The sequence below is a fragment of the Varanus komodoensis genome, unplaced genomic scaffold (genome assembly GCF_004798865.1).
Source record: "Varanus komodoensis strain SLA01 unplaced genomic scaffold, ASM479886v1 scaffold16, whole genome shotgun sequence".
Lineage (NCBI taxonomy): Eukaryota > Metazoa > Chordata > Lepidosauria > Squamata > Varanidae > Varanus > Varanus komodoensis.
The window spans coordinates 13,220,514-13,364,692 of record NW_025335468.1 but is presented as its reverse complement, the minus strand read 5'-3'; the positions used below and the strand labels follow the sequence as shown (position 1 = coordinate 13,364,692).

At 43.4% G+C, this 144,179-nt stretch overlaps 1 protein-coding gene across 1 annotated transcript; it reads left to right on the top strand.

Annotated features, from left to right (window-relative positions):
* The first annotated feature begins 28,585 nt into the window (after positions 1–28,585).
* INSC (INSC spindle orientation adaptor protein) lies at positions 28,586–105,669 on the top strand. Its single transcript, XM_044426095.1, has 12 exons — positions 28,586–28,617; positions 32,677–33,022; positions 35,232–35,284; positions 35,897–36,020; positions 36,326–36,439; positions 44,679–44,804; positions 75,821–75,992; positions 81,121–81,299; positions 97,776–97,842; positions 101,005–101,160; positions 102,170–102,246; positions 105,541–105,669. Exons 1-12 carry the CDS (start codon positions 28,586–28,588, stop codon positions 105,667–105,669), a joined length of 1,575 nt encoding a protein of 524 aa, XP_044282030.1.
* The last annotated feature ends 38,510 nt before the right edge of the window (positions 105,670–144,179 follow it).

Genomic DNA, 144,179 nt, shown 5'->3' with positions numbered 1-144,179 from the left:
CAAGCTATGTTATGAAATGGGACACTTTCTCTGACTGGCAAAGGGTTGTTCTTAATTTAAACCACAAGAGCTGTTCAAACTGCACCATTACATTCAATTTTCAGTATTATTTCTTTGTAAGATATGCATCTTTTATAAGTAAGCAGATTGCTTCCAGGAAAAAGAGAAAATTTCCAAACAAACCATGTTATTATATGAATTATTGGCTAAATGAGTAAGTGTATTGGACACCATTTAATGTATTTTAGGCAACATTTGTGGGTTCTCATATGTAGAACTTGGAGTAAAGCAAGGAAAATATTAGCAAGAGGAACACTTTCTCTATGCCCACATGAGGCAATTTTACATACCAACCTTATCTAATATCAATCAATCTAAACTAGTGACCAGTAACATGATGTTCAGAAAGTATCTATTGCACTGTGCTGGCAACAGGGTTAATTTGCTCTCAAGAAGCTACCACATATGCCAGCCATCACTGGAAATTCAGTCTCTGGCTTGCGCTTGCCATGATATCTGAAGCTAGCCAGGACTGGTTGTTTGAGAATTGAAGCATGTTCACATAATCCAGCTATAGAACATGGGTTCTGCAAGGACTGTTTAAGCTTAGAACAACCCACCCTGTCTGGTTTTGTAGGTCACAACAGTCTTCAGTCAGGGTTGAACTTTCAAAATGGAGGCCAGTGTGTATGATGGTTTATCGCAGGTAAATTAACCTTCAGTGGGCTGTCATGATGTGTGAACTAGGTAGCTGGTTCTCCAGCTACAGCTACCACTGGTTTTTTTTTTTTTTTCGTCTTCTCATTTGTATCTAGGGTGGCTTCTTACAAAACTAAAAAAACCCAATCAAGCAACCAAACAAAAATGAGACACTGAGAAAGAGGCACTGATTTGCATATAATGTGTATGTATGTGTAGATGCCCATTTATAAATAATAATTATGAATAAAAATACAGTACACCATGGCATAGAAGTCTGTGACTAAGGGATCTGAGTCCCTGTCTGTTCAGGCAATAATTTTTATGGTTATCTTCAAAATGGAATTAAATAGGACAGCCTTTCAAATAGAGAATCGGTATTTGAAAACCTGGAAAAGGTTTTCTTAGCAAAGGCAACCTTCACAAGAGTTGTAACATGGAAACCATTTCAAGTGACATTCCAGAAGTTCAGTATATATTATGGCCAAACAGATATTACTTTAAATCTGTATCTACTATCTACTGACTTTTTAATTTTATACTTTAGAGTAGATGCAGGGCTCCTGACCTGGACTGGGAGCCTAGCATATGGATTGAGTCCTCTGCACCTACTTCAAACTAGACACCAAGGGAAAAAAGATGAAGTTGCTAGATATGAATTTCAAGAATGATCTATTTTGACCCTCAGAAAACAACTTGATGCAATGGTGCTTAGACTCCAGTTGGGTCGTGCTAATTAAGATTAACATATTTGTCTGGTGGAAAAGTTAAAACATAGACTGGCAGGTAGAAAAGAAAGTTGACCCCCTCTTTCCCCCTTCACTTTTACTCTTGAACCCACTTCTCCCGATTTACTTCCTGGCAAGAGGAACATCTGGGCTCAGAATCCTACTGAGAAAAACACAGAGTGGAGAGTGCTTTAAATCTCCATTCACCCAGCTCCTCTATTATATTAAATCAGCATCAACCCAGCTTAAGGTGGTATCTACAGACTTAGTTTCCTTTAGCTTTGTTGCTCTCATGTGAATCGAGTCCTAAGTCCCGGGTAGTTTCTGAAACACCCTGGAGTATCTCTCTGAAAATTATGCTGGTAAATTCCACAGTAAATTGCTTAACATTCACATCTGAATCTTAAAATGTGTGGAAAACCTCCAGTTTTAATTTCTGTCCCTGTCATTTTAACATTTTGTAAGCTGCTTTGGGAACTTGTTGAGGGGTCACTTACAAATCCTTAACATATTAAGCATAACAAAGGCAGCAGTTGATTGTGGAGAAAAAGAACTTACACTCCAAGCTTCTAAAAGCATCCTTTTGATCGTTTTCCTTCTCTTTTAGATTCTAGTCTGTGGAAAAGCATGCAGATGAGCTGAAACAGGCATGGCTTTCCTTGCTTTACCAGTTCAGCGGTAAGTACTGCAGATTAAAAAAAAATAGCTATCTAAAAAGAGAGTCTGAATGTGCCAGTGCGATGGCTGGGGTTCACCTATATCAATATTAATCAAAGGTATTGGGGAGCAAGCACAATCAAACCACTAGCTCCTTTGTTGAGCACCTTGTTCTGCTCAGTTAAGGGAACAGATATTCATGTAGACACATTGTCTTGGACACAGGGGATGAACCCTTCTTGAGAGTTGATAGCATTTCCCACCGTTGGAGGAGTGCATGTGTATCTCATAGGATCATCAGTCATAATTATATCTACCTAGTATAGTTGTGACAATGTGATGATGTGATGATGATGCAATCAGTGTTAGGTAGCACAGAGATGCAAGGAGGGCTCCAATGCACTTCCAGTCAAAAGATTTTGTGCAATTATTCTAATTTTTTCTCCTCGATGCATTTTCTTCATAAGGTACAAGATGGACAGAGTGGTGGAAAAACCACGAGAGGGTTACACATGGGAAATGGTGTACTCTAGATTTCCTATAAAATTCTGTGAATGAGGCAAGGTAGTTGCACCATGAAAGCCTTGTCTGGAAGGACCCTGAGACTGCCGGTGTGAATGCAGTAAGCCGCAGGCAAGCTCCATCATGCCTGTGACTGTACTGTAAACCAGCCACAAAAATTGCCCGCAACATTCCAGCACTGCTCTGGTCTTCCACATCCCTAGTACCAGTGAAAACCACACTTGCGTGCAGTATGTGTTGGAGCTTGGATGCTCTTCCCAATTCTACAGTTCTGTGAAACAGTCATGGCCACCCTCTGATGGTGCACAGTTGCACAAAAATAGGGAGCTGAATCTCTGACCCCCCAGCCAAATCTACTTGCTTCTGAGGTAGATGACCATGCCCCTTTCCACTGATCCCCCTCTTCTTCTCCAACTGCTACTGTTCGGTGAATTCCCACCTTTCACGCAGTTCCTCCCTGCATTCTAAAAGGCTGAAATACCTCTCCTAAGTCTTCCTTTTGGCAGTAGTAGCTTTAAACTTTCTCGTATGTTGGGCCACACTGATGACTTGGAATATAAACCCTGAGAGCTTCTCTGAAAGGGCATTTGATCTTTGGGACGAGAGAGGTTCAGCACCCTGCCCTAAGATACTCTGAAGCGGTAGTAAAATAGTGCTCTTATGAAGGGCTGAATTTGCAAAATAGCACGTCCGTGTCATTCATGAACTCCTGTATTAGTACACTTATTGCTGGATGTTTTTCAAGATGATTTCATTGTTTTGCTTTGTTGATTTTCAAATGTACTTCATCATATGGTTCCTCACAAAGGAGCAAGAGTTGCTGAGCGATAGGTCCATTAATCTTATCGCTTCAAATGAGTCAGATTCTTGATATTTTGAATGAGATGCAGAGTACTTGGTGTGAGTGGAAACAAAAATAGGTTGTTAGCTTTTGCTTTTAGGTTGTTGGTGGCTCAGAGGTCAGCAGTCTTTCATGTTCGCTTCAACAAAGTGACCACCTTCCCATCCTCACCATTTGGAGCATGCACAGTCAGCATCCTTGGAAGTCCTCATGGAGGGGCCTGCAGGAGAGAGAGAGAGAGAGATTCTGGTCATTATTACACATTCAGTGCTGTAAACTAGGAAAATAGGGCATGATTATTGCATTCAGTTTCCATCCTGCATTGTTATTGACACCTTGCATAAAAACAATGTCCAGAGCAGTCCAGAAGGAAGACAGTGGCAGCTCCAGGTTCTGGAAGGCTGCTCCCTCTGCAAGACCACCTGCTTCCCACCACTGTCACCAGCTGTTCTCACATCTCCTCCACTTCCTCAGCCTTGATACCACTTGTTTGCTTGATCGGCAGAGAAGCAGGAAGCAAGTAGGCAGGGGCACATGATGCAGCTGCTTCTCACCACCAGAGTTGCCTGGGCCAAGGCAAGGAGCAACTGGGAGGAGGGGGAGAAACAAGGGGCTCTTCCCAGTGGGCCTGCCAGGATGTGGGTCTTCAGTGTGGGTATTTCTCCAGCTCCGCTTGGAGAGGTTAGGGATTCAACCTGACATTTAATACAAGTTCTCTACAATTGAAATGCTCCTTCCCTGACGTATGATGACCCTTTTTGTCTCAGAGCTATCATGTGCAGATACGTGGAAGTATTCGAGACCAGAGTCAGTGCAGTGTGGTGGCGAGAGTGTTGGACTGGGATCCAGGAGATCCGAGATCTAGTCCCCACTTAGTCACAAAGCTTACTGGGTGACTTTGGCTCAGACAATGACTCTCAGCTTGCCTACCTCACAGGGCTGCTGTGAAGGTAGCATTTAGAGGGGGAGGAGGATCATGCAAGCTGCCTTGAAAGGAAAAGGGTGGATATAAATATAATTAATAATGATTCTCAGCTGTTGTTTTCGTTATGGTGTATCCTGTGATTTCCCCCACTCGCATGTATGCCCTCTCAATCTAATTTTTCTTTTGTTTTTGTGGAGAGTAGATCTCACAGTCTCTTGGGTATTACTTGGTCTAGTGGCTTTGTATTGTACGGCCAGACCTATGAACTTTAATTGACATCTGGCTGAAGGAACAAATCGAAAGAAGAAAACAAACCCATTGTGGTGAAACCTCACTTAGCATTTTTGACCTGGAACAATATAATAGTGATAAATCTGACAGGGCAATAAACCATTTGGAAATGAGAGTGCCCATGAATCACTCCTTCCTTTTCTTTTCCCACATTTTTCTTTCTTTACTGTTTTCCTTTAAACATCAGATTAATTTGCAATATGGTTTCTGCTCCGTATGGAGAACCTGTACAATTTCAAGCAGCGGGGATAAAGTAGTGAAAGGGAATACTGGTGCTGATGTTGATAGAGATATGCATAAGAGATAACACTGGAGTTCTTTGTAACAGCATAATTAAGAAAGATATTTCCTCTGTTTTCTGCATTAGAACAGCCAGCTATAGGAACACTACTTAAATTGTACTACATGGGGAGCATAACACATTCTGAAATTTAGGGATTCTAATCATGCATGTTTGAATAACAGGAATTCCATTATGTATACCATTCAACTTACTGTATCCATGCCCATATAATTTCATTATATTTGTATTGTCTTGCTGTACAATCTGATCATCGGGAACACTGAAATCACAGAGCTCTCTTGTAGAGGCTGATTTAATCTCAAAATACCTTTATGTGAACAAAGAAAACTGGACGGATGCCATTTCTCATTTATTCTCTCTGGACTGTAGTACAGAAATGTTAATGTGCGGCATAGACAAATGGTTTTTGGGTTGCTTTGGTGAATACTGAGCTTGAATGCTAACGCAGAGCTAGGATGACTTAGATCACTGTTAGGCAGGGCTGATTTCACAAGGGAACCAATGATTTCTGCGATAGTGAAGAGCATGGTGTGCTCTGTTCTTTCCTAGTCTAGTGGCCTCCAAATGGCTTAGACTACACCTACCAGCCTGCACAGGAAATTTGTGTGAGGTATGCTGGAAGTTGTAGTCCAGTTCATTTGGAAATCAACTGGTTTGGGATGGCTGATTTGCTCCATTGACTTACACAGTGCAAGGAAGATGGACTAGTGAATAGTGAAAAGAGTTAGCGGTAAACACTGGATTTACTCCATGGTGATAGGCAAGAAGAAGGCAGATTCTGGTGTTAATAAATAATGAGAAAACAGCTTTATTTAATGTATATTTATCAAGAAGCACATATGTGGGTTGGAGCATGGAAGACTATTATTTCCACCCCTTGTGTGCCTGAGGAACCGGTCTGGATATCTATGCCATGTTTGGCTCTATGAGCCTAGGCCTGAGCCCTCTTCTACAGGCTAGAGCTATAACTGAGCTTCTGTCTTGGGCTAAGTATGGCTGCCATTGCCAGAAATAGCCTAAAATATGCTGTGTAGTCCTAAAACTGTCCTAGGCATGTTAAATATCTGGTCCATAGATCTAAGTTCTCTCTATATCTTGTACCCAGCAAAATTGTGAGGGAAAAAAAACCCTATGCAACTATATCTAAATTCGCTAGAATGTGCCTCAAGGATGTAGTCCTCCATCTGCCAATTTAGCTGCTTTGGAAAATTCTCTCCTGGACTCCAACTTGGCTACCCAGAGACTTCCTGGGAGAAAGAACTCAAAAGGTGATGGCTTATGCTATGGTAAGGTGGCTGCTATGTATTTTGTATGTAAGGACACACTAATATTTACTTCAGGGTTTGCAAAAGTCTCTTAATGACACTTCTTAAGGACGGTGCTAATACACACCTCCTTCTATGATGGCTCCTTACCTCAGGCAAATTCCCTAAAACTCCACTGCAGCCAAGTAACCTCACAACCAGGTCCCGCTCTTGTTTACGGTCTTGCTCTGACTCCTGAACCCTTTCCTGTTAGTTCTGGCTGTCTGGACCATTTGTTTGGACTTCAGTGCCTGCTTGTATTATCTTCTTTTGGCAAGTTCTTAGGGCAGTCTCCCAGGATAACACAGACACCTGTTCCCTATTCCTGATCTTCAGTAGCTATGGTAGCTGGGGATGATGGGAGTAGTAATCAGATGGATTGGAAGGGCACTGTGTTAGGGATGGCAGCATTGTGCTATGGGCACTGAATGCATTTGCACATAGGATCTGGGAGCTTTCCTGCATGCAACAGTACAGAACACTGAATATACATACCTGGAACTAGTGGGAATAGCCAATCTATAAGAAGAGCGATGAAAACAGGATGTTTTCCTGCAGCCAAAGCTCTTCAAAAGGAACTCTTTCCAATTCCCACATTCTGCACTCCTTCCTTTCATTTTTCAGATGTCCCAATATAATTGGACCTTTTGAAAGGGAAAGCAACCAAGACCACTGAATAGCTTTTCCCCACCCCCATATCACCTCCCTGCCGAAGCAATGGCGATACAGTTTTCTGTAATGAAATACTGCTACAAAGAAGGTTCTCAAAGCCTGGGCCATGGCTTTATTCAGGCTCATTAGTAAATGGACATAAGTTCTCATTTAAAAAAATCTTTCAGGTGAGAAACCCTCTCTTGCAATTTTGTCCTTCTTCTGACTTGGGCATGCGCACACTTTTAGTATTCAGTGGGGAGGAGAGCATTCATGTAATTCTCATTATCTAATGAAGCAACCTGCTTAGTGGCCGGGACTGCATCCACCTCCAGAGTAATGTGTTCTGCATTTGCCAGGTTCTGGAGACAAGATACACTCCTTTCAACACTTATGAAGTTGAAAGCATTGCATGCTCTCTCACTCTAATCTCACCTAAATGTGCAGGTGTTCTCATGTGCAAACTGGGCTTGGTGACCTTACTGAGTGGATGCAGAGTAGGGTGGGACAACAGAACAGAGGTGCCCAGAGGAGGGAGGCTCTCAGATGTTGTATGAAGCTCCCTGCCCTGGTCCCAGTTCCAGTCCAGATTCCCCTATCTGTGTCTCAGACACTACACTCAGCTTCCGGGGCCATCCTCTAAGTGCCAGCTATGAAGCATGAGGCATGGAGGACAACGGTGGAGGGGCTTTCTCTATGGTGCCCCCCTGCTTGTCTGTGGAACAACCTCCCCACTGTGGCCTGCCTGGCACTGGATTTATCATCGTTTTGGTGCCAGGTGAAGATGACCCCCTTTTCCAAGGCCTTTAAGACTTACTCGGCCACCCAGGGCTTGAGAGGGATTCCCTATCCCAAGGGTTTTGCAAAGTCTTTTCCCCCTATTGTCAGTTTTAGCAGTATTAATCTTTTTATTGGACACCCCCCACCCCCAGTTTTGATATTTTATAGCATTTTTATTTCTGTTGTATGGATTGTTATAAACCACCCAAAAAGCTTTGGCTGTGGGCAGTATAGAAAGTGTGTGTGTGTAAGAAAAAGGCACCCACAGTTCCCATTACAGAACATATCTAGTTTGACTGCAAGGCACGATGAGGGACAGACAGACAGTGAGCTGAAAGGTGTGTGCTGAACAGACAAATGCAGTGCGCACATAAAGGCTTTGGTGCAGGGAAGTAGAAAGAAGAGAATGAACAAGCAGGTGACGGCAGACAGGTAAACAGGATGCCTGGATGGATGGGAAAAAGACAGACACAGGACATGACTGGGAGGTGGGAGGTGGGTTGATCTATGGAAAAAGTGGCAGGTGCAGAGTGAAGAGATGCTGAAGAGTCACCCACGTGCAAGGCTGGCAAACATGATGTGCAAACAGGGAAAGGAAGGACAAGCACGCTTGCAAAACATCTCAAGAGTGAGCAGACCGACTGGCGGAGATACAGGAGGAGGTACAGCACGAGTGGGCAGGATGGCCTCAGTGATGGAAGCAGAAGCAGTGGGAAAGCAGATGCAGGGCGCACGGGGAGATCCAGAGAGGACAATGGCCCCAGGCAGATCCATGATGGGCACATTGAGGAGGCAGATAGATGCACAGAGAAGACAGCCGGAGAGATGCAGACCAGATGTCCCTAGCAGATTTTATACCCCTCACATTATGAAATGCTTTGTATGATTTCCTCCCTGTGTGGGGTTTTTTTTTTTAAAAAAAGGCTTCATCAAATTTGTAAGCATTTCCATATTTCCTTCCTTCAGTTCTTCAAAGATGTGTTTTTGTTCAAAGAGTAATAGAATAGACCACAGCTGAGTCAAGATCTAAGTTAGCTGCACATGTTCATTTCAGTGCATGTTGAGCCACGCAGGGAATTATATGGAGAGGCCAAGTAAGTTGCATCCTGATATGGCAGACAGCCGAACGGAATGCTGTGTTCAAAATGCAAAATAATGTGTTATTATTGTGCTATAACAGTAATTGTGCTATTTCACTTCTTAGGTCTCAGTGGTCCTGAGGCACATATGGAGTAAGCTCCACCCATATAAAATCAACCATGCTCTCAGATCAGGGCTGGAAGTCTTGTCCAATACTCACGCCACCACCTGAAGTACAGCCAATGGCACCAGAGAAGGGAACTTTCTAGTGGATTATAGCACCCAGCCTCTGGAGTTTGGGTGAGGTCCAGATTTAGACCTATTCAAATCAACAGGATATGAGGTACTCATACTTTACTGCAGGGATGGGAAGCTTAGGCCTCTCTGGAAGTTGGAAAACATCTGAAAACATTCCTACATTGCCTGTTGACCTAGCTGATTCCAATAAAACATACAGAAGAAACAGTCGTGCCTTCAGCTCCTTGCAGGAAATGGGTGATAACAATATAATAGATGAATAAATGCCAGTTATTCATTTAATAATTCCAGACTGGCCTTCCCCAGTCTGGAGCCCTCCAGAGGTGTAATTCCCAGTTGGCTGGGAGATACTGGGAAATGTAGTCCAACACAGCTGGAGGGCTCTAATTTGGGAAGGATTGACTGTTGGCTTGATATTACTTAGGGCCAACAGGAAGTCTCTCCTTTTTGTTATCTTGTTGCTATCTTAGATTTTCCTTCTGGGAACTTTTTTCCTTCTGTCACCCCCTTGCCTTATTTATTCTAGTTCGCATCAGTCTTAAACTGAGATGAATGTGAACATCCGTTTAGCATTCTTTATTAGCATTGAGGACCTCAGATAGATTGGCTTTTGCCTCAGGTAGGCTGACTTGCAGAAGGTCTGAGTCCTTCTTTAAACCAGCAGAATATTAATCTTGCCTGTGAAGCCAATTAGTTCTCTCTTTATCCACCTCTATGATGAATGTGTCCATTTATGTATTCATTTTTAAGCCATTCCCAGAGGCCCAAGGCAGTTTTCAAAGTAAAACAAAAGAAACAATCACAACACAAAGAATGTACTATGCAGAGACAGGACTTGCCTAAGGCATACTTAAGTAATCGCATAGTATGGGGTGGTCCAAGGCATGACCTGGAGACCACGTGTGCCCCCAAGGCCTGTCCTGCAGCCCTCTTGCTGCTTGGAGCCCCCTGCCCCTTCCCCAGCCTGGATCCCAACGATGGCACGGACATGATTGCAGTGAGCTCTCCTCAGGCTGCCGGTCGGTCCATCCCTCTCTCTTCCTGAGACTCACAAGGAGAGCAAGTTGGGCTGGTGGCCTCGCAGGAGCTCATCCCAGTGTGAACCGCATTGCTCCACCTGGTGAGTTCAGCCGAGTGCCTTTACGCTCCTCAGCAGGAGGGGGCTCAAGAATGAGAGGCTCCATGCTCTCATCCCAAGAAGGAAGTAGGGTGTGGGGGGTCACATGGGAGGGTTTCTGGGTGGGAGAAATGGGGAAGGAAGGGATGGACTACCCCAGAGGAGTGGCCATTGTGCTTGGGATGTAATGGGAGAAGGAGCTGCGTGTGATCTAGAGAGAGATCACCACCCCACAAAGCGCTTAAAAAAAAAAATCAGATAGTCCTAAAATCATTTTAAAATTGATTGGCCCTCATTTAATTGTTAATTAAATATATTAATTGTGTATATTAAATTAAATGAATATATAGCAAAGATTTTTCAGTATGGAAATGTAATTCATTGTGTGGCCCTCAGGTTCAAAAATTTGGACCACCCTGTCAAAGTATGTTTCCTTGGATACTTATAATATTTTAATATCACCTATGATTATTCTGTGCCCCAGGTTTGGTTTTGGCCTGCAGTATCTTTCTGGAAGTCTTTTGTTTGGGTACCTAACCCTTACTGGTTTTCCTCCTCTCGATGCTATTTTAAGGACATTGTTTTTAACCATCAGGTATTTAGCCTCTGTACATATGACCATACCATGAAGGAGATTTCTCATAATTTGTGTTGTGGCTGATATTCACAGGAACACACTGGCACTGTTTCTGGTTTCCTGAGTGTGCAGTCCTGGCAAACACTAGCTGTGAGGAAAGAGTGACTGTGATTGCTCGGATGCATGCGTGTTTATGTGTGCGTGGCATGCACCCCAGGCCAAAAAGGTGGTACATCCCTGTACCACCTAGGCATCCTGTACTCAATTTGTGCTTGCTGATGAGTGCCGGGTACAAAAAAAAGTTTGGCAGGTTTGGCAGAGCAAACCCTGGATGCGGAAGAGCAGCTCCTTGGCTGCACCCTGCTGGTCATCTGTAGTCTTCTACATGGAGGACACAATATTCTGATGGTTTCATCTGGGATTTGAAATAATCGTGTTTTTGTGCCTGCTTATGTTTTGGACATGCCAACTGCCCTTGCCCCAGCATTGTTTCTATGTCACTTTGAACAAGTTTTGTAACTGCCACTTTATACTGAAGTATTGTTGCTCACCTTGATATGCTTAAAAAACAGAGTTGGGAAGCTGAAGCCAAGCAGGACTTGAAATGTAACATGTAGATCCCTTTTATTGGCAAACTCTGCCTTATTGACTATGTTTTATTCCCAGTCATCTAGTAAAGTTGATGAGTTTCTTTTCCTTGGTGAATCTGACAAACTAGCTATTCACATTGTAATTTTCCACTTTATTGTTCTTTCTAAGAATAATTTCATCCTAGAAGTTTATTCATTTTAAAGCTGCTTGTCCTTCTGCCCCCCCCCCTCTCTCTCTCAGAAAAATGTAATCCTCATATGTTACTCTTAATACCCCTGTATTACTCAGGGTACAATCCTAGCCATCTTTAAACAGAAAAAGTTTTACTAATCCCAGCATTCCCTGCCCTTTTCTGTCTAAATTTGCACAGGACTGCATAGCGTTATGGTCTTAATCTGGTTTGCTCCTGTCTTGGGATAGAAGAGAAAGTTTGAAAATTGGTTGTTTGGTTACATTTACCAAGCAGGATAAAAAAGAGATCCGACAGAACAGCTCCACAGCTCTGGTCAAAGGTTTTTCTTTAGCTTCTGACAAATTGGCTTGTGGACTTGTGTATTTCTGACCCATTCTTCTATTGTTGTTTCTTGTCTGCTAGGTGCTTGGTTTCCTAGTTCATACTGGCATATAAGAAAAAGAGTGATGCAGCAAGAAACATGTAGGACTTTGTGATAGCAAAGAAATGTAATAACCAAAACATGCAGTTGTCATTATTCTCATCCTGTTTTTGTTTAGCCTCAGAATATGCCACTTCTGTCATCTGAGAGGTACTCACTGGTGTACCTTTATTTAAAAAATATTTCATGAAACTCTTCTGATGTGGAACTAGTGGCCTCAGATGTTAATGGGTCGTTTCACACTTGCCAGAGGTTTACATGCTTCTTGACACTGTGAGGGAACATATTCTCAGAATGCACCTTCTGCGGAGGATTTACTTTAAAAAAAAAATCCACTAAAATTCATGTATTTGAACATAACAGTTAGGATGCCTTTCAAGGCAAACATTAAAGAACATTATTTATTTATTTATTTATAGAATTTGTATGCCATCCATTACTTCCATCTCTGGATAGCTTACAACCTTAATCAGAATAAAATAAATTAACTATTCCATGCTGGCTGAAAATCCAATAAAATACAAACAATAAAATCCAATTAATACATATTAAAGTATGGAAGAGTTGTAGGCACCAAAGGTTACAATTCTGTGCATAGTTAGCAAGAAATAAGTACTCTGGAACTTATAGACAGGGTTACTTCATCTGCAACCCCTCACTTTGAGGAAGGACCCCTCAAAGTGTGGCATTTGCCTCACTCTAGAGAAGCTGCCCACCTGTTTTTTATTATTATTATTATTATTATTATTATTATTATTATTATTATTATTTTGGGGGCAAGTGCAATGACAACAAGGGGTATGTGAATGGCAGTGTGGGGAGCACCTGCAACCTTAAGCAGAGGAGCACCTTGCATTGCCACTGATCCAATGGATTGTATCCAGTATTATTCTGAAGCACCACTGCTTTCAATGGTTTTATTCTAAGGAAGACTAACATTGGATGCAACTTCCAATTAGCAGAACAAAATCCACACGAGAGCCCAGGCCTAGCTGGGTCTGAGAGGCCTATTACAACAGTGAACTTACAAAGTTTTCCTCTGGCCAACAGTTTCACTGCTACCGTCAGTAAAATGGCTTTGTGGATTGAGGATGCCAAAGAATGTCATATATTTGAAGATGAGTTCTTTTTGATTCTAGGTATTGTCTTTCTCCGGAGGCTGCTCAGTATCGACAGGAACTTCCTACTGCTATTAAGAGCAACAACAAAAGCTCTCTTGTATGTTAGAACTCTGTCAGGAGCATGGAAAGCCAAGCAAAGCACAGTTATATATGTGTGGAGAGCCTGTGTATTATACCCAGACACCAGGATGTGATGAGTGGACATGTACTTCTGTTCCACCCACAGCACCCTTTTTGAGTCCTTTACTGCACAATCACTTTCAGCAAAGGTGCAAGACAAATTGGAAGCAGATTTTGTCCTGTGTATCACTCAGTCAGGGGAAATTGGTTCCCTGAGCAGCCTATAGATAAGACAGAATGACAGTTCAGGGATTTTCTTACCTAGAAGATGACTAATTTTCAAGTCTTCATTTCCTATTGCTAGATTTCAAAACAAACTTTTCTAAATGCTTTAAGTTAGATCCTTTGGATGTGTGAGGATCTGACTCAACACAGGAAGGATATGATACTTTGTAGGGATGGATGGATAAATATGTTAATCTAAATTCCTTGCCATTTCTAAATTTTCCATCTTCACTTTGGTTCACTTCATATATTGAGAATTTTAATGAAAATTCATAAGCACTTTTGCACGCATTTTTCTAATCTACACAGTCTTTGCAAGCAGTTTACCTGCCACAATGCTTTTGCTAGGATCTGGGCTGGCCTGGTGGCCTGAACCAGAACAACCACCACCGCTGTATTTGCATGATCAATTCAGACCCCTGCTGGAGCTTTCATTCTAGTGATAAACACCAACTGGGAGTCCTGGGAGAAGAGCTATATAAGAGTGAGCTCTTCACTCCAGAACCGGGCCCAGCAGTGCAGGTCTTCCTGTACTCATTTATTTAATCGATTTATATGCTGCCCCATTAGCCACACTTTCTCTGTGGCTGCAGTGCCTGCCCCTTGCCTGTCTGCTCCCGCATCTTGCCTCCTTGCCCCGTCTCCTGCCTTGCTGTTCCCTCAGCAGTACAGGTCCTCCTGCTTGCTGCTGTGCCTGCCCCCTGCCTTCCTGTTCCTGCCCCTGCTTTCCAAGTTGTTGTGCCTGCCTCTTGCCTGACCTGTGCCTTGCCTTGTCTGGGTATCCTGTCTTGCCATGTTGCCTCAGTAACGCAGGGCTCCCTGCAAGCTGTGGTTCAGCTCCTGCGTCTTGCCTGACCCTTGCGGCATCTGGTTCCTGTTGCCTCATGCACCTTGCCTTGCCATGTATCCTGCTATGCTGCCTGTCCTACTGTGCCATGTCTCCCACCCTGTTCCCTGTCCAAGGTACCTGCACCTATGTTTATCTTCCTGGTTCTCGATCCTTGGCCTGTTCCAGACCACATCCTTGTTCTGTCTTCATGCAGCCTTCTGGTTCCCAACCTCAGCCTGTGCCACAACTATGACTTGGACTCTGTCTGGCCTGATGTTCTATTGCCCTGGCCCTGGTGCCTCTGTTGCTCTTGTCTTGTCGGTGGCTGTCCGCGTCCTGGCCATGGACCCTGACTGCATTGTTTACCTGTCCTTTCTATAAGAAATCCACTTTGCTGTGCTGTTTTTGACTGAAGAACTTAATTGCAACATTTGGAGAAGGGCAAATTTTGAAGGAGCGTCATGTTTCAGTTTGCATGGTGGTTTGAAAGTGTAAGATTGGATAAATTCACAATAAATGTGAACTGAATGAATTTCTTCCCCATCCAAAAACCCAAATAGAAATATTACAGAGCCATAGAACAGACAAAGTTACTCTGGACATTGGAAAGTTCTTTCCCTGACATTTCTAAAAGTCGTATATCTCCAGAGGAATGTAGGCCTATAAGGATGAGGCTGAGTAGTTGCTGCTCCAAGATGTAAATTGAGCCTTGGGCTGGAAAAGAACCTGCCACCTGTAATGCATGTGTTCTTTTTTATTATTTTCTTTATTTAGTATGTTTCTTAGTTGCTTTTTGGAGTGTACTGATTCTCTGTATCACATGATAAAAGCACCTTAAACATAAAAGTAAGTAAGTTGAAATAAATTACAAACATTCTAAGGCAGTGGATTAGTATGATCATACTAATTAGGCTGGGATGAAGTATTCTTAGCAGTGGATACAATTTGAACATGAATACATTAAGTGGCTGCATGGATTTGTTTGGAACATGAGAGCGGGTTGGGTTGTACGAGACAAGGAGGCATCTGGTTTCCTTCTCTTGAATGTAGAGAATCTAGAAGTCGTCTTTTGGCTGCTGTCCCTGTTCCTCTGGTGTGACAACCCTAGCGGCCCCCTGTTTCTTTCTTTGTGTTAGGTCTAATGCTCTACTACAAATTTAAGGCAACCAATCACCGCCTCCTGGATCTTTCCATTGCCTCCAGGGGGCAGTGCCGCCCACTTTGGGAATCATTGATCTGGAGTCTGGCAGTGCTGCAATTCATTTTAGTTTGCAGTGGGCTGGGGAACTTTCTCTCTGTCACTGAACCATTGATACCTGGCAGGCTTAGTGAGGTCAGGATGACCAAGGAGTTAGAGAGAGGTTCACATCTTCATATAAAATTCAAAATTTCCAGCCAATCCTCAGGCTGCTGGCTTCTGATTTCACACTTTACTATTTGTATTTTTAGAGAAGAGACAGAAAAGAATTTCAGGTTGAGGGTTCAATAATATCTTGGAAAAATTCTAGCTGATGGGTGCACCAAAGGAAAAGAAAAGGGGAGGCAGTTTGAAAATACCTAAAATGTCAAAATTTTAAATGTAAAGCTCTTAACTGCCAGCAGTGCTTTTATGATATATAGAAGTATGTATGTGTATAGTAAAACAGTAATTACAGCAATGTTTTTTCTAATAGTTTTGTTCTATTGAAAGTGACTCCATCAGAGAAGATACTCGTCCTTAAATATTTTGTGTTTGAGGTTACATACTTCAGCTGGAGAGTGTGATGTGGCAAAGACAATGGCATCCACTGCTGCTTCTCTGATTCTGAATATTCTTTTCGGATAGAATAACACAGGCTCTTATTTTAGCTTGAAACAGTAATTAGCGCAGGATAATTGGCTTATTTTTCTGTGGTCTATTTTTTATCTGGAAGACACTGTTCTTTTTCTCAGAATACTGTACAGTATTGACTCTGGCTACACTTATAAATAATAGATACTCGGCATTTTATTTATATTTAAAATTTACCTCTCATTCAGGGAATAGAAAGTGATAGGTTGGCTTCATCATGCCAATAATAATACTTTGGTACCATTGTAAAATAACCTGTAATAACATTTTCATTGATTCAGTGAGATATCTGGTACCAGTGATTTGAGCACTTTTTCTCTTATTCTATGGGCATTATTTCTCTTCACTTGTCTTATATCTGAGTGGTTGGATACAGATGACTGTGACCAGTAGCAAATTCATCCACAGAGGAGATCTAGTCATCTGTGATTTCCAGCCAATTTGGTGAAGTAAATTATTCCAAGAGCTCATATTTTTGGTTAGATGCTGTATGGAACTAATCACTTCCCATATTAGTTCATAGATTGCTTTCCTTCAAGACTGAAGCCAGGTAACAAAAAATAAAATCAACCATACATAAGAAAATACCATCCTTAAAATGAAGTTTTAAAAGCCTTAGTGAAAGGTAAGAATTAACAGAAGAAATTAAATACCTAAATAAGAAAGTTCTCCAGCCTTTCTGAAAATTTAGCAGAGAGATCTAATCAGGGAGGGCATTCAAAATCACTGGGCCATTAAATGTCTTGCTCTTAGCTTTTGCCATCTGTTCAGAAAGGAGTGCAGGTGTGATGAATGTATAGGGTGCTCTGTATTTTTCTGGCACAATTCTGATATCAAGGTTCCATGTTGGTACTGGAAGCAGCAGCATGGAAAACTGCCAGGAACATGGTTAATACTCTGGAATGCCATCAGGAGACAGGAGTCGCAGTGAGTATGTGTTTCCCCCATTGATTGAATCAATGAGAGCTGCTCCCAGTAACCTTGGAAACATGCAAATTCTTGCCCAATTGCTGTAACACCTCCTAGCCAACAAAACTATAAGGGAATGTCTGAATTGGCCAGTCTAGAGCATTGGCAGGAAATCTGGCCCAGTGCCTAAGTGTTTCCCCTTCTAGACAGGTCAATGGGTTCTGATATCACCTGGATAACCCGAACAATAATTCTCTTTGAACACTGATAATTAAGATGCTCTGGACTGCAATGACCCAGTCAATCAAGGAAGAAGGAACCTCCCTGAGTATTGTTTTCACTCTCCAGGGTTACTGTTTTGACCAGAATTCTTCTTGAACCACCTTTTTGCCACAGTTGACCAGGAAGTTTTGTGTATCCAGAGAGAACATCTTACCCCTGGCACACTCTGTACAAGTTGCTTCTTTGAGCCTAGAAAGGTGGCCAGAAACCTCTCCCAAGCCTGGTATGCTAGAGAGGTTTTGGAATTCAACTGTCCTCAGCCAAAGCAAGCATCTTCTGAACAGCTGAGGACAGCAGGTGAGGGAAACTGAATGACAGCATTGGGAAGTGGGTATGTACTTAACGTTCTCCTGAATTCTGTTCTTAATGTTATCTATAATTCTGTGTAGGACATTTGCCGCATTTTTAACACATAAATAAAAACTGAAGAAACTAAAGCATGGTCTGTATACAAAGTATTTTTCTACTTGTAACTGACCAGCAAATAGAATCTGTTGAGCTCCACTATTGTGAAGTCAAGCACTTAAAGCCAGTGTTGAATGGGAGTTGTAGTCTGACACATCTGGAGGACACCAGATTGAGGAAAGTGGGTATTACCAGTAGGTCCAATTATTATCCATGATTGCTGGATCTTGCCCATTGGTTTCGACCAGGTTCAAAATCATTCTTAGTAAAGGGCTTCCTGTGTAGTATCAAAATCATATGAAGAACAAAAGGAAGTCTTTAGATATTATGGCCCCAGTGGGAACCTGTTCTATTTTGTAGTTCAAGCAACATCTGGAAGGCCATAGATTTCTCACCCCATAATAGACATAGCAGGCAGTGAAATAACTTCTTAATCAGGTATTACTGAGTTCTGGGAAAGGATTCGTAGTCCTGAAATCCCTGGGGTTATAATGACCCAGAGAGTGATGAAATAAAGGAAGTTCTAAAGGTTAAATGTACTATCATAAGGGAAAAGTCCAGGGCTCCCTTGGCAGAACCGTTTAGACAAACTGACCTACAGTATCAGGATCACATATATTAGGACAAAGAAGCTTGTCAGGGAAGAATAATTGGTTCACCACTCTATAAGTGGCAAACTCTCAGATCATAGTAACAATAGAGAAGAGGTTAATGAGTTGTCCACTTCTCTCTCTCTTCTCTTTATAGAGAATACTGGAAAAATACCCACCATTCTTTGGTGGTAATATATGTGAAAAACTGTCACACTTTAACATTTCCATAGAAGAAAATTTTCAAAGTAGTTAATAGATTAAACAGCAATAAGTCATTGTATGGCAAGCGCCCAAGACTGCTGAAAGAATTCAAGTATGAGCCTGATGAATTGCTGAGTCTGACTTGTAGCCCCTCTTTGACGTAAGCCACTGTGCAGCAGAGCTGTAATAGGGTTGATACACTGGTCCTCTTTCAGGATGAGTCCTGAGAGTGGGGAAAGGGGTGTTCCTACAAACAATTCTTCAGGGCAGAGAACCCCGCTAGAAAGCATCTGCTAAAGGACAGAACAGTCAAGCTCAAACAACCAGCTATGTTTGGTGAGAGCTTCAAAAAACTGCAGAAGGACTTTCATGTGCTCCATCAGTGGGGAACTGATCTGGGGAGCAACTGACCAGACTCACCATAGGCTGGAAGATGTTAATAGACATGGCAACCTTGTTGCTGTCAGTAGGCATGGCTGTACCCATTGCCATTCTATATTATCACCATTCTCTGTTAACACAGTTACAGAGCTAAGTGCCTCTTTCAACATGGAGAAAGGGACTGGGCTGGAGCTGGAAGGGGTTCCTTCCAGTAGCAGCCAAGTCCTTGGCACTGGTCATCCACTCATCACTCCTCATGACGGCAGCCATGAAGGCCCTTAGAGGGTGCGTGAGGATGTGACAAGCCAGGTGGAAACCAGAAAGCCCTTCTGGCAAGCATATTCACTGAGAGTGGGCTGTCCTTGAGTTGGGGTGGTTGTTGAGACACTGTGTTGCCTGAACTAATGAAGGTGGACAACCCCCAGTTCCCCATTCAGCAACAAATCTGGAATTCTTTGCATGGGTTGTTTGCGGTTAACAAGCCATGTCTTGTTAGTGCAACTGGGTGCAAGTAACATGATCACAACCCACAGCTCAATGACCACCCAAGCACAACCCTTGGGCATGTGCTATGACTTTGTTTGAAACAGTCAGTCCCTGTCCCCTCCAGTCAACAGAATAAATGTTCTCCAGACTATGCATAAGTGACTAGAGCTCTATTGAGGCATTATTATCCATCTGAGTGGGCTAACAACAGGAAGAAAGGGAATCTCCTAGCTCCGTCCTTTACAGTTTTCCATCACCCTGTATTTGTGGAGGAACACATTCTGAAGAGAACCTGCTGTAGCCAGGAAAGTGCTCCATGGGATTCCAGGTACTGGAAAATCAGAGTTATGGATAGTGTGGAGAGTCTCCACAACTGCAACACATTTTCTCCTCAGGCTGATGGATTTGTGTGAGGAGGAGGTGGAGCTGGTGCACTTGGTCTCCTCCCATGTTTAGCCTTCTCAGATTGATAATGCCTGAATATAGCTTATGCAATCTTGTAAATCATGTACTTATAAGATTTGGTGCAACATTTCATTAACCCTGTAGAGATGTGGGCTTGATAATGTTAAGTGGATAGTCAATATTGTTATACATCTGTCACCACTGGACACAATTAAGATGATGTATAGAAGAAAAAATTACTCTCTGCCACTGTAACTAATGTGCATCCATACAAAGATAATGATCAATAGGATAATGTCCATGGAGTGAAGTAAACCATTACTTTTATGGAAACTTGCTCAGCCACTTTATTGGAGAGACATAATTTTTGCTTATAATATTTGCAGATTTAACAGTGATGTAATTTGGATACAATTAATGCTGTGCCTTGCAGTTGCTTAGAAATCACTGGTTCCTCATGGCAAGAAGCAGCAGAGGAAACTCTAGAAGTGAAGAATAACTGAATATTTGGGTAGGTTTCCCAAGAAAGTGGATGACAGCATATCAAAGACAACAACATTACTTTCTAATAGAAATTCTTGAAATTAATTCACTTGTTAATTAAAATAATTATTAATAATTAATTCAGTATTGAATTCATTCACCTTTCAAATAATTTATTCACTATTCTAAGAAAGCCTACAGTGATACCATAGTATATTTTGAAATAGAGGTGATTTCCTGAGATCCAATATTACATTTTTTAATATAGCCATTTTTATCTGTCACTGAGGGTAATGGTGTCCCAACTCCTAAAATGAAGACAAGAGATGATGAGTAGAGTAAACTTCAAACTACATATCAGCTGGATGTGTTAGATCTCTGATCTTCAGCCTTCTGCACTAGTCAAAATCAACAGCCCTAAACTCATTGTGGATCAACTTTTAGAAATGGAGAAGCTTTCCTTGTATGGCTGAGCTTGCCCTGGGTCCTGGGCTCAGTGTAGCCTGGTGGCCTTAAACAAGCATGACTCTGCCTGTCTCATCAGTCTAGCTTCTAAATTGGTCTTTGCTCTTCACTGGCCGCATACAAGAAAAATATGCTGAAGAAACTCTGTTGGTGTCATTAGCCTTGAGACAGAAAGCTGAACTATTGACAACTCTATATGCTCTCCCGCCGTCTAAGATTGGCAGCAGAGGCCCTCCTCTGGGAACCCTCTTTGAAGGAGGTTAGGAGACAGAGTACTCGGAGGAGAGCTTTCTCTGTGGTGGTACCCCGACTATGGAATGTGCTTCCCAGAGAGGTCCACCTGGCATCGTCTTTATATGCTTTTTGGCACCAGGCCAAGACCTTTTTATTTAACCAATATTTTAAAGTTAATTAATTTTAATGGTATAATTATTTATTGAATTCATTTTAACCATGTTATTTTATACTCAGTCGTGGTGTAGTCAATTATTTATTTTAGGATTGGTGGGTTTTTATATTTGTAAACCACCCAGAGAGCCCTCTGGGCTATTGGGGTGGTAAAAGGTAAAGGTTTCCCCTTGACGTTACATCCAGTCATGCCTGACTCTAGGGGGCGGTGCTCATCTCCGTTTCCTAGCCGAGGGAGCCAGTGTTTGTCCTCAGACAGTCTCCATGGTCATGTGGCTGGCATGACTAAACACCGAAGTGCACAGAACGCTGTTACCTGCCCACCAAAGTGGTACCTTTTTATCTACTTGCATTTGCATGCTTTCGAACTGCAAGGTTGGCAGGAGCTGGGACAGAGCAACGGGAACTCAATCCGTTGTGCAGATTTGAACCAGCAACCTTTCGATCAACCAGCCCAGCAGCACAGCGGTTTAAACCACTGCGCTACCTGTAGTCCCCTATTGGGGTGGTATATAAATGCAATGAACAAACAAACAAACTCTGTCCAAGATCTCTAGTCCAGAACTCCTGACTTTGGTGTACTCCACACAGAATGGGTTTATGTCCTTCTTAGATACACAGCCTTCCCTTTGCATGGTTGTCAGAGGACAACCCTTTATTTCAAGGCATCCTTTCTCTGAACTGCTGCTCAACAGAAATGCTAGACTGCAGAGCCTCCACCTTGAGGTTGCCCAGCAACAGCTAGCTCCTGGGCAGAAGTACTGAATAGACCCATAGGGAAGCTTGCCATGGCTTTCCTTTCTGTGGTGAAATGTGCTCTATTACTATTTTGGACTCCAGCTCCCAGCATTGACCATTGGCCATGCTGGTTGGGGCCTACATGGGTTGAAGTCCAGATATCCTACATGGGTGAGGAATCTGTGTCTGCCTCCCCTGTCATGGTCAGACCACTTCCTTGTGAGGTTTGAGCTCGATGGCAGCCTTTCCCTCTGTAAGGGTGTGGACCCTATTATGCTGGTCCACCCTCAGAGCTGGATGGATCCAGAAGGATTCCTGAAAGCTCTGGGGGAGTTTCCAGTTGATAAGGCTGGTGCTCCTGTTGATGCTCTGGTCAAACTGTGGAATGGGGAAATGACCAGAGCTATTGACACTATTGCTCCTAAGTGTCCTCTCCCGCCAGGCAGAGCCCGTTCATCCCTTTGGTACACACCTGAATTACGGGCGATGAAGCAGGTTGGGAGATGGCTAGAGCGTAGGTGGAGGAAATCATGGGATGAATCTGATCGAACACACTTAAGAGCCCATTATCGGGCCTATGCTGTGGTGGTGAGTGTGGCGAAGAAGAAATTCTTCTCCACTTCCATTGCCTCTTCACAGTGCTATCCAGTGGAAATTTTCGGGTGGTATGGGGGCTGGTACAGCCAGGCCCTAAGAAAGATCCTGTACCACCCTCGATAACCCTCTGTGACAACTTTGTCCAGCACTTCAAGGAGAAAGTTGCTCAGATTTGTCACGAGCTGGATTCCCCTAGAGACTCAGATTCCTTAGAGGAGGTGCCCATGTTACCGTCTGGTCACATATTGTTGGATGAGTTTCAGTTATTGCGGCCTGATGATGTGGACAAGGTGCTTGGACAAGTACGTACCTCCACCTGTTTACTGGACCCTTGCCCATCGTGGCTACTGTTCAAAGCCAAAGATGGGATTGGTTCCTGGATCCTGGAAGTCATCAATGCCTCTTTGAAGGATGACCGGGTGCCTGCCCCTTTAAAGGAGGCAGTGGTCAGGCCAGTCCTAAAGAAGGCGTCCCTGGATCCAGAGATGGCTACCAATTATAGACCGGTGGCCAACATCCCATTCTTGGGCAAGGTGTTGGAACAGGTGGTGGCGGGACAACACCAAGCTCTCTTGGATGAGACTGATTATCTGGACCCATTTAGTCTGGCTTCAGACCCGGGTATCGTACTGAATCTGCCTTGGTCACTCTGTACGATGACCTGTGCAGGGAGAGCGACAGGGGGACTGCGTCTCTGTTGGTTCTCCTGGACCTCTCAGCGGCTTTTGATACTATTGACCATGGTATCCTTCTGGATAGGCTAAGGGGACTGGGAGTAGGAGGCACTGCTTGGCAGTGGTTCTGCTCCTACCTCAACAGCCGATTCCAGAAGGTGGTGCTGGGGGACTTTACCTCTGCGCCATGGCAGTTATGCCATGGAGTTCCGCAGGAGTCTATTCTGTCCCCCTTGCTATTCAACATCTACATGAAACCGCTGGGAGAGGTCATTCGGAGGTGTGGGCTGTGGAGTCATCAGTATGCTGATGACACCCAGTTCTACCTCTCTTTTTCAACCAATCCAGGTGAGGCAGTGGCTGTGCTGAACTGGTGCCTGGCCAAGGTAATGGGCTGGATGAGGGCCAATAAACTGAAGCTCAATCCAGACAAGACGGAGGTCCTGCTGATGGGTGGTTCAAACTGCTGGGTAGGTGACTTGGATCTTGTCCTGAATGGGGTTGCACTCCCTCTAAAGGACAGGGTCCGCAGCTTGAGAGTGCTCCTCAACCCAGAGCTGACTTTGGAAGCTCAAGTGTTGGCGGTGGCGAGGAGTGCTTTCCTTCAGCTTCGGTTAATCCACCAGCTGCATCCCTACCTGGAGGATAATTGCCTAGTGACAGTGACACATGCATTGGTTACTTCCTGGTTGGATTTCTGTAACATGCTCTACGTGGGGCTGCCCTTGAAGACAGTCCGTATACTTCAGATGGTGCAAAATAGAGCAGTCAGGTTGCTGACGGGGACTGGGCGTTATTCTCATATAACCCCAGTCCTCCACCAGCTTCACTGGTTCCCCATCGAAGTCCGGGCTCAATTCAAGGTGTTGATAATCACTTATAAAGCCCTTAACAGCTTGGGACCCGGATACCTAAAGGAACACCTGCGGCCATATTTGCCCGCCCGCCCCTTGAGATCGGCAGCAGAGGCTCTCCTCCGGGAGCCTTCTGTGAGAGAAGTCAGGAGGCCAAGTACCCGGAGGAGGGCTTTCTCTGTGGTGGCGCCCCATCTGTGGAATGCACTCCCCAGAGAGGTCTGCCTGGCGCTGTCTTTATTTGTTTTTCGGCGCCAGGCCAAGACCTTTTTATTCAAACAGTATTTTAATCATGTTTAATATTTAGATATTTTAATTATGCAGCCAGTGTGTTTCTGGGTTTTAATTGTAATGGTAATTGTTTTATTTGTTACTTTTGTGAGCCATCCCGAGGCTATGTAGCAAGGGGATGGCATGTAAAAACTTTAAATAAATAAATAAATAAATAAATAAATATCTGGAAGGGAACAGGCTGGGGAGAGTTGCTCTAGTCCATTCTCTTCAAGACTGTAAAATATGTAAAAGGATTTCCTCGGGTAATTCTCCTGTCACAGTTTCAGAGGTTCAAAGGTGCTCACTAATTCCTCAGTTGTGGGGAGCAGGAAACCCCTCAGGTTAGATGAAGCCAAGCCAAGTTCGTATGCAACATGTCAGAAGAGTTGAAAAAAGGAACAGACCAACTATTCTTTGGCCAACATCGGCATGGGAGCCCAACATTCCCACTTGAGTCCATTGGCAATGAGCTCATCTTGCTCTTCCAAAAGTGAGTGGACAGGTAGGCATAGGCTGGTGCTGTGGCAGACCCATATGTTAAGCTGGCATGGCTATCTTAGAGGAGCAGCTATGCCCCTCACACCCAAGTCGGTAGAATTGCTGAAATGTTGGGAAAGCATTATTTTTATGCAACCTGGTACCATCAGTGTCCTTGTTGGGAAAGCGTTGTTGTTATTAATTTGTGGGCTCTATTTTGTGCTTTTAATATTTTATTGTAATTTCTGTGCAAAGTTTTCAGCAGACAAACAAACCTATCAAGACAGCCCCTTCTGCGTGCCTTATGCCATATGCCCCTGTGGCTACTTCAGCACAAGCTATTCTCTCTGCTGGCCCAGCTATTCATATGTCAGGTAGGGGTGCTTTTACTGCCTGGTCCGGAATAAAATTATGCTTTTAGGAGGGGCAGGGGAAAGTACATGCATTTCCTTTAAGATTTCATTTTCTACTGAATTATTTTTACTGCTGCTATTACATGTAGTTATTTTTCCCCATTGTTAAGTCTGGATAAATTGCCCCTTTGTCTGTCTGACAGCCTGTTTTATGTATTCTGAAATTCTAAGAGTACTAACTTTAATACATTATGCTTTCAATTGAATTAAGCATAAATGGATGTAGCTCTGAGGTTACGAGCGCTATCGCTTATTTTCTCCATCACACCAGCCACATGACACCCTTCCTTAAATCCTGACTGTGGCTTTTGGTTTGAAGCTAAATCAAGAATATCCTTGCCATTATCAATCACAGCCATGCCCTCCCACATTTCTGTCCCCCAGAAATCCCTGTTTGCTCCTTAAACTCAACCATTCACACGGTCCCTGAAGGTCTCCAGCTGGGTTGATAGAGCAATCCAGTGGAAGCAAGGGGGAAAGACTCCATGGCAGGTGAACTGCCACTTCCTAAGTTCTGCTGGACTAATGAGAGTAGGGCAAAAGGACAAAGACTAGCACTCTGTGTCCTTCTCCTCTCTGCTTTTTTGAATGCCTTCCCATTGCCTGGAAACAATGTGGTTAAAAAGTAAGTTGCTATTTTGGCAACATGCCATTCTAGTTCTAGCAAGCCCATGACAGGGGCATGGGAGTGCTGCTTTAGTTGTCAGGAAAACCTAAAACCATAGCTTGGCTTCAAAATTCTTCTGGTTATAGAAATTATACTTGTTTGACTAAAAATTTGAAACTTAGCATCCATAAGTTACCTGATGAAACCTGCAGCTGTACACAAAACAAACTGCCACGGGTACAGCAAGTTAAAAAAATGCAGAGATTGACACATCTGTATTTTTCATGTAACGTGGCTTTGTTTTTTGCTTGAGTAGGGGAGATGCTCCAGAAGCATTTGAAGGGCAACCACAAAATTCCACTAGCTGGTTATCCCGTCTTGCTCGGAAAACATGACAATAATAGAATGCTGCAGGGTATTTATGGATTATGGGAAGCAAGTAACAACTTTAGAATGGCCCGGAACCATAATGAAGATAGGATTGAATCTACCAGAATGCACTGGGTTTGTTTTGATTCATTCTGTATGAGTTCTTGTCCTCTTAATCTGCCCCCTTCTATATTTCTATTGCTTAGACTTCTTTAAAAGTTGCCTGCTCTCAAATAATTCTTGGTATTTCTACCAAGCTTTTGTAAAGTTTGAGCTGTTTATTATTCACACCAGATTGGAAGACTTTTCCACTGACTTTTGTTGTGCTCCGTAAGCACTTTGAGGCTGACCAATCATGTAATTTTAAAAGGTCAGGAAATACGGTCAGTTATGATTAAAAGTCAGATATTTGTGGGTTTAAAAAAATGTCAAACTATAGCCTGAGCAAAGAAAGCTGAACAGTGTAAGTTTTCAACTTAGGCATGTTTCTCAAATGATCTGTATGTATTGCAGCTCAAAGTATATAAATATTACTCTGATTTCTGGAAAAATAAAATTTTTGTTCTCCCCTCACCTTGCCCCTGTGAACTGGAGAGCAAATGCTGTGGCTCCTCTAACCACAAAATTTTTTGGTTGGAGAAAAATAAATACTCCTGCTAAAGGACTAAAGGAGTTTCTTTTTACAGTACAAAACATGTGGCCAAGTCTATTAAAGATCCATTAAAAATAACCAGTTAGTGTTGTAGCAAAGACAGAGACATCAACAATATGTTAAGCATGTTGTGCACAACATATCGTGACAGCGCAATACTATATTTGTCTTCTTCGAAGTAGGATCCATTGGAGCTTAGTCCCAGCATGTGGTGCAAGACTGAAGTCTCACAGCATAATTCTGCACGTTTACACAGAAATAAGTCCCACTGAGGGAGCACAATGGAACTTTCTCCCAGTTAATTGAGTGAAGGATTGCAGCCTACAGGCATGTTTAGTCAAGGAGAAGGTGAGGGGTTGCCGTTTGACTGATTTGTGGCACAAACATAATACTAATTAAACCCAGGCAGGTATTGATTAGCCAATTTAGGCCTGCTGACTTTAATGGAATATTTCTGGCTTAATCAGAAGCAGGATGGTTTATCAATCATGTCTTCAGCAGTCCAAAATCATAATTATATGCCTAAGTGCATATGCTTAAGTTTCCAGACTTTGATGTAACTGAGTCACAACTGGATATAAGACTGAAACCTCAGATTACGATCTAAAAGACCCATCTCTTTTGTCTGGTTTTTGATCAGGAAATTGGTGTTCGGTAGTTGCTTTAATTCTGTAGATGTGTTGCTGATATTAGGTGTTTGCTTTTGTTGTTATTAATATTTTTCCTAAGTTGAGATACATCAGTTCAAGTAGCATAGAAGAATTTGAATAAACAAAGACATTGTCAAATCATTCATTTATATTGGTCCCATAAACTGCATTTGAACTTCTATAGACAAGTGACATTCCAAAGTCCATACATGTGTGCATTCAGAGTTGCTGTCTGAATTATTCTAAAAATGGCAGTACTTCAGAGTTCATCTCATTGAAAATCAACAGCATTTTATTTATTCTGAAAATGTGACCACCTTTTAGGGTTTTTTTTTTAAGTTGTTATTTCAAGTGTTTTCCATTAGATCACTTGGTAAGCATGGGAAACTACTGCTAAAGCATATTTTACAAGACAATGCATCAGGACCAAAAGAGGATCAAGCATGTATGGCTGCCTCAGGAACTGGACACAACAAAAACCAGATCTCTGGATCCGTCTTTGGATGTACATTGTTACCGATCATGTGCTTGAGGTGAGGGGGAAAGACTGAAATAAGGATTCCCAGCCTTCCAAACAGGCGATGGATCTTGTTAAAGCTGATTTTAAGACTCATCTGTTAGGTGACTAGATCTGTATAGAACTGGATTCATATGTAGAGCTGATTGCATATCTGATTTGTTGTGAAATGTCAGAAGTAATATTTTAACATCCATCCATCTGGTTTACATCCATCAATCCATCCATTCATCCATCCATCCATGTGTGCGTGTGCACGCACATAAAGATTGTCACACTAGCTTTCTACTATGAGACAGATTTTTCAAAATGGTCTTCAAGTATTGTACAGAGACAGTTAGAACAGCATATAGAAAAACAAATAGTATTAAATTATTATGAATTAATGAAGCTGCCTTATACCTGTTGGGAGTGAGAAAGATGGCTGCTTTGGGTACTCATTTTCAGGGGATGTTGGCTGGGCTTCAGAGGAGCCAGACTCAGAAGAGGAACAGAGGGGGGCTGGGAATGTGGTCCCTCCTGAGACACAGAGATGAGAGAAGTGGAGATGCTACTCTGAAGGCCAGGCTCCCTAGGTGGGCAGGCAGTCTCTGGGAATAACCAAGTTGGAGGGAGAAAACCTAGAGCAGGGAGTTTCTCAGACACAGACCAGGCAGCCCTGGCTCTTGAACCTATGACACCATGTCGGCAGAGGATCAGCACATGGAGAATAGGTGTGCTCATTTTCAGAAGGTTCCTCCTGAAGGGCATGGACTCAGGCATGCTCATCGGGAGAGTTCCTAGAGATGAATGCTAGATTGGGTTCAATGTACTGCTCTGTGCATGCTCAGTGTTTCATTCTGGGTGTTTTGTGCTTTTTAGTCCATCAAGAACTCTTTGCACGGAAAGGTCTGTGGTTTTTTGAATGTGCAAAGAAGGAACCCTAGCTCCTGACAATGCTGGATCAGAATATGGGTCCATATTGGCACAGTTTTATCTACACTGTTGTGTCCATATTGGCTGGGAAAGTCTCCCCAGGGCTTCAGGCTAAGCTTTTTCCCAGCCCCACCTGGAGATGCCAGAGACTGAATCTGGGGCTGTCTGTATGCACAGCTTGGTCTGCAGTGGGGCTATTGTCTGCATTTGTATGAATAAAATGTTGCATTTCATGTCAGGATAATGCTCATGCATCTTGTAATCGAAGTATGAATATCAAACATGTAAATCCTTTGTCCTGCAGACTGGTTGTTGACATCATTTCTATCACACACAAGCATCCAATGGCTCTTTTGTACAAACATTTAATGATTTAGTTGAATCACAAGGACTTGTTTGCTGAAAGATGTATGCCCTACACATCTTCAGTCTAAAGCTTAGGGTTCAGGGTCTTCAGCTCGAGGTTTTGTTCAAGTCCTACTGCTATGAAAATGTTCTCAATATATTCAGCATGAACATGCATGATCCAAATCTTGTTCCATTTTTTCAAGAGGGCCATTCATTTTTTCCCCTATCCTTTCATTATTGATTAGTGAAATCTAATTAAGTTTTGAATCAAGAGCACCACTGAAGGGAAGAATAAGGGCAGTGGTGTTTCTATAGTTCTTAGTTTGGGCTTGGAATGATTGCCATTCTAATACCTTTCTAATAATCTGAAGAAAATCAGCCTAGCCATTCTGCCCCTGTAAAGGCTTCTGATTGTTGTCGCATGTATTGATTTTAATTTTAACTGGAATTAAGGAAGCAATATAGAATATAGTGATGCTTAGAGCTAGGAACTTGTAGATTTGGGGGGAGATTTTGTGTTCTCCGTATGGCAAAATAGTAGCTGTACTTAAATTTTATTCATTATTTATTTAAAAGATTGACAGGGGTACAATCCTATGTATATTTAGACCAAAAATATAAAAAAGCGCTTCATCCCCCAGCATTCCTCAGTCAGAATGAATGCTGAGAATTGTCGGGCTTCTTTTCTGTCTAAACATGCACAGGATTGTACCCTTGGCCATATTTTAAAATAGTGACTCCAAGGTCACATACAAAAAAAATTAATCTGAGTCACAATAAAATATTAATAATCAAGATAAAGTCAAAATTAATAATAAGACTGAATAGCATCATATGCACCACAATCCCCAATACAAGTCTGACAATTATAGGCTAAGGTAAACAGGTAACATCATCATCATCAAACTTCTATTATGCCCAATAGCTGAAACTCCCTGGGCAGTTACAACAGTCTATTAAAATACAATCTAAAATACACCACATTATAAAACAGCATTTAAAGGTTGCCATACAAAATTTAAAAATCAAATTTAAAACACACCTAAAATTCCCGTAACAGGTAAAACTTGGGACCTGATGAAACATCTAGCAAAGCCTGCGTTGATTAATTAGATGCCCTACAACAAAGGACAGTCTTAACCTGGTGCCAAAAAGAAAGTCAGGTTGGTGCCGGGGGGTTCAGTGGAGAGCCACCCATAACTATTCCAGAACTAGGGGTGCGGGGAAGGACTCCCTGATCCTTGTTGCCACCAACCAAGCCTCCCTTGGAGGTGGCAGTCAGAGGCAGATGGTGCTTGGGCAGATGGTGGTTGGGAGAGGTATATATTTCTCAGGCCTGCTGAAAGGCTTGTAAGGACAGGGCTTAATGGATCACAATCGTAACAAGGTTTCACAAGTAGAGAGGCGCTAATGAGAAACCCCCACCCCTTGTGACTTTGAGAGCTGGACATGAGCCACCAACCTTGGTTTTGGAGTTCAGGTTGACATGGGCAAAACCTGGACTTGGCAAGTCATGCAATTTTGCATGTTTTAAATTCATGCAATGAAGAACATTTCAAGAACATCATGGATGTGCTGGGTCACTTTAGCACATCTAATTTAGCTAAATGTCCAATATTACAGCAATGGAAATTATGGCATAGTTTACCAATGCAGGCAAATGATGTACCATGCAAGGCTGTGGTTTAGCAAAAGGATTAATAAAGGATTTGTTTATTTTTAAGTTGATGCTTTTTTTCCTCCAAAAGAAGGAAAATTTCCCCTTTAAACACAATTTTCAGCTTTTTCATATATTTTTGCATTTTTTGTGTTTCATTGGCATTTTAGTTTAAATACTCAGTTAGCAATTGGGGACACATAATACACCTTTCATTAGCTGATGCTTTCAGCAGTGGGGAAACTGTCTTTCAGATTAACTCCAGAGAGCATAAGTGAGACATGTTGCAAGTAAACGCTGCAGAATTACGTATCCTTCATTTAGTCTTTGCTCCAAGCTGTGAGGTGACTAATCTGGAAACTGGTGCTTGTGCCAGGGTGTCTAAATAATCCCACTGCCATGGCCAGGCCACTTCCTGGTGAGTTTTGAAGACACAGCATTATTTCCCTTTGTTAGGGGTGTGTGTGGTTTGCCCCAGGAGATCGACAGAATCCAGGGGATTTCTGAATGCTCCTGGGACTTCTCCTGGGAAGAGAGCTGTGGAATGGTGAGATGTGGCAAACCATCTCCTTACTGTGCTGGAGAACTGTGGCCACTGAAAGAGGCAGCCTGTCACCCAGAGTGGAAAGGACATACGACCTGAAGTGGAAATGACCCAGCATGCACCAGAACAAGTGACTTTGCCTACTGTGCTCAGGGCAGGTAGCACAGAATTGCATTGCATCCTTGAGTGCTGCCCATCAGAGCTCTTCTGGGTGGTCCAGGGGATGCTAGAGTCTTCACAGAATTGGGTCCCTGGTCCCAGTTGTTGGATTACACTTTGAGAACAAGATCCTTTGTGTCCAGAGTAGACTGGAGATGCCTGGCTTCACCAACCTTGTGGGATCAATTTCAGTCACTGCAAGCTGATGACATGGACAAAGTGCTTATGGCAATGTGCTCAACCACATGCCCTCCTTGCCTCTCCTGGATAATAAAAACTGGCTGGGAGTGTATGATTGGGTTGGCTCAGACCAGGGGTAAATGCATTGTTTCACAATATGGTGGTTCCTGCTGCTCTTAAGGAATCATTAGCATGGCCACTCCTGCAAAATCCCACTTTGAACTCAATGGTATTTGACAACTACCACCCATTTGCAAATTCCCTTTTAGAAACGTAAAAATATACAAACAGAGGGAGTCAGAATGGGCCTCCTGGGCCATTTAGTCTGACCCCCGGCTCCAGCCAGATCTGCTCATGTAACCCCTAACGTGGTTGCCCAATCTTTCCTTGAACACACTCAGTGATGTGGCCTCAACCACCTCCCTTGGAAGCCCATTCCAAATCTTAGGGGTTCTAACTGTCAGGAAGCTCTACCTGACATCCAACCTGAAGCCTGGTTCCTCAAGCTTTTCCCCTTTGGAGAGCATCCTGCCCTCCACTGCAGGGAAGAAAAGGTCGTGGCTCTCCTCCACATGACATCCCCTCACATATCTATCAGTTACTAAAGATCCCCTCAGAGTCTCCTCTTCTGCAGCTGAAAGACCCAGTTCCCTCAATCTCTCCTCATATACCATCCCTCCTAACCAAGCTACCATTCAGGTGACCTTGTGCTGAACCGTTTCTACCCTTTTCTTAAGTAAGTTTCTTGAGAGCTTCATGGTGGCGCTACTGCAAGCACTCTGGAAGGATACTGATTATTGGGACCCTTTGCAGTTCGGGTTTTGACCTGATTACGGGACTGAATCCTTTGGATAACCCTTTTTGAGAGGACTCTGTTTCTGGAACAAAGCTGCAAGATAGGAACTGGTATTGTGTGACAATGTATTACCATGCAGTATTTATGTGCTCTTTTTTTCTTTTACTTTATAGCATGCATTTAATTCAGATGGACTCTGTCCAACGTTGGATGGAAGACTTGAAGCTCATGACTGACTGTGAATGCATGTGCATTCTCCAGTCTAAACCAATCAGCTTGGAAGACGATGCACAGAGTGAATGTTCCCTTCCATCCCAACATGGTGCCTGTAATAATTTACAGTCATTGCTGAAAAGAGCTTGGATTATAAGCACTGAGCTGACCAGGATTGTCCAAAAACTGGAGAAGAATCGATGGCAAAGGGTTCACAGCATGACTGTCAGAGTCAACTGCCACGTCCGCTCGATGATCAGTGAATATAACACATTCACAAGGAATTCTTGGGAAGAAATGCAACAGGTGGGAGTGCTTTGTAACTAGAATCCTTGCAAAATATGGTTTGCAACCAGTGGGCTATTATAAATCAGCAACTGTTTAGGAATCTAGGATCCCATGGAGCTGAAGAGGGGAGGTTTTGGCCTACAACTCCCATCAGCCCTAACCAGCATTAACTGTAGGTCAAAACATTTGTGGGGTGGGATTATTGACAGTCATCTGGAGGGTAGATTCTTAATGGTTGTGTTGTCAGTTTTGGTGGAAGGCCCATTCTTCTCCTCCTTGTTCCCAGCTCACCTGTCACCCAGGTGTCTCACCTGGGCTTACTTCATGAAGCAGGAGTGCAGGCATCGTGAGGGTGAACAAGCAAAGCATCCTTACCCTTTTAGCCCTTTGTTGTCTCATTAATGGGCAGCATTTAACCCAGTCCCAGGCAAAGGTCACGCCCTTCTCCAACCGCTTGAATCCTTCAAAGTGGAGATGCCAAGGATGTGTGGGTGATGCACATGCACTCTGCTGCCAATGCGCTGTCCCTCCTCTTTTGTGCTATCACACTCTTTCTACTATTCACAAACATTGCGTGTCAAATTGCCCCTCTCTATACTTTGGCCGCCTAATGAGAAGGAAGGACTCCCTGGAGAAGAGTCTAATGCTGGGAAGAATAGATGGCAAAAGAAGAAGGGGACGGCAGAGGATGAGGTGGCTAGATGGAGTCACTGAAGCAGTTGGTGTGAGCTTGAGTGGACTCCCTGGGATGGTGGAGGACAGGAAGGCCTGGAGGAATGTTGTCCATGTGGTCGCAATGGGTCGGACACGACTTCGCGACTAACAACATCAACAACAATACATAAAATGCTTGAAGGTCAAACTAACGTTCCTTGCTAATGTGTCTAACTGAAAAATGTGTTAACTAATGCATCTGACTGAAAAATGAAATGAAAAATGAAATGAAACAAAAAGTCCTTAAAGAAAAACCTGGGGAGACGTCCCCTTGAGTGCAATCCTGTGGTCCCTGCTAGAGGATGGTCTGGGGGAGTTTTAGGGGTCCCCCCAGGTCAGAAACAGCAAGCTCCACTATTAGACAGGGGGCTTGGATGTTGTGCACTTCCTCTGTGAGTTTGGTTGTGGTGCCTTCGCACACTGGGACTTTTGCAGATCTAGAACTCCATGGCCTTTCTGTGACTCCCCAGAAACAGTGTGGGGGAAAACTAGGAGTATATCCTGGAACTCAGTTCGTTGTTCTCCCGTGGGCACCTATGGGGCGGAAACACTTGAAGAAAGAGGAAACAATGGAAAGGAGGAAAGGTGATGTGCCTCCTCTGTTCTGCCCGCCTGGGTGAGGGTTTGGAGCTTTTGGAGTCTCTGGTTTCACAGCTGCTCTCTCCCAGGGCCAGGATTGTTGTGTCCAAGCAAAGAAGACAGAGGAAATGCTGCAGTGGTACTTTGTGGCAGAAGGGTATTCAGTATAACAGCCAGTCCTCCTGGTCACAACCCACAAGGGGAGTCTCAAGATGCAGAGTGCTGTGTTAAGTCACATCAACAAACCATCTCTAGAAGTTTTCATCTCCACTAGGAGCAGATCTTTTGTAAAGCTAATGGGTCTTAAGTGCCCATTCAAGACCAAGGCACTCCAAAGTATGTCACATTACAATAGTGATTTCCCTGACTCAGATCTCCACAAGCACCTCCAGGTGTGCTCCTAATCCTGCAGGCACCTATAGGGTGAAATGCGGTGCTCATTACCGGGGGAAGCTCTAACCTGCTTTTGGATCCTGATGGAAGATCCCTTCTTCCCCAGTTATTGTGAGAATTGCAGCTCGGATCAGAGAGAGCAGGGACATCTGAGAAGGAGTGATGGGAGATTTCAGTGTCTTTGCTTGTCAAAAAGTCCTGCTGCTCCAACCCTGTGAGCCCTGGGTGGAGGGTAGCAATGTTTTCTTTTTCATTGATTTCCTACTCTAAATTGCCCCTTAAACATTTTTCCCCACGTAAGGTTTCCAGTGCTCACTTACCTCAGACTCAACCCTGTTGATCTTTTCAACTTGGAATGAATTAATATTAGGTAGGTTTTTTGTTGTAATGAAAACGTTTTTAGAGGTTTTAAAACAGAACTCATGCTTTGAATCTACGTACAGCAGTTGTGTTATTCTTCAGATTACAAAAACAAAATGTATCTGACCTTCATAAACCAAAGATAGGAACCCCAACACATTTCTATTTCTTTCCTTTACAGTATGAAAAAATGCTAGTGGAAAAGTGTTCAGAACTTACAACAGTTACGGAAAGGTAATGTTAAACATCGTCATTTATTTTTTACCTTATGCTGAAATTGTATACAACATACCTGAATGGAAGTGCCATTGAACTCAGGTTTACCCCACAGTAGACAAGTATAGGATTGTACTGTCAGCAAACACATCTTAAGCCCCATAACCTGTTCAGTAACATCTTGAAGAACCATGAAGTTGACATGGATTTGAAACAAATTGATCTCTTTCTGCTCTCAGATAGACAGAAATTTGCTAATTCTGATGGACACAATAATTTCTTGCAAAGAACAGGGGGATGCTGGGCCCTCCCCCTGCCCTCTGCCTCCCTTTGTAGGAGAAAACAGGAAGTCCATATTTATGACTGTCAAGCATAAATTGGTCTTCACACCCAGTTTGCACATGTTAGGGCACAATGCTAAACATATTTACATGAAAAAGTCCTATAATTCACAGCCTGTCCCAGCCAGGCAGGCTGGGAATTAATTCCTATGCATTTAGAATTATGCACTTATTTTTATATCTGTGCTTGAGAGCAGCTCTTTGGTCTGATCTGACATCTTAATCCTGTCTCATTTCATATGTAAAAACACACAAACCTGAATGGAATATTTTCCCCATTTTGTTTCAGGTGTGTACAGATTGAAGACGAACAGATATTGAAATCTATGAAGTCTTGTATTAATGACACACTAACCACTGTTGCACAGTATTTTGGCCAATTGATCGAACTAGCTTTAACCCATGAAATAAAGGTAAATACCATTTTGACAGTAAGCAAAATATTTGGAATTGTGTATTAAATTTATGCCTAGGTTTTTCTGTCCTTAAGATATCTTGAAGCATCTTTGGGGATTGAGACTGCACTCTGATTGTTCCCAGCTTGCACGATCGAAACTAGCCTTCCCTACTTTGCATTCTGTCCCTGTGACTCTGCTCCCCAGTTTCAGCATACAGCTTTTAAATCAAAGCAACAGAAGCAAAACCCTAGCCCAGACATAACTTCTAGAGAGGAAATGTTTGGAAGGGAATGACATTTGTTTTGGTCTGTATCACACAGAACCTGGTAAAGGAAATAAATTCATCAGATAATCTGTATTCCGCGGAATCAGCTACAAGCAACTTATTCAGTCTTACCCAGGAGGGCTCCCACTTGTGTCGCATCATTGCGAAGGTAAGCCGTGCTTGAGCTTGGTCATTCTGAAGAACCTTTAGGGGTTTTGTGAGCAGAAGGTAGCTCTCAAAGAAATTCCAGGTGGCGTTTTAGAAGGTGAAGTGTCCAGGAAAGCTATTCTCCATTGTGAGAGGAAAGCCAGAGATCTGCAGAACTACAACTCTTCCTATCTCCCCACACCCTCCTCTCTCTTAATACATAACAGTCAATCATCATCATCACCACCAGCACCACCACCATCATAACCTATAACCCACTCCATAAGGGCTGTCATAGTTTAAACAGTAAGGTAAAGGTAAAGGTTTCCCCTTGACATTAAGTCCAGTCATGCCTGACTCTAGGGGGCAGTGCTCATCTCCGTTTCCTAGCCGAGGGAGCCAGCGTTTGTCTGCAGACAGTCTCCGTGGTCATGTGGCCGGCATGACTAAACACCGAAGTGCACGGAATTCTATTTGCCTTCCCACCAAAGTGGTACCTTTTTATCTACTTGCATTTGCGTGCTTTCGAACTGCAAGGTTGGCAGGAGCTGGGACGGAGCAACGGGAACTCAACCCGTTGTGCAGATTTGAACCGGTGACCTTTCGATCAACTCCGCCACCTGCAGGTTAAAAACAAATACAACATGTGGTAAACAGTTCATGTATTGCAATACCAGGAACAGAACAGCAGTTATACAATTCAGCAGAGTCCCAAGCAGTCTAAGGAGGAAAACTTGAAAATGTCAGAAGGGCCTCTTTAGGGAGACCGTTTCCAAGCCATGGGGCCACCACAGAAAAGCCTCTGTAGTTTGCTACCATTCATTTTGTTGCCTGAAGCAGAGCTTTACCTTTCTCTTTTCGCTGGAGCTAGTCAAAGTAAAATATACATAATGGGCAACTAACACTCTTGATTTCTGAACCTCTGCCATGAATTTGCAAACTTTACAAGTAGGCAGAAGAAAATATTTAAATCAAGTATTTTAATATGCCTATTTACAAATGTGAAAAATGCTCCTGACATTCAGATATACTACACTGGGGCTAAGTAGACAGGTACTGAAGGATACCATTCCAGAACAACTTAGGGTGCCACCCTACGGATCTAAGACAGAAAAAACTCCTACATCTTCCAGCATGCACTAGCCAGCTGTCTGAGGAAGCTGCCATGTGTAGGACATTTTCTGTCTCAGTGGCATAGGATTACAACATTAGCTGTTTAATGGGGAATGGCTGCCAAGTGCTTTAAAAACAGCACAAAAATCTGCTTGAGACTATTAATGGAAATGCCTTGGGCAGAGCAACACTAGGCAGTATCCCGGAGCCACTGGATTGTCCAGAATCCCAGCTCTGAGGGCAGGAAATTTCTCCGCTCATGGAGCTGGGGATTGGCACTCAGGTACCCTCTGCTGCTCTCAAAGAGCATGGAAAGAACTGAAGAAGGGGCTAGTGGGTGTTCTTGGGACTGGAGAGGGATGAAGTCTGTGCTTGGTCAGTTTGGCAATGTGCCCTGGCAGTGCCTCTGCTTCCTTTCCTTCCCCTCCAAAGCACCACAGCTGGATGGTGACAACCAGCTGTCCAGTGGAAATCCAGCTGTTTGCAGGGCTAGAGGAGCATTCCTCCCGCTTTGCACTGCATGCCCGTGCCCTTCTTAGCTCTGAGGGTTCTTTCCATGCCGGAGGGACTGCGGCCCAAAAGGCCATTGGAGAACATTTGGGTCTTCCCAGCACGTTATGCTTAGGGCCGAACTGCAGGCCCAGCTTGGTGTGATGCAGAACAGTTGATACGATGCTTAGAACGGTTTGTGCTTGGTGACAGGGCTATGGCACATCAAGGAGGATAGTTAGCCCAACTGGAGTTCCTATGCTTTGTGGGAAGGATATGCTCATTGGTAGCAATGGTGTCTTTCCTTTCATGCCAAACAGCCGGGTCAGGGTAGGTTCCATCTGGTGAATGGGATGGAAGGAATATAATGAAGCCCCCTCCCCATGCATGGCAGTCCTGATCCTTTGCAATATGAACCAATCTACTATAATCATCTGCAGTCCTCCTGGAGATTCCTTCCTCGAAAGAGGTTCAGAGGAGGACAACAAAGAGGAGGGACTTCTTGGTGGTGGCTCACAAATCATGGAATACTCTCCTCAGTGACGTCCACCTGGTGGCAACAATGACATATTTCAGTGTCACATTAAGGATTTCCTCCACTCCCAGGAATTTGAAAACCTATGATAAGGTTTTATGGTCTTGGGATTACTATTGTTTGTGGAAATTATGTTATTGTATTTTAGGGTTTGTAAATTTAGCAGCAAGCTTTAGCTGTTGGACAGTATATAAATGTGGTGAATAAAATGAAATGGAGGAATAAAACTCTAGTTGCATAACTAGTAAATTGCACAATCATTTGTTACAAATATCTTAATTCCAAACAGTCACCAGGTTCTTCTGACACTTAAAAAAAATTGAATTCAAAAGACTTTATAGCAGTTTAATCCATTGCCTCTACATATTTTCATCATTTCAAAAGGATAGCTAGCAAGTCATTTTTGCTGTCAATCACCATGATTGAATGATCTCATGAAAAAAAAAAATCACACCTAGATAGTGTGTTGACATCCTTTGTACTGATACAAGGTTCCAAGGAGTGGTACGAAAGAGAAGAAAAAAACCGTATCTTTTATATATCTGTATCCATATCTCTATTATCCTTGGTATAGTCACTTTATGCTGACTCAGTTTAAAGAGGATGAGAAAGAAATCACTTGGAATCCTCTCTGGGTGTGTGCATGTAAGTGTGCAAGTTGCTTGTACACTTACTGGGAAATATGCCGTATTGGCCATAGTGAGGCCTTCTTCCAGTAAGCCTGCACAGGTGTGTATTATAAGTACCTTAAATGAGTGGCCCTGTAATAACTTTCCATCCAGGATTGTGTTCCCAGCACAGTCCCTTTCATCCAGCAATGCCTCAGTCTCTAGAAGCTGAATGCCGATAGCCGAGACTCCTTGTCTGTCTCCTTCACCTGATCCATGCTGCTCTCAACCGGGAGCAGCTGCCACAGGCAGGGTTATCCGCCATGAGTACATCAGATCTTTGTCTGTGGCTGAGATTTCTGATTACGTTGGAAATGTGTCTGTCCTCACGTTCCCCAGACAGAGGGTGGATCTCTATGGAGTTCATTGCATGCAGTTCCAGTGAATGATACTCACACCAGAAAAGTACTTGTTCATAAGGGGATCCCCATGCATGGGGATAATTGGTTCAAACCATGTGGCCTTCTGACTGTTGTTGTTGTTGTTTAGCCGGAAAGCTGTTTCTGACTATCTGTAACCCCATGGAGAACATTCCTCAAGTTCTCCTGTCTTCCACCATCCCCTGGAGTACACCCAACCCCACACCCACCTCCCCAGTGGCCCCACCCAGCCACCTCAACCTCTGCCGTCCCCTTCTCCTTTTGCCGTCAATTGTTCCCAGCATCAGGGTCTTTTCCAACAAGTCCTTCCTTCTCGTTAGGTGACCAAAGTATTTGAGCTTCAGCTTCAGTATCTGGCCTTCTAAGGAGCAGTCAGGGTTGATTTCTGATTGCAGAAGCAGCTAAATAATGCTAAGCTGAGAGCCCGTGTGGTGCAGCGAGACTCAGGCAATCTGGGTTCTAGCCCCTGCTCAGCCACTAAGCTCACTGGGTCACTTTGGGCCAGTTACAGATTCTCAGCCCAATGCCTCACAGGGTGGTTGTTGTGAGGATAAGATTCTGAGCAGCAGGAAAGGAATGATGTAAGCCACTTGGAGCTCATTGGAAAAAAGGGGGATATAAATAAAACAAATAAATAAACATACTGCAGGGTATCTGTGTGGGAAGCTAGGGTTGTAGCTCACCGGTAGAGCACATGCGTACATGCAGACGTGCCCAGGTTCAGTCTCTGGCTGAGAAGCAATTGTGAGCGAAACCGTGGAGAGAGCCCACAGGACAGGGCCAGGTGGACTAATGGCCTGACTTAGGAGCAGGCAGCTTCCAGTGAGGATTAAGGATGCCGTCCTATCCAAGGTGGCCTTGGTGAGCTTAGAGGCTTCCGAGCATCCACTGCAGAGCAGGAGCGAGGATGATCTTTGTCTCCCCAGTCCTTCTGCTCTGCAGTGCATCTGGATAGCCAATTTAGGATGCTGTGTATCTTGTAGGTCCCAGTCTCCCCTCCCCTTCCCACTCATTTTCATAGTTTAACCTATGGCGTGGGAGAATGCACATTTTTGTTTTCTGGTTTTGCCCCAGCAACTATATTTGCATAGAATTCAGAAAGTAAAAAAAAAAGCCCAATCACTTGTGAAATACAAGCAGAGCCCATGTAATGAAAGTTTAATCTTTAAAAAGTGTGATTCAAGGGACTTTCAGATACATGCCCACAGTGGGTAGACGGACAAAGGGGGAAACAAAACCCAGGGAAAGTAGCTTTTTCATTTCCACAGAAAAGCAGTGCAGATCGTTCTTGTGTTGCTATTTAGCATTAGCCTCCCACCAGCTTCAGCGAACTGTTTAAGAATTGGTGGCTTGAGGCTGGTGGCTCTTGCATTAAGTTTTCATTCCAGAAATCAATTGAACTTCATTCACTTTTCCTTTGGCTGTTCCCATGCCGGTAAAGCTTTCTGAACAGCATTATTGCTGTGTAATGCAAATGAAAGAGGGAAAAGGAGTGATGTTACGGAATTGCTAAACCACTAAAGTCGAGATTCCAAACCCACTTATCTGCAGATAATCAGTATTAAAATGACTAATGACCAGAACTTCTGCAACGCTAAGCAGAATTAGCTTGATTTTATTTATTTATTTAAAACATTTTTATATTGCTCTTCAGCTGAAAAATCGTTCTCAGGACAACTTACAACCATTAATAAGAAGACGTTCTCTCAGGCTAAAAATCACGATGCAGAAGGAAAAGGATTGGGCGGGAGGAGGAAAAGACAAACTCAAGCCTTTTCAACAACTCAAGATGTTGTTTTTGCTGTTGATGATGATCATGGCGGCGACCTGTTGCATCTTATTTGACAACGTTGGCTGAGCCTGAGTAGTTGTCTGATGCTGAAATGTCCTATGATGCTGCAGAGGATTCTCAGTGAACGCTAAATGGAGGGAGCTGCAGCCACCAGAAACATCTGGAGCTGTTGGACTGGAGAGCCAATGCAAGCAGTGGTGTTGGGAGGGCAGTGCTGTGCAGATGTTCCCTGCCCCGGGATGTCTGAGTCCCATAGTCATCCACAGGTGCTGATGCCAAGCCTAGCACAACTTATTTCCCCCTCATTGGGTATGTTTAAATTGAAAAAAAGTAATTTCTCCCCAAACTGGCTGTAACCTGGATCTGGCCAGGGAATTGTGGGAATTGTAGTTTAGCACTTCTAGAGGGTGGCAGGTCAGGGAAAGGCTGCTGTATTGGAAACAACCCACAGTGCCATTCGGAAGATCTGATGCAGCATAAGCTTTCATGGACTAGAGTCCACACTTTCAAACACACAACATGTTAGTTGTGGGTATATATGGTGATGGGTATCTATGTATACACACATGGCTACCGAGAAGAAAGGGCAGGGGTTATAAACAAACAGGACAAAATGGAAAGGCAACCAAAAGTCGGCGATGCTTCTATGTAGATCCCAAATGCATACAAGACCAGAGTGTCTCATCCAGAACAGTAGTTAGAACTGAAGTTGCTGATAAAGTCTATCTCAGTTTTATTTATTTAGTTTTGAATTTGTATGCTGCCCACTAAGCCAGATAGATTCTCTAGGCAGCTTACAGTAAAATACTAAAAAACTACAATAAAACCAGTTAAAATAACAATAAAAACTTAAAAATTAAATGTCGCAATCACACCAAGTAAGCAGAACAACAGATGTTAGACTGTTCTAACTGTTCTAACTGTTCTTAGATGTATTCAAAGAAAAGAAACCATTTTTTCTGGTGCTGAAATGAAAACAAAGTTGGTGCCAGGTGAAATTCTTTGGGGTGTCTGTTCCATAGATGAGGGGCAGCCACCAAGAAGGCCCTTCTATTTACTGTCTCCTTTATCTCTTTAAGGGATGGCTCTTTAGTAGGACCTCTTGCCCAGATCTTAATGGACAGGTAGGTATATATGGGAGCAGATAATCCTTTAGGCAGCCAGATCCTAAGCTGTTTAGGGCTTTATATGTCAAAACAAGCACTTTAAATTGGGCCTGGGCTACAACTGGCAATCAGTGCAACTTATAGAAGACTGGCAGAGCATCTATCCCCCAGCATCACCTTCTGGACATGGTCAGCCAGAAGGGAGTGAAACCATGACAGGTTGTATCCTTGTTGTTTCCTCTTGGAATGCATTTGTTGGAATGGAGCTTTGATGAGTTCAGAGACCGGCTGCTCTGGATCGTTGAAATGCTTTCTTCCTGGTTTGTGAATATTTCCATGCAGACATCAGATTTGTCTCTTGCATGGACAACTGACAAGTTTGTCCTAGGTGGACAGGAGAAAAGCACTGTTGACAAGCTGTACCCTAGATCACATTGCAGGCTGCTGAAAGAAGAGTTCCCAGATGATGTGGCCAATGTTAAATCCTGTAATGGTATTGGATAGAGTAGATCTGCTGTACTGTGTTTGTGGTAGGGCCCAGCTCCTGGGAGTGGGCCTTTGCTAGTTAGTCTACTGTTACTGGTGGCTTTCACTAATGGGGTTGTCTATAACTTATTGCCACCCAAGGCCTATGAGAGGGAAGGTCCCTGATGACAGGCTAGAGTAGTTTTAGCTTGGAGAAACTGTATATGTTGAATTTAGATTGTCTTTCGGCTGGTAGACACATAGGCACTGTTAGGAAAATGAGGTGGGGTTATAGGGTTTTATCCTCCAAGGAATAAAGAATCCACAGCAGTGACAGAAACTGGGATGAAATTCAACCCTTTCCAGCACTTGTAGAGATGGTGCCCATGAGATCCAAGTGAAATGATCCACACATCCCTGACTAATGTGCTGACCGGAGCACAGTTATCCTTGGATTTTGCACTTCTTTGAATTTTGTGGTGTGTTTATAATGTGCACCTTGTTGTAAAATACATTTATGTGTGAGAGAAAATAAATTAAGAAATGCATATTATTTGAGAAAATATGCTCTAAAATATACTTTGTAATACATTTTTTTTAAAAGTTCACATTGATGTGGAAACAGGAAAGCAGACATGAAACTGACACGGACTGGAAATAGACTGATCTGTCCATCTGAGTGGAGTTCTTGATCATGGCTGCAGTTTGCCTCTTCAGAAGTGTTCTAGGCACATCCATCATGCGCAACTGTTCTATAGGAAAGGGACAACTTCCATTTCAAAGAGACTAGACAAAGAGGCTGTTGTAAGGGGGCATTCACACATCATGCCTGTAATTCTCTTGTGTGTGTGTGTGCATATGTGGGCGAATTTCACTGTTGTGAAAGTCTGCCTCTCTGATATGTAGCTCAGCACCTCCATATTCCCCTCCTACACTTCAACACTTACATGCTTACACTATGAACACAAAACAGAGTGCTTCATGCTACTTTAAAGTAAGAATGTTTGTTGGCAAAGGCCTTCTTTCCAGCTGTTTTGGGCTTCCCTCCTTCTTGCTTGGGGCTGTCACATTTTCATATGGTATGCAGAGTAGTTAGTGGGAGCAAGAAACAGAGAAATGTTGAGCAGTAATGTTGTTGTTAGTCGCGAAGTCGTGTCCGACCCATCGCGACCCCATGGACAACACTCCTCCAGGCCTTCCTGTCCTCCACCCTCCCCCGGAGTCCACTCAAGCTCACACCAACTGCCCCAGTGACTCCATCTAGCCACCTCATCCTCTGCCGTCCCCTTCTTCTTTTGCCATCTATTGTTCCCAGCATTAGGCTCTTCTCCAGGGAGTCCTTCCTTCTCATTAGGTGGCCAAAGTATTTGAGTTTCATCTTCAGGATCTGGCCTTCTAAAGAGCAGTCAGGGTTGATCTCCTCTAGGACTGACCAGTTGGATCGCCTTGCGGTCCAAGGGACTCGCAGGAGCCTCCGCCAGCAATACAGAGGGGGAAACTGCAGAAATGTTAGAGGGTGGATGAGGGAAGCACAAGTGAGAATGTGAGGAGTGGCAGGGGGTTTCCCACTCTGGGCACGCGGTTTCCTAGCTGTTCTGGACAACACGCAATGCAATCACAGAGATCGATATTCAGTTCGGAAACAAGCCATGATAAGCAATACTGGACTTCAGGGTAATGGATCTCAACTTATTTATCAAAATGTCCCAACAGGAAGGAGGCATCGCTGCCCTTTTCAAGATCTGCCGACAGGATTGCTTCAGGTGTCTCTATCCACAGACCCTCAGGACTCTGGCATCCATCTGCTGCGTGGAAGAAGGACTCCAGCAGCTGGAGAAGGTATGATCACCTCCACCCTGTGTCTCTGCAAAAGCAATTCATTTGCTGCTATATGTGTGATCCAACCCAAGAGACAGCAGCTAATTCCTTTCCAGGAAGCAACACAACCAAAAAGGTTTTTCCACCAGTACTCCACTTCTTGAGATGAATTGTTCATGAGACCATTCTTTGATATCCAAATGGTCGGTATAGGTAAAGTTTGGCAACATTACCCCTTGAAATCAATAGCAAACCTCTCATTTATTTTCACGGCTGGGAAGAGCACTTACAATATGTCAACCTGAGAAACTGCATCTGTAAATCCTAGGCAGCTTACGAAAGCCCATTCTTCTGCTGGCAGTTTACAAATCTTCCAGTTGTACTTATGTTTTTTTTTTTAAGGTAGCAGAATGTGTCAAAGAGAGAATGAACAAAGAGTTTGTTCAAATTTTGCCTTAATTATTTGCTTTGGGCAAACTTTTGGCTTTTAGCTCCACCCCGGGGCCCTCATCATGCCTTCCCCCAACTGCAGTAGGTGGATACTAGTGATTCAAAGCAAAAACTAAGGTCTACAGGGCAAGAAAGCTGCAGTGGCTATGCCCTGCCCCCTTTATGTGTCCTTGTAATGCCCCGAGGCACGAAACTACACACATCTCTTCTTCCTTGTCTAATGCGATCAATTCATTGAAGGAACACCCATTTGAAGGCCATACTTTTAGTGATTGAGGTCATTGGATGGCACTGGGTGGACCCATGGACCAACTGGAGTCCACCCAGAGGAGGAACTTTGGTGTATCAGTTCCATGTCTCTGAACCCCTTCCCTCTATATCTCAGGCAGCGGGACAATGTTATATCGTTTTCAATGCTTCTTGAAAACACTTTTATTTCAGGAAGACTTCCTAATCAGCCAGTTTTATTAATTTTGTTTTTAAATATATTGTTTTATACTTTTATCTATTTTATCTTTTGTTGCTCACTGCTCCAAAATCTCCGCACTCCACATCTCAAAAAGAGGAAATATAATTCTAGTAACCTAGGGAGGAAAACTCATACCTGAAGCAATGTGCTATCCGCTACTAAACACACCAGTGCACCTCAGCGTCCATCAAAGTTTGGGAACTACCATGGAAACATGCACATGCCTGTCCTTTTCTACTCCAGGGAAAACTCCCTGTAGGGTAGCCATTTGCCCTATTTTACACAGTCCAGTCCTCTATGTGAATGTGTCCTTTGTTTAAAGGACCGTCTAGTCCAAGGGCTGCTTTAAAGATGAAAAACCTTAACAAAGGGGAGAGCTGGACCTTCAAGTTGCCCATCAGAGGTTAGGACCTGGGCAGCAGACTAAGAAGGCACCATATCACTGTCCCCCTCCCTAAGATGAACAGTCTATCTATTTAAAATAAGGAACTATTTGGAAGTGTGCACCTCCACGTGCATATACACAAATCTGTGTTCTCTTTTGCCTTTATTATTGGTGAAGCCAAACTGGCTGCCCTACTCAAAATCCACAAGCAAGTTTCTGATTTTACATGACTTGGGCAAAGATTTTACTTTGCTTCTTCCTATCTGGTCCTTCCGTCCTTCATTTTGCACTCACTTTTAATCAGGGTTCCAGGGAACACACTACATTATATTTTCCCTCCAGCCTTTGCCTCAAAAACTTCATACAGCCCAAGGCTAAAGGGATCCTTAAGGCCTCCAACAGCTCACTTCCCCCCAACTTTGATGGCATGGCACCAAACTTCATTTGTTCTGCATCTTGGGGTAGGTTATATGCACACTCCAATTTTTCTTGCTCCCTTGATTCTGTTTACTTTCTGCTTTGTCTGCTTTGTCCCAGAAACTCAGATGGCCTCCCCACAGATGTGTGTTACATCTGTCCTCTTTGCCATCTCCATCTGTCATTAGGCATCTCTCTCTTCCGATGGCGCCCTGTATCATTTGTAGTGTCCTGTGCCTCCTAGCATTTCCATCCCCATCCTCCCTTCTGCTCACTTACATCTGATCAAATAATTGCTGATCCACATTGAGTACTGTCTGTGTAAATACTTCGGCCTTCTCTGGCATACTCCACTGGGCTAAACTCTGGCTTCTGGTGTGCTTGCTAATTCCTTCTACTAAGCAGACCAGTTCCCCCATGGATCTTGGTTCAAGACCCAAGCACAAGCTTATTATGTATTACCCTTCTATATTGCCCAATACCCCATACTCTTTGGGTGGTTCACAACAATTTAAAACATAAAATAAAGTATAAAATTAAATAGACTACATTACAAAATAAAAGAGAATTAGAATAAAATCTAGCAATACTAGAAAGATTTACAACGCAATACAGAATTTAAAACAGACTGAAACTAAAATTCCTGGGAGAGTTCCTGGGAAAATGGGAAGAACTCCACCCTGCAAATCAGAAGGAAGGCAGGGTTGGTGCTGGGCAAGCCTCCCTTGCCAGCTCATTCCAGTGCTGGGGTGCCACCACAGAAAAGGCCCTCCTTCTAAGAGCCACCCACCTGATGTCTCTTGGCAGGAGTTCCCACAGAGGGAGTGCTGAGGATGATTTTAGGGTTCCTCCTGTACACAGATAACGTGTACTAGCACTATGCACACCCCAGTGCAGCTGCTGTCTTATTAGCTTGGCTAATAAGCTAATAATAATTAGGAAACTTTCTGAGCCCTGCACTTGCACACTGCTGCAAAGTTGCCCAACTGCGATCCAGTACGTACGAACAATGATCAATAGCATCCAGAAGCTCCTGTGATCCAGTGATGGACCTGGGTGCTCCTTTCGCAGCCCATCCGCATCCAGCAACGCTTTGAGTTGCCTTCAAGTCCTAAAGAATAAACCACTAGCTGTTCTTTCCGCCTTCCCACTTTTGCTTTCAAGCATCACAATCCATCCATTTCTGTCACCAAACACATTTCCATGCTTCATACTGTCCCATTAGAATGATAACCTGTTCAGTTGTCTGTAATAATAATATCTCTAGTTACCACGTACACGGCGAGAAGTAAATATAGAGTTGTCTGTCAAGAAGTACAGGAAGTGATTACCTCCAAATGTGTTAGATGACTTTGTGCAGACTTTGTGTTCTCCAAAAAATTAACTTTCACTGAAATGTGTAGAGGGTTAGATAGACTCAGACCTTTGCCTGTCATCTCTGCAAAGTGTCATATTTTGAATTGATGAAGTGACACGTAAGGGATAGAATTGCGCTGGTTCTGAGACAAATATAACAGCTGAACACCAGGGAGAGGTTTTTAGCGATGTATTATGCAAGCTAATTTTAACTCTCAGGGGTACATATTTGATAAACCCTTTGTCTAAACATGGAAATACTGCCACTTAGGATTTGGACAGCTCCTGGCCCCCCTTCTGTTCTCAGAAGTACATTTTTAAACGTAGGAAAATGAGCATTATTACAAGTCACTAAATCATTACCTCATCCTTCATATTTCATAAATGCATCTTGTAATGTTTGAACAATGTGGCTCTTCAACTTAATGATAAATGGTTTCATTTCTACTTTACAATGACATGCCTCGTAATTTAGTACCTAGAGCAGATGTGAAGACTGATACAACATCCACAGCAAAAAGTGGAAACGGTAAGCCTGTACTTGAAAAAAATCAAGTAAGATTTTTTCCTGTGTTTTAGTTGGGTTTGGTGTTGTTGACAGAGATCTCCAGTCCTTCTGTCTCCAATACCTTTGTAGCGAATTATAATGTTTTAGAAGATCTTAATTTGTAAGGTTTTCTTAGGGATAGGATGTTTGAGTTCTCCAAAAAGTCTCCAGCTTTCATTGTGAAGCTCAGTTTGGCTTGGTTCTGTTTTCATTTGCAAGCTGACTTTTGTTTTCCTTAAACAGAAAAAGTGAATGTTTCTGACCACATTTTTCAAAGTGTGCCCATTCACCCACTGACTAAAACATGGAACGGTACTTTTTTTTAAAAAAACACTTTTCAAAGTGTACATTCTTCAACAAAACAAAACAAACATGTTTTGAAGGAGATTGCAAGTTAGGAATGTGTGAATTTTTGTATGTGCTCTTGTTTGCATTTGTGGTTGTGAATGGGAAAGTTCAGATGATTTTTGAACTGAAACCAAATGCTCCTGCATCTTTAGATTTTCTTGATAAGGATTTCCATGGAAAAGCAACACATTTAAACCAGAACTAATGTAGGAGTCTTTGTGGCATGAATGTTAAAGCAATACAATGCACAAATCTGAAGGTGATCTCTACCCCAACAGGCATGCATATTTGCTTCAGTATTGCAGCTAGCATTAGCATATATAGGAGAAGAAATTTGAAAGTGCGCAGCCTCAGAAGATGCATTAATACTTCTGCTGCCTTGAAGAATTCCACTAACCAGAGGAGATGGGTTCTGCAGGATTGCATATGGTTTGCATAAAAAAACATCCAGGTTCAGTTGTTAGCCTCTCCAGTTTAAAGGCTGGACACTGATTTCACACAATGAAATAGGTCCCCCCCCCATATTAATCTTTCTTGTGTTCTTTCCATTCCTTTCCTGTAACTATGGAAAAATGAGTTCAGCCACAAGAAAGTGCTATGCATTGTAGCCAGGATATTGGAGTTCTAGCTGTGAAATACAGGTGTAACACTGAGTTTCTAATGTGAAACACAATGTAATGCCCATCACAAGTGGGCAGTGGTCTTTTCTCCAGGAAAACATGGAAGAACCATACATTAGCCACATTCAGGCATTCCCAGTGATGAAGTGGAACCAGGACTCACAGAAAGGAGGCACCGGGACTTTTTGATTATTTGATGCCTCCTGCCCCATTGCCCTTCAGAATTCCCTGTTCTCCCAGTAGGTGGGACAGCAGGGAGATAGACTTTCTCAGTAACAATGTGTTATTACACATTATCTCTGTTGTAATGCAAGGCACGGGAGAGGAGGTTGATCTTGAATGAGCAGTTGAGATTAGCCTTACAAAAACATGTTCCTGATAGGGATTAAAATTGCCCAAATCTTATTGTTGAGCAATGTACTTTTCTTCAAACTGTCCCAAGAAAGCTAGTTCCTGGGAAGTGGAAGAGGATAGGCAGAAGAGATTGCTGTGTATGTCTACCCAGAGCCCATATTCATTACGATATCAGTTAAATAGCAAAGGCAGTGACCAGAGAAGTGGAGAATTAATGCTTCAATGGTGCGGATCTTGTTCAGCTGTATGAGATAGTTATGGCAGGGCATGGGTTGTTAGACCGGACAAAAGAGTGTTTAAATGGGTTAAGAACAGGAAGTATCCCTGAAGAAATGATATGATATGATATGATATGATATGATATGATATGATAGAGGAGGGCAGGTAGGAGGCTCTTGGGTTTAGGGTACAAATCTAGGAGTGGCTGCAGGTAATTTCTAAGACATGTTGAAGCAGATGGACCTTGTATAGACAGGGGTGGATGCATTGTAAGAGGAATGGCATGGTCTTTCCGCAGATCCAAACAAATAAGCTTTCATTTTTGTTTTGTTTTTTGTAATATATGCCTACTCAGAAGTAAGCCCCATTAAGTTCACTTAGCCTGCCCCTAGGTTAGCCTGTATACAATTGCAGCCTAAGCATCTACTGGACACCAAAGACTTTTAAGGCTGAGATGAATCCAGGATCTGCCTACCATGAGAGGAAGGGACCTCCTATGAGAGGAAAACTTCTGTTCATGGTAGATCCTTCCTCCCAGTTTTGGAGAATTCTCCTTCTACCACACTACCACCAACTCCATTACGGATGCTCTGTGCAGCATTTTCCAGAGGGAACACCCTCGCAAGAAGAGAAGCAGCCTGTTTTCACCAGGACAGTTGATTCAGCTAAAATCTGGATGCACCTTCTTTACTGGGTTTGAACAAGATGACAAACCAAAGCCTCGGTGCATTAATGTGTCACACAAATCCAAGATGGGCTTGCCAGGATGATTTAATTTTGTGTTAAAATCCCATCTAACAACCCATGGCTTGTATATCGGGTTGTTTCTTGTGTTGTCCAAACTGGAGCCCATTGTGGGTCAACTCCATTTGTGAGTGAGTTGCTTTGCAAGAGCAGCAAAAAAATATCCCTTACTACGCACGCCAAGTGGCTAATCACCTAATGCTTTTGCCAGTCACTCCCAAATGTGCAAACAGCTGCTGACAGAAGCTTCCTTACCTCCCCGCTCCCACTCCACCTACAAGCCTATTTGAGTTCTTCATGGATTTTTGGCACTTACTTATTTTTCTTCAGATCATGAAAGCCACCTGTCAAGCTGGCTTTTGCAATCCCCCTTTTGGTAGCCACAAACTGTCAATCCAAGCTACTCCAGTGTCCTCAGTTGTCTAAGCCTCCCAGAGAACAAGTGTGGGTGTGCAGCCACATAAATACGAGAGATAATTAACTGTATCTTTAATTAAATATTTAATTAAATATTGACATAATATTTCAAGCCTTAGCTTAAAAAACAGGTACTGTTTCTCTTGCATAGTTATACCCACAGAATGATCGAAGAACATTGCTACTGATTTTCCAAGTCAGAATATTCCCCACAGTGGGAAGAGGTGACATAAGAACCACTCATGGGAGTTAACAAGGCAGTCTCCTTCATGTTGCTCACTGAGGCTGGAGGTTCTCCACCAGATCATCAGACCAGGACCAACATCGACACCTTATCAAAGAGCCTCACTGCTGCTTGTTATTCCGACCACACAGGCTGTAACATAGAAACAGAGCGGGTCAGAAGGGGCCTCCCGGACCATCTAGCCTGACCCCTGGCCCCAGCTGGCTCTGCTCATGACATGCCTACCTGCAACTGAAGACTCAGACGGACAGACCCAAAGTGGCAAAAACACTTTAATGTGGAAGGCTGATTCTGGAAGGTCTTGCCTCTCCTAAAACAAGCCTATTGATAGGGTGTAATCCTATGCATATTTTGGCTGAAGAAGCCCTCTAGTTGGATGGGGGATGCTGAGCTGCAGGGCTTTCTCCTTGCAAATATGAATGTGTGACACAATCAGGAAAAGTTAAAGATCCAGGCTCACGGCTATCATTTACTGGACGCTGCCTCTCTCTAAAGGCTTCTTCAATTAATTAGCAGTGAAAAATGTGCTGTATTTGGCAGATAGTTCTGTAATTTATTTTAGTTTATGGCCTGGATGTTCATATATGCATATTCACTCCAGGCTGCCCTTTGTCATGGGTTTTGCAGCTTTTAAATTTCTGTTCCTCCGACTTGGAATGGAGCCAAAGTAAATTAGGGAATAAATGTTCAAAAATTTAAATAGGGTTTCCTGTTGCAGAAAGGTGATCTGGTGGAGTTGGATGGATTTCCTGGAGGTCGCTGAAGGGGTGCAAAGTGGTTTAAATATCACCAAAGTCATTGCTGGATATTCAAGAAAAAGACCCTGCAAAGGTCTAGGATGAATGCATAGCAAAGCTGATAAACACAGATTTTTAAAAGATTGTATAAATATTTGGAATTATTTCCATACTGACAGAATTAAAGATTGTGATTCATGTGTTGTTACTGACAAATTTTGGTTGAAATAAAAATGGGTGTGCTGGTCCTTGGGACTCCCCCCCTCCCAAATCCACAGCTGAGCAAGCCGATACTGGCAAGCATAGCCACCTCTAGGCTTCTTAATCAATGGAAATGTGTTCTATTCAGAAAGGCTGCAAGAGGACTGTCCTTTGAGGGTATCCTCTATTTGAAGGGCTGCCCCATGCAATTCTGGCTTGCAGCTAATAACCCGTAAGAACTATTGCTTTTCTGCAGATAGCATCTGGACAGCTTGCTGGACAGGTAGCCATGCATGCAGGTTGCCAGGTGTCTCGTGTGGGCGCTTTAATTATAATTTAATTTAATTTAATTTAATATTAAATTAAATAATTATTATTTCTAAATTTGCATGTATGCAAAGGACATCCTCTTCTGTTCATTTTGGGTGGTGGATTGTCTCTTTTTTGGCAAGAAGTAAGAAAGTGTCTTGTAACAGCTGAGAGGTCAGCAAATTTATATGGGCAGAAGCTTTTATGTATTTTTATTACCATGACATTGCATTTACACCCTGCCTTTCTTCCTCTTGAAAGAAAGCCCAGGCAGCTCGTAAGGGTGCCTTCCTCTATTTATCCCCATAACAACATCCCTGTGAAGCGGGTTAAGCCAAGAGTCTGTGACTGCTCCACAGTCACGTTTCACGGCTGAAGCTTGGCAAGTGGGGACTGGACCCTGACGCAGTCCAGGATCTTAGCCGCCACATCGGCACGCTGGGGCTGTAGCTGCAAGAGGGGGCCGCAGTGCACTTCACCAGAGCAGCATGGGCAGCTGGGCAAGGGAAGGATGGTAAATTGTAAGGCCAGAAGGAAAGTCAATGCAGAAACGATGGAGGGGGGCACTCCTGTTATTAACGATGGTCTTATACAGAAAAGGGGATTGCCGTTTTTGGAGGAGGCGATTCTTAAGGAGTGCCCCTAATCCCTAGTCCATTTTAGACTTCCAGCAATGAGAACGTGCGTATTTCATTTCAGGTATCCAGCGTGTAGGGCTGCAGTTCTGCGCATACCTAGCAGCAAACACCATCGAAATCAGTGTTTACTTTTGCGTATACATTTATACAGTTGTGCTGCAATTTAAGTAGGCAAAATATCTTTACTGATGGCTTTACTGATCCTGCTGTCCAGCTGGTTGGGGATCTCCATCCAAAGACTGGCCAAAGCTTCCTGGACCTATATTATGGTGTGGAGATGGGCATTCACCTTTCTTCCATAATGCTACTACAGTCAGCATAGAATTCTATAGCCTTCCAACAGTGAATGACCCTAAACTCATTCCACGTCCATTCCTTTGATCATAATCCCTTAACAGCTCCATCCCAATGTCTGAGATTTTTAAAGGATTTGCATCTCCAATCCCAGTATATTCACCCCCCCCCCACATAAAAGAGTGAACAGGAATGGGATGTGCCATTTAATTTAACATAGAACATTTAAGCATTTTCTTAACCACCCCCCAAACTGCAGCAGTTTTGGGCTACACGCACAAAGTAACACCCTGCTCTGAAAGGACAAAGACTGAACATAGCTTGAAAAATGGATCTGCTCTGATTTGGAGAGTTAACTGGGAGGAACACTGAGGTCATAATATTACATTAATGAAATTATTATACCTTCTTGGTCTGAATTCTATTTTTGGCCACTTCCTGGCCAAGAAAAGTTCTTGCAATTCTAGGGGGAAAGGGGAGGGGCTAAACCCATTGAATGGAAATGAGCAGGCAGAAAAAACAGTTCTGTAGAACTATGTTTTTCCTCATTCCTATTTTGGGAAACTGAGGCAATTAAAAAAGAACCCAGGGTTTGTCCAACTGCACGGCAAGTCTCTGGTATTTTATGCCTTGGATTCATTTTGTTCTGTGCTTATTTTATTTTCAAGAACTGCAAGTAATGTTAGATTTATGGCTGGGAACGCCATCATTATGGAAGAATGTTAACAGGCTCCTGTGAATGAGAAATAGCTTGCAGTTACCTGACAGCGCTTTGGATTTTATTTAGGGATTTATAACAATGGAGAAAGTGGAGGCAATAATCAGGGTTGACAAATGGTCCACAATCAGCATCTGAGAAATCAACTCCAATGTGACTAATGATAACTTTGTTTTATTATAGCTCAGGGAAACCCACCTGGCAGGCTTTCCAAAGCAAAAGGGAATGCTTGCTCAGCTTTTCAGCTCAGGGCAGTGTTAAATGAAAATCAATGGAGAGATTCACAGCAGAAGGCCTAAATGTTTCCTTTCTCCCTTCAGCAGATGCTGGTGGGCACTGAGAGAGAGCTACAGGACTAAAAGCAGAATATACTGGCTTTTAGAAAGGCTTTATACTAGTTTTGTTTTTATCCCACAGATAGGTAGAAAACACAATTGCCCACCTTTTCGTTTAGGACGTTTAGGGCTCAGTCCACTGGGGATGTCCATAACCCTCTGATCGTGGAGGTTTATGGGTATTTCATGGAAGATGGGAGGCAAAGGTCATCTCTGCATTGCTTTTGCCTTGCAAAGCACTTAGGTGAGAGGCAAGTAGGTGACGGCACTGAGATAAGAGAGATCCTGGCAGTGAGGAGAGACGGAGGGAGCTGGGTCTTTCCAGCCTTGAGAGAAGGAGACTCAGGGGGGGACCTGTTAGCGACATACAGGTATGTGAGGGGGTGCCACACAGAGGACGGTCATGACCAGTTTTCCCTTGCAGTGGAGGGCAGGACGCGCTCCAATGGAGCAACGCTCAGGGAACCAAAGTTTAGGGTAGATGCCAGGAAGTACTTCCTGATAGTTAGGACCCCGAGGGTATGGAATGGGCTTCCATGGGAGGTGGTTGAGGCCCAATCGGTGAGTGTGTTCAAGGATAGGCTGGGCATGCACATGATAGGCATGTCATGAGCGGAGCCGGCTGGAGCCAGGGGTCAGACTAGATGGCCCGGGAGACCCCTTCTGACTCGCTCTGTTTCTATGTTTCTATGCTTGTCATCTCTTCACTGCCCTCCAAAGCCCTTCTCTGAGGTAGCCATTGTGTCCTCAGAGAAGCAGCTGACATGGCTCTTTTGTGCTGACTGCAAGGGAAGGAAGGGAATCCAAGCTTGGATTACCAGCCATGAGGTCAGAGTGGTTTTCTGACCTTGCAGCTGGGAATAATAATTTTAAGAATCCTATAGCTGCCTAGAGATGGTCTAGTCTTCAGAGCACTGCACTGCTATTAACATCGAGAAGTTCACATTCTAATTAAAGAAAAAGGAAAACCAAAATGAAAATAGAAAAACAAAAGTAAAATGTAGGATCCAGATGCAACATAACAGGAATGTATCAGTATAAGAATATCATAACTAGGGAAGGTAGAATCTGTCAATTTGGTTTCTCCCAGTTTCTTATTTTTCAAATCTTAGGTCTGGTTCATCTAAAAATTTAGGAATTTCACAAGTCTTAAGTTCAATTTGGCCCAAAGTTTGAGACATAAAAAGAAAACTAGTCTACCTGAATATTTATAAATATTTATACACATATTTCGTGTTTTACCTGAACAAAGTAATTTTGCCTAATGCACACATTTTTGGCGAGCAATTTTCCTCACATAGCACATTTTAATGTTATTTGCCTTAATATAGGCATTTCTGTGCGCATTTGTGGTTGGAGAACTCCTTTGGAGAACTGAACATTTCAAAGGATAACTGTGGTTTGGTTTACATAGTGGTTCTAAAAGGCAAAATTGGGTAAGCTAGTATTAACATGTGAACTGAAGTTTTAATTCAACTATCATCCAAGTTGAAACAATAACACACACACCATAACATGTCTCCTGAAACATAAAATGTCCCCTGAAAAGAATTAAATGAAAACAGACTCTACCCATGGACTGTGATGAAAGCCCTTTGCTTGGGCAGTATCCTCTGGTGTTGAGCCACTGACACAAATTACACTTCACTACAATAAAATGCATCTTGCATAATGCCAGGAGTGTTTGCTTGCATGACCGGATTCCCTGGAAGATACCTTGCATCAGGTAATGGTGCTAATTGCCCCTTAAGCTAGCATAACATGATTTGCAATAGCAAAATGACATCCTAGGATATTGCCCATCATGCTTGGACTCTCACCTGCAGTGTGGGCACCTCTGAGAGACTCGCCTTCTTGCTGTTGACACCTTCCATTGTGCCTGAAGAGGTGCCTACAAATGTACAAGTGCGCATGTGTTACAGACATGAGTCAGACATGGGGACTGCTACCCCCACTGCGCATGCCTTCATGCAGCGTGCGGATGAGGTCAAGAAGGGGTTGAGAGGGCTGTTCTGAATTCCCACCCAAAGCTGCTGTATTTAAGCTTCCATGGCTCACCCATGATGCACAGAGGGTTAGCGTCACAGGCCTGAAAGCAGAGCTGGCATTTGAATCTGGGCCCTGCGCATCAGGAACATTAGCCAACAGCAGTTGGTGAGTTTCAGGACTGATTGAAACAGCTCATAAAGAAAAAAGCATGATCGGTTGGCACAAAATCTCCTTGCCGAAACATATTCTGCACCGGTGCCAAGCTCACTACTAGAATGACGTAGACTGTCGACATGCTGGCTTTGCCTTCACTACAAACCAAACTGCTGACTTCATGATTTATCAAACAGGAAAAAACCGTGAGCAGTCTGGCCCTGAAAGTCAGCTCAGACAGAGCCCCCTTCTTCAGTTCGGCCATGTATAAGCCCTTCCTCGCCCCTCGCATCATTGAGTGCATGTTCTACCTGCAAATGGTCTCAGTCGGTGCAACTTCTGGGCAGGGGGAAAGGGAGCCCCTGTTAGTGGCTAGTGGCCTTGGGCTGATGTCCCCCCACATCTTTGGGGTGTCTCTGGAATTATGCTGACATGGCGTCATTTTGAAAGGGCCTTTGAGGGGAAAATGGCAGTAGGAGAATTTAAAAGAAGCCAATAAAATACAAGGAGATGCCTCTCCTAACATAAGGAAAGGCCCAAAGGCTTTAGGGAATTTTTCCCCTCACTCTATTTCATTTCTACATGGAAATTGGAAATTTCTTTCCAAAGAACATTTGCTTCAGTCTAGTCCTGGACAGTGGCAGGATTCATCTGGACCAAACAGTCCTCTACTCCCCTTTTCAAGGCTGACAATTCTTTTGGATTTTAGTTTAGTAAGAAAACCTGTCTTATAAAAGTAGGAGCTAAATTTCAGTGGACTCGGAGAATGCTGGTTTTAGACAGAGTTTAGTCAGTCTCTCTGGTTCTTGAAATCTAGTGCAGTCACTGAAAATACAAGGATAGGTTTCTCATACTATCCCAAGCACAATTACCCTTAAGGATCTAGTGATACTCAGGAGGGGCTACAATCAGTCAGCCAGTATAGGCCTGAATTTAAAGATGTCTGGGAAATGCAGCCTGAGTCCTGGGGGTGGGCTGTTCCAATGGTCCCTTGTATTTCTCCATTTGTACCAGTTGCCAGGGTTTTCCTAAATCCAATTTAAAGCACTGTTTTTGTTCTTTCAAGCAGGGGCTCCTGACTATTTTTGGTCAGGGGGCATATTTGGAGTTTGCAGAGTGTTGTGGGCTCTCTCACAAAATGGCTGTCCTGAAGGGTCTTGTCCATTTATAAAATAGTTGCCATGGTGGGCACAACTAGTCACAAAGCATTTCCCTAAGGGTAAAATGATTAGACTGAAGGAAATGTAACTTGCCAAGGACCTAGATTATAAGGCAGAGATGGGATCTGAGTTCCAAGGCACAAAAGGAAGGTGAAATTGTTTGAGTCTGAATTACTACTGTCTTCATAAAAATTAAATGGCCCAAACCAAGATGAACAATGAACAATCTACTCACTTGTCCAGATCTGGGAGTAGTTAGCCTGGTGGATAGTTAGCCTGGTGACAGAACTGGAACTCTGTCAGGTTCCATCCAGGCAGGACAAGAAAAAGCCTTGATGACCTCTTTGTTTTCTATGGCTTTTTCTGGAGTTGTGTTTTATTTGGACACTGACAATTCTTACTTGTCTTACTCTTACCAGATTATAAAATGTTCTGGACAGGATCCTTGTTCTTTTAATACAACGGCTGACTTCTATTGATGTTTGATGTGTGTTAGTGTACTGAATTTTATTGTGCAAGCCACCTTGAGAGGGATTCACAATAAATTTATTTGCTTTGTAGTGAAATCTAGCAAGTTCTGTTCTTTCAGTCAACAGGAGAGGCTCGAGAGAAAATGTTCTCAGTAAGACGAAGGCTAATATGAGGAAAGCTCTTGTTGATATCTGTAACAACCTTCCTCCAATGCTTTTGACTACAGCTCCCATCAACCCCCAGCCACCAAGAGTAATGGCCAGAATTCTGGCTGTTGTCTATCCTTTGTCACCTTTGTTTATTCACCTAATGAATTCTTGGCCACTTCTAACTGAAATAGAGATGAGGAGAAAAGTCCAGCTCTCCAGAATACATTTCTGAGTGCCATTCTAGTTCTTAGGTAGAATAGCTTCCATTCTTCCTAATAAATGGGGACATGAGTGGGGGGGGGGTGTCCTCAGAATAGTGATTTGAGGCTCCAGAAGCCAGAAAGACCCCTGAGTTTAAAATGCACCCTCTTGCTTCTGTCCATTCTATTTTGCAGCAGAAATTTAGGGCTGTGTAACAGCGCCACTCAGTGGATATGCTGGCTGCAGCAGCTCTTGTTAATATATGTCATAGTTTTACTAACTATACAATCTCTGCCCGTGGTGCCATGCGGAAAATGGTGTGTCATGCCCTTCGTAGGTTGCTAAAGTGGGCATCCGCCTGCAGTTGGGCCCCTCATATGGACGGATGCACAGGAAGTGGCTTTCTCTCAGCTCAGAGTACCTGTCCAGCTAACCAAGTGTTGCCTTCCTTAACAGCAGCAATCCAAGATCTTGGGTGGAGATAGCATTTCCCCTCACCTAATATCTACTTTTTCATTTTTTGAACCACAGATCAAAGGAAGCGGACTTTGAGCCTTCCCTCCCATCCCCTCCCTTTGCAGAGAAATACTGGAGTATCATTGGCAGGAAACAGCAGTGGTCCGTCGTCCCCCCCCCCCCCCTTCACAGGAGTAATAACGATGAAAGTGGACTTTCTTGCAGCAGGCAGTCACCATGTTTTTCTGCAAGTTGCCCCAGATGTCATTTTAGGCTATGCTTGGGAAAAAATGACAACTGCCACCAAAAAGTGACAAATCTCATCCTCTGCTTATGGCCACCATTTTTCCTCAGTATTTTCCAGACAGACGTTCTTTCTAAGACATTTTGAAGGAGAAAGGGTGGCTTCCAAAATTACCTTCTTCACTGGTAGGATGGTGGCAACAATAACTGAAATGTTAAAAAGTGAGAAAACACAGTCTGCTGATAAAACTCTAGCCATATGAAGCCTTCAAAAATTTCCAGTCCCATTTCTTGAAATCACCCTTAGTTCCTGGGATCCTTTTTGTCTCATCCTTAAAATTTAAGTTGCTAGTTCTTGTCAGAGAACATGCAGCTCAACCTTATTAAGAAGTGTTTCTGGAAAAATGGAACACGTGTGCCTCTTCAGCCCATTTTTCTTCCAGTAAAGCAAATAACGCTATAATGTCATTTTGGAGGCAGGTGTGATTTTAGCTGATGAAGTGACCGTTCTGTGGCTTTGTTGAAAATGCATTGCGTAGTTTGAAAGTTCAAAGAATAAGAGGTGTTGATTTTACTCAGGGATGAATCATATATGAAGAGCTGGTACTAAGCAAACTGTTAAAACAGGGTTACAAAGGATGAACGCTGAAGCTACTCAGGGTATGGAAAAAAAGAAGATCCCTGTTAGATCAGGCCAAGGTCTGTCTAGTCCATCGGTCTGGTCATACATTGGCCAGCCAGCTTCCCACAGGGAATGGGATGGAATGACCCTAACCCTTCCATCTTCTCTAGAAACTGGTGTAGACAGGCCTGTTCCTTCTGATATGGGAAGCAGCATTCAACCAGCCAGCGATAGCCTCCTCCTCCACAAATTCGTCCGTTCTCCTTTTGAAGCCATCCAATTCAGTAGCCATTAACAGACCTGGTGGTAGTGAATTCCATGGTTTAACTATGTGTTGTGTGAAGAAGTGCTTCCCTTTATCTGTTCTGGCTCTCCCATCAAATCTGCTTCTTGAGATGGCCCCAGGGGGAGAAAAAATTCACCATGCATATTTCTGTACACCGGTATCATGTCTCTGCTCACTTGCCTTTGTCCTAAGATGACCATTTTTGGATTTTATATACCTTTTCTCACAAACCTGCATTTTTTCCATTTTTAAAACTCTCTTTGAGAAATGTCCATCTGTCCATTTACATTGTTTTCAATTTTTCACTCCCTGATTGGAGACAAATTGAAACAATAGATGCATGAATTTTAATAGCATGGCAAGCAACTTTAGGACAACTTTGCTTTTCCAGTACCTCCTCAGTAAATTCAACACTGCATCAAAGAGCCCTGCTAGTTCACTCCAGAGGGTCTTTCAGTCCAGAATCTTGCTTCCCAAAGTGACTAAACAAATATGGCTGGAGGTCTACAGAGAAGGGTTGAAGGTTGTAGGCAGCTCTGGCAGTGATGCTCTGAAGTAGTATAATGCTGCTGAACATGGAGACTCAGCATCGTTGCCATAAGTAATAGCCGTGTATCTGTGTGCCACTAATTTGTCTAATCTCCTTTTAAAGTCATTTAAACCAGTGGGCAGCTCTTTCAGAAAGGAGAAAGAAGCACTGAATAGGATTCCAACTCCCACCCCCTTCAAAGGCCCAACATGTTTTGGTAGAAGTGGTTCTATCTACCAAATAGATAATTGTAATTTTTGACATAAATAACACAACTGTGGAATATTCATGGCAGCTCTGGCTGCACCAGCAGTCTTTGCATGCACTGTTGCACCCATGTATTTTATTAAGCCAAAATGGGCATACATATTGGAAAGTTCATAAAGGATTGCAGCTTAATCTTCCCGATTCCTCTGGAATGAAAGTGATCTAAGTGTGCAAGCATAACTGGTCAATTGTTTCTTCCTACGGGTGCTCTGTTTTAGCACCATCTGCTGGCTGATGGAAATACAGGACAGTAAAAATTCATAGACGGTTGGCATGTTGCACATTTGCACTGAGTTCAGACATTTCCCATGAAAATGGTTTAGAGTTTCCCTTTTTTTTCATTTTCACCCTTTTTTTTCATTTTCACATAAAACAATTAGCCTCGATTGAAAGTTTTTTGGTTTCATTTTCTTCGCTGTTTGGTGGCATGTTTGAGCTTCTGTATTTGCCTGGCATAAACATCACTTTTGTGTAATGATAATATGATTCTTATGGATACCCCTCTTTTTTGGGGATGGGAACTTTACAGTTCACAAAAGGTCCTGCACAGAATTAATGTGAGCATGATTTTCATAGGTAAGACCTCTTTGCAGACTGGGATTTTCAAACATTTTGTAAAGATACATTCTAGTACACCAGCCTTTCCCAACCTGGTGAGAAACATAGAACATAGAAACAGAGTGAGTCAGAAGGGGCCTCTTGGGCCATCTACTCTTACCCTGGCTCCAGCTGGCTCTACCCATGACATGCCTACCATGTGCATGTCCAGCCTAACATGGAACACCCTCACCGATGGGGCCTCAACCACCTCCCATGGAAGCCCATTCCATACCCTCGGGGTCCTAACTGTCAGGAAGTGCTTCCTGGCATCCACCCTAAACTTTGTTTCCCTGATCTTTGCTCCATTAGAACATGTCCTGCCCTCCACTGCAGGAGAAAAACGGTCACGACCCACCTCCATGTGACACCTCCTCACGTACCTAGTGAGGGGGTGCTAGATAGTTGGGACTTCAACACCAAATCAACCTCAGCAAGTAAGGTTTCATAATGTGTTAGCGTACTGCTTTACCTGGTTTACCAAGCTGATTCAGGTAGGTGGAAATACAGTACACTTGGCACAGTGCAAAAGACAGTGGCCAGGTGCCTGCCCACTTAGTTGGCTTTGCTGCCCAGGTACTAGTTGTAGGTGAGGCGTAGCTCTTATGGTTCTGTAGCTTTACACTGGAATGGGGTAGGGCAGCTTCAAAGTGGGGATAGGCCTCTGGTAGCCCTTCAAACAGAGGACTGTAAAAGATGACACATGACCACCCTAGGAAGGATGTAGAAAAGTGGAACTTGAGAAAGTTTCATGTAGTGTCAGGCTAATGAAAACACTACATACAAGGTTAATTTATATGATGGACTGAAAAATAAAATTGGAAGCCTATACTATCCAAATCTAGAAGGTGGGTCTGTTTAGATTTCTGAATTGAAAGGGTCATTGGATTCTGATCTTGCTTCTGGAGCCAAATGGAACACTTTATTTTTCCCTTTTTGATTGTGGTGGTACCTTTTTCAGTTGTGCCCAAGCCACAGCCTGCTTCTTCGCCGTTACTGAAATTTGCCAAGAGAGTCTGCTAGTGGTACGTGTCTCTATGTTTTCTCCCTTTTCAACAAGGAACATATCTGTGTGGGGTTTTGTTTTGTTTTTTTTTTTTTTTTGCATGAAATGTGGTGCATCACTCAACATGTTTAAAAAGAGAAATCTCGTAAAATAGCCAGCTGTTGCAGCAATGTTCCTCTAAACACGAAATGCCAGATGTGAGATAATATATCCTCAGGAAATTTAGTTTGGTATATTATTTGTTTAAAATGCTAAGATCATAATATGTTTTTCATGAGCACACCTCATTCTTCAGGATGCCATCCCTATGCATACACTTAATGCATGCACTTCATATATCACTTTCCTTACATGCGACTGCTCTTTGCTTCTGTCCTCCCTCAGGGTAAATAAAAATGAAGGCTGTGTGGGAAGCTCTAATGCTTTCCTGTTGTTCAGGAAAGGTTTTAGGCCCATCATTAGCATGACTTTCCTGACAGTTTCTCTCATTGTGCCTTTCTGTGTCAATATTGATATGTGTACTTGTGAATTCATGGAGGGAATATAAAGCAAAACTTTATTTATTATTTAAAAAGAATCACCCCCTCTGGCCTGCATAATCTGGAACACAGGAGTCAGATATATTGTCATATTAAGTTGAAGAAGCCAGGATGTTCAGTCCACATGATTGTGTCCCTTGCCCATTGTCTGAGACAGACCATAGTTTTTAAGGATGCAGAAAGCAGATTTAGAAAAAGCAAAGCTTTTCGTCATCTACATACATATTTCTTTGGTCTAACTATTGCCCTTAGTTAAATAGGCATGCAGGATTTAAAAAGAACACAAACCTTGCAAAACCAGTTTACCAGAGGCAAAAGTTGTTGTTAGTCACAAAGTGGTGCCCGACCCATCACGACCCCATGGACACCATTCCTTCAGGCTCTCCTGTCCTCCACCACCCCTCAGAGTCCACCCAAGCCCACACCCACTGTCCCAGGGAGATAAAAGTATATATATGCTATTTAAACATTCTTTTTCCAAACTGTGTTCAACTCTTGGGGGATAAAAATATTGTAGGAACAGAAGAAGGTCAAAGGTTTGGCATCCTGAGTCCCATGGCAAGCAGTCAAATGCTTCCCAAAAGCCCACCAGCAATGCATTAAAGCAATGAGGCACCCTCACTTTTGCATTCCAGCAACAGCTGTTGAACCTGATGTATGTATGGAGAGTATGTTTGCTCTGACAGCTGCCAGGCTTTGATGGCATATCCTCCAGTCACATGCCTGAGCCCCTTCTGAAGTCGTCATTCCATTTCCTTCTCTTCCCTTTCTCTGACACCATGTATTCTGGTCTACCTCTGGATTTTGGACTGTGCAATATTAGAAGTAGGGCCCCTGTAGCCAAAGAGAGCACCTCTTCCTGTGCAGGCCTTGTGTTGCCTGGATTTGCCCATTTTGTTTTTGAACAACCATAGCTGGACACCATCAACTAACCTATGTGTTGGGTTATCTGCAGCATTCTGTGTATGCTCCAGCACTAGGGAGGAGGCATTGCACATGAATGGAGTGACAGCATTGAAGAGATCTGTGGCAATGGTCGGAGCATCACTGTTAGATGGCCTGGCAGAATAAATACCTCCAGCCTCTGAGAGGCTTGCCCAGAAGTGATATGGGATAGAATCTGCTCCAAGCTGCTTAACTGGTGTGGCAGCTACTCTCATTGGAGAAGACCCCTTTACCCAAACGTTCTTGGTTCTTTTTAATTTCCAACATTTCCAACAAAATTTCATGATCAAGTTTTCTTCACGCAGTATTCCTCAAATGCACAGTCTCTGTAGCATCCTGTTGCATTCACAGAATTCTTTTGTTTGTATTATCCGGCTGACCCATTCTCTTGTATTGCCAAGGCATTGAACGTATTTGACATTTTAGCTGATTACTTCCCCAGAATTAAGCAGAAAGCAAGGCAGCAGTCCAAAGTTCCTTTCAGTGTGAAAGCTAATTATATAAATGCTTTGAACAGCAATTTCTTTTTAGATGTTAAAGTGCTTTTATTAGATTGTTCTCCTGTCCTCTTTAAATTTATTATTGGACACTTATAAATGGTGTGGCTTGGTGAAGCTTTATTCCCCACCCCCACTTCTGGATTAGAAATGGTAAAAAATGCACCCCATTACATACAAGAAAGTGAGAGCAATATGCGGTGACAGTAGTTGTTATGGGCCAGAATCATTGCTTTCTTGCTGGAGAAGCTGTGTAGGATCCTTCTCATACATCCAGTCCCACTATGAGCCCAAGTCTTCATCACCAAGTGTGGCTTATCAGCAAAGCTGTTGTCTCAAAGGAGTTATCCCTGAATGATGGAAAGGGACCATTTTGCTCCTTCTAATCTCTCTCTGATAGCTAAACAGCAATTGCCGGAGAAGAGATCCAATCTTATCATAAACTAGGCTCCCCAATAAATCATTCTGCACAAAACAGGACTCTCAAAGCAGCATGGGACAGTGCTTTGGCACAGCTGACTGGAAGGGTCGTGGTCCCTCTTTGTAAGAGCTTTTTCAATTCAGCGGCTCTGCACTGTTTGTGGTAAAGAAATCCATGTCATTTCACCTCAGATTGCATCATGTGCCAGATTCTAGGCAATTAGCACAGCCAGCTTCCTAAGACCAACAACCCCGACCTCTGGGCTATAAAAGGGCTGCCACCATCACTGGCCTGCCTGTCCTTGTGCGTTGCAGACGAGCTGCTGGTGCACTGTTCTGCCTCCTCATTGTCTTCTAGGCCAGGTGTAGCTGCCTCCCCCTGATCTTCCAAGGTGGCTACATATGCTCCTACTTGATGGAAGGCAGTTCTCAGTTTGAAAGTCTCTCAGAAGACAGCTCTCTCTTTGAAAGGCAGCTGGGTCCAAGTCAAGTTTAAAGATTAAAAACCACAAGAAGGGAGATCAGTGGCCTCAGCATTGCCCATCTGTAGTTACCACCAGGCCAGCAGGCTGAGCCTGGTGAGTCTACACATAACACAATTTGTTCATCTAGATTTGAGAGAACTAAGTATGAACACTGTTCTGAAAACCCAGGCCTAACTTTGGGTCCCCTTTCCTGGACATCAGAATTCAGTGGGGTGGAACTATAATCTTTCTGTGTATAATACAGGGGAGTGGATTGAGAAATAATTTATCATTTCAAGGAGCATCTAAGAATTTCTTATACAACAACCTAAAATCCTCTGGAAGTGTCCCGGTCAAGTGACTTATGACAAGTCCTCAAATTACCAACTCCTTAATAGTAAGGGAATTTCACTGAAGTATAAATTCTACCATTCCATCTTCCCTATAAACTGAATGATAACAAAGGTAAATTGATTACAATTATCCATTTGATTTTCTTCATCCTTCTGAAACTGTCATCGGGGTCAGAATATTGTCCATCCTAGGTTATAGGTATAGCTTTAATGCACCTTCCTATTAAAAGCTGACCAGGAAAGCAACCATGTAAATCCACATGGACTTGGACAAATCACCACCACCATTGAAGATGCCCTTCCGCAGATTTTTGACTGGACAGACTTTCTACAAGCCCACTTGACTGTGGAAATTGGTGGTCTTTGGCAAATTGCCTGAATTCAGCCCCTCAGCACTGTGAGGCGCTGTCCCTGAAGGCTTCTTGGGGAATGCCATGCTAGGCCAGGATCTTCTTCAGGCTGATACTCACCGGTTTGGGCACCTTTCTGGATGGAGAGTGGTAGCCTGTGACTATTAAGTAATCCTCAAACTAAATCAGTTCCTATCTTCTGGTAGGTCTTTTAGAGAACAGGTTCAGTGGCTCTGGTTGTAGATGTGGGATGGATTTTACACATGCTATACTCATGCTATACTATATTTTACTATAGTTGTTATATCCTGATTAATCCTCGGAAAATGCATCACCTCGTGTACTTGCTTTTTCAACATGTTCCCCATCACCTAGTTATTAGTCGAGGATTTTCTGCAGCATTCCACTGTGTAGGGTCCTAATTATCACCACTTGCTTCCCTTGAAACTAAGACCATTGATCACTATAAGTTCATGTCTAAAATTGAATTTAGTAATCTCTGATATTCAGGTCACAACTATGCTTAGTGTCAAGCCAGCTTTTAGTCACTATTAGTTGCAAGACCTGTGGTGAAGGATCAGGATCAGTTTCATCTTTGATTGGTCACTTTTTAAAATTTGACACTGCAAGGGAAGGGATAAGCTATCCATACAAGCTTTAATTTCTGTCTCCACAGTATTTTCTGCTATGGTGGAAGGGGAACGAGCTCTCAAAAATGCATCCACAGTGAACAAATTTTGCTGGGGCGCGAGTCACAACCTAACCATCTCTCTATAGTTCAATTATCCTTGCTGGATCTGTAGTATACAGTCATTTAATGATTTGCTGGACAAACCTATGAGGGGTTTATAATTTGTTTCCACAACCACTCTCTGTCCATAAATATGCTGAGTAAATCTTTCACAAGTACACAGCATGCTACATAGCCCTTCCTCAATCTATGTATAGCTAATTTCCGCTTCAGTTGCCAGCAGTCATCATATTTTTGTAAGGTTACAACATCCACCCCAGATGGTGAGGCATCTGCCGAAATCTTGATAGCTCTGGTTGACCATTAGAACATTAACATTGGTGGGTTTCTTAAGTGTTGCTTAAATACTTTCCAGAAGGCCTCCCACTTTACACGGTAGGACCGTTCATTCTTCTGTTCCAGAAGCCTGCAAGGAGTTGCTGCTGCTGTGGCTAAATTAGAGGAAATTTTCCCAAGATAATTTGCCATCCTTGAAAATTGCTGAACATCCTTTTTCGATTGTGAAGGCGGCATCATGTTTGTCACTAACTGCTTGCTTCATCTCTGGTTTTACATGTCCAGAAATAATGTCTCCATGTAAAACAGAAATGCATCTGTCCCTATGCAGTCTCAGGTAGCATTCAGGAGTTGCTGCAGTCATGCCTCATACCCTTCATTATTTTGAACCCCAAATTATGATATTATCTACAGACGCGTCCAACCTCACTGATTTGTTCACAAAGCACATGTATGGTTTCATGAGAGGCTGGCACAATACCAGACAGGAAGCACAGAAATCTGTAAAATCCAAAATGGAATATGCACAATTTCAATTTTCAAATGGAGTATACACAATGCAGAATTTCAAGTGTTCCTCTGTTACCTTCATTGCCAGAACTCTGAAGAAGCATCTAGTTTGCTTTAAAAAAGCATGCATTTGCAAATTGAGTTGTTCTCTCATCTCTAGCTGGCAGTCTGAGGTGCTTTCTTTTGATTGCCTCATTGAGGTTCTTTCGATCTAAACAAATGCACAACTGGCCATCGTTTTTCCACCAGTACCGATGAGACTACCCAGGCAGTGGATTCATCTATTTTTTAAATTACAGGTCCATCATCCTGTCTAGCTCACATTGTAATAGATCCCAAAAAAGCAAATGGCACTTTCCTGTGCAGGTGAGTAACTGGAGGCACTGTTTTATTAATCTGGTTGGAGTGTTCTCCTGGCCACCAGCCCAGCCCTACAAATATCCTTGTATCCCTCCAGGAGTTACGCATGCCCTCAGTCACTGTGGTGCTGCAATGCAAGTGTAGGCTTGGCTGGGTTTAATTTTTTACAGACTGCTAGACCCATAATGGGTGTCAAATACTTGGGTACAGCAGCTTGCATTTGCCATTTTTGTACCTGGCACTAGTAATACATTCCTCAGTCCTGGAATAGTTGGTCCATAATAACCAGTAACTTTTGATATTCATTGTTCCCAGGTTTGGCCCTATAAGCTGACTTTATTATCCTTTTCGGATAAAATGTTTTGATCACTAGCTTCCAATTTCTGCATCTCATTCACTTGCATTGAGACAATCCAGCCCCTTATACCAGTCTTATTTTTTTCGACTACATCAACATACAACTCCTGACCTAAAGTATCTTCAGTAGTGTGCACTGGATATTTCTGTGCTTATTTTAGTGACAACTTGTAAATGTTCATGCTTGCTACGATTAAAACAATTTCCTGAATGTACTACACTATTTAGGCCCATGCTGTATTCCATAGTTTTTGCATGGTTGTCTCGTTTGCATTCCTCCTCTCACAACTTCTTGGGAAGGAGTTCAGACCTGCGGCTTGTGCTTTCACACTTTCTGAAGTCGTGCAAACAGAAACATAGAAACAGAGCGAGTCAGAAGGGGGTCTCCCAGGCCATCTAGTCTGACCCGCAGCTCCAGCTGGCTCTGCTCATGTAATCCTCAACATGCGGTTGTCCATTTTTTCCTTGAATACCCACACTGATGGGGCCTCAACCACCTCCCTTGGAAGTCCCATATCCTAGGGGTCCTAACCATCAGGAAATACTTTCCGACATCCAACCTGAAGCCTGAACAGCTTTGTGCTTCATTTAACAGCCGCTTCCATATTTTTAAAGATCCTTCCTGTTTGCTAAACATTCAACCTACTGGTCTTCTATTTTTCTCTGGCTGCAGCTCTGTAAAATGCTTTGCTTCTCTTTGTAGCAGTACAGTCAGAAAAACAAACAAACAAACTGCTGCCAGTTAATTCAGAGTATTCCTCCTTTTCCACTTCTCTCACCTTGTAACACTTCTAGGTCAACAACAAGCTAGAGGATGGAGAGAAAACTTAAACTATAACTTTAAGGGACATCTAAGAGACTCTTGTACAACAGCCCACAGGCCTCTGAAACTTCCCTGGTTACGTGGCTTTAGGACTTGTCTTTAAATTGCCAACTCCTTAAAACTTAGGAAAGGTCACTAAAATTACATTGTATTATTGCAAGTACAAAGTCCAGAAATACTGATATAAACCCTGTTTGATGCCTCTGGGAGTCTTTGGCCGGCCTGAGTGACCTGTGCAGGACTGAACAATAGGGCACAGCTAGAAAAAGTGTGATGAGAAACAGACCTGGCTACATTTTAGCCCAGTTTGATGGAGAAGTGCATCTTCTGCAGGTGCCAGGTAGATAGTCATACTTAATTAGCTGCGTAGAGGGGTGTCCTCTTGCCTTCTGCAGTTTGAATTTTCTTCTAGTGACCCAACTGTCCTCTAAGTTCTCCTAGATAGCCCCAAGCAGAGAAAGTAACCTACCTGCTGATGGAGAGGCACCTGGGAAGTAGAATCCACATCAATGGAAAAGGTGGGATTGAGGTGTGCATTGCTCTATTGTAGCCATGCTTTTGTGGAAGGAGTAGAAGCATCTGCTTGTAGGAGTAGTTCTAGGAGGAGCTCTAGTGTGTGGTTGTTCCATTCTGAAGGCCAAAAGTAGATGCGCTTGTCCATGGTAGTAGCATTCACTCACCAGGCGTTTTGAAGGAGCCAGCCTTGAATCAGGGTAATGCTTGAATGCATTTCAGTTTTCTAGGGAGTCCAGCTCTTGCGTGGAAGACCAATGCAAATGGATCCTGTAGATGGTGGTGTAAATATCCTATTTATTTGATGTACATCAGCCTTCCATTTTTTCTGAGCTTAATACATAGAAGCCCAGTTCAGATTTTGCAACAATCCGTTTTTAAAAAGCCCTTTCTGCTTCCAGTGAGAGCAAGTGAACAGCAGGGACCGGCCTGCTTGACCACCCTACTTTGTTCACACGATAATCCAGGGCTTAAAAAATAACAAAAGCCCGGGCTGTCGTGACATGCAAACGGGGTCCACATACCTGGAAGTTGAATGCAATGCGGTGTGCAAATGGACTCCCAAAGCCAGTGCCGGCTCCAGATTTGTGGAGGCCCCTGGGCAAGACCCCTTCCATGGCCTCCTCCCTACCTTGTCCTCCTTCTCCTTGTGGTCACCACTTGCTTACTTGGCAGGCAGAGGACCAGTGAGTAGGTCTGTGGAGACATTTGCTGCTGCTGCTGCTGCTTCTCCCGGCCACCCATGTCTGGGCCAGAGCAAGAGCTGAGTGCAAATAGGCAGCCGCAATGAAGAGGAGCAGCAGCCCCGCAGGGGTCTTATCAGAGGGTCACTCTGGGGAAGTGGACCTTTGGCACATACCCAACCAAGCCTGTCAGGCCAGCTCAGAACTCTCCACTCTATTTGTAGGCAGAGAGATCGGTGATGAAAGTCTCCGGCAGTTTCCGGGGTTTGATCATTTTCTCTGCATAAAGATTGCTGTTCCTCTGTCTTCACTTTTAATGGCATAATGAACACATGGCCATTCTTTTAAACGATTTCCCCCCAGTGCCTCTTTACCTGTTAGCTAGAATGCTTTGCAATATCTCCTGGGAATCCAGGATAATTTCATTTGCGCAGAGACTAATTTGTTTCTTGGCAGCCTTTGCTGTCCTTTACCTCTCCATCCATGATTGCAAAAAGCCACAGATCCATTTGGCTCCATGGGTCTCCGTCATGTACCTCCCTCCCTTTCTTATTGTCAGGGACAGCCCTGCTTACAGCGGGATGAAGAGACCTGTGTTCATAGATAAAGGTAGCAACTGATGTCTTATGGTGCAGCAAAACTTTCCAAAATGATGGCCCTAGCAGAGGGAGGCGAGTGCCATTTGGACCCAATTTCAGGCACCAAAGTGTTTTCAGATTGCGCCATTTATTGGCCTCTCTTTCACTCCCTTTTGTTCAACATCTAGCATTTCATGGCTACATACAGTCTACAAATGTGTCTCCTGCCTCTCCACCCAAGCAGGAGCAACTTACACAAGGTCAGCCCAGTGGAAATGGGACTACCTAAAAGTTGCCATCTCCTTGTCTGGTGCAAACAGGCCACAGCTGTGGATTTGTCACTGTAGTTTAGAAAGCTTTACTCCACATATTGAATGCCTTGTCTGTGCACTGGAGAGACTTGAGGAATTCAGTTTCCACAAATGCGGAAATGAACTGGTTTGATCCATGCCTTCCGGATGGGGGTCGCAACACTCCTGCGGACAGCCTTCCCTCTTCTGTTTGTTGGAATTCTCATGCCTACCCCTCGCTTAGCAGGGCAGCTGAGCTGAGAGGATGTCCTCAAACCCATGTAGAATGCCAGTTGCATAACCAGCGACCTTCCTCTGCAGCCCATGTGGCACAGATGAAGCCTGTGGGTCACATGTGCAGAATAGCCATGTGTGAAGTCACTTTCTGGTAGATGCCCATGCGGGTGCTGCCAGGACGTCAGACTCACGGCCACAAGAAAGCAGGCCAAAGACTGGGGGAGGGGGGCAGAGACCCAAGGAATCCACTGGATCCCCCCCCACACACACACAAATGGATTCCTCACACATCTCTTTTCCACACCAATGGGAAGATTGGAACTTGATGATACACCAGCTTTTAGACTACCCAGCTGGTTCCAGATGAATCTTGGCTCAAAATAGTATTACAGTTTAATTACTCAAAATTAATATTTTGGAATATATGAACATTGCATTTCAGTGCGAACCAGGGTGCTGTAGTGCTTAGACTGTGGGACTTGAACTGGGGTGACCCAGGTTCAAGCCCCCTTGTTCATGAAGCTCATTCTGTAGTTTTGGACTAATCACTGACTCTCATCCTAAACTACCTCACAGAGTTATTGTGAGCATAAAATGTACAAGATGATGGACCCTTAGTAACAGACAATCAAACAAGTATTTTGAAAGAATATATTCTTTAGGAATATATTTCCTAAAGAATAGGAATGTCTATTCCTAAATAGGCGGGAATGAATGCATTTAGGAATGCCTATTTTCTTAGAAAATGCCTAATTAAATAAATGATTTTTTTGAATAAAATACTAACGATGCAGAAATGGATGGAATGGACAAATACGTGGATTCCTGTGAAAGTGACACAGATGTGTTTTGCAAAAACAAGAATGCTGCAACATGTGGCTGATGGCTTCGTATATTGATGGGCCATAGGCTGTGCAAGCCTGGCCCAAGTCTCCATGTCCAGCTGCACTGCAGTCCACAACGTTGCCACCAGCCTTCCCCTCTCTGCTCTGGGCCAGGTCTGTTGGAATATGGATTGCAGTGGTGCTCAGCACTGACCGTGTGGCTTGGGGTTGAATCTGAGAACATCTGGAGAACAACAAGTCAGGGAAGGCTAGTCTCCACCCATTCACAACAGTCCTTTTAAAAAAAATCTGCCACCCCAGGAATAATGCAAAAGATACAGCAGGGTGCCATCTCAGGACAAGTAAAACAAACCGGAAGAGTTTGGACAGCCTCAGAGAGTAGTCAAGATGTTGTTTTCCCATACAATAGACATGCCTGGTCCTGTCCATGCTGTAGTTGTGATTATTTTTCCACATGAACATTTAACCTGAGGCTTCTGCTACTGGATTTTTTGTGGGATTAAAACAGTGCTCCTACATGTGCTTTTTTCTGGGATGTGTGTCTTTGGCTTTCTATTTGTTCCATTGCACTGCCTCTAGGTGGGACTGTAGTATAGAGGAACTGTACAAATGCACAAGGGTTTTGTGCCAACATTTACAGGTAATACCAGTCTTCTTTCAATCTAAACAAACAAAAAATGGTTGCAAAGAACAACACAGGCCCTGGAGTGTATTGACAGTATTGTGTAAAGTACCAGCAAACTACAATGAGTGAGGAAACACAATCACACAATAGATACCCTATGTAAAAAGGCTCTCAGTGTAGTGATCTGCACAGTGATCTGTCATAGATGCTATTCACTTACCTTGAGCAAGTGTTTTGGGCTCCCCAGACTCAATGTTGATGCTACTTGACTCCAAGTAGCATCTGGGTAACCATAATGAGCCCAGCACACATTTTTGATGACGAATCAGCCTGTGAAGATAGCGTATTTTGTAAACCTCTCATATACTTTGGAGGAAAGCAGATTGTGTGGACAGCTGGTTTTGACCTCAAGTATCTCCCTGATTAGAGAACATCTCCCCCACCAAGTAGATGGATGCTGAACTTCTTATCAAGGAAAGTGAACACCGGAGGCATAATTTCTTTTACATTTCTGAAAATCAGATGCTGAACATCATTTGTATTCTGGGAAATAAATATCCCTGTGATATATTTATCTCTGCTGTAATCATAACTGTCTTGAAGGTAGCAGTGTTTCTTTTTGTAAGCCTGATTCCGTTCATCATAAAATACTTTTATTGACAGCAGAAACCAAATGCTTTAATTTATGTCCAGCTAGGGGACATTTAATTAAGATAGCTTGGCATTGTCTATTAATAAATAACTGAAATGTGAGCAACAAAAGCTTTATACAAACAATTTAAGGGATGAATGGCCCAACATTAAATATTGACAAGGACTGAAGACACTTCGAGCACACTCATTGAATAGTGTGTGAGGAATGGCTCTAAGCAAGCTGAAAGGGCCACGGTAGAGGAAGGCCAGGGGAACTAGTATCAATAGCTGAGCTGCCAGGGAAGATCACCTGAGCTGGGCTCAGAAAACACTTCCAGGGCTATATTGGGATTGACCGGAAGTCATTGTGCTGAAGAACTAGCCAGAACTGCTCGCAGTGTCCATTACAGTGCTCTAAATTAACAGCACGAGACCACATAGCTTCCAGGCTTGTATTCCTGTGAGAAACCCTGCAGTCAAGCAAAGACCTCGACAGGTAAACAGGTACCAGGTTCTCTGGGCTGTTCACCTCATATACTGCATTCCTTAGATAAGGATGAACTAGAATGCCCCCTCCCTCCTTTTCTCTTTAGCTGGTGGCTTTGAGCACTTTTAGGAAGGAGAAATACCTCTACAAAATCTATAATGCAGCTAGATGGGATTGGCTTTCCATGTGACACTGAAGGTCACAGGTGTCCAGGCAGCTCAGTGGCCTCAGGTGATGTCCATCATACAAGGATGCCCCATGAGCTAAAGGCATGTGTGTGTGAGCCTGGCTTTACTTGTTTATTGACCATTTACATTCATCTCATGTCAATATATTTGTAGGCAATAAAGCATAAGTGGCTTTGCTTCTTCCTGAATAAGCTGAAATCTAACGTAGACTGCCTTGGTTGGGCAAGGCCCCTGCTGTCCAATTCAGGGACATCATCAAAACCTCCCTCAAAGAAGAGGCAAGGTTCGAGGGTAGCCAAATCCGTCAATTTAAATCTATGCTGGATAATCACCTGCTTTTCCCTTGCAAGACTCTCCTTATTCTCATCCAAGGTCATGGAGTGGCTTCCATAAGATGCGGGACCCTGCAGAGATACAATCTGAGAAGTGGGGTTGGGGTCCAACTTCCTGCTGAGCACCTGTCCCCCAGCATTGCATTTTGCCCTCACGAAATGCATCCCCAGGGAAGTAGCTCCTTTCTCTTGCGTGAGGGTAGGGGAGCCCTACAGGGTATCCAAGGGTGTGCTAGAGGGCCCCTATTCTGCTGAAGACCAGTGGAGAATGCCAGCCCTTCTAACCTAGAAGGTCCCCCCCTTGCATGAGCAAGTGGTTTGTTACGTTGCAGAGGATGGGGCTTGAAACCCAAGGGAAGTTAACTGACAATTCAGATCGACTCAGATACATCACACACTCATGCAGACATATATATGCCATCAGAAGATCTCAGGAAATTCTTCAGTTAATCTTAGCTATGCTCTATAAAGGTTGCCTGTTTCCAATTAAGGGTACCACAGAAAATATTCCTGATCACTCTTCTTACTTCTTGACCTTGCTCCTGGTAAACAACACAACAGTAAATAAGGCTGTCCTTCAAGCCCTTGGTATTACTAAGACGTGCTAACATTGCCATTTTACTGGGACTGTGATTTGTGATGTTCCTTTGAGAGAATCTTTTTTGGGAGGCATCTCCAGAATCAGCTTCCATTGACAGTTCATCAGGTCCTTTCTTTATAGGCCTTCAGGAAGGGGCTGAAGACCTACATCCCCCCCCCCCCCCCCCCGGCCTTTCCATAAGTTCTTGGGCTGCATGTTTCATTGGTGCCATCTTTTTCATAATGTTATGGTATTTTACTGCCTATTTATTGCTTATTTGTATATTTATTTAAGGATTTATCCTTAAATGCCTGAAAATAATTTTAACAGTTTATAAGTGTGGCTTAAAAATCTAAAATACCCATAACTACATGCCAAAACAGTGTTGACGTCGTTTGTGTTTTAAAAGTCATTTTCAAAGAAATCGGAGACTTTGTTCCTTGTAAGCTTTGTTGCTCCTTCTTTCTTAGGATGACGGGATACTCTGCTTAGCGGACATCCTTACTGACAGCACGCACTTGCAAGCAACCCACGCAGAAGCAGCAGCTGTAATAGCTCAGATTACATCTCCTCAGCTCACCTTCACGCAGCATCTCAGCAGCTTCCTGGAGAACATGGAGGAAATTGTCACAGCACTTCTCAGTAAGTATATCTGAATTTTTATTTATTTATTTATTTAAAACATTTCTATGCCGCCCCCATCGCAACAAAGCCTCGGGGCGGCTCACAAAGAATATATAATGCTGTCTGTTCTGTGCAAACTGGCAAACCAAGCTAGAGGAAACTGGTTCTCTAAACAGAATTCTCCACTTTTTCATTAGTAGCAATAATCTCAATAAGGGCTTGAGCGTCAGAGGTCAAATATAATTTCTTTTACAGAAAACCACAAGTGTCTGAGATGTGAACATTGTGTCTGGTGACAGAACTTTATTCCGAACATGCCTTGAAGCTGAGGGTTAAAACATAAAAAAACAGATATAAATTGTACTTTTTATTACTCCCACCCTTGCCCAGGATCTAATGTTCACTTTTTGCTAAGTGAAGAACAGTGTATGTTGACCTTTGTTGCATCCTGCCTAATATTTCTATTAATGCTGATACTAGTAATGATAGTAATAATGTTTCCACACTTCCCAAAGCTCCTTGACTGGTTTACAAAACAGAAAACCAATTCATATGCAAAATGATCCAAATCACTCAACAATAGCTATCCTGGGACCATTTAGAAACCTTATCCTATGCAGTTACATAGGGCAAGTCTTAACCTGGAATGAACAGGATAACCGCGTTGGTACCCTGCAGACTTTGTGGGGCACAGGGCTTAATGATCAGGGAGCCCCACCAAGAAGGTGCTTTGCCTCGTAGCCACCTCTGCATGTCAGTTGGAAAAGCGGCCTGGAAATAGGCCTCAAGAGGACAATGGGGGAATTTTCGTAGGACACGGGAGCGTCAGCTGGTTCCTTGGGTGGGTGCTGTTTATCAATGCTTTATCAACCATTCTTTTATTATCATGTTTTCTAATTGTGTCTTAATGAGTTTGTGTTATGATTTGTTTAGTTCTTTTTAAATGCTGGGTCCTATTAATGATATGATATGAGTATGTTAATCATAATAAATTAAGACTAATCTTAACATTAACAAAATGGGTAACATTTTAATGATGTAAAGTGGGGGATATGTCAATAAGCAGATGAAGTTTGCTGCTTTGTCAGTTGCTCAGGCAAGTTCTTAGTCTTTCACAACCTGTTACCCTCCAGAGGCATCAGACTACAGATTCTATCATCCCCCAGCCAGTCATGGGTGAAGGGATGGTTAGCTCAATACAACCAGAAGGCACCACAATGGGAAGGCTGCCCTAGAATGTGGCAGCTGCCCATATTTTCAGTTAGAGGTTGCTATCCCTGCTTCCTAAAGTTCATGCCTGCTGGAACATAGACAGGGCTGGTTTAATGCAAAGTTTGTTTCATGGAATGGAACCTCTGCAGTTTCGTTTGGCTGTGGTTGTTTTTAAGAAAACACGTGCCTATTCTACACCTTGATTTTGTTTACATGTTTAATAGATGGTGATATTTTGTAATTCTTGTTAACAAACCTGCTTCTTTTGTCCTGATCTCTTCCTCAAAAAGTTGCAGACTGCTCAGATGAGCTAATTAACATGGCTATGTTAACTATTTTGATCAGGGTAGACTGTGAGAAGTAAATACTTGTGTTACTTCAGCAGCAGGCTGAAGAGGACTCAAGGCTAGACTTTATTCTTTGATTTTGAGGGAAGCTCTTTGGCTGTAAAGCTACAGGGCACAGAGCATAGGAATTTAGACAATCAACAACACATTTGAATAAGGCATGGGAGGTGCTCATAATAGCAGAATGTAGCCATCAGAGTCTAGACAGGTATTCCTGCTTTCAAAGTTTAATAGCTGTCAGAGAGGAGATACAATTAGTTACCTTGAAAAAGTATATTGGAGAAAGCATTTGGATAATCTCTTTTCTTCTGATGTTCTGATTTGATAGTTTTTAAAATGCTAGTATATTCTATTATGCATCACTTTATGTTCTTTTTATTTGCATTTTGTTTATTATGCATGTGCTCATAAAGTATTGGAGGTATACATGATGTTCAAATGTATGTGTCTGGGAGTAAGCCCTTTGGAACTCAGGGGAAATCACTTCCCAGTAGATATGCAGTGGATTGCAGTATTGATATCAAGGATTTCAGTGGCCTCAAAAACTGTTAAAAACCTGGATCCTGCTCATAGTGCTTCTGTAAAAATAAACCCAAAAGGGACAAATTCACCTGTGGGATCAATTGTACTTCTCCAGCTTAGGGTTTAAAATCTTACAGTAAAATCTTTTGCATTTCTATTCTGAAGTAAGTCTCGCCAAGGACAATGGAATGTACTTCCAGTTCAGTGCCAATAAATTTTATTAATTTATTTTCTCCTGATAATGTCCAAGCTCATTTACTGTTGCACTAGATGAACTGTTTTTATTTAAACAGATAAACTGGTATGTTACACTCTTCTTATTTGTTCTTAGTGTCTAAGTCAAAGTTCTTGAATTATTTCTAGGCCATCTTTAACGATGGAAGGCAGAATATAAGGCAAAAGCTTACACATACTTGAATGCAGATGGCCTTGTGTCTGAACATTTGTTGATGGAACAAGAGAACATGGCTGTGTTCAAACAGTGCTATCCTGATCATGGAGCAGCAGCCATGAACTCAGAAGAGGGCAAAGGCAATTTTTACAGATTCTGCTTTCCTGTATCCCCTAAAATCAGTTTGACAAGGAAGAGTGGATGCTGTATTGGAGAACAGGGAAATTGGTGGCTTTGTCCATTTGAGGAGGTATCCATATTCCATGCCTATTCCTTCCCTTTGGATTCCACAGTGTGTTTCCATTTGCTTTTATATTTTGAACCAAGCAGCTATCAGTCAGGTGTGGTTTAAACGCTTCAGTTATGGCTAGACTGGAGCATGAGGAGCTGCAGTAAGAATCGTAATCAGGGGGTAGGCATGCTGTGAGAACATCTTGGGAAAGATTTAGATTTATTTCTCTTGTCACCACCAAAACATCTCCTCATTTAGACAGGTCCAGCTATGTCTAAGTATATTTAGAAAGAAATGCCTGCAACTTTGAGGATGGTGGAATCTTTCCACTAATCAATCACCAATTTCTCTATCGTATTTATAGCTGAGTAATGGAATTACTTTTGTTATATATTTAATCTTTAGACCACAGTGAAATCAAATTGCTGACTGAGTCAGACCTTAGTTAAAATAAATGTGTATAGGAATTAAAAGGCACTTAAGAAGGTTATAATAATAATAGCTGTGTCGGCAGCATTTTAAAGAAGATTTCAGCAGAAAAAAATTATACCAGATATTCTTAGGCGTCAAAGACATGGTTGTAGTGATAGCAAGACAAACTGCAGAATTATACTCTCACTGAACAATTAGTTTTAACTGTCTGCCCATACGATTTCATTTTAGTCAGTGATGTAACATCATCTTGAACAACCTCCAATGTGGACTGCTAAGTGTGCTAGCCCAGGCCACTAATGAAGTGAGTGCTCACTGCAGGCTTCATTCTTGATGCATCTTCTTGGTATAATCAGTGGCAATGCTTGATCTCCATAATAAATATTAGTAAGCAATTCAGGGAATGAAAATACAGTGTGTGTGCTAAGTGGTGGAAGGCTGGCTGGATGTTTGTCATGCGCAAGTGATAAGGGCACGTTAAACCAGAGAAATGTGTAAGGGGCTTTTAGAGTGCAAAGCTTTCAAGGCTGGGCAAGGAAGTGATGGATTTTAATCAAAACCTGGAAGGGTAGCCACGTCTGAGTGATGGAGGAGAGGTAGCATCACTCAGTGGCATAACTGCAAGGCCCATTTATGCTGCAACTGCTAGTGTGGCGCTCCAGGCTGGTTGGGTGTCCCCATTTGTTTTAGTGGTGAGACTCCATCAGTTGCAGCATTATGTGAGGGTGGACTTGGCCTCTCCACTGAGAAAAGTTCTTCTAGTGTGGCAACTCTTTGTTTGCACCGGAGCACTCAGGGACATCCATAATCACTGGATTGGGTATCAGGCAGTCAATTGGGGGGTACAGGCAAGCCCTCTGGAAGCTGGTGCAACCACAAGGTATATTTCGGCTGTTGTGCAGTGGTTTCTAGTGGCCAGAGGATTTGGTGGAGCTCCCCTCCAAGGACCCAGAGAAAGGAATCTTCCCTGAGAGGGGCAGATCTAATGGTGGATTCCTCTCCACTGCAGACATGCATGTGGCATGTTGGACCATTCGGCACCAGGAAAGGGCAAAGGAAGCCTGCCAGGGCAGCTTTCTTGGCCTGAAACAGGATGCTGATCTGTGCCCAGCACAGAGCCAGCACCATCAGCTCCCTCCCATTGCTTTCAATGGGAGAGTTCTGCCAGTAGAAAGAACAAAACCCAGCCTTAGGGAGGGAGGCAACAGTGGAATTGCTGTTGGGTTGCTCAGGGAGGGATTTGGGCTGGCCGCAGTTGTGGCGTAAGAGCTCACATGCGCAGCAAAGAGAGCCGCCATGTAGGCATTTCAATATGGTGTGATGCAACTTTGTAACATTTGCTGTGTTCTTGCTGTTACACAAACTTTTGATGGCAACACAAACCAGGGACTCATGCACCATGGAATGCACGGAGCAACTGGAAAGAAGGGCATCGCTATACAGGCCTTGAGCTGCTTTGAAGGAAGAATCAAGTTAAGGTGAAACATAAATGGAATATGGACCTTTTTGCAACTAAGAACTGGTCCCAGCCTTTTATTTTTTTTCCTCCTCCTTTTTCCATTTTAGGTTATTGTCTTTGAAATTGTAACTCTGTCTTGTATGAATTGATCTTTGAGCCGCTGTTGGAAAGGGGTGTGCGAGTGCAAATGCTTCATGGCCTTTGAACAGAATCCAGGCAGCCATCAGACTTGTCGGAATCTGACCCTGGAAATCTGCTCCAAATTTGGAGCATCCTGCTTTCTCCCTCAAGGCCAGCTTGGAAAGAGTTGCACCAGCTCCAGCTCTGGGGTTGCAAGAAGCGGCACCTCAGTCTGGTCAGCTTGCGATTTGAGGTGCAACAGGTAGACCTTCCTCTCCTTCTGCCTTATAGGAAGCAAATCCTACTCAGAGTCCTGGTTGGATTGCACCCTAAATGAAGTGGATAGGTGGATAAAGCCTCTCAGTTTGTGATTAGATGATCCACTGCTTTTAATGCAATGCCTTTATTGTATTGTTCTTTTACACACCTAGAACTGTGCCAAGAGGCTGTCTCTGGAGAGGTTTTCCTACTGGCTTCAGCTGCACTTGCCAACATCACATTTTTTGATACAATGGCCTGTGAGATGTTGCTCCAGCTGGATGCAGTGAGGATTCTTATAGGAGCTTGCGGGGACAAGCAGAAAGTGGATAGCCCCTATTCTCGAGACCAGGTAAGTGAAGGCACATTTGTACATTGGGGTAGCAGCTGATGCTCAGGCCTGTCTTGGTTTAAGCCTTGAGACTGGGTCACAGATGCACCAATAGTAAAGGAGTAAATTCTACATCTTCTTTTCCTTCTCCAGCATCAGAATATACTTATTTTATGACAAGTGGTGAATAACGAGCATACTCAGTAACAAGATATGAGAGCAGTGGATACAAGGAAAAGTCTGTATGTGTAATAACTGACTAGTGCATTGGATGAAAATATAACTGCAGAAATGACAGAAACATCATCTGAGGGACCAAGAATACAGTGCAGTTATAAAGATACTAGTAATCTGCACAAAATAATGAAACAAGTATGTGAAACATATCATGTATATGACTGAGCCCTAAATTACATCCACCAAAAACACACATTAGTGAAAAGTAATTGAATTTTATTATACTTCCAACTGTGTCATTGTTTAATCTGAAGATTAAGGTTAAGATTTATTGCTACCTCTCACAAGTACAGGAGACAGGTTCGCGTGAGCTCAGGTGAAAGCTGAGGATATCTGCTCCAGGATGCATTGTATAGGATACCCAGACGAGAAAATTAAGATTTTTATGAATTTAACTAATTTAACTAAAATATTGATCTTTCTGCCTCACAAGGGAATAGACAGAAATAAAAATATCAACTTAAGAAAACCGTACAAAAGGAGGTATTTAAACATTGTTCTTGAACCAAGCAACCCACTTAATCAAGCTGTTTCAGAAAACTGCCCAGGGAAAACTGAAATGAGGACATATTCAAAGCAAGAACTCCTTTCTCTCAGGGAGAAGTAGGCATTCTTTATAAATGTGTGGTGTCCCCAACATCCCAGAGCAAGCCATATGTCTAGGTGCACCGGTTGCTGGGGAACATGGATGGAAGGGTGCTGCTGCACTTGTATCCTGTTTGTGGGTTTTCCACAAATAGATGGTTGTCCTCTGAACTCAATAGCCTTGATCCAGCAGGGCCCTTCTCCTGTTCTTAAGCAAAAATCTCCTAGCAAAATTGGAGCTAAGGAATGAAGTGAAGAAGTGAGTTCTGGTACTGAGATGCAGTCTCTTTTTGGTCCAATGACAACCTCATATTTTCCTTCATACTGACTGGCCTTTTCTCTTCCCTTGACTTGTCTCAACTAGAAGTGTGTTTTTTGACTGCTGGGTGGCTTGATGGGCACTAGAAATACAGTTTTCATTATTTTAGGGTCTTGATATGGTCTTGATGTGATGTGTGCTTTAAGGACTTCCAGCTCCTGTTTGGTTGGTGAGAAACACGTGAGGCCCATGAAGGTAATCTTAAGCAACTGTGGCGCATGAACAGCCTCATGTTTTGTCTTCTTCCAGATATAAAGTCACAATCTGGCTTTATTAGTGTTTTGGCTTCCTGTATTTCTCACATTCCAAAACCCAGGCAAGGAAGGCTGGCATGTCTTGTAAATCAAGCCACTAAATGACCAAATGTTGTCTTCTATTCCACTTCACTGCTCCTGCAGTCCTCTGTCTCCAGTAAACTTGAACCCCCCCAAGAGTAACCTAAGACAAATTTATATGACTGCAGGAATCTGATATATAAATCTAGAACAAGCTCATAAGTATGAGCTTGGAAGAAAGGGGAAACAAACCACCCATTTACTCTGCTTAATCCCTGTAACTATGCAGACAAACCAATTACTGTAAAATGGCTTTTATCTGCTCTATCTGTTTGATTGTTTTTCACCCTGAACAAAATCCTTAAGATCCACCATGAAACTTCCCTGGGGCATATTTTGTATTATTTTGAATAAACACAATGATAAATGTTGAGTGAAAATAACAACTTGGAGTAAGCTTTAGTAAATCCTACCATATGTTTAGAGAATACATTAGACTGTGCAGTGACCTGGAAAAAGTGCTTAAAAATGGAATTTTGTGGCAACCACTTGGGATCTACCTAATCTCTGCAGTTTCTAAAATGCAATAACTCCTCAGGCATGGGCTAAGAAATCTCCACAAAATTTCTGATTTTTCTTTTTATAAGACAACATTTAAAGGAAAAAACCTTCAAATTAACTGTTATACCAGGTAAGCAGAAGAGTCTGGGCTACAACAAATAGGATCAGGTGTTAGAGAGTTATGAAAAATCAGTATACACACTCAGATGTGTGTGTGCACATGCACACTTAAACACACATCTATTTCTGCTCAGGAAGTGCAAGGATGAGTAAAATGGAGGCAGTTGTGGGCGGGAAGCAGAGGCAAGATGTGATGGGCAAGCATTCCAAACAAGCCCATGCCCTGTTACGTCCCCCAGTCATAGCAGAAGAGGAGAGTAGGAAGAGAGGGAGCCCCTTTGCCGGCATGTTGCCCTGTCAGATAGATGGGCAGATATTGAGAAAGAGAGGAAAGGGACAAAAGTAAGGAACGAGATAACGTTTCCCCCCCAAATACCTGTGTATTTTTGTATACACCATTGTATTATTGGTATACCATTTCCCATAATGTTCCATCACAACATTTGAAGATGTGTAAAAACTCAGGAATAACTGCATTCTGGGCCATGAGTTAGTTTTAGAAGTGCAAATTAGGTTCAATTGTATTCGGATGTGAACCAAGCAGATTTTTGCTCCTATTGGACTGAACAGAAGTGAGCAGAGCATTGGATGCAGGTAAAAGGCTTAGCAGCAACTCACAATTGTTTTCAGTGCGGTTGCAAAACTGAGCTACCCTATTGCTCTGAAAAGTTATGCAATCTTTCTAAGAAATCAAACAGTTATGGGTAGTTATTGCTATAGTCAAAGAAGATATCATCCAAGACTTGAGAAGACAGGGTAAGTTAAAGCTCAGCTTTGATCAGATCGCAGTATCAGTCCAAGCATCCAAGCCAAATCAGCTTCCTATCAACATGAATTTGGTTGGTTCCAAGGGTGTTTTGTTTTGTTTTGCACAATCCTATTGGATATGAGCGTCTCTTGCTTCTAAAAAAATCTCTAAGTGGTTGGTGTAGTGGTTAAGAGTGCAGGACTGGCACGCAGGTGATCTGGGTTCTGGTCCCCACTCAGGCATGGAACCAAGTGGGTGACTTTGGGCCCATTGCAGACTTTCATCCCAGCATGCCTCACAGGGGTGTTATTGCGGGGATAACACTGAAAGCATCAGTGGGGAAAGCATCAGGAGGAGAAATAAATAATAAACAAACAAATAATGCACCTCCTGAGTACCAAGGGAGAGGGCACTCCATAAGATTGATGCCGCTGTGGAGAAGATCTACTTCTGGATTGTTGCAAGGTGGCATTCTGCGGGCCATGGGACAACCAGAATGTCTTCCTCCGACGCTCTTAAGGTTTACTCAGGTCTGTATGGGCCAAGGTGATCTGCCAGGGCAACGTTATATGGCAGCTGCAAGACTGAAGGCTAAAAGATAGCATCTTTATTGAAGGCCGTGTGGTACATGTACAAGCATGTGAAATCTCATGGAGGAAGTGGTTTCTGACATGCCTGTGGGCTACCTTGCACTGATCCTGACCTGTATACCTATGAGAAAAAGTTAATCTATTCCTGCAGTTGAGAATGAAAGTAAACCTTATAAGAATGACTCTGAATAAGCTGTGGAAATTTTAAAATAGGGAAATCAAAGGAGACTTTCTTTCAGAAAACATTTACTAAAAAAATAAGATGAAATTGTAAAGGCTCTTTATACTGAAAGAGTAGTATGTTCATATATAACATATCCTCACTTTTGAAAAGACATTGATCCCTACACTGTTAGGAATTGGATGTGCTGGTTTTGCTTCAATAACTTTGTGTGTACCCATTTTCTTTAATGCTTCAAAATTGGAAAAAATATTATTTCCCTATGAAAAAACACACATTTGTTATTATTCATGAAGAAATTATTCTGAAATGTCCATGCATTAACTCATCAACTACTATAAATAGAGTGAAAATGGAACTTACCTACAGCAGTAAGATACTGTGAATTTTGTCACTGGTAGAAAAGGAGGATGAGCGGGTGATTTTCTGTCCCAGCAATTATACCTGAATTATTGTCTACTGTTGAACAGTTTGATAATGGGATGGATGGAGAAAAGTTTGGTGTACAACATGCAGTTAAACATGCAGATTTTGAGTCCCTAGGAGCTATTTTTTCTTAATTAATCTGAAAAATAAGAATTCTATGTATGCTACACACATTTTCAACCATTTGTTCCTTTAGGGTTCAAATTGGGTAAAAAGTGTTCAAGTAATAGCGTTTAACTGCTATACCGACTAGTAAGCAGACTCTAAAAACATTTTTTTCTTGACAAAGAAAGGCTAATAGATTATCAACATAAACTTTGTCTCTGGCTACCCTTGTGATCTAACGCCCTCCTGAAAGTTTTGCACTCAGCTTCTTACAACTGTGTAAAAATGTATGAATGTATATGAGTATAAAGAGAGAGAAGGAAACCCATAATGCATGTTTGATTATAGCGCACCAGCTCGTCAGTAAAAACAGAGCAAAAAGTAACTTGTCCAACTGACCCTTTCTCCCCCTACCCTCTTTCCTTTTAACCTCTATATCTGATGATGAAAAATTGCACGTGGGAACCCTATTTTCACAGGAGCTAACTTAGACCACAGTTATATTTGCAAACAAGTTTCACCTACATCAATGAGGGTAAGGATACACTGTGCTAACCTATAAGAGATCTACAGACATTCAACTACTTGGATATTATCAGATTTGATAATTCATTGAATAAAATATTGTGCGCCTAAGAAAAGTAGCAAATTAAAAATAGCTCTGCTAATAGCTCGCAGTACGTCCAAGCTTGATTTGAAATAGAGGAACATGTCAAAGAATGGAATAGTTGATTTGGGGAGGAGGCAATAGCTTTCTGTTTATTCAAGACAAACACCTACAACAAAAAAAGCCCAGTCCAAATTATTTGCACATGGAATAGATTTGTTTATTCTGAAAACTGAATGAGCTTGATCATGAGATGAGGAATTACAACTAGCTACAGATTATTTTGGTTCTTCTAAAGCCACTTGTAACTATTGGATATTCTGGCATTACATTTTTCTCAGTGTAATGTGCATTTGGAAGAAAATACTGAATAACAGAACTTACAAGACAGACATACAGATTAGTCACTGGCATGTTGAGTAGAAGATGCCTCTTTCTGCCTTCCACCTTCTCAGTCTTATGTCTGAAAAGCTTTCCTTTACCTTCCTTCTCTCCACTCTTTCTTCCCAAATAGGTCAAATACTGATCTATTAGCTTTAATTGGTTCTTATTCGGCAAAATACATGGCAGGCACATGGTTCCCAGTCTGGATCAGGGCTACAGTGCTGGTGAGGAATTAAAGTCTCCCCAACCCCCGCACTAGGGCCCCAATCCAGCTTTTGGGCCCCGTACTTATTCTAAAGCGGCGGGGGGTGGGTGGGCGAGGAACATGTGCTTTGGTCCTTTCATAGGCTTCCTGGAGAGCTGCTGTGGGTGGTGGTCAGAGTTTTGGATTGGGGACCTACCCAGAGGGTCCGGGTTCTAGTCTCTGCTTGGCTATGAAGCTCACTGGGTAACGTTGGCCACTCACAGGCTTAGTCTGACCTTCCTCACAGGGCTGTTGTGACGATAACATGGAGCTATGTGAACCGCCCTGAGATATAAATGTGATCCAATATTATTAATACTGTTGTTGTCGTTGATAATGAGGATACTGTAAACCCACAGTTGCAGGCTGTTTCATTGGCTATTATACAAGGTCTACTATACTGTACTGTATGTACTTTACAAACAGTAAGTGATGATAGTATCCTGTCTAATGCCACTTCCTGAATTGAATGGAAGTTAGGTTAAGGAGAATAAACGAATTATTTCTTTATGCAGTGTAAAATTAACCTATAGGGCAAACTGCCATACAAATCAAGCTCAATGTCCCCATGTACCATCTTCAGGCAGCTGCCAATGCTTATCCTGGGATGCTTTTCAAAATTTTCCAGAGCAATAGGAAGGTGGTTGACATTTTAATTTTCCTCATTGCTTCTGATGTAGTCTCATTCTAAAGCATTGTGGAAAATCAAACAGAGCTTTCTTGATGCTCAGAGAAGCTCTGCACAGCCCAATAAGCCTAATGGGCAGTACCGGTATAGAAGGGACCCCTCCTGATGTCCTCCTTCCTATATCAGGGTCCTCAGCAGACTTACCAGGTGAAGGTGCATCAATCAATTGCACTGTCCAGCCGGGCTTATACACCAGTGATGCTGGAAACAGAGAGGCCGTGGTCATTGTGCTTGGACCGTGGTCAGAGAAGAAGCTGCCTGTGATTTCTTCAGAGGCAGAAATCATCATCTTTTCATCAATTAGTTCATTTTTCATTCAATTAGTTCTAAAAGAATCTTCAATTTAATTATCTCTTGATTAATGGTTAATATATTGTGTATATTAAATTAAATTTAAATATTGTGAACATTTTAATTTACGATATGGAAATGTAATTCATTGTGCAGTCCCTGGATTCTGTGTCAACGTCCTCATGCGGCCCTTGAGGTATGAAAAGTTGGCCACCCTGGTCTAGACAAAAAATGCAGCGTGTGTTGTTTGCAGGAGTTGCCATGAAATGACACAATAACAGAGCTCTCCTCAGAACCAACATCAGACACTTTTGTGCAGTTCTGCTGATTTCAGGCATGGTGTGGATGCAGCCCTGAAAAGAAGCAGAATTTGTAAGATAAGGAAAATACCTTACGAATTGCAGGTTTTCCATAGCTTTAAATCTGACATGTAAAGCTGTGTAAAATGCTCCTGACTTTGAGCAAGTAAACATTCTTTGGAAGGCCTCATCCTCATATCTAGCTTTCATTGTAAATTGTTCCAACAATGTGTCTGTCTGTCTGTCTGTCTGTCTGTGCCTTGGCATATAGATATGGACATGCGGGGTACCAAAGTAGGCATCGATGAGTCTCCAGAAAGCCCCATAAGTTTGGACAAAACCAGGTTATCAGAGGGTACACATGATGTAGCCACTTGCAAAGCTAGAGTTTTGCAAGCTAGAGGTCCCACCACACATCTGGAATTGATTTAAAGGGTGTTCACTTATGGGTTGCCCATTCCTGGTGCTCTTCAATATCTATATGTCTGGATCCATTTTTGGGTTGGATGAGAAAGAAACTTAATGCTGGAAAAACAAAGTTTCTGTGAACTGGGAAACCAGCTGTTCTAGATAGTGGTAAAACTGGACCTGGACAGATGGGGTCTTCTCTTGCTGGCCTTTGGACAACCAAGCTAGCCAGTGGTGAGAGAATTTGTTGGAAAGTAACTGGTCGTTTGTTTGGGCTCCTTGTAAAACCCTGCAACATCACGGGGAGAACTTTATCAATTCCATATTCTCCCAGCCTTCTGAATGGGTCTTAAAATTACTGGCTTGTTGTTTGCTGCAGGTGATTGGCATCCCAAGTGGTTACATGCATGCTGGGTCCCCTGTTTGATATGAATATTATTATTATTTATCACTACTTGTATTTTTTAAAATGAGGAATTGTTCTCTTTGATAGACCAAGTTGCTTCATTCAGTAAAATGGATGGATTAGCTATGCCAGGCTCCAAATATATTGTTAGTTAGAGATGATTAAAAGAGCAAGTAGACAGAAATGACGTTTTTATCCAGTGAGTCATCTTGCCAAAAATGGCAGAGAGATAATTTAATTGAGATCGAATGTTATCCAGTATTTCCTCAAACACAGCAATGATTGCTTCTACGAAGATGATAAATTTAGATAAGGCAATTTTCTTAATAGAAAATGTACCACAATTTGTGTTTTGTTTCTTTTTGTGGCATCATTGCTGGCTTTTGAAAAATAATTTTCTCTAAAACAGTCAAGTTGATCATTTCAGACAGCAGGCAGGTGAGAGTATATTATTTCACTGGTCTAGGACTTCACAGCCTGATCCACAAACAAGAGTCCTTGGATCTGTCTATTTTATTTACATTTTGTTCTTCCTTCTCTTCTTTTGTAAACTTGCCCCACAGATCCACCAAGCACCCCTTGATTGTACACTTCTAGGTATTACAGCCATAGCATCATGCCCTATATGGAGGGAGTCTGCAGTGGCTAAAGCTTGCGATAGCCCCAACAGCCAGCTGGAAAGAAAGGTCTTGCCATGCTTCTGAAAATGCTCCAAGTTTTGCAAGATTTAGGAAAAAATGCACACATAAATATTGTGAGACCTAAGCACTTGAAACTTAGTGTGCTTACCAAGAAGATCTTCGTGTTGTTTTGTGTTTACAACACATTGATTCATCTTAATTACAAGATGTGTGTGCAGTTGAAGCCTATGGGGCCCTCTTCAGCCACAGGAACAGCCTTCTTTAACTAGCTCATCATTGTGCAGCCCATACGAGGTGAAGCTGGGGGAAATACGTAGGCTGACGGATACAACGGAGTGCCTACTTTTTCCCCACTCCTGTGGGACAGCCGTCACCGCTGAGAAGGATGGAGTGGGCAGATGCCTCTAACATTTGCAGTCACCAATGGTAGACTTGCCTACCCACTGTCTGAGAGCAGGAGAGATTAGCAGGCTGAAGAATACAGTTATATGCCTGCCCCTCCCAGCAGACATGGGGCAGACCCTCTCTTGGGGGATTCTGATGGGAAAGTTTCTTGTTCAGGGGGCTATGGGGTACACTGTATCAGGGGTCCTGTCCAGGGGTGCAGTGGGTTCTTGGGTATATGTGTTTGCATACATGCACATTTATTTGTGTGCACTCGTGTATTCACTGATAGTATAGTACAGAAAGCAGTTGCAGTAGATTTTGGGGATTGTGAAAAATCCATCCTTTCCTCCTCCTCTATAGAACAAATTTCCATGCAAAGGACATGCCCAGGAATGGAGAATGTGTGTAGGCCTGTCCCCAGCCCCAAATGGGGCCAGCTATACATTAAATAGGTGCATGCAGAAGAATCATGAGAAGGAAAGATGTTCAAGATTGTGTCCACTTGCATTTCCAGCCTCTCTGTGGTGATTCCTGCCTCCCCAACATAGAAATGCATTTGACTGTGTAATCTTGTTGCTTTGTGTTCAAGCGGCTGGTGTGGAAGCAAAAGCAGGCTTCCACGCTTGGGAGACTCAAGTGCCAAAAGATTAATGATAAAGTGATTTGATTACGTATGTCTACTCATACAGAAATCCCACTGAGTTCATGAGATTTAAATGAGCATAACATTGTAAGTGAGCTCATTTTGGTGAGTCAAGATTTAGTGAAGTCTTGAAAGTGAAGTCTTAGTTAATTCTGAGCTTTTACTTTAAAAGCACCTGGCCATTTTGCAGGATCAGTCAGCTTAGTTCTTGGACAAATATATTCATTTGGAAACTGGAGTTAATTTAATTTTTTTGTCTGGCCTGAAGGTGGTGTCACTCATGGTCCAGAACACTTGGTCTAGTCTATCATGGCACTGGAAAGATTGAAGAAGGCTCTAGGTGGGGTCACACAGGATGGATGAACCTGCATAGCAGGGTATGCGGTCATTTTTGTTGCACCCACTGTGTCTAAGACCTGGCCTCTGTGTTGGAAATTTCAACTTCCCATTCATACGGGGATCAGCATCTGTGTGAACAGACTCATATCTGTTTAGGGCTCAAGCAATTCATGGCTTTCTGGTACAGTTCACCAGCAGCTAGAACGGTGCCCAGAAGCAGTGCTGTTTTGCAAACATGACGGCATGTTTTTTGGCAAAAGCTCGCGCTGTTTAGCTTGAATATTTTGCATAATACATCCTGGCATGTGTGCCACAGTCATTTACGAAGTGACCGGGCTCACATTTAGGAAACAACTTCAAAAGCATTGCTTCCGTAGTAAGCCGGTGAGGTAATCATTTTGTCTATGTTAACAAAGCTGAAGATGACAAATTACATAATTCCAAAGCCCCCCACCCCCGTACTTAGGTAATTAAACCAAGTGTAGAAATGGCAGTAATGGAGATAAAAATGAGAACAGGGCAGGGCTTTGGGGCCTGGATTTCAGAGACTCAAACAATGCAATTGCTACCCTAAGCAGTTATACATATGAAATATCAGAAATTGGTATTTTTAAAGATGTTCACCTATGCTATTTATATACTTGGTTTGCTTACAAAAATATAAACAATTCCAGAATGTAGGAACCGTGTCAAGACAAATGATGGCACCCCCTTCAGAACTGGGGATGGCGTGGCAAGTACTGTCTCTGGCCAGGTGATGCTGCTCCCACACCTTTGTGTCTCCCGCAGAAGAAGGTGAAGGGAGAACCACCGGAATTCAGCTCCAGCCATGTAAGGCTTCCATGTGCCTGGGCTTCTGGCTTGCCTGAAGGAGCCTAGACACAGTCAGCTCACCCCCTCGCAGGCTCCCCCCTTCAGGCCTTTGGAGGACAAAGCTTGTCAGGGCCAGCATGGAGGAGGACTTTGGAGGGGATGTTCAAGTCAGAAAAACTGAAATGTGTTGTGTTTCTCTGAATTCCAACACAAACTTGGTGTCTGTGTGAGATTTCAAGCTTCTTTATCCCCCCTTTCTGTGAAAAATTGTGCATAATTTTGTGCATTTTCCCCCAAATGAGTAAATTGCTTGCGCACTTTAAACAAATGTACATTTTCTCCTTTGATTTAAGTGGGTTAATCAGCACTTTTCAAAAATGTGCATTTTTCATATATATATTTTCCAATGAATGCTTTTTTGTTTGTTTGTTTGTTTGGCTCCATGAAATTCGGCATGATTTCCCCTTACAGCCCCATGGACCAGCCCCCACCCCCAGCTCCATTTGCTCCAGAGTTTTCCTTCCATCCCTGTGAGCTCACAGTAGCCATTTCATTGTTGGATGGGATTCACTGGATGCCTCCTCTAAAAGTTATTTGCAGAAACACAGTGCAGGGAGTCCTTTTCCAATGTCCAGGGTCCCTCAGCTCTGTGAGAGGTTATTCAAAAGTCCTTATGCAAGTCCTTCTTAACTGGTCTTTATGCAATTAACTGAGCAGAAATAAATTGTATCAGAAAATTATTTTGCTTAGCCATATATAGAGCTGAAAATCAATTAATATAAGCACTTGCATAAGTATGTAATTTGACACCTAATGGAATCATAGTTACTTTTAAGATTGAAGTGTTCTATTCATTTTAGTGATACTAATCAAAACATATGATTTCTTTACTTATGACTAATAAAGATTGAATTAGTAGAATGACCCACAGCTCTGCAGTGTGGAATCCACCAGAAAAGGTAGTGGTGGGGGATTCCGGTATTTGCCATTAACAAATGCCTTCCATTTTCCTGTATTTTCTTTCTCTCTCGAGACAGAGAAAGCACACCTTCCTATTTAGGGGCTTTCGTTTGGCATGTGGATTTCATGTGCATGTAGCACAACACTGAAACGAGTCTTTATGCCCCTCCAGCATTTGCAAAATAACAAGCAAGCCTCATTTCTGCCCTTGCCTAGCTGAGTAGTTCTGTCCCACAGGATCTTTCCCCTCCTTTAGTGCGGCTGCAGCCAATGTGTGGGTGCAACCTGCTCATGCACAAAGGCATGTGCCTTGGTCCCCAAATAGGTTTGGGAGAGCAGAAGCGAAAGCCTACGTCTCCCTTGCCACACGCAGCACATTTTTAGGCAGGGACCGTTTGCTAAGCGCCCCGTGGGCCACACGGTACGACAGTTCCGCTTCGCCACTGTTACATGCAAGGGCGTGTGCGTTTTGGCGTTTTTACGTGGGACGCACAGGTTCAAATGCCTGCTCAGGGGGCGGATGGTGGGTGGATGCTGTTGAAGGCCATCCTCTTCAGGACCATCTTGTCGGTGTGCGGATTTTACATGCATGCAGCGCAGCAGTGCAACGAGTCGTCACTTGGTTGTGCCTGTTCACCACAGCAGAGGCATCCTGGAGGCCCTGAGGCATCTCCTGCCCCCACTTTTGCCTAAGTCTCCAGCCGGTGTTGTGGGGGCACTGCAGGGGCGCTGCAGGAAGCTGGTGCCAGGAGCTGAAAGCAGGCAACTCCAGCAGCTGCCATCTGCTTCCCTGCCCATGCTGGGAAAGTGGGATAGCTTGGGGGCAGGCTTCCCCTGCATGGGCACCGGATCGGGGGGGACCTGGAGTGGGGAGGCATCTTGGCCTGCCCCTTGGCCCTGCCCAAGCAGTGGGGAGAAGGGGTCAAAAGAAGCATCCCTCCCCTTGGTAAGCTGCTTGCTGGGGGGTGGGGGGGTGCTTCTGTGCACTGCTTGCTTTCACCTGCCACAGCACCCGTGGGTGCCAGAAGAAGCAAAGGCAGCACAGTTGTATGACTTCTTCCCAAGGAGGCCCAGCTGGAAGTACCCACCCCGCAGCTGCACCTCGCCCTTCCTTGCTCGGCCGCCTCTTCCCCCTCGCAGCTCCCCGCCACGGGCTGGCGGGCACAGTGCCTGCCAGGGCCGCCCCAGTGGGCACCTGCTGTTTGCTCCCACCACGCCCCACGCTTGGGCAGGCTGTGCAGGCAGGCGCCGGGGGCAAGCAGCAGCCGCAGCCAGGCACTCGGCCTCCCTTCCTTTCAAGGAACTGAGCCGGAATGGTGTTTTGCCCTAAATGGGGCCTGAGCGGGCTGCATGTGGTGGCCCTGGAGAGCTTTTCCCCCACACTCTGCGCATGGCCAGTTAGGGTGTTGATAACCCACTGCTGGAAGGGGGGGGTGTCAGGTGATATGCTGAGCCACCCCCCAGGAGCTCCGTGGACACTGCAAACCAGGTCAGTGAAGGGAACTTGAGCAAACCTCTTAGGACACAGTTTGAAAGGGGGGAGGCTGCAGGGAATGGTGTTCCCCTTTTTCCGAGAGCCCGAGAGTTCTTAAACTTTGCGCTGGCTTGGGTGTCAATAAAGAAGAACTATAAACCTATTCTATGTGTTATTTGGGAGGTGGTAGATAGAGGTTGCAAAGTGTTTTATAACTTTTCCACACCATTCTCTGCCATAATCATATCCCTTTCAACAGTTTTCCCTTGCATCGGGTTTTTCCCCCCTTGTGATCTCTTACCATTTTTCCCCTCCTCACGTCATTCTGTGTCTGCTCCCTCAAGGGGAGTTCAGACATTACTCTAGCCACGGGAGAGCACCCTCCCCTCTTTGTAAGCACAGCAGAGATACACCGGAGGAGGGAGTGCTGCACGTGCTCAGAGCACCTGCAAGCAAAGCTCATCCCTGATCAGCCGGTTGCGTTGTGCTGTTTTTTCCTGGTGCAGCTTGGCAGGGAGCACGTGATGCGCTTTCCCGAAGGCTGGGCACCAGACCTAATAATATGGTTGCCTGGAGATTAGGCCACTGGAATTGTGTCCTTCTATTTATCATAATGTCCAATTATTGTTGCACAACTATTGCATTGTGCTGTGATAAGGCATTCATTTCTCAAAGGAATCCAACCCGAAATTCAGAGGTACATTTCAGGGTGCATAATGAAGGTTAATCAAAGGTTCTGCATGTACTGTGAGTGCTTGTCATTGAGAAAAGCGGTAATGGTTGTTAGGCATAATAAATGCAATTCAAGTGCTCTGACTAGATAAGCGATTCTAAGAAACTAATAGAGTGGAAAGTTGGATCAGGGATGAAGGTTAGTGATTTCTAGGCACTTGACTCTTAGGCAAGTCTAGGACTGCCTGAAACCAGTAACTCATTACTCCAACGTTTGGACAGAGGCTTCTGGGTGTCATGGACCATTGGTCTGACTGCCTATGCCAAGTCTCATGGTTGCAGTTTTAATTAAATGAAGATTCAGAGTGAAGATTTTCTGTGCGCATTTCTCTAATCCTGTACACTATTATTGTCTTTTAAACATTTGGTGTTGAATGAACTCCTAGGCTAAAGAGCTAACTAGAATGACCTATGGTCACTGAATGTATATCTCACAAATGGAAAGGTTTGGATAATTAGGGAAGGGGGATTGGGCTGATTGATCCAATATAAACCCAGCACTCAAATAATTTGCAGCACTGAAAGGCACACAGTATAAATATGTGTCTTGATTTTCAGAATGTTTATTAGATAAAATAACTTGAAGAAAGGAATAATTGGCATGTATTCAAATTGTCCTTAATTGAATTCCCCATCTTTTGCTTAGAAAGCCATGTGGGGTGTAGGGCTCTTCACAGAGTAAGTAATTTTCATTAGCAGAATATAATTTAAAATGAAGGAATACATACATACATTGTGCCTGAAACTCTGTTAATAATTAACATGAAATAAATGCATAGATGTATCTTGAGTAGCTGCATTTCTACCTGTCACTGTTGCCATTTCATCAAGGTATTTGCATCGTAGGTGGGGCTCTCCTTTGTTACTAGTACTAATGTCCTAGCAAGACCCAAAGTGGCAGCAACCTGGCATCAGGCAGCTTTATTTGTTTGAATGTACCGACTCCGGCCTAAAGCTACATCAAAGTGTTTGTTTGCCTTCTCCATTTTATCTCAAATAGTTTCCTGTGAGTTCCAACAAACATTATCTGCATTTAAGTGCTTTTAACTGTTTGCAAATTCTCACACTTGCTGATTTGCAAGGCACCTCCTTGGTAACACTTCTTATCATCTGTTTAGTGTATCAATATGCTGAGTGCTGAGCAGAGCACATGCTCTGCCTTGTGGGCTTTGGGCTGCATATTTCTCATGATGTCCTTCCAGGCTCTTTGAACCAGTTGGGGCTGCTGTGATTTTACAGCTGTGGTAGCTTACGCACATGGGGAAGTCATCAGGTGATCTTGCAGTTATGGAGGGATGAGTATGAAGGCGAGAACTATCCCCAGGACAGAACGGTGGAGAGGGCAGCATCTAAAAAAATGACTCCTGGCTGATGGGCAGTAGGGATAGATTGGCAGCGGATGATGCAACACAGATGCAAAATGAAGGTGATCCAGAAAAGGCAGGTTTTAGCCAGGCGAAAAAAGGAAGCAACATTAACTGTATTTGAAAAGTGGAAATCCTTACAGACTGCCAGCAACAGGTTTTGGGGGCCCTCGAATAAGATGCCCTTATTAAGTGCAATGGTTTTATTAGATATGCTGCTTTTGTAGATTCAATAAGTGTTTGATTTGGCTTGTTTCTAATGGTTTTTTATGGTAATTTGGTCATTTTTGAAGTTTTAAAAAATACATTTATGATTTGATGGACCTGCTGAACTGATACTGAATGCTGTATGTTGCCTTGGGAAGACTATGAAATGTATCATGCGAATCAACAAACAAGTTAGCACACCATTGCATGGGTTACGCAGTTAACACTGCTTGTTTTGCACTCTTTCCTTGGATCCAGTTCACGCCTCCACTGAAAGATAAAAGGGGCAAGGGAAGAGAAAGCTGTTGCCACTGCTTCTTTCAGGGCAACTTGGGACCCTCCAGATGTGTTGGCCTGCAATTCCCATCACCCCTTGCCAGCATATTCGATAGTAAGGACTGAGGGGAGCTGTAGGCCAAAGCGTCTGAAGAACCATGAGTGGCCCATCCCTGCTTTAAATACTTGGAGAAAGCAGATGAACACCCACGGGCAGCAAGGAGGAGGAAGAGTAGCAGAGCCGGAGAGCTCTCAGAGTTGGCAGTGTGTGCCCTGCAGGGGAGGGGGCCTTGATGGGTACTGGTCAGGCCGTGTGTCCTCTTGGGAAAAGGACAGTCCTCTATTTGAAGGCATACTCCATTTGAAAAGGTGCCCTGCCCAACTCCAGTTTAAAGATAAAACTCCATCAGCAGTTGGCACCCATGCAACAGCCTGGACCGCTCACCAATCCACAGTCTTTCACATTATGGTGAGACCTGCTGTGTTTCTAATTAAATTATAAGCATGATGTCTAAATTTGCCTCCGTATGTGCACATTAGCGTATACACATTTTATTCAAACTTTAGCCTTTTTTGCCCTTTTTTTGGGAATACACTTCCTCTTTTTTGGCAAATCGTAAGCGGCCACCAGTGCTGGCCCCTGATATCCTCCACAGAAAGCATTGTGAAGTCTTTTCGATATCACAGTTGGATGGATTTCTTGATGCAGGGAAGAGCCAATGGCTTTGCTGTTGGTGGACAGCCAGATATGCATTTGCAAACGGATTCCTTTTCCTTTTGAAAGGCTTAGCAGCACTGGAAAGAGGAGGCAAGCGACAGTGAAGCAGCACCTGTATAACAATCATAATAATTTTTTGAAAAACAGGAATAGCTTCAGGAGGGCATTTACCAGAGTTCATGAGCTGTTGCACCAGACTGTAAAGACCAAAGGAAGATCCAGTTTCTCTGCTACATTAAAATGAAATCTTACAGGACTTCACAAAAGCCTCAGGGCTTGGAACCAGGCTGCCTCTTGTCATAGGGATGCCTCATACTGCAAAGCCACATTCCACGTAGTAATAGCTGGTATGAAAGGGGAGAAATAAGAGAGGCTCCCGAAATGGAAGAGGTTGCTTATGTAACTGGAAGAATGCTATGGTAAGGCTGGTGTGCAGTAACATTTTGATCTGTTGGATCTTTTTAATCAGGTTGTGACAATATTAGCCAACATGTCTGTCCTGGACCAGTGTGCTTCGGAAATAATCCAAGGAAATGGTATGTATCTCCACAATTGTAATAGGATGTGGGATGCAGAGCAATAGGTCGGCTTCCTGTAACTGCTGGGCAATTTTGGAGCAATGATGAATGGATTAACCCTATCGAATATCCTTTATGCTTGGATAGCTTTTCTTCACCTGTCCATTCAGGGGTTATTTTCTGAACTCCTTTATCATACCTAAGCCATGCATTTGGGCAGGGGCTTCACGTGCAACAAAAAGGACTGATAGAATATAAATGTGGTGGAATAGACTACCCAGGATGCCGGTGCAGGGGAGATGCCATTTTATATATGCTCCTCCATGTAGAAATACCCTGCAAATAGAAAGCTTGGACACCAGGGAGAAAAAGTTCTGGTATACCCTTTGATTTTGCATTTGCAAAAGACTTTTTTTTAAATGTAGAAGGAGTGGGGGATATTAAAAAAAAATCAACTCCCCCATTCACAGCCTGTTGTGGTGCAGGTTAATATCCCACTGCAATGTTCTACCTACTCACACGGCTGCATCCAAGGTAGTGATCCAACTCAGCCTGATGCTCAATGCATGACTCACTGCTGCATCCTTTCCCACAACCTCACACAGGGTTTTGTGAAGGTGGATGTTTCTGTGTTCTGCAGTGAGATGGCTATTCCTCCCCCACTGTAGCCCTGACAAAAATTGCCAGGAAGAATCCACACAGTCACAATAGCAATGGGAATAATTAAATAGAACATTATATTTTGAAAGTCGCAAAGAAAAGCAGCCTTTGGAATACAGGAGTAAGTTCTGAAAGTATCCAAAAAGCCATGCTTTTGTATGTCCATCAGAAAGAATCAACCAGGGCTGACCTAATCAGAAGCAGCACCGTACAACATTCCTGACTAGATGGATTCATGGGCATCCCTTTGCATGTGAAACTAAAAATTATGATGAGAATATCCCTTCCCTTGGGAAGCCAGCAGGAATCCTGCACAAAACGAAAAGACCTCTGTTCCCTCATTCAAACACACACATGCGCACATGCACACAACCCATTGCAACTTTGATCATGAAAATATCAGTGGTGATGATGATGATGACAAGTAATGTAAGAGATGATATTCAAAGAGCCACTGAGAAAAGCAGCTTTGAAACACACAATTGAATTCTCAGTTGCCTTACCAAGACCAGTTGAATGCAGAGATAAGTCAGAAACTTTCTAGCTTGATGGGAAAGATGAGTGAAGAAGCTGATGTGGGTGAGGACCACTTGTAAGCAGTGGGTTCCCCCTTGAAGGGGGAGCCAGCGCCTTCTGGCTTGGAAGGGAGGAGAGGATTCAGCTCAGAATCCACTTTCTATCATTAAGCAGTGTTTCCTTAATGGCCACTGTTCTAACTTGGCTTGTTTCTTTTGTTACTGATTGCTGCGATAGCCTTCTTTTTATCATAGAGTCAGCTTAGCTGGCCATTTTTAACAGAAGAAAATTTTAGTCCTGATCTGTTTGGTGGAAGCACAAGAAAACCAGTTTTGACACTTTCCCGCTCTGGGGAAGGCCCTGGAGCAGCAGGAATGCTCTGAGCATTTCTGGGATTTGCACAGTTGAAAAGCTGAAGCTGCTGAGCTGCTTGGAACACCAGGAGCTCCTGAGGTACCAGGCCAGCATTAACAGCTGCAGAGAATCTGGCAGTTACTTGACAAAGCCTTCTCTTCTCTTCTCTTCTCTTCTCTTCTCTTCTCTTCTCTTCTCTTCTCCTCTCCTCTCCTCTCCTCTCCTCTCCTCTCCTCTTGCTTTCAGAGTCAAGAAGGGGGGGGGGCAAAGCACTCTCTCAATGGAACCGCCCCTTAGCAAGTCTTACATCTTTGTCATATCTCCCAAATCTGATGGAAACCTTGAAATGAAATGAAAGGAGACCAGTCTTACCCAAGGCTTAATCAGAATCCTGACACTGAGTTGGGAGCTGTTACTTAAATTGAGAAACCATTTAAAATCCGAAACAAATGCTTCTGGCTCAGGGCTGTTAATACTTGGAATGATCTATATTTCTGATTCATAACAAACACTGCTGAAATATTAAATTGCAACCACATCTTGGCATGTGTTTGTTTGGAGGGATTAATTTATGCTTCTTCTGTTAAATCTGTTTACAAAGATGACCTTTTGCATGGTTTAAAAGTTTTGGATGATTTAATCTCTTAGCCTTATTCAGGAATTCATGATGTGGATATAGCAAACATGTAAAAAGGTACACAGACTTGCTGTTCTCCCTCCATCATTGCATTCATTGCTCCCTATGTGGTGAGGGTGACTTTCTGAAGAGCACAGGCTTGTGTCCCCCAAACACAGATTTTTTGAGCATTTTTAATTGTGCAGAGAACCTTCTCAGATGCAAGAAGAAAAACTCTTTTGAAGAATCACATTCGTCAAGTATGGGCAATTGCAATATCTTAGAAGGCAGGAGCTGTTGACCATTTTTGCATGTTTGGTTTACCCAGACTGAGGATGCCTAAATAGGGCTGCTGTTCTACATACTGGCGTGGATCATTTTGCATGCACATTTTTGCATGGATCAGTTTGCATTTTTTTGTCATGGTAATACAGAATCCAGCTACTTTCAGTCACTAGCGTTTTTAATTTTAAGAATCGTTATTTACATCTGTTTTTCTGGGAGGATATTTTGAAGTCCAGTATTTGTATCCAAGTAGAACACCCAACAGCTTGTTGATGCATTTTTTGTATGCTTATCCTTATTGTAAGCCGCCCCGAGGCCTTGGCAAGGGGCGGCATAGAAATGTTTTAATAAATAAATAAATAAATAACCTTCACCTCCATGCGTTTCTTGAGGGACACACATGGTAGGTTTTGGTAGACTGATGTTCTCATCAGTGCAAACGAAGTGTTCATTCTCAGGGACTGATACAGTATTTTGCAGAGAATGTGGCCCAGGCAAGGCCCAGCTGCAGCAGTAACAAGTTACAGAAGCAACATAATGTCACCATTTCTCCTTATCAGAATTGGCTTCTGCATTGTTACCTAAGTGGAGAGTCAGCACTTGAACCTCTAAATTCAGCATCTGAAGAACAATATTTTGGAGGCCACAATACTGCTTCAGTCAATGCTTTCTGTCTTCCTTCATTTTTAATTCTACCCTTTGCACTTCCTGTCTGGGATAATTATCAATAATATTTCACTCCTTTGTAGGTGTTCAGGTTTTAATGGAAATGCTGTTAGAGAAGTCATCCTCTGGAAATCCTCCGGAAGTAGCTGCTTGTGAACGCGTTCAGCAAAAAGCCGCTGTCACGCTTGCCCGGCTGAGCCGTGATCCTGAAGTGGCACATGCAGCCATAAAACTCAACTGTAAGAATTGTAATGCTCAACACCCTGGCATGTGTAAACTATGCACTGTGTTGCATCCTGCGAAGCAACGAGGCAGCAGCTTGACTTCATTCAGTTCAAGGCATTGTCCACATGCTGTCGTATCAATTGAATTACATCTGAGGGCTAGTCCATTATTCTGAGGATTGTTATATTCCGAGCATGCAGGGATTCCCTCCCCTATGCATATTGAACAGGGTGGGAGTTCAGAGAGAGAAGAGAAAGGTTAGCCATGTGTTTCACAACCGAAGGAGTACACACAGTCTTTTAAACTCCCCTGTCCCCACCCCACACATTAAACTATTAAGTCCGGGTTCTAGAATTATGTAGTTGCACTATTGAGCCCACCATCTGCTATCCCAAATGCTCCAAAATTTTGCAGCACTGTGCGGACAGCTTTACCCTGTGGCTAACCTCTGAATCCAGTGTGGCCCTATTACGATCAATGGCGATAGCATCAACTTTTTGAGCATTATCCCCCTCAAAACGGAAAACAACTTACACTGAACTTTCCTAAAAGAAAAGAAAGAGGTTAGGGTATTTTTCCACTATTCCTTCGGAACTGATAGAAGAAGCAGAACTGTTCTTGGTTTACAGCCTTTCAATAACACAAATGGGGTCTTCCAGATGTGGAAAAACAGGACGTAGGAGTCCCTGTCCCTGAAAATAGAATTATCATTGATAAAGGTCTGTAAGTGTATACCTAACATAATGAAGGGTTTTGCAGTCCTTGAGAACACCACTGACAATGACCTGTGAGCCATACAACTATAATTTGTTGTTCAAAATGCATCACATTTCATAAGTCTTTCTCACATATGGCAGGGAAACTTCTTTTTCTTTTTTTCCTGTTCTGTAGGGTCCCATTGCAGTAATCAATAAATGGTTAAAAATAGACAATATGCTGTACTGAATCATTGTGCACAATTTTGGTGGGTTGAAAACAGACGTTTTCACCATTTTCTTTCTTTCTTTCTTTGTTTACTTATAGGTATTCCACGTCTCATAGAGCTTTGCAGGTCTCCTACTGAAAGAAATAATAGTGATTCTGTTCTTGTTGCTTGCCTGGTAAGCGCATCTCATGATTCCTTCTTTACCACACGGTTCCTGTGGGTTTCAAAACACACACACACAAATGCACACATGGATCCTGAGTTCTATTCCACTAGCAGGAATGTCCCTAATGGAAGCTCTTCCCAAAAAGTTTCTGCTAGTAAAAAAGGGGAAGATCCCTGCTCCCCTTGAGGCCCTAACCTCACTTCCCCCACTGACCTGGAGGGTTCCCTACCTATCTGGAGCAGATTCTGGGGGCATATACGGAGTCCCAGGATGAGGAGGGAATTGCCTTCTCCCTGGTTCAGCCAGCAGGAAGCTCTGCTGGATTCAAACCCTTCTGCCAGCAAAAAGTTTTGTCGGTGGGAGTCTTTTGCTGAATCCGCCGTTGTTAGCTGCCATCCAGTTGTCTTCAGCTAATGGCAGCCCTGTGAACGAACACCCTTCAAAATGCGCTACCCTTCACAGCCCTGCTCAGCTCTTCTAAATCGCTGAGCTGGAATTCAGCTCCTCAGAATTATATGCAGGGTAGTAGCGTCATTTTCACAGCACATTGTATCCTTCTTGGGTTGTTTGCTATACATTTCTAGAGAAGTACTGCTTTTCAAAAATCACCGTGAATTTCTTGTTCCATGCTAGAGTGCAGTTCTCCTGCTGCTCTCAATCTTGCCTTCACGACAGCAACCCTGTGAGGTAGGCTGGGCTGAGAATCTGTGACTGGCCAAAAGTCATCCAGCTCGCTCCACGGCTGAGGGGGAACTAGAACCCAGATCGCCTGAGTCCCAGGCCTACACTCTTAACCGCAAAAAAAAAAAAAAAAAAAAAAAAAAAACCACACTGGCTTTTTTCAACTTTATGCTTAAACAGTGAGCATGACTAATGCTACTTTTGAAGTTGCTGCAGTGTTTTCAGGGAAAGCCATCTTCATACAATACAGGCTTATATACTGGGATTCTTTTGCATTTCAAAACAAGTAGATTCAATATCTAATATTCTATCAAACACTTTAGTCATATCAGCAATGGAGTCGCAGGTAGGAATATACCAGTAAGATGGAGTTTTGTACTCCCATTTTAGTCCCTAAATGCTTGGAAATCACGTGATTTATTATTTGTTAAATGGCAATGCTTAAAGACACGAATCAAAATGGAAGCACTTGCATGTGAATTACCATGCAAAGATAATTCTGCTGTCAATTTTCAGCTGTGACAGTGTTAAGTGGAGAAACGCAGTGGCTTGCCCGAGGTGAAATTATAAATCTGTGCAGGACTCAAGAGCAGAATGAAGACTCACCTACAAAGTGCTTCCTTGGCACCAGTTCCATAGAAACAGATGTGCCTTATGCCAGGCAACAGAATTGCAGGTTCTGGGAGACAGGGAATACTTTCAAGTGGCATATTTTTTAGTAGTTGTTTTGAAGGAGGATGCTCCTTGCATGAATTCAGTGAAGCCTGTTCAGTTGGAACATTCAGCTCCCTGTTCCAGAATTAAGCCAAAACAGCTGAAGCATAAAATCATTGTTTTTGAACAACACTGGTGCACAACAAATGTGATGGTTATCTTTTGACACCTAGTGGGAAGTAGTCCGGGAGACTGGTGGTTGAGCTGACTCTAACACACTCTTACACCCAGACTGAGGAAAGGATGGAGAGTTTGGGGGGAAGGATAGGATGGATTGGGAGGAAAAAAAGAAGTACTTTTCCTTCTGAAGGAAAAGGAGCGTGTTTCTAGGTGTTTGGTTCATTCCACCTGACCTCCTTACTGAAGCCAAAGAGTACACTTTATCACTTGCCTTACAGAACAGAAACAGAATGTGTTTTTCTGTCAAGTGCAAACCTAACAAGGAACGGGCTAGCTGTAGGAATGTTAAAATGTCTTAATACAAAAGGATTTTAGCAAAGGCATGGCTGGAAGAGACCATTAATCAAGCAATTAAGGATGGAAAAGCTATAGAATTCATGGCTTGTGAGCTTGGGATGACCTGGAAGGTTTTCTTCAGGAAAAAGTAACAAAAATATAGCTTTAATCAAGTTTGTTTTGCTCAAAATATGACCCACTGAATTTTAGGCCAAGACAGGGATTACGTTAAATGTGTCCAACAGCTCTGCTTTGCTTCTTGTTTTACTCTAGAGTAGGCACAGGACCCCATTCCAGATCTTGAAAGACCTCACCCCAACTCTTACAATAGCCTGTGACCAGAATTAGTTTATGTGCCTACTTTAGAGTAAAAGAAAAGTCATAACTGTAAGACACATTTAAAGTAATGTCTATTTTGACCTTCAGAGAGCTCACAATTACAATTAGCACAAAGGCTATGCCTCTGCTTGACAGTCACATAGTCATTCCAGAGCAGCTCTTGCATCTTGGCTCAAGGGAAATGGGCAGCAACTTTATTGCTAGGGTAAACATTTCAGTGCATTAAAATGCAAACACTGTGTGACACTTTGCTTTGGACTCACCAAAGATCTCGTGCCACTTAGTTCCAGGGCAGTTCCTTGGTTTTTTCAAGCACGTCAGACTTGAATGTTTGCAAACTTAGGCTAATGCCTCGCTGTGAAGTACAGCAAGTAATTTGCTGGAGAGGTCAGTGAAAAGCAACAATACGGCACAGATGGAGGGATGCGCTCAGGATGACTGCGTCCAGAAGGCACCTGCGGAAGAAGGCATATGAGTGCCAACATGGCAATATCATGTGTAAAACCTTTTGGACATGGAGGTGGCCATGTCATGATGGACAATGGCTGTTGCTTGCCCTGACCCCATAACCCTAAATGCGTGCGTGCATTATAGAAGGGTGCTTTACTCTTTGTGGGTTTTTTGTACAATGCACCAGTCCCAACTGACCTTTAAGTACACAAATAAATAACGATTTTGTCCTGAAATCAATTATACATCGCCAGGAGAGTGTTAATGGACATCGAATCAAGGCCAAGCCACATGTTCCACACAATGTGTGGTATGAAGCGAGGCCTCTGGTCTGGCTTTATGTCCAGCTGCTTGACTGCTGCTGGGAGGGCAGCAGGGAGGGATCGGCGTGCTTTCCCGGCTCCTCAGGTGTGACTCGCACGTAAACCACCTGCAGTTTTCAAGAACTATTTTTGTTCCTCCCTCTCCCACATGCTGCCACCTCCCCAAAGAACCCCTTCCAGCCACCTGCAATTAATTAAAGTAAAGCCACAGGCTTAGTTACGTGCCTCACATGGCGCATGATGTGCCGTTTGGATCTCAGTGGTCCAGGGGTATCTGCTGAAGCTTGTGATGCTGACCTGGCTTTTCATGCTTGTACCATGTTGTCACATCCTCTTACAGGCAGCCTTGCGGCGTCTGGCCGTGATGAGCCCCGACGGCCTACAGGAGTCAGATGTCCAGCAGCTGGTAAAGCCCAGGCTTGTGGATTCCTTTTTGCTTTGTACCAATATGGAAGAGAGCTTTGTATAAACAAACAGAAGTACACCCAACAAAGGAATCAGCAATGCAGGATTGTGTAGCTAAAGCATTATTTAAGGTTTATTTATTTTAAGACCGTAAAGATTAACAGGGAAAGGGGGCACCGTTCATTTATAGAACCATACAATGGTAGGGGCCAAGAAGATCATTGAGTCCAACTCCCTGACGGTGCAGGACACCAAGTTACACCAAGTCAGATAACTATCTTCTTGAATGTCTCTAGTGTGGAAGAGCATACATCCCCTCTCAACAATCAATTCTACTGACATATTGCTCTTACAGTTAGGAAATTCTTCCTTGTGTCTAACCTGCACCTAGTGCATTGTTCCATGTCCATTGGGATCCATAGAACCTCTTCTCCCATTTCTCTGGTTCTGTGTGCCAGCTGTTGCGCAGAATGGAAGGCTTGTGCACACTTCTCATGTACACCTGCCCCCTTCTCCTTGTGGCCAACCAGTTGTTAAAGGTCTGTGCTCTGGTGAGTGGCACATGCTTGGGTGTGTGGGCTTGTCCACAACTGGGACTGCATAGTATGCAGTGGTTCAAAATTGGTATATTCCTCTATGGATCAAAAGGCTCATTAGATATAAATATGAAAGGCAGCCCCCACTTCTGAAATTAGAAGTGGCTTTGAGAATATAACCAAAGCCCAGCTCGATGAGATAAAAGGCTTATTTGTTCATCGGCCATTGTTTTCCATTGCCCCCAACCACTTTGAGGTGGTGGTGAGGAGATTTCCTACCATTTCCATGCAACTGCTTTTCTTTTCGTGGGGTTCAGGATGTGTGTTTAGCCTTTCAGTGTTCATCTGGAACCTGGCACAGGGAAAAGTTGTCTGTGTATGCGATTTGGATTAGGAAAAACAGGAGAGATGTTTACACATGCGTGCTCCTCCACTCAAAAGTGATCTTCTAAATTTGATCTCCATTTAAGGAAAAATGGTATTTTAGGTTTCCATATAAAAGTAAAATAAACTTTTTGGTTTCACTGGAGAGAATGACATAGCAACAAACTAGACATCACAGTGTTTTAATATTCAGACTGGAGCAAATTCTTCTCTGATTATTAAATCTAGGAGGAATATCTGCAGCTTCAGGACAAAAATGTTTACCGCGGCATTTTGCTACAAACTTTATATCACAGATTTAGTTGATTTATCAAACTTATATTAACACGAACAGTTGAAGTAGTAAAAAACAAAGATCAAACTATAATATACCAAATATAGCTCTTATTTAAGTCACTGACAATTTAACAACTTTATACTCTGAGTTGGATAATCCGTTGACAAATGCCTTGATGTAATGAAGTTGAAAAGGACCATCTAAATGCTGGTGAAAGAGAATGGAAGTAGCTCTTGTTGATAAGCAAGCTGCCTTTGCCACCTGCTCCACCACATGGCAGGCGCAATGAGGCCCCCCGGCACGTGCTTGGCCACCTTCCACCTCATGCCACGTACAGGTAGCCATCTGCTGCATTGTGTGGCATCCCCCAGCAAACCAGGGGTCCCTTGGAGCATCATAGCGCCAGAAAGGGCACGCACAAGCCAGTGTTCCCATGGTCTGTTGTATCTCAGCGTTCTATAGCGCAGCAAGGACAGACCCACTGAAAAACCCTCTAGAACATTCAGGAATCCCTTGGATGCCATCGCTCTTGAGGAATGGATTGCCTTACTGGATCCTCCACCCCAGCAGGAAGAAAGAATTTCACCAGGACGTGCTCTGATCAGGCCATCTCATCTTGATAGCTTGATAGCTTCTTCAATGCCCTGGTTATTTACTCTGTCCTATCACACCCACAACATTCCTGTTCTGCACCACCATCCATGAGTTTAGATTCCCAACTTTCAAGAAGTCGTAGAAATGTAGAAACCATTCGGAGTGGCTGGGAGAAGACAGGAGGTCTCCAGGAATGGAGATTTGATTAACCCTTTGGATGGTTTTCCCTGCATAATTCTATAGACCTTTTGACACTGTCTAGGAATCACAGATTTGTTCTCTATGATTGCCAACCCATAACCATTAAGTGCTATTGAAGCGTGTGGGATTTAAGCATTCATACATGCAAGCACTGTTGGCACTGAAGTGTTTAGAAGGACTGGGGGCAAAGTGCCAGGGATTTAATTAAGCTCTTGTTTCCTGAGTGGCATTCTTTCCAGAAACATTCTCATATCAGTGATTTTCTATTGGGTTACTGGAAATGTTTTTAATATACATTTAATTGTTCGACACACCTGGCTTGAGCAGCATACATATGTATCAAAAACACAAATTCTAAAAATGACATTAAATTTGAACTGTTTAAATTCATTTTTTCTCCCAGTGTTTATTTATATCACTAGAAGTACTGTTAATATTAGTTTTGGTGTCCAGTATTGTTAAAGATTATTTGCTTTGAAAATCCCTGCTATTATATTAGAAACATAGAAACAGAGCGAGTCAGAAGAGGCCTCCCAGGCCATCTAGTCTGACCCCCAGCTCTAGCCGGCTCCACTCATGATGTGCCTACCATATGCATGTCTAGCCTGTCTTTGAACACCCTCACCGATGGGGCCTCAGCCACCTCCTGTGGAAACCTGTTCCATACCCTCCGAGTCCTGTCAGGAAGTACTTCCTGGCATCTAAATTGAACCTTGGTTCCCTGAGCTTTGCTCTGTTGGAGCACGTCCTGCCTTCCTCTGCAGGGGAGAACAGGTCTCTAACCACCTCCGTGTGACACCCACTCACATACTTATATGTCGCCAGCAGATCCCCTCGGAGTCTCCTCTTCTCCAGGCTGGAAAGACCCAGTTCCCTCAGTCTCACTTCATACAGCTTTCCTTGCAATCCGGCCACCAACCTTGTGGCCCTACGCTGCACTGACTCTAACCTGAGTATATCCTTCCTGTAATGAGGGGCCCAGAACTGAATACACTACTCCAGTTTCAGGCACACCAGAGTCGTATAGAAGCTATGCTTCTGGCTATGCAACCAAGGGTGGCGGTCACCCTCTTGACCACTGTGTCACTCTGCTGACTCTTGTTTAGCCTGCAGTCAACCAGTACCCCGAGATCCCTTTCACAAGTGCTGCTCTCCATCCACTTGTCCCCTAACCTGTACTTGTGACACCCATTCCTGTGCCCAAGTGTAAGACCTTGCACTTAACCACACTGAACGCCATCCTGTTGCCCCTGCCCACTTCCGCAGCCTGTCCAGATCCTTCTGGATCTGGAGTACCTGCTCCTCAGTTGTGGCCACTGCCCCCATTTTAGTGTCGTCTGTGAATTTGATCAGCAGATTGTTCACCCCTTATTCCATGATGTTGATGAAAAGATTGAACAGGATCAGCCCCAGAGCCCTAGGGGGGACCCCTCTTGTCACTGGCCGCCATCCTAATGATTCCCTACTAATGGTTACCCTCTGCTCTCGGTCAGTCAACCATGCCCTAATCCATCGGACAGTGCATTGGTCTATCTCAAAACGCCCCAGTTTCTCCACCAGGATATCATGGGGCACTTTGTCAAAGGTCTTGCTGAATCCCCTCCATCTAGCCACCTTGAAACCTTGTCATAGAATTCCACAAGGTTTGCCTGGCAGGACCTGTTTTTGCAGAAGCCGTGTTGTGTGGTTGCCAGCCTCCCTTCCCTATCTAGCATCACTAGATCTCTCACTGTTATGAGCCTTTCCATTGTTTTTCCTACAATGGACGTAAGGCCAACTGGTCTGTAATTCCCCATGTCCCTTCTACTACCCTTTTTGAAAATTGGGACCACTGACGCCACCCTCCAGTCCTCTGGAACTTCACCTGTTCTCCGAGGCCTCAAAAATGAGGCCAGCAGGCGTGAGAGAACCCCCGCCAACTCTCAAAGTACTTGCGTACGGTGTAACCCGTCAAGGCCTGGTGCCTTTGTAACGTCCGGTGCCCTGAGGAGCTCCTCGACTTCGGGGTGGGGGGTTGACTCATATTCATTTGAAGTAAACATTTTAATCTGGAAAATAGAAACACAATCATTGTTGGACCAATTCTGCAGACCAATTCCGACTCTCTTCTGACAAGTGAGATAATTCTGAAATATATGTGTGGAGGAGCTTTGTGCCGGCACATCAATGTGCATATTAAGCTCCCCCCCCACCCCCCTGCCATGCATGCAGATGGCAGGAAATATTCAGGCATCCATGTTCTTGCAACATCTTGAAAAATGATCAGGTGAACTTTGCAAAAATCTTGAAAAATGATCAGGTGAACCTTTCTTAGCCATCCTAGTTATATCACTGTACATTTTATTTTTCAGCCTTTAAGCGGAATTGGCAATTCCATGCAAAAATGACATGAAGTTACCCAGCACAATTACATTACATTTCTTGCTCAGTAAGTGAACAACATTTCAATGAGTTTCATGAAAGGAAAACAACGTTTCATCTCTTAATGGAGCTCCCAGAAATTGCAACAAGTGGACATGATATTGGTCTACAGCCTACTTGGTCTACTTTGTCCACCTCTGGGTCATGATTTGGATGGCTTTTTTGAAACAAACAGCCATGAGAGTAGCAAGTTAAATCACTGTGTTATTAATCTGCCATATTGAACAAAAATTGAACAACCTGGGTGTGAACATATTCTTATGCAGTTATGCAACAATTAGAAATATTGTGTTATTCATTAATCATAGCAGGTATGCATTTCACTGAATACATCTTGGCCCTTGTGGAATGCAGCCGTCTGCAGCAAACAAAGAAATAAATTGATATTTCTTAATCCATGGAATTTTTAAAAAAATCCTAATGATGCCTGTCTACTTTGTCCACACCTAACACTTTAATAATTTAGTTATTCCAATTTAGTTTATGTCATTTTCCTGATTGTGCAGAATAGATTAGCTGAATCAGCTGGTGGCAGAAGAATTCAGCATACTGGTGAGTTACTGGGCAATCACCACAGAGAGCAAACAAATTCACAGTATGACTCCAAATATTATTTGATTGCTAGAACAACAGTTCACTGAAGTAAAACACGAACAATTGGCGAAGGAGAGCTATCAAAATGATGAATAACTAAGCACTTTATTAGAAAAAGGTACGCCTGGTCCCAGGCAAACAAAGAATTCAATAGCTTCATTCCTGGAGTGAATAGAAAGCCTCCTTTTGGGGGGATTTTTTTGTTTTTTATTTTAAATAATCTTAAATACAATACTAAAATACATCCATACAAATACCAATTTTAAAAATCCATAACAAAATGCCAGGAAAAAGGAAAAGCTATAAACATAACTAATGGCCCCCTTCCCCGGGAATTTAGGCATAATATAGCTGTATTTGAAATGGACAGTTCGGCAATGCTTTAATCCAAATGTATATCTGAGAGAATTGGGAAATACTTTCCTCAATTCCACCAAAAGGTTTTGGATGGCTAATTCAGAAGTTAACCTTTGAGTAGGATTGCTGTAGTAGTTAAGAATGTTTCTGCATATATCTGGAGGTCCCATATTTGCAAACTTTTATGGGGGCAACTCCTAAGAGTTCATCTAAGAGGTGTGAATGATACACATTCCAAGAACTTTTGCTCTAGTAGCCTTCACAAGCAACATAGATAGTTCAGACTAGGTACTAGAGCAGTGTAATGCTGAATGTAATTCTGAAGGTGTAATGAATATGTAACACATATAAAGGAAATGATCATATCAGACACATTGAAGACGACTTTTTAGAAAGTCAAAATCTGTAGCATGGCTAGTCTGCTAGCGTGTAAGGTCCCCGGGGGTGCGGGGTGGATGCAAAGAGGAGATCAAACAGATTGACAGAACTTACCACAAGGAACAATTAGAGGAAGGTGTGGGTTTCTGCATCTCAGAGTAATCAACCAGTTGTGAGAGTAGACACATTCACAGAGTCAACAGTAAGCAGGGTAGACCGTCAAGATCTGGGCTGCTTTGGTGGCCATAAGCAGAACCACCACCACTGTATTTGCAGGATCAGACCCAGCCCTGCCGAGCTTGCATTCTACTGATGAGTGCCACCTGGGAGTCCTGGGGGAACAGCTATATAAGGTTGAGCTCTTCCCTCCAGAGCTGCCCCTGGTCCTCCCCTACAGCACAGAGCCTCCTGCTTTTGGCTGAGCCTACATCCTGCCTGACTCCTCCTTCCCTGCTGGGTATCCTGCCTTGCCATTTTGCCTCAGCATGCAGGTCCTCCTGTTCCCTGCTGTCTCCCCTGCCTTGCCATGTGACCTCAGCAGCGCAGGCCCCTCTGCTTGCTGCTGCACCTTGCATGACCGTTCCTGCTCCTGGTTCATGCCTTTCCGTGTTGCCCTGCCATTGGGCGTGCCTCCTGCCGACCCATATCCTGCCTGGCCTGCTTCTCTGCCTTCCCCACCATGACTGTGGCCAGCATGTTCTCTTATTTCCTGCACTACCACTCAGAGGTTGGGCTTTCAGTTTGGCCACCCAACACCCTTCTCCCCGCTGTCCTCCAACACCCTTTGCCATCCATCCCCCAAGCGCCAGAATGCAGGAGGTTCCCAAAGACGTAATGCCGGCCACTCTCTGTTGGCTTGGCTTATCTCAGGAGAGGCACAAGACAGCACATCTGCACTCAGCTCCATAGGGTGACCTTGGAAAACAGGCATGATTAATTCTGAGTTCATCTCACCTGCAGGGCTTGCAGGTATGTAAGTGCCACAGGTGATGAATCTGGACACAGACCAGAATGGCAGAGGTGCGGCTTGCTGGCCGGCCATCTCCCGGCATTTCTCTGTCGCTGCCCTTCTGGGGTTCCCAGTGGCAGAAAGGAGAGTGGAAGGGCTCTGCTCACCAATACTATATGCTGTGCTATATCTTTTTCTCTCTGTTTACAGTTAATACTATAATGTACTGTGTTTTGTAAATAAACAGTTTAGTGTTCATCGACTGGTGTGCTCATTGCTTCTGGAAACAAATAAAGGAAAAAAAAAACCTTGATCCTTGCAAATGTAAGTCTTCCCAGCAGCCACATGTTTTTGCTTTCGCCTGGCCCAAGCTTCTTTGACAGGCCACAATAACATTCCCCACAATCTTCACTGAAATACACTCCAGTCATTATTCTAATATTTACAAATCTTCCCAAAGGAAACCCCTTCTCACATGAAAGCCTCTTCTACAGTTAAGCATATTTTTCTTTCAGAAGCATAGGAAAGGTTATTGTCTTCTTTAAATTATTTCTTCATACAGAAACTAAAGGTTATTATTTCATAAATACCTATTAAAATCTTCTTCTGCTGTGCAAGTTGGTGCCACCTGAAAGCGGTACCCATAATCTAATTACTCCCTTGCCCCATTATAGCACTCTTCCCCATGCTAGCATGAACCCAAGTATCCAAATACTTTGGAAAGAAATTAAAAGGCACAGCAATGCAGACCATAATCTGTGAAAACCACAGCTGGCAGAGAGCAGTAGGGATAATGGGCAGTTTCTAGGCTGCTCTTTGGGGTGGCACTGAGCACTTTTCTGTTGCTACAAAGCTGCAGGTGGGCATCTGGACAACCATGGAGAAGATGGAGGCAGGTGGGAACAGAAAGCATCCTGCAAGACTGAGGCAAGCAATGGAACATCTGTCACTAAGCAACAATGGATAGTAAGGGCTGGAAGGCTGGAATGGCTCATAGAGTGGCCACTCTTTTCAGGGGACTCTATGGTAGTTGAATACCAGGCCCTGCAAGCCACAGTGCCAGGTTCAGATGTCACAGGAAAGCATGGTAGTAAGCAGAAACCATGGAACAAAGCATCAGTTCTTGCAGTGGTTTCTGAAGACCAAATATACCATGATGAAATATTGTGACTGAGTTTGGATGAAATGATGTAAAAACAATGATTAACAAGCTGCTGTGGCTTGTCTTGAACCCAGTTTTGAAGGGAAGCATGGTGCATAATGTGGGGCTAGTTTTGCACTGGAGCACCACTGATGTGGGATCCACCTTTCAGTTTTGTGTGTGTTGCCCTTTAGCATCATTCAACAAGAGTGAGTTTATGACACTTCTTCTGGGCATGTCCGTAAGGTGTCCCTGTAATGTTTACTTATTAACTCAAGCAAACAGGAGATCAGCTTTGACTAGAACCATAAAGCATTTACAAGTCTGCCTGGCATGGAACCTGCTGTTAGAGCAGGACATCTCAAACAGAGTGCAGCTGAGATCTGTTTCCCATGTTTAACTAAGTTTAAGTGAGGGCGAGAGAGAATGGACTTCACCATGGAGACAACATGAAGATCAGAGTAGGTCAATGCCGTGTATAAATGCAAACTGAGCAAGCAGAGCTTCTGTTTGATAAATATGCTTTTGCCCATCATTTCAACATTTCTTTTAATAAGAGCGAGTCAGAAAACTCATTAAATGACTGAACGAATGAATCAGTCAATAAGACCAGCAAAATCAAATGTCGGAAGCCCTGGTGGTATCGTGAGCCTTGGATCAGTCCTGCTTTGACTTCCCATGCAACAGTTCAGCTCATTGGGTGACCAAGCCCAGGAACCGTCATGCACCCTCTCGCCCACGTTAGGGCTGGACACCAAACATGCACCTATGAATAGACAGAGAGAGGCAGTCACCTTAGGCAGAGAAGCAGCCTTCCAGCTGTTCCCCTGCATTGAAGTTCAGACTTGTATATGCCATACACCTTGCCCTGTGCTCCATTAAACTACTGAGTAGTGGAGGACACAGTCCCATGGCCAGCAAGTTTTGACCATCAGTCCAGCTGATTTTGGGCCATGGGGGTGGGGCTGCTATCTTGTCCAGCAAAATGCCATGGGCTGGCCCTGCTCTGCTCTGTCCCCCATTGTGGAATTTCATGTATGCCTGTTGGAGGCAAGAGAACATTCCTTCAGGATCCAATGTGAAAGTGTTTTTAGGAATTGCTGGTTTCTTTCTTTGTTTCGGCATCAGATGATGCTCATGTGCATCAGGACATGTGACTAACAGTGGGGCAATTTTTAGAAATTCAGAAGTCCGCTGGATTCCTGGCTGAACTTTATAGATTCAGAGACTTGGACACTAGAAATGAAATTGCTGTAGCTTTGCCTTACGGAAGCATTCATTTAAAGCTTGGTTCATGCATATGTGTCCACCTAATCTCCCAGTCACATCATACCAGCCTGCCCTGGTGATCCACTGGCGTAAAATTAATGTCTGAGCTCAGAAATCATGACAGGTACTAACTTCCACAAGCACAATGCAGGAATTTCTACCGGCCTTATCCTAGAATTTTCCCCTTCATGTGTTAAGTTTATATGTGGATAAGGCATTCAATAAAAAGGTCTAATCTGGAATAGGAACCGCTGATGTTGATTAAAGCTAATAGCTTGAGGATCTGAATTTGCTTATCAGGAGTGTCATTTTATTGATATGTAGGAAAACCTGGATAATGAAGGATGCTTCTGAAAGATAATGAAGATGCTTCTGATTCAGTCAGTGAACACCTGCAGGGCAGCCGGAATGCACCCACTGCCCACATTCCTGTTTAGGTGCTCATCAATCACAGACATGCTGGTGATTGATGGGCACCTATTTAGATATTTACATTTTGCTGCAATTGTGTGTGTTATAATACACTCTGAGAAGAGTAGAGTGGGGAATTAGAAAGCTACATCCAAGCATATCAGTGCAAAATAGCTACATCCTCTACTCAACCCATATCCCCTGACCGGAAACTGTGCCTTATACAGCAAACGCTGCTGTTTTGGGCATACTGGACTCCGCAAGGCTTGTATCAGAAAAAAAACTATCCCCCTTTGATAAATGTTGGCAATGGGGGACAGCTGTGCTCATTAGCGGCCCCTTCTGGACAGATGTTGTTAGACACATCAGCTTTGTCCTCAGCATGCCACTCTTGGAAGCTTTCCTTTGGCCACCACAGGTGGGCTTTCCAAAACTTCATGGTGGCTAAGAGACTCATACCACAGGGTTGGAAAGTCAAATCATCTGCCTGAACCATGCAAGGGACTGAAGACCTCACAAGATTGGCCTTCCATGAGATAATACACTACCAGTGACTACTTTGACTCAATACCCATTCTGACATTTGGTCAACCTGCCCTTGACCCACCCTTGGTTGCATAGCCAGAAGTGTGGCTTCTAGATCGAGAGAGGTATTACTATCACTCTATACAAAGGGTGCACCCGCAACTGGAGTACTGTGCTCATTTTTGGGCCCCTCATTACAGGAAGGATATAGCCAGGTTAGAGTCAGTGCAGTGTAGGGCCACAAGGTTGGTGGCCAGTTTGCAGGGGATGCCGTATGAGGCGAGACTGAGGGAACTGGGTCTCTTCAGCCTGGAGGAGACTCTGAGGGGATATGTTGGTGACATACAGGTATGTGAGGGGATGTCACATGGAGATGGGTAGAGACCTGTTCTCCCCTGCAGAGGAAGGCAGGACACGCTCCAACGGAGCAAAGCTCAGGGAGCCAAGGTTTCGTTTGGATGCCAGGAAGCACTTTCTGACAGTCAGGACCCCGAGGGTGTGGAATGGGCTTCCCCGGGAGGTGGTTGAGGCCCCATCGGTGTGGGTGTTCAAGGATAGGCTGGACGTCCACATGGTGGGCGTGTTGTGAGCGGAGCCGGCTGGTGCCAGAGGTCAGACTAGAAGGCCCGGGAGGCCCCTTCTGACTCACTCTGTTTCTATGTTTCTACCTCAACCTATGTTAGTAGTTTGAAACAGGAACTTTGAATATGTGTGTGTGTGAGCATATATATATACATGTATATGATTAATAATACCTTCGGGAACAGTAAATATATCTCTGATTCTTACTGTGTGGCTGTATGTGTGTGTGTGTATTTAGGGGGTGTTCTTGTTTTGTTATTCCTTCTTTTTTATGTCTATGTATTTGTGGTTCTACTCTTTTGTATTTTCAGCACTTTTCCACTGATGTTTGGTTTTGTTGAAAGATTGTAAAAATCAAATAAAATTTATAAATATTTTAAAACAATCTGCGATTTAAAAATGTTTTGATGGATTAGGTATAAAATTGTGATCCCTTCTTCATCTGCTTGCTTGATCTGATGTAATGCCTCATTCTGGCAAAATCTTTTTCTGTTTTAATTCACAGAAAATGCCTCCCAAATAATTACTATAATTTTTACTATATCAAAGCTTATACACACACACATACACAAAATGTTTGGTGTTCAGACTTATGTTCTATAGATGGAAAACACTATAAGACTAAGTAGGAAGACAAGAAACTGATTACATATGGAACTGAAATAATAAAACTAATGATTATATGTTCTAGAAAAGAGAAGAGATTTTAAAGATATGGATAAACATCATGGTCATCTATAACTGCAATCTTTGAAGTGGTCAGCAGAACTCCATTGATACTGAAATATTCTTTCCCTGAGGGCAAGTGATAAAAACTCAATAGGACGACACCATGGGGTAATAGTGATCCCCCTAAATTTATATACACAAACTTTTTGAAGACTGCTGTGTGAAATCCAAATGAATAAGATATGCTGAACTGACTGAATTTTTGACCTAGTCTAATCATTATTGCCACCTAACAAAAGTGGCAAAATGCAAGTTTCATAGTTACAAGCAAATGCAAACATCTGAAATCAGTTAAAAAAAATTTTTTTAGTCCCAAACCGCTTTTTTACATTGAGAGATGCCAGCACTTTCTAATTCTCATCTTGCTAGTTAGCTTTTAGTCAAATGCAGTGTTTTTTTCACCCTATGTTTCCCCAGATAAAAAGCATCCATAACTAAGAATACTGGACTGCAGAGGACTAATACAGGAAATGAAATTTAGAGGTGTAGAGTGTAACCCCAACCCCAAGTGTCGGTGGTCTCGGGGTTCGGATGACATGCTGGTGCTTCTCCACCAGGTCGTGTGTGGAGGCAAGTGGACATTGCCAGTTCTCTCACTGGCAGTAACTGGCAGAAACCCCCAAATGGAGAATTCCACGGGCAACGGGGAGCTGAGTTTGTATCTTCTGGATATGACTCCCCTCTGTTCCCCGGATGCCCCTGATCCATCCTGAACGCATGAATCTGCCAGGCTGAACAGTCTGACCACCTCACCCCCACCCCCCGCACTCCGCACACCTGCATTTTGTCCTGGCTGGTAGGCTGGTAAGATGGGGGATGAGCTGGCGGAACTGCTTTGCTGTTCCACACATTTGCTCGGAATTGCTCTGAAAAGCCTTAACTCCTTGTTTAGTTTCCAGCATCGTTTTAATGCTTTGCTCTTAACTGGCTGACCCAGCGGGATCTATCCTGCCTACTCAGAGAGGTAGTAACAAGGGTCCTTAGAGGCTATGAGGAGACCAAGGGGCTGCAGTGGGGAAGGTGGGAAGCTGGACACTGAGTGAGGTCTGAGGTGCTTCTTCATCCCGCTTGTTCCCGGCCATCATGAGCATGTCCCAAGTTGCATGAGAACATTTCTGCTGGATTTTGGGGAGTGCAAGCAAGCAGCCCTCTTTCTCCCACTTGTTTGGATGAACAGAAGTCCTCTTCTAGGCAAAAATGAACAAAACTGCTGCTGTTGCTTTTACTGTCCTTTCTTCTTTGCCTTGAGGTATTGTGTGGCAACTTCACCTGAATAAAGTCTCAGAAGTTTTGAGCGATGGACACAGAGAGTTGAGATAATCCAGTAGTTCTACAGAACTACCACATTTTGGATTCATAGGTAAAATGTAGTTAATTATTAACATTGTCCATGGTTATTCAAATTAAATTATTCAGATTGGAGTACATTTCCAAGGCAAACTCACCTTCACAATGCAACCAGGTAGAGAAGTTCATATTCTTAAGAAGTACATGCCATATATCTGGGTTAAACTCTTCCAGTCATCAGAGAAGCCACACAGTAGTTGCTCATTCCAGCAGTCGCCATGTTACTCACTGGATATTGAGTGATTTGGACAGCAGGGTTATTTTGTGTGCATTTGCGCATTTGATAAGAGAGAATCTTTATTTAGTTGTCCTGAAGTCATCTGAACTTTCTGCAGAAACTTCAAAAGTGCTGCTTTTTCTCGCTCTACTTCGTAGCAGCTGAGAGACACTGCTTTCTGGAGGATTTTGACCTTTTCAATATATCTCCTCTCTTCTCCACGATTCACTGTCCTTGCCCATTTCAGAGCCATCGTGTCTTCAACCTTAGTAAGAGACATCTTCTTTACTCGTTGTTTATTCATACTGGAGGCTTCCCTTAATCATAACACAACAGGCAAGGTCAACAAAGAAACAAGGGTTTCACCTCTTCCAGACAGATGGAGTTATTAGCTCCATTTTCTTTTCTTTCTTTTATTAGAAATCCCCCTGCATGCAAGTTTCTGGAAGGCTTACAGTTAATAATTAACCAATTTTCTCAGGGCTGGCTGCTTGCATTGTTTCCCTACTGTGCCATCCTTTTAGTTGATTTAATAAACTGCCTGGAGAGTTCAAGGGAGAAACAACCTTTAATTTTGTACCTGCCTTTGAAAATAATTTTTAATCTGAAGGCACTGAGATGGGAGCTCACCTCTTGAAGTGTGTGTGTGTGTGTGTGTGAGAGAGAGAGAGAGAGAGGGTGGGATGGGAGGTAGAATTTGTCAGCAAGGTGATCCTGATAAGAAGCATGCTTTTTATTATTTAATTCTTTTACTATCCTTTATCATACCCTTCATCAAAGGAATATCCATGTTGCTTTCTGCATTTTAACCTCAGGATAACTCTGAGAAAGGTTAGGCTTTTGTGGGGGCCTGGTCTTGAATAGGCAAATAGGACCAATTAGCTTTACAGAAGGCTTGCTCCTGGTAGAGGTGGAAAACGGTAGAATTGCTTATTGATACCAGTCAATACCCCTGACTTCACTTTCGCCCTCTCCTCAGGGCCCCAGCTATGATGAGCACGATGAGCACCCATGCTTTGAAAACAGCCCTTGCACCCCTGGCTTTCTGGGTGGTGCTCCATCCCCTGTCCCCATGATTTAAAAAACTGGCAGCAGGCGGGCAGGAAGAAACACACTGACAAGCCCAAGTTAGAATTCAGCTGCACTCCTGTATCAAGTTTCTAGTGCTCAGGAAATCCAGCAATCCTATATAATATTTTGGAATGCAATGGAACTTATTTTTTGTACTTTGAGAAGGTTTAACTGCTCTCTATTTATTTATAAAATTTGTATGCCGTCCAATTACTTGCATCTCTGGATGGCTTACAACATAGATAAATTGACAATCCACTCTGGCTGCAACTCTGCTCTCTACCATCTCTGAAGTTGCTACAACTTTTAACCGCTACCTTACTTAGAATCAAAGGACACAAACATGGTAGGCATATGAATATATACATTCATTCAGTGAATATTCCTGATATGTTCCAAAATTAATAAATAAAAGCACAGTACCATAGTGTTTATAGATATAAACTGTAGAGCTCCCAGTAGTGAAACATCAGAGGGGAAAATGCAAATAGAAAATGTGTTAAATTTGAATATAAGCAATTCCACAGGTATACATGTGTAGGATTGCACTGATAAATTAACACTGATGGATTAGTTATTATTTTTTACCTACCCATCTACTTAGGCAACACAAGAATAGTAACTGCAAATTACCTGTGGCATTCTTCCTTCAGCACAATAATTTTGAAATGTGGATGAGAAACTGCTTTAACAGGGCAATCCTTCACCCTTATCTTGGAGAGCTCCTACCTCAGAGCTTTTGGATTACCCAAAGCTCCCTCAAGCTCATGCCAGCAGAGCAGATGTGAAGGACAGTGGGCTTCTTCCACAGCAGCTGCAGGGCCAGTGGCAATCGCGGCAGGTCTGGGGTCAGGACCAGGTGCTGTGGATCCTGTGGGCGCACCGCTTCCCTCAGGCATGCCAGCTACACACCACTGCCGCGCCTTAGTTCCCCTTGCACTGATGCCGGGTGCCAATGTTGGAGAGCGGCAGGATGTGGGTGCTTCCACCGGGCAGAGTTTCGCCCCTGCTGCGATTCATGTCCCTTCACAGGAAGCCCTTCTCTCCACCCTGGAGGGATAGATCCATTGTATGCTATCATCTGAGAAGCTGTCCCACTTAGAAGTATGCACCGCTGAGTTCAATGGGACTTATTCCCAGGAAAGTGGGTACACGGTTGCCTCTAAGGAGACTTTCTGCATATCATCCCCAGAACCCTATTGAAGGCCCCAACCCGTTTCTCTGCTGGAGACCTCCGGGGGGGGGGGGGTTAGACAAGAAGAGCTAAAGCACTCACCTCACTCATTGCATCAGTCATCTGCTCATCGACGTTTGCTCTCCATTAAGAACCAAGAAACTGCTCTATGTAAACATGTTGGCTATAGACGACTTCATTTTCCTAGAGGGAAAAGCACATTTTCATCTTTTGCTTAGCAAAACGCTGCTGAAATTAAAATCCTCACTACCAAACTGGAAAATGTCTCTTTAAGTCCCTACCCCTCACTCACAACTTCTAATTTGTTAAAAAAAGTTTTTCTCAGCTGCTTCCTGAGAGAGAGAGAGAGAGAGAGAGAGAGAGATGCTGACATCTACTGGAAATGGAAAATGTTTCGCTTTGCATTTACAAGACAGCACATTGCATGGCTTTGGGCTGACATCTAGAGTTTGATGACAAATTAATACAAGAAATCTGTATTATTTTAAATAGATTTCCTCCATTTTCTTTGTTTCCACAGTCTTGCTGCATTTTGCATTAGGGTGGCCACTTAACATATCCAAAAAGAGGAAATACACCATCAAAACCAGAGGATGGTCTTCCTTCCTTCCTTCCTTCCTTCCTTCCTTCCTTCCTTCCTTCCTTCCTTCCTTCTTTTAACTACTCCTCACTGTCTGGTACAGATTGTGATGCTTGACTGATTGGGCGTATATTTCAGCTGTGGACTCATGCAATATATAGTGTAGGCACCCAAAGAGCTGAAGCAAGGTACCCCAAAGTGCCTGGATGGTAAAGGGTTGCTTACCAACCTACCTCTCATTTCTAGCCACCAGCCAGATGGGGGAAGTGAACAGCTTGTAGCATTTTGATGCTTTATTTTGGAAGAGGGAGACATGTGGTCCTCCAGAGAGTGCTGAGCTGCAGCTCCTGGTAGCCCTGGCCCACAGAGTCGAGGGTGAGCTGATGGGAACTGTAGAACAGCAGCATCAGAAGGCCACAAGTTGTCCCCCTGCTCTGCTGGAGAACCCCTGAGGCCAGTCGCTGAGATGGCACCTTCCAAGCCACGGCTCCTGCAGCTGAAGTGCCATAGAATTTTTATGGATGATCACTGAGACGTTCAAGACGTAGCATTGGTAGGGATGGATAAATATGCCTACTCTGATTTCTCCCACATGTGAAGGTCGTTCTGTTTTGTTTTAATAAATCTCAAGTTCTTTCCACCCTGTGTATGAAGAAATGTGTGAAATTTGGTAATGTGAATCAAGTAAAATTCTTGTCCATCTGCCCCTGCCAAGTTCAACATGGTTGAATGCAAAGGGATTCAAACCCAGAGTAAGGTAGTCAAAGCTCACAGCTTGAACAGATGATCAGTTTGCTTTCTGTCCAGTTTGCTTTCTCCTACACTGGGTGCATTAAAATAGCAAGCTCCTTCCATTCCATTTATGAAGAAATTGGTAAATGTTGGTATTTTTTTAAATGAACGCACAGAGGTTCTAACACATCCTTCACTGCTGCACCAGGCCTAGGGAGAGGTGTCAGAGTTCTGTGCTTTTGGGATGGGAAGTTTTGGCAGAGAAGGGAGAGGAAATGCCTCAGAAATGTCATCTCTCTGTGCTCCACTTCATGTAATTTTGGAATTGCATTTCTATTCTGCCTTTTTTCCTCTTGCAAGGAACTCAAGACAGCTCTCACGGGCTTCCTGCTCCCCATTGGATCCATCTGAACCACACTGGAAGGTCAGTTTAGCTGAGGCTTGATGGCTGAGTGGATCTCTCAGTCCTCAGCACGACACCGCACTGGCTTGTTTCTCCTTCTCTTGCAAGTTTGGACCATTTTGACCCTCATCCATTGGAGATGGCTTGGAAACCCTTGGAAAATATTCCTATAATATACGTTTCATAACTTGGGTAGTCTTATCCTCTGTACCCTACAGTTAAAAACAAGGATATTCAAGGATAGTGCCACATGATCCAAAAGAAGGATCCAGCATGGCAAAATGTGATGTGAAGCAGCTTGCAAGCACAATTTGCGACTTTATGTTTGAAACTGGAACTGCTGGCTGTCATTCAGCATTAGGGTGACAAGCTCTGACATGACAGTTTTCTGAGTTGCATTAATATGTTTAATCTTGCAAACTGATTTCACTTCTCGGGGCAGGCATTCTAGCATTGTGTTTCAAATTTGTAAGGCTAACCAGTTTCTATCCACCCATCAATCTTGTTTAACTTTCGTGCGGCTGTCACCAGTTGTTCAGAGCCTAGGGAAAAAAGGTTTAGCTGAACCCACACATCCTCAGAAAAATCAGTGTCCATAGGCTGTGTTGGCTATGCTCAGCTCTTTCACCAACCGAGATCCTGCCTGAAACTGCATTTGGATGGAATTTCAGAGCCTTATGTCATATAAGTAAATAATAAAAGCAATCTGCAGCTTCTGACAGGATTATAAAGTACTATGCAAGTTGTTGTTTTTACATTTTTAGCCCACCACCCCTTTTCCTCTTGAAAGAAATCCAGGGGGGCTTGCATGGTCTTCTCCCTCTCCTTTTGGTCCTCACAACCACCCTGCAAGGTAGGCTAGGCTGAGTCAGCAACAGCCTAAAGTTATTGAGTAAACTTCACAGCTTAGCAGAGACAACAACCCCCACCTCTCAAACCCCAGGCCAACACTCTAACCGCTAGACCACAGTGCCTCTAGCTACACTTGCGAGATGACTAACAAGGCCTAGGGAATGGGAATTCCTTGCTAGTTCTGCTTTCTTTGCCTGCTGCTGCTGTTACCATTTACCAGTGGCTTGAACAGGGACAAAGTCTGGGTCCACCGCTTGAACACACTGTATGTGCTTATTAGCTCACCAAGTGGGATGCTGTGATCACCCAATGGCTGCTTTGGGGATATTGTCCATAAGGTCATGTTACTGTTAATAAGATCACCTCCATCTGCCTGCCCTGCTTCTCATTTCCTTCTTATAGCACTGTTTGCAATCCCTGCTCCTACCCATGTATCTAACATCCCTGTAGCTCAGGGAAGCACACATGCATCTGATGACACGGACGCCGTCCCTGCGAGTGCACGGCCAATTCATGTGCCAGTCTTTTAAGGTGCTGTAAGACTCTGCTGCTTTTGCTGCAAAAGATGAACACAGCTGCCCCTCGGAAAGCCGGGTCTTCCCCTCTTAAAAGCACGGCTATTGAATATCTTCTCCCCTTAATCCGCTTGCCAGGTCCAACACTGACAACCAGCACAGCAGTGCAGATTCTAGGAGCACATGGACCTTCTCTCTCCCTCCATGTTAAAAAGTTGTTTAAAGCTCTTACCATTAAAGAGGGCCAAAAAACAACCCCAAGCAAATGACCCCATTCCATTTATGTTGTGAGCCGCCCCGAGGCTTCGGCGAATGGGGCAGCATAGAAGTGTTTTAATAAATAAATAAAATAAATTTCATGACCCATTGCTTTGGGCTCAGCACCCTGCTCTGGTGCTGAGGCCCCTGTGCCCCACTGCTTCCCCATGTCCTCTCGCAGCTGCTTTCTCTTCCTTTTCCAGGCTCACAGTTGCCCCTGCCCAGTTGCCCTCCCTTCCTGCAGTGCTTCACCATGTCCTCTGGTTCAGGATATGCGCGCTCCAACAGCGTGCAGTACTGAATATCAGTATTTACTCATTGCCCTCTCCCTCTTTGTCGAGAAACGAGGGCAGCTCTTACAATGAAAGCACAGAGCATGATGCAGCCAGAGTGAAGCCCTTAAAATCTCATGGTTTTCAGTGCTAACTGACAGCACTATCTTATTCATATTTACTCAGCAGTAAAGTCCTGTTAGCTTCAGTGAAACTTACTTGTAAGTCCCATTGAACTTGGTGAGATGCAATTCCAAGTAAACATGCAGAGTCAGACAGGACTTAACTTTTGTTGGATAGTACTAATAATCATGACCTCTCCAGCTTTGTATATTTTAGAGATAAAATAAATATAAGAGATAAAGACAGATAAGCCAACGTCTTAGATATTCTACAATACTACTTAATGGAGTATATGAGTAAAACAGAGCATCTTATCTGCATCCTCTCCTATCAGAAGTTAGTGCAAAGACATCTTGCATTTTCATTGTTATACAAGTAAGAGTTTTAAAAGCAGCTTCCAGCTACATGTTCCTCCATGTTCTCTAAGTAGTGAGGTGGTGGAGATGGGGATGTTTATTTTTTAACTGCATTTTTTTCCTGTACCTCTGTTATACTTCCATGCTGATTCAGTCACAACAGTTATTGTGGTTTGGCTGTTTGAAGTTAATTTCTGTGAGTGTGCGTGTTCCTCTTAACTTTGGTAAACCACCCAGAGGGCTTTGGCTATTGGGCAGTATAAAAATGACATTAATTAATACATAAGAGCTCATGTAGGAGGGGCCAGTAGCTTCACTTTATTTCTAACCTGCCTCTCGGGGAGGGTGGGGGGGCTAGAGAAGGATCCTGCCTGAAATCTTGAAAAGTCACTGCCATTCAGTGTGAATCACAGAGGGCTGGTTGGTAAGGCAGCTCCTTTTCTTTCTATGCATTTTAGTGCTTGGATGTATGTCCACAACATATACATTGCAGGGTAGTCCTAACTCCAGCTCTCTGAATAACAAGAATAAGAATAAACAGGCATGATGTTTTATTATATTTCCCCCCGACTTGAGTAAATGTGACGCATTCTTCTTGTTGTTCTTATTTTCCCTGGTGTCATTGACTTGCTCCTCGCGCATCCTAAGAGGAGATGAGAACGCTGCTTCCCACACCCTTGATCAGGCGCATGGCTCAGCAGAGGGGCTGGGCCGGCTGCCCCAGTATCTGGCTCCTTGGGCTGCTGGAGGAAGGGGGGAGTGTCGTCTGCAGCCCATGAGCTCAATCCATTTTTGCAGGTGGATTGTTGTGGAACTGACAGCCCCCCAGCTATTAGGGCATTTGTAGAAATCTTGGCTCTGATCTGGAAGGAAATTGTTCTGTTTTTCTGCTAGTTCAACTTGCAAACTTTAATAACATTAACAAAATGAAATGTTAAATCAGGAGGCAACAAAGTCTATTAGGTACACTGTAATTTCCTAGAAATGGCAAATACAATCAGCAAAATACTGAACCCTTTTATTATGTAATTGTGTTTTCAGGGAGTCAGCCAGTCTCGTTGGCAAAGCTGATGTCACTTCTAAAATATGTGTATAATGGACTTTATGCATCTGTTCAACATAAATTTCATGGGAGATGCTGATGCCAAAATCAACTCATTGGCTAACACGTTGCGTGTCTGTGTTGATATTGCATGGATGGAAATAAGCTCAGCATGATTATTTAAGGGCACGTCGTTGGAAGACGGCAAACTGTGAACCTCCTTGCAGCTTCATGCATGCCACCTCGGTCCTGTGCAATTTTTCTGCCCTTAGTACAAGTCTATTAAATGGTTATGTCAGTGGTTTAAGGATGGTGATTATCCTGAACATTATGACATAAGTATTCTTCATTCAAGCTGCCCCAAATTTCTCCAGTAAGCAATGTGGGTGCTTGCCAATGTTCTCACACTCCATGGGAATCTTGCTGCTGCTGCTGCTGCTGCTGTGTGTACAAAAGCCACTTGTACGAGTGACTGTAGAAGCAGACCAGAAATCAAGCTATCACTGGAAGCATGGAGGCGTTCCATGTCGCTCTTTGGCTCCACTCTCTGTGGATGTCACTGGGCATAAATCCTTCACGAACTGTCAAACCACCAGCTTAGATGACTTCCAAAGGATATTAGGCAAATTCATTGGCTTGGATTCAGATCTATGCTGGCTCAACGGTGCTGGCAGAAGCCCCTCCAACCCACTGCAAAAGTTCCAGAAAGAGTCCTTAGATCCTGCTGAATATGTGATAAAATATGATATGAAGAGGAGAGTGGGGTCCCTCAAAAATCGGGCAGAGGTACCTCCTATGAGCAGGGCACTTTCCTGCTGCGGAAAGCCAGTCCTGGATCCAAATCAGGGAGAGCATGGCTATGATCAATGGCTACTAGTCGCGATGGCCATACACCCTCTCCAGTGTTTGACACTGAATGCCTCTCAGTCCCAGTCGCTCGGGGACGCAAGTGGGAGGGGCGACCTGCACCCACATCCTGTTAGCAGGCTACCCAGAGGAGCACCTGTCTGGCCACAGTGTTGGACTGGAGAGAGCTTTGGACTGACCCAGGGCAAGTCTTCTTTCCTTCTGCCATAGTGTGGACAGTCCGAGGGACAATGCAAATGCTCCAAAGAGGGAGTGACAAGCTGGAGAGAAATGCCAAACAATTTTCTTGAAAGAGGGAGGGCGTATTTTAAATTGTAGGTATCGATGTCTTTATTGTTGTAAGCCGCCCCGAGGCTTCGGCGAATGGGGCGGCATAAAAATGTTTTAATAAATAAAATAAAATGTCTTCCTTCCTAGGGAGCCTATTCTGCTTTCTAGCACCTTGGTAGAAGGTGTTTGGTTGGGCAAGGCAAACCTTACCATCAGGCAGAGGAAGGCAGCTGCCCCGGGCAGATAGAGGCGGAGCACATGGGGCCGAGCCCCTGGAACTGTGCAGCCCATGCGACCGATCCTCCTTTGCAGGATTACGGCTGGCAGCAGTCGGAGCGTCAGGTGAGGAGGTTTTCTGTGTGCGAGGAGCCCAGTTGTCCTGATTGCGCTCAGCAGGCCAGCTGGCGGCATCCAGTCCTGTCGGCTGGGGAACAGTATCCAGATGTGATTTCTCTAGGCCAGTACAAACCTGTGATATCCCGTTACCACTAATGCCCTGTCTCTTCTGAAAAAACTAGTCGTGTGTGCAATTAGTCATGTGTGCAATTCTGGATTGCTGTCAGTTTTCCTCTTCAGATCTGTTTTGCTTTTAAACTCCTTACATTTCTAGCTGCCTGATTTGTATTTTGAGCAAAACATAGCAGGCATGTTTGCTAATTACATACACACGCATTGCCCTTTAGACTTTTCTTCTTGTCCTTGGCGTCTGGTGTCAGTTCTCCAATGACTTCCAGTATCCAGAGTCCTAATGGACCTATATCCTGACCCTGTAGACCCGAATACCAGGGTCTACAGGCCCTGGTTTTAGCTGGTGTAGGAACTGGAAACAGAAGAGGTTTGGCCAGATGTATCAAACATCTGGGCACAACCCTAATCTGGCCACAAGGTGCCACATCTGGCCTGTGGAGCCTCCTTGGGTTCATCCAGGGCAAAGGAGGAGTCCCTGCTACTTCCTCTGATTCTGAGCTCAGGGCCAACAGTGAGAATGTGAGTGGGGGCTTGGTCAGAACTGCTCTTCCTAGCACTGGCTCCGTCCTTTCATGTGGTATCATCTTTTCCACTGCATGAAGCTTGGGGACTCTGCCTGTGATGAGGAGGAGCGGGGGCTCTGGGAATAGTGACCCACGAGGTCTGTGTGCGCTGCCCAAGTGAGGAGCCATGCAAAGGGCACTGGGTAGAATTGCTCCTCCGGAGTGGAGAAAGGGGAAGTGGGCAGGGTAGGGCAGGGCAGAGAATGGCACCAATGGCTGTAGCCCCACGAAGGGGCAATTTGGTCCCACACTGAAAATAGTTTTGTACTGTTGCCTCCGAAGCACATACCAATGCTGTGTTTCTTTTCAATGAGGAACAATAATTAAAAGACAACAACACAACAGCAGTGGAAAAAATCATAGGAACTCCCAACATTCTGGGTTCCCAGTCCAATAGAAAGCACTGCAGCGAAGGAAACTTTATAAACTAGTATGGAAATGGTATCTAGTTGCAGTAAAATTGAATCATATGGATAGCAAATGTTCTAACTTATGTTTGAGATGTGCTTGAGGAGTGGGGACATATCTTCATATATGGTGGGAATGCAAATATATAATGAAATTTTGGAAAGAGTTTTCTAAAGAAAGTAGTAAAGTACTGTGTTTAAATATTGAAGTTCTGGAATCACATTATTGTCAATATTAGTCGTGTGTGCATTCTGGCATGATTCCAGGGCACGCACAAGAAACTGACCACTTTGGCTGGACTGACTGCTCAGATTCTGGGAATGAGAAGTACTTGTGATATTAAAATGAAAAAGGCTATATAAATAAGAATAATTTTGCCAATATTTGGAGACCATTTATTGAATATATGCTAAGAATAGGGGAAAGATTTGAACCTCCATAAGATTCATTGCAATTTTGGAAGGGGGGCAGAACTTCTTGAAAGAGCAAATGATTTAACATGTCTCCAGTGATTCTGGTAGTGGGTTACATGGTTTTGTTATATTATACTGAGATTCTAATTGTATGCTTTAGGGTTTTTTTTTTTTTTTTTTTTTTGGTGAAATCTGCTTTTTGGCATGTTGAGGGGATCAACCGTGAAACACAGAAATTCCTATGGGCACAGGAGAACTGCAGAAAATATGTATCATGCAAAATCAGGTGATGAAGATGATGTGCGGCTTACCTGGTTATTGGAAGTACCCCAACCATATGACATCAATAAACCAATACATGCCTACAACTTCTGGGTATCCATTTCTTTGTCCAGATCCCTGAGAAATGCTACATTTTGCAAAGTGGTAAAGAGGAACTGGTCTCTGGGCAGCCCACGGAAGCATCACAGTTTGGGGCTGGCTCTCTGTACCTTTGCAGGGAAACTAGATGAGAGATTGGGCATTGCTCATTGGAACTTTGTTTGAAAAACATGTGAGGGCAGAATTTGGTGTGTATCCACGTTGCTGGGGAAGGCTGCTCCGTTTGGGGATGTGGGTTTAATGTCAGTCACCCAGAGCAGCTATTCGGCCTGCTGGAGGGAGCATGCATGCCCAGATCACAGGGGAAACTGAAGGAGACTGACACTGGAAAACATTGCCTGGGAAGGGCTAAATGACACCTGCTCCCCCCGACCACTTCAGTTTTGGTCCCATCCTAGCTCTGCAATTACTTTTAGGCATAATCTAAGGAGTTGGGGCAGTCACAGCAGCCCAGAGATTGTGAGCAGCCCCCAAGGCTTGGTTTTGTGGCTCTCTTGCTGCTCAGAGCGCCCCTGCACCTCCAGCCCGGTTCTTGGCAATGGCACGGACATGGTTGTGGCAAAGTTCCCCGAGGCCGCTGCCCCACCCTGTCCTGTTCCTGCTGGGCTGGCAGCCTCCGGAGATCTCGCCCCAGCGGACCCCATGCCACGCCAGCTGATGGGCACAAAGGAGCTGGTCAGCAGAAGTGAGCAGGGCATGCCGGGAGAGTTTATCAGCTCAGGTACAAGAGACTCAGTGTGCCACTTCCAAGAAGGAAGGAGGGGCCAGGGGTCAGATGGGAGGGTTGCTGGGTGGGAGGAACAAGGAAGAAAGGGACGGGCCCCCCGGAGGAGCAGTCGTCGTGCTTGGGCCGTGATCAGAGAAGGAGCTGCCGGTGATCTCTGCAGAGACCACAAGCCCACAAAGCTTTTTTTTCATTCAGTTAGTCCCACAAGACCTTCTCATTGGTTTTCTCCCTTGCGTAATGGTTAACTGAACATATTACTTGTGTATATTAAATTAAATAAGTATATAGTGAATGCTTTATGCTATGGGAATGTAATTCATTGTGTGGCTTCCAAGTTCCATGATGAAGTCCTCATGAGCCCCTCGAGGTATGAAGAGTGGGACTGTCCTGAGTGGGGTGATCCCCTCATGGATCTGAAATTCCCATCTGCTTGAGTCCCTGGAAAGGCACTTTTCTTTTCTTCTGGCTCTCATTGACATGCCTCTCTGTGGATGGGATCTTCATAAACGTCCCCATGAAATAGGGCTGCGAGGTTGGTCACCTAGCGTAGTGGTGGCGTAGGGTTAAGAGCATGGGACTGGGACTCAGACAATCTGGGTTCTAGTCCCCACTCGACCATGGAGCCAACTGGATGGCTTTGGGCCAGTCATAGACTCTCAGCCCAACCTACCTCACAGGGTTGTTGTTGTGGGGAGAAGATGGAGGAGGAGAATGATGTAAGCTGCCTTGAGCCCTTTGTAGGAAAAGGCAAGATTAAATAAATAAATAAATAAATAAATAAATATGGAAGGATGCACACCCAACCTGTATGCCAGCCATCTGCAACACAGTGGCCTGCAGAGGTTTGGACTACATCTCCCAGCATTCCTGACCATTGACCAAGTCGACTGGAACTGATGTGAGTAGAAGTCTAACACAGCTGGGGTGGGCACCGGGTGGGCAAAGGGTGTAACACGTAGCCACCCCACACATAGGTCTTCCTTGATGCCGCTCTTTTCAAGGAACAGAGCTACCAGTTATGCACAACATATTTCTAGAAAAAAGATCATTCCAACATTTCCTTAAGAAATTATTAGAAAATGATCTAGAACATGCTGGGAAGTTAGAGCTTCAAGAACTACTCTCTATTTCCAGTTTGTGCAGAACTGCCGATAAAAGATTTCCCCACTGGAGTTGTCTGCCTTAGAACAAATCAATTATTTACTTTACACCATGCCAATGGATAAATACCCTTGTTGGTAGCAAGCTTATGAGCTTTGGCAGATGTCTTTTGTAATTACTTGATTTTATAAATACCTGAGTCGAGATGTAGATGCCGAACAGGAGACATAGCACACCCTATTGTTGTTGAGATTTTTTTTTTACCCTCATCACAAGGAAATGCATACGTACCACATGTAAATTTAATTTCCTGACTTAAAAAAAAGAGATTGTTTACTTGGAAAGAAGAGCAGATCAAGTCCGATCACTCTGCAGATGCTAGTTTATGAGACTATAATGTCAGAAACTGTCGGAGTGGAATGGAATACTCACTTTTATGAATTTATCTTATGTCATTGTTGAAGAAAAATGCACACCAGTGTAAATATTCATTGTATAGCTTAATTGGCGTGATATACGGTAGCAGCATGCATGTTGTCAGATGCTTGTTATATAGGTCTTCGTGTTGTTTCAAAGTCTTTATTATAACGACAGCAAAGTCTTGTTCATTAAAGTTTCACAATCCATTTTCATTAGGATGAAACTGATGCTGTAAATGAACAGTTGCTCTGAAAAATCAAACCCTTGCAGCTATCACAGGGGAGGTACAAAGTCTGTATTAATTATCAGGAATATGGTGTCGATCGAAGATGTTAATTGCCCTGATGGTTAGTTATTTGGGGAATTGCCATGCATTTCATGCAGGGATAATAAAAATGAATTTTTAAACAAAGAGATCTTAAAATAATATCTAATCTGTGGAGAATACTGACATCAAAGGCTTATCTCAAAGCTTTGAATTTTATCTTTGTGGTCCAAAATGTTAAAGATGAACTGAGCAGTATTTCAGTTGGTTCAAGTTTTTTGAGACGAAAACAAAACAAGAGTTAATTAACTGTTATTACAAACCTTTTCAACTTTAATTTGACTTTCAAATATTAGCATTTATCTCTGAACTATGCTTCTGGGTTTGACAAATTAACTTTCACAGAACAAGTCTAATTAGGCTTCATTGTGCTTTTATGTCACTTTGCACAGCTCCAGACAATGAATAGATTAACTTATTAAAAGTCAGATGCTTAAAAGATTTTGTTGCATACTAAAAAGGTTGATAATGTTAAAAAAGCAAAACAGCCAGAGAGCTTTTTGCTAGCCAGATGTGAGTGAGATGCATCTTGTTTGGGATCAAGTAGCATCCTTTGCCAAAGAACAACGGGCACCAAAGCCCTAGTTAGGTCCTGGGAGTTCCGATGGGCCACTCCACCCACTCAGCACACTTCGGAGTGAGGGCCATGTGTTTGCTACCTAAGCCTAGTCGATTAAGCAAAACAAAGAACAGAAGTTGGTGGTGCATCCCAGTTGGGTAGGTGTTATATAGCGGGAAAAACAATTATGTCATTGCAATTATGATCTTGCTGCTCTAATTGTATTTTTATTTTTGATCCACTTGTCATGACTAATAGTTGTGCTTTTACACTGCAGTGCTAAATACTCTCACGCTGCATACAAAACTTCCAAGCAATGATAGTATAGGAAGGCATTGCTATCTTTCCATCTAGGGAGTTGGAAGAGCCAAACCATATAAGGTGGCACACAAATCCTACAAGTAAAATGCCAAGTCGGACCATAAGCAAATATAAAATGTAACTGTAGCTGGTTTTGTAGTAATTGGCCTTGAAGAACTGAAATCATGAGCTGAAGTAGGCCTACAGATCATGGTTTGCATGAACCATCTTTAAGCATTGCATCTGCATTAAGCAGCCCATGTTTTAGGCAGTTCCTCCAGGTGACGAGCTGGCTTCTTATCTTAACCAGGTTAAGGCATCAAGGCTAGCACTAATCATGGCTAAAAGTAATATTTGCACCAGGCTTTGCTGAGCATAAGCAAGCCATTCTTAGCCAGCATTCTCCTGTATTTCAACTGTACTTTCATCAGTTAAAACTGTCCTACTTTCTCTTTAGGCAGTGCACCCTTTGTGGAAGGGAAAGTAAAATGTCAGCTGGATTCTACAGTCTACAGGCTGATTAGGCCACGTTTGTGCAGAGCAGGTTTCTCTCAGCTGAGGTATTGGCTCATGTCCTGCTTGCAGAACCAGGACAGTGAGTGACATCTTTTGAAACGTCAACATGGAGAATCCATGGTCACCCGAGTCATAGACCTGCAGCCCTATCCAGGCGTCCTTAGCATGGTAAAACTGACCACATGAGCAAGGCTGTGCCCGTGCTGAGTGGCCTTCCTCCAGCATCGCATGCACCGCTTCTCTCCACCCTGGGCATCCCCACATGCAACACTTATGTGTGCAGCACGTAGGAGGGAGGCTGAAGCACTGAGAGCTGCAGGCACCAAGGCCTCCTTGCAGCAAGGGTGGATCCCAGCGGGCCGAGCTGGGTGGTGCTCAGGACAACAGGACTTTTACCTTTACTGAATGCAGCGCAACTGCAGCAGGGTGGGAGCTGTCAGAAAGGGCCGGAGGCCCCGCTCCCCAGCTCTGGCGATGCTCCATCGGATGCGACGCCATCCTCTGCAGGGTTCTGATTCACACACATTTTGTGGGCTTGACCTAAGTGGAATGAAGTAGGTATTTAAAAGCTAAACATTGAGCAAATTGCAAGTCAAAACCATTTCGTAGTCTGCAGGCAGTTCGGCGTGGCGTTGTATCACGGGCGCCATTTCTTGGTGAGGGCATTAAATCACAACAAGATATCCAGTCACAGGGCTCAGCAAAGCAAACATAATAAACATTGGAAAGGGGGGTGCACTCAAAATGATTTGTATGATACTTTTTTCTCTAACTAGAGCAAAGACAACAACAGCTCTATGTGTGAATGCAATTTATATAACCAGCATATTGCATGCGAATGCCTGAGCTGTAACACTTGTTGTGCATTTCTGTATATGTTAACATCTTTGACACACCACTAAAGCGAGTGCTGAACCTGACAGTACTAATGTTTGGTTTATGGACTTTGTTGTGCCTTAGCCTTAGTGCATTTTCATTTATAACATACATTACTCTAATAACTCTAGTGTCTAGCAGAGTATTCAAGCATTTATTCTATAACTTTTGCTGCTTTCCATGGGTGTTTGCTGGTCCAAAGCATTATCATACCATGCTGTTTATTTTGTGATAGGCAGAATTTGTCAAATCATTTATGTCCCGAAACTTTCAATTTGTATTCATATAAACAATCCTTTCAATAAAACTCTTCATATGTGGGTGCATGTTGGGAGAGTGGGAGGAGGCTGTTGAGAGCATCTCTATTTTAAGTATCATCCACACTGAGAAGAACAATTCTGGGTTGATTTTACATAACCCAGTCAGCTCAATGAAATGCGGATTCTCTGATGAGTAATGAATGTTGCATCATTGCACTCGCTCGATGAACCAGAGGCCCGACAAGAACTTCTGTTCTCTCAATTCTAGACATTTACACTTATACCACCTTAACCACACTCATACTTTCCCAGAGGTTACACTGGGTTGGATCCACAACTGCCCTTAGCAAAGTTCTCCTGGTACTTAAGGAAGGGGAGGAGCAACCATTTTAGGTGATTCTTCCTTCCCCAGCACCTTCTGTGCTCACCAAAAAGCTGCTGGAGAGGATTAGAGGATCCTCCAAAACAGTCTAGGAGGCGATACCACAGCCCATTCATGGCATTCCTCTAAGGTGCAGGTGCAACCACAATGACTGACCTGTATCCACATGGGAAGCTTTCCCAGGATGCAGCTAAGAGATCGGGATAGTCAGTGCTGTTTCTTCTTCCTTGAGAGGCTCTCCGGCTGCTTTGTTCATCCAAGCTGCGGGCAATTTCTGGAAAGAATTGAAGGATTAACTCAGCATAAATATTGAACCGTCTTTTGATTCCTACTGGCGAACTCCTGCTGATAAATCTGACACATTAGTAGGGGAGCATAAAGAGCCTTGTATTGCAGCTACAGTTTTCTGCATTTATTTACAATGAAGCAGTGCATTCATGTACAAGATAGTCATTTTATTGCATAGAAAATCACAACCTTCACATTCCAAAATCCATGCGAAGGCAATATCTTTGTGGCTTGTTCCAATAAAGAGATTGTCGGGCTAGGTTGATTTTTCTTATAGACCAACATGGCTCATCTTCTTTTATAAAACAGAAAGTGATCCTAAAATAGCCCCTGACATAAAATCCTTGTAGCCATACTGCATAGGGGCTTGACAAAATAAAAGCATCTCAACAAGGTGCCTAAATACGTGAAGTGAGCGGAGCTGGATGGAGCCGGGGCTCAGACTAGATGGCCTGGGAAACCCATCCTGACTCACTCAGTTTCTATGTCTGACAAGTTTTCTTGTAGCCAAGGAGGCCAAATCTCCTGTGATCCTCACGTGGGCCTTGAGGCTTCATTGGCACTCGTGAGGCATCTTAAGGGAGGCTCCTATGGGAAGGGCCTTCTTCTCAATCTACACAGGGAAGTTTGTGAAATCTCACATAAACATTAAAGATCCGCTGCCAAAGCAATCTCATTTGTATTCTGATTCGACCCTGGGCATTTTGAAAGAACATGGGAAAGCAGGCTGTACTGAAATAAGGACAAACCAAGCCTTCCCGTGACTGCTGAACATTTGGAATGGAATCCAGAATGTGGGAGTGCCTAATGCCATGTCAACATTCTCCTAATTTTATTCAAGGAAAAGTGGGGCTATCTGTAGATGTTATTTTTTAGGCCTTACCTATAGTAGCCTCTAAATATTCCTACTAATTGTGCTGCTAAGCTGTGCAATACAGTGGCCAAAAAGAAGAAATGCATAATCAAAAAAGATGGTGCAGAGTTATATAAAGTGGGCATATTTTGCTTTATAGCTACAAATGCAAATTGGGAATAAGTACTAAATAGAAATGCAATGCAGCTCATCCTAATGGGGACATCTACGGTCCATGTGCTTGCTCGCTTTCCCATCTGCACACCGAATGGCCCATGCCCTGCTCTTCCTTCCGATGCCCCTTTATCTTTAAACTTGACCTGGACTGGGTACCCCTCCAGCAGAGAACACCTTCAAATAGAGGACTGTTCTCTGTAAAATACAATATGTGGTCACTCTCCATGTGATCCTGCCATAATAAGATGTATGACAGAACTTGAATCTCTTAATTAGCTTTCCCCACCCTGGACTCAATAACAAAGAAGTGCTTTCTTGGAGTGTAACATTACTCCAACCAGGGACTTTGCTGTGTGGAACTAAAAAAGGACAGAATGTTCTGAATTCTTCTAATGAAATGGATTTGGAAGGCAGTTGCATTCTGTGGTATCTAAATATAAAAGTGGTATTCAGCAACAATACCAGTATAGTTACGGTGGGAGCTATTCCCTTTGATTTTTTGCATGGCAATACTAAATGTTTTCCACAGAGAAAAGCCAGAAAGAAGGAGGTGCGGGGGGGGGGGGGGGAACCCTCTGGCTAAACCAGCATTGGGAGAGAAAATTGAAAAATGATAGTTAAGAAAGTAACCACAAGGAAACAAAGTGAAAACCTGAGAGAGCGTGCCAGGCAAATTAGGGCTTACGAATGAAATGCTTGGTAAGAAGGGCTATGCCATAGCCCCGGGTGTTCTCCTTGCTGCTGCTTTCAGGCAATCCTTGGAGATCGGGGATATCCCTGAAAGGAAGGGACACATGGCGCTGCACACGGTCCCTTTGAGGAGAATCTCCAGTAACCTAACAGAAATGTCAGGGCCGGAGCATGGCAGGGCAATGCCTCCTGAGAGTTTGTATTGACCACACAAGCAAAAGTATTTCTGTCTGTCAGAATATAATCCAATTGTACCTATTAATGGGAATATGTCTGGAAAACCTGGATTCACGATAATATTGTTGACATTTTCTAAAACGATTATCCAGATGCACGTAGTTACAGAAACAAACCACCAAAGTCCTTTGGCTTAATTACGCAGTGTAAGGCAATGGTTAGCCTATGAATTCATTTTAAATAAACAAGAACTATGGTATAAGTACCATTTATGATTCTGGACCCAGCAAAATCCTTCCATGGGCAGAGAGCTTTCATAGAAGACCATCTTTTCATCTAACAGTTTGTCTGCTGGCTGAACCAGCGAGAAGGCAGCATCCACTGAGCTGGACGTGTGCTTTCCATTGCCTGCTCCCACCTGCTCTGCAGGGTTGGTTGACCTTCTGAAACAGCGGGTCAGTGAAACGGGGGATGAAAGGAGGGGAGAATCAGCAGAAAACTGCTCAGGGAAGTCCTGCCAGTGGAATTACATTCTGGATCTACCCTGGACTGGCCGTTTGTCACAGCCTGCACCTCCAACTGCTGTGTGGAAAGGAGTAATTCACAAGTATAGCTTGTCATGCAAATGATACTTAGTGGAATTCTCTATGCAGCTATTAAAGATGCAGAGGCACAGTCCTCTTTCGCATTGGGCCACCCTCCCTCTCAACTGGCTTGTATTCTTTTTGCTCTCATCCCTGATTTATTTCCACCTGGCATCTTATTTTTGCATATAGTGTTAAAAGAATTTTACACAAGGTTTGAATAAAAAAGCAAAAGAGGGAACTTACAAGTACCAATAAAATACTTCATCTTCGTAACTGTCATGAAAGTCTAGGGTTTCTCTAGGCCCAGGCTGGAGGCTGTGACCTATCCTATTTGAGGCATGCTGGCCTGTTGATAGTGCTGCAGATGGGAGTCCGTACGTTCTTTGGTTTGCTCGTAAACTAGTCCTTTCAGGCCAGAGATAATGTGAAGGACCCACAGGTTGGCTGCGGCACTGGGCCCACCTCCTCTTGTGCTCCTGCATCCATGCCCATAAAGGAACTCAGATCTCTGGATCTGACTTCCACTTGGGGGAGAGCACGGGGGTCATGCCCGGGTCTCTTCCCATGCTTCAATGCCACTTTCAGGAGGTAAGAACAGGGGAATCCACTCATGGGCCCCCTGCTTCTCCTCTAGTTGCGTCCTTCAAAGGAAAGCTGCAGGGTTACTTTCAAACCTCATTTCAGTGCTATTGCTTTCCAGATTTCTCTCTACCTATTCAGCCAGCAGAACAACTCTTCTGAATTAAGTAAGTATCATGTCTGCAGCTAGCTTGCAAGTTGTTGGAAAGCTGTTGTGGGAGAAAAGTTGGTTCAGGCAAGCTTGAACCTTTTTAAAATAATTGTTTTGTATCAGGCTCCAAGAGAAAGATGGAGAAAGACCTTGAAGCAACTGCATAATTTGAAATATTAATGGTGTACATTTCCTAAAGCCTCTAGCCAGGCAGCAGGCTTCAGTTTCCCCCCCTAATTTACCGAATGCACTACATTATGCATCTTAATGAAAAGGTTCTATTTTATTTGCCACTTCAAAACCTATAGTATCCTTACTACAGTATCCTTAATGTCATTCCCAGCCACCTTTCAAAGTTCAGATGTACTGAATACACAATGGCTATCAAACCCAGTGTCTTATTATGGGGAAGGCCCATTAATCTATCACTTTGCATTCATCCACACGCACACACACATACACCCCTCTCAGACACTCAGGTGAGCATCTTGCAGTCCTCCATAGGTTTTAGCCCACAACTCCCATCAGTCCTGGCCAACATAGCTCATGGGGAAGGATCAGGGGAATTCTAGGCCAAAACATCCAGAGGACTACAAATTGCTAGCTTCTGATCTATATGGTCCAGGCCCAATATTTCCCCAAATGAGAGAAGGCTCACTGAAAAAGTATAGGCAGAGCAAAAAGTCCAGTCCATTCATGCAAGCTAAGCAGTATCCTTTTCAGGCTCATAAAGCATGAACCTGAATCTGACAGTGCAGAGATTAAGGCAAAGATGGTCTACTGGATAAAAATATAATTTATGTGCTTTTGCTGGCATATTGCCCTGATGTCTCAACCTCAGGAATGACTGGGGTTTCCCTCCATTATAAATTAAGTCACTCAATGGTACACTGAGTATTTTCAGGAGAACAATTGGCAGACCACTCAGGCAGTATTGGTCCTTTGACTTCCAAACACTGTCAGTGATGAAATGATCAGAGGGATGGGGTCTGGCAGCATCCCAGGGTAGATTTTTCATGAGCAAAATCCTGTGTTATGGACCTTTAGTCTCTGGATGTTTGGCCTCATTTTGGCATTTAGTTCCAAGGTATAATCAGTACATGGTGAGCTTTTGGGGTGACATGGTCCCCTCCCACCTCTACTCTACAGAGAAGATAACAAGTGAACTGCACAATAACACCTTTTGAACTTGTGGTCTTTTGGCTCCCACATCCTTCCTTGAATTGAAATGGTGTCAGCAATATCTCTTGTTCAAATCATAGCAGCATCACACAGTTTTGTTCCAGAAATTCCCAAATACCCAGAGGTGATTTTTGTTGGAGACAAGGAAAAGGGGAAGTTGGTAAAGGACACCTTTCTCCCTGTTCTGTCAGTGGAAATGTCCCATGGATGGAAGCAAATGTTCCATCCATGAAAGACTTTTGCTGAATCTAAAGCTGAACTGCTCACTAGGTCAAACTTTTCCGCTGGAAGTATAGGCTTGGGGATCATTGAAGTGAACTGCAGCCCAACACTTCTATAGGACACCAGGACAAAGTTGCCCAGCCTTTCCCAAAGAAGCTGGAAGAGTGTGTTCTCATCACAGGGAATTTTGGAAGGAGTAGAAGTTTCTCTTCATAGCTCTTAAAAATCTTTAAAAAAATCAGGACTTTGAATGTTATGATTTAACTCTGATTTGTTTTTGTTGGCTTTGCTGTTTTAGTTATTTGCTCTTAATATTCTTTTACAGTGCCATGTTATGTATATTTACACAGAATTAAACTCTACTTGTTCAGTGGGTTTAATCCCAGCTTATTGTCCACAGGATGTCAGCCCTAGTCACTATTCAACTTTTTTTAAAATTCCTAAAGCATTTGGACACTTTTGGAAAGGCAGGGCATAAATGATTTTAACGATAAGTATATATTAGCGTATGTGCATAATACATTTTTTTCTCAGGAGGGTTCTGTCACTAACTGCATCTGCTTGTTGTTGCTTCTGTCGCCTATAGGGGCTAATGTTGCACCACGTAATGTTCAGCCCCAGCAAAAATAAACCAGGATCAGATGTTCCTGTGCAAAGAAAGATGCATATCTAAAAATGGAACCCACAGAGGTTTGCTCCCAAATCCAGCTAAGCATCCATGCAGCAAAAACCACACGCATTGGTTGTAGAAACTTTCCCCTAAACTCTGATCATCAAACCATTCTCTCAGAAATAGTTCCTCATTTCATTCATCTTTGATTTAGTGATCTCATTTTCTGGCTGGACTTACTCTCCTTGTTTGTCTCCTCTTTTGGCAACCTCCATTTCTCTAGAAATTTCTGCAGGGCGAGTGCCTTATCATAGCAATGTGTTTAATGCAGGGGGTTTTATTACATTTCCATAATTTGGCCTTTAAAGCCATAGGACCTGACTGTTTAAAGGACTGTCTTTCTCATTATGAAACTGCCTGGTTATTTAGATCTGGCAGGACAACTCCTTTTGAGGGCACCATTACCCACAACAAAGAGCCATTTGTTGGTCATGTGCGGAAGGACTTTCTCCTCCGTTGCCGCCAAGCTATGGAATGCCCTCCCTCAAAAACTGTGATTGTCCCGCAACTTATCTGTGATTTCTAGAAAGCATATGAAGACACATCTTTTAATCTACCCTTCTGAGTCGTTTAGTTTTGATTTAATTGTCTTATATTCTTCTGTTTCCTACATTCTTTTTTATTGTTTTATGGTTTTATTGTCTTAAGTTGCTGTACACCTTTATGGGGTTTCAGCAAATAGGGTATTTATATTATGCCAATAATAAATAGATAATAATGAAGTATTATTGTTTGATTGTTTTAAAGACTTGAATGACTCTTTCCAAGACTAAAAGTTTTCCCAAAGCTGCTCACACTCATCAAAATGATGCACCATGACACCAGTCTCTAAAATCAATGTACTTAAAATCTTTTAAACCAAAACTGTCAATAGAGCAGCTTTCCCGATACAAATAAAACAACAAACCACACTGGCTGCCTGTTAGCCAAGGTCTTGCTGCTGAGGCTGAAACCCCTAAACAGTTTGGGTCCTGGATACTCAGTGAACCATCTCCCTTTCTACACACCCAGACAACCCCTGAGCTCTTCTGGGGAGGTCTTACTAGTGCCCAATGGAATGCCATGAGGTAATAGAACCTGAGTGGGCCTTTTCAGTGGTGGCACCCACTCTTTGGAATACTCTCTCGTGTGAAGTCTGAGAGGCAGCAATTGTGGCTTCTTGGATTCACTTTTGTTGACAAAAGCTTTACCCGGCCTGTGAGGAACTCTGCTACCACCTCGTTTTATTGTTTATAGTGCCATGACGTGCTTATATATTATTTTTATTTTCTTTTTATCTTGTGCTTTCATGTTTTATTGTAAATTGCTCAAGGATTTTCTATATAAACCATGCAGTCCAATGAGGCAGCCTGCAATCTTCTGAGCTTGAAAAATTGGATCCATCCTATGGAAGGTGGAAGGAGTGTGGAGACAAAAGCTGCCCTTGTACTTCTTCTGACCTACAAAACATTTAAGTGACAAATTTCAGCCTTTAGCTGCTTTGCAATGGAGCACAAGGAGAGGAGGCTGAGGTGCCCCCAGGATGCTCTGCCTGATGGCAGCCCCTGTCTCCTTCCCTCCCTCTCCCTCCCTACCTGCAGCCCTCCTCTGAGGTCATTCTTGCATCGTCCTTCCTGAATCACCCATGGAGGGCACTCCAAGTTCAGAATTCTAATTCCAACTCTGGAGCAAGCTTCCAAAGTCGGAGTTGGTGCTTTGAATAATTCTTTGGCCATCTAAACTTTGTCTAGTCCCCACAGAATTGTGCCCTAAGTAGTATTAAATTTTACACACAGATGCACCAAATAGAGCTGAAAGGTTATTAATTGGGACTGGGAGGTTTGACCAGATACCTTCTGTTTCTTAGCTGCACTGGGATTAGCAATGTGCAAATCAGCAAAACTTTGACTTGTCAAAGTTGCCCAAGTTCTACTCTGAAAGTATTAACTCAAGTTTGTATCAGACTGCAAGCCATATTTGCCTTTTAATGTGAAAGTTTGTGTATATTTTATTCCATATTTTTCCAAACATATGTATCAGTTTTGTGCATCTTTGAAATGAATACATGCCCTTCTTTTGGTTTACACATATTTGTGAGCATTTCTCAAATGTACGTATGTGGTCAAATGCATTTTTTGAGGGCCCACGATCACATGGCAAGTTCAGATCTGTATGGACTTTAACTGCAGCAGTTCGGTCAAAACTCAGACAATCCTGATAAAAATGAGCTTCCCCCACTTTTTAAAATTATTTTTTCTGTTAAAAATTAAATTAAAAATAAAATAAGATTAAAACCAGGTCTGATTTCATTTGGAAGCCCATTGAAAGTGTTGGTTTTGACCTTGAAAGCTCCACATGGCTTATGAGCAAGTTACCTGAAAGCCCTCCTTCTCCCATTCTTGCCTACCTGAACCTTAAGATCTTCCTCAGAGCCTCTGCTCTCAGTGGCTTGGCAAAAGGAAGGGCAGCCATTTTGGTAGTGGCACTCGGGTGCCGCCACTGAATAGCTTTCCAAAGAGGTTTGCCTGGCACCATCTCTGTAGCCTACCTGACACCAGGTGAAGGCCACACAGACCTTAATTCATGTGTTGTGTTCTCTGCCCCCCCCCGCAAAAAAAAACTGTGTCCTAATTGTTTTAATGCTCCTAATTGATTTTAATGTTCATCTTGTTTGATACCATGCTTTAATTGTCTTTGTTTTGTAAGCTGCTCAGGGAACACCCATACAAATTTAGTAAAGATAATGAGGAACCAAAGGTTTCAATCCCCTCTCTTCCAAGGCCGGTCTGCATGAGTGTTCCCTTGTGGTTGCTGTTTCTTGGGAAAAACATTCTTGGGGCCAAGAACATTGAGCCTCCTGTCTACTTGGACTTTTGGAGCACTTGTATGGCCATCCTAGTCATGGGGCCCCACCATGTACTGGATTGTCCTTCACATCTTTAAGTGCTGACCTGCTTGCTCAGCCAAATCCAGAAATCGGCATTCACTGCCACTGATACTCTGAATCTGTCCCATAAGTTGCTTTGTGAAATACATTTTGTCCACAGGGTAGTTCTAATACTGGGTATAGAACAGCTATTTCTGTGAGTGCACAGGCATGATTTAGAAATAGAAATATTTCTGTGGAAATAGAGGAATAGAAATGTTGTTCTAGAAAAATGGTAATAATGAGGGAGGGTCTCCTTCTGTTCCACATCACTCTGCTTTGCACTTTGCTTCGCATGGTTTCATCTTGCACCTTATTAATGCTTTTGTAAATCTTAGGTTACTCCTCCTGCTGGCTTCAGAATCCATTCCTGAAGACTCTTCCCCTTCTCTCGGTGAGTTCGCATTTGTGCAAACATTCCCCATAGCGCAAGATACCTGGCAACCATTTTTATTTTATTTTTTCACTAATTTCACCTTGCAGAAGTCACTGCTGCACCATCTCAGACTCGGGCTGCCATCATTCCCACGGCCTTTTCACTGAATTGCATCCAGTGTAAGTATTTGTTAAGGCTAATGTTAAAATTTGTATCTACAGTTCTGACAAGAGGAAGCACATACACCCAGAAAATTCACAGTGGTTACTACTGAAATTGCTTTGGGTAGAGTCAAGGTTCTAAATCTCCTAATATTACACTGAGTAGGTCAGACGCTGCTTTCTGCCGCTCCTGGGGAAATTGGCACAGATAGCAATGGAACTCTTCATTGCTGTAGGCCAGGTTACCTAGACCAGCTTTCCAGAGCTTGTGATGGAGCTGGAGGATTTATAATAGCCAATAAATCAAGCAGTCTGTACTGATGCTATTGGTACACTACTTTGTTCAAGAGACAGTTCTAGGGCTCGAATTGATAGAGTCTGAAATGACAAGTCAGAGTCCTACCAATGC

Coding starts and splice junctions, on each gene's coding strand:
- INSC (XM_044426095.1), top strand. CDS start 28,586: ATGTCGGCAGAGGATCAGCACATGGAGAATAG. Junction 36,440..44,678: donor TGTGTCGCATCATTGCGAAG/GTAAGCCGTGCT, acceptor ATGTCCCAACAG/GAAGGAGGCATCGCTGCCCT. Junction 97,843..101,004: donor GGAAATAATCCAAGGAAATG/GTATGTATCTCC, acceptor ACTCCTTTGTAG/GTGTTCAGGTTTTAATGGAA.